This window comes from Hemiscyllium ocellatum, chromosome 3 (assembly GCF_020745735.1).
Source record: "Hemiscyllium ocellatum isolate sHemOce1 chromosome 3, sHemOce1.pat.X.cur, whole genome shotgun sequence".
Taxonomy (NCBI): Eukaryota; Metazoa; Chordata; class Chondrichthyes; order Orectolobiformes; family Hemiscylliidae; genus Hemiscyllium; species Hemiscyllium ocellatum.
In genome coordinates this window covers 41,372,539-41,500,887 of record NC_083403.1, presented here as the reverse complement: position 1 = coordinate 41,500,887, position 128,349 = coordinate 41,372,539, and the positions used below count along the sequence as shown (strand labels likewise).

Sequence of the window (128,349 nt, the reverse complement as noted above, 5' to 3'; positions counted from 1 at the left end):
ACTCTACTATCACTGCTGGCAGTGCATTTCATGCACCCACCACTCTCTGCATAAAGAACCTACCTCTGGCATCTCCCTTAAACTTTCCTCCAATTACCTTAAAATTATGCTCCCTCATGATAGACAGTCCTGCCATGGGAAGAAGTATTTGGCTATGACTCTATCTATTACTCTCAACATCTTGTACACCTCTATTAAGTCACCTCTCATCCTTCTTCACTTCAGTGAGAAAAGCCCTAGTTACCTCAAGCTTACCTCATAAGACATGCTCTCCAGTCCAGGCAGGAAGCTGGTAAATCTCCTCTGCACCTTCTCTAAAGCTTCCACATTCTTTCTATAATGAGGCGACCAGAACTGAACACAATATTTGAAGTGTGATCTAACCAGGGCTCTATAGAGCTGCACACAACCTCTCACCTCATAAATTCAATCCCCCTCCTAATGAAAGCCAACACACCATAAGCTTTCTTAACAACCGTATCAACTTGGGTGGCATCTTGGAGGGATCTATGGACACGAACCCCAAGAACCCCCTATTCCTCCACACTGTCAAGAAACCTGCTGTTAACCCAATATTCTGCATTCAAATTCGATCTTCCAAAGTGAATGACTTCATACTTTTCCAGGTTGAACTCCATCTGCCACTTATCAGCCCAGTTCTGCATCCTGGCAATGTCTGGTTGCAACCTATAACAGCCCACACACTATCCACAACTCCACCAACCTTTGTGTCATCGGCAAACTTACTAACCCACCCTTCCACTTCCTCATCCAAGTTATTTATACAAGTCATAAAGAGCAGAGGTCCCAGAACTGATCCTTGTGGAACATCACTGGTCACTGAGCTCCAGGCAGAATACTTTCCATCTACTACCATCTTCTGTCTTCTATGGGCCAGCCAATTCTGTATCCAGACAGACAGGTTTTCCTTTATCCCATGCCTCCTGACTTTCTGAATGAGCCTACCATGAGGAACCTTCTCAAATGTCTTGCTAAAATCCATGTACATCACATCCACTGCTCTACCTTCATCAACGTGTTTTGTCACAACCTCAAAGAATTCAATAAGGCTTGTGAGGCTTGACCTGCCCCTTCTTTCATAACTCGTCTGACATTGCTGTATTTTTCCAAATGATACTCATTCACACAGGTTGATGTAAGATTAAGTTATAGTTTATACAACCAAATATAACTTGTATAGAAAACAGGGCAACTGCCATATCTGCAGTTTCAGTTACCCACAGTTTACCATGGCCCGAACATATTACATGGAACATTCCAGAACCAGGGATCAGGAGGCTGCCAATGAGGTAATTTTCCTATTTAAATGAATAGGTTCTCTACAATCCACGGTTTTGGGTATCCGCGGTAGGTCTTGGAACGTATCCTCCGTGGATACAGTGGTCACCCTTTAAGTTGCAAAGTGACCAGTCTTGACTTTGGGGTTCCTGTTCTGTCGCTGGGTCCCTGACCCGTGGCTGACCCATGGCTGCTTCTATGACTACCGGTCCTAGATTCTCATCACCAAACAATGTTTTGGCTGGAGATTTTATTCTATTTCCAAGATCCCCTACCCCAATTACTTACTCATCTTCAAAGACATGTTACACATGCTTTTGTTGTCATCGCCTCCAATGTTTAATTTTTGCTTCCGTTGTTCTGTGATTTTCTCATACTTTAATTTATACAGTTTCAATATATTCCATTCTTACAGTCCAATTCTTAGCTCTTGTTGGCTCAGCACAATTCACACAAGTTGACAAATTTACCCATAATTCTTATGTTTGAGTAAGTTGTTCAAGTCCGGAAGTCCACATAATAAAATAGTATTTGCAAAACTGCACCAGGACGTGAATAAAAGCCAAACATTAGCTGTCAGTGCTACATGCTCATACTACACAAATGCTAGGCTACAACCATCTCAAAGAAAAAGAGAAAATCCAGCCCAGCCACTTCCCTTTTCCCTTCAATTGTACTCCATTGCTGATTCTTCCATGCCTTCATCATCTTGGAGGATCAGTGCTGACCAAAACCTGGACTTGGTCAGTCATATGAAATCATGACTGCAAGACAAGAGTTAAGAATTCTTGTCCTTTAAAGCCTTTATATCAGTTGCAAACTCCACCACTTGAGTGACTGCTGAAATGGCACTGAATCAGTGTGAAAATGGACCAATTTGCTTGCTTAATGTCCGACAACTGAATTCAGTATTCACTGCACTGGAGCAAGCACAAAAGCAACTTACCAAGGTTATTATAGTAATTCTCCTTATGCTTCCCAAGAGACATGAAGGTAAGAGAAAAACTGGGGCAAACAGACAATAAGGGGTAGATCTAGAACTAAATGTCAACTAGCAGAGATAATGTAGAATGGAAAAACATTCCACCTAGTGTTTGGAACTTTGCAATAAATTTTAATTGGAGCATGCCAATCAAGTGTTTAAAAGAATAACCAATCCTGTGAAATGTTGCCACTGTGAAATATTACCACAGAAAATATGCCATATGTGTATTGGATTTGTATGACAAATTTTAGCTCGACTTTATCTCATGATCTCATTTTACTCTGTGACTCTATAAGTGCAAATAAATGAAATTAGTGTACAAAGTTTGGTGTTTGTTGGTTGGCACAGACATGGTGGGCTAAAGGACCTGTTTTTATGCTGTATGACTCCAAATGTAAGACTTTTAATGTATGTCATGTTGATATCTAGAAGTTCTGTAATGGTAAGCAGCACAATAGATGTTTCAATTGGAAGCTTTCAGACAGACCTAGCTCCTGGAGTGTTCAGAAATGGTCTATGCCAATCAATTTTTTTTTAATGATAGGTTTGCTCTTCAGCAGAGGATATATTTACTTTAAGCAAAAGACTGCTTTAACACAAACACCTTCATTGTTTAAAAGTGTTGCCTAACAGTGATTAATAATAATAAATAGAACAGTACAGTTGTAGTGCTATGATGACCCTTTCACAGTACAGATAACATGATTATGTTTTTTCTCCACATATACTCATATTCATGAATAACAGTAGAGTTTATACTGATCTAGGTAAAAGATGCTTATGTTTGAAAATTAAACTTTTTTTATTTTAAGGAATCAAGCAGCAGTGTTTCAGACATCATAGCAGTCTCTCAACCCAGGGGTGGCCTCCTCTCGGCCCAGCGTGGTGGTCTCCTGGCATGGCGTGGTGATCCCCTGATCTGGCAAGGAAATCTCCTGGCCCAGCATGGCCTTCTCTTGGCCCAGTATTGTAGCCTCCCCTTGGACCAACGCGGTGGTTCCCTGACCTGGTATGGAAGTCTCTTGGCAGCCTGGTGTGGTGGTCTTTCAGTGGCTTGTGGTGGTCTTTCAGCCTGGCGTGGCCTCAGCATAGACTTCTGGTCTCCAGGTGATTCCAGACTTGTCTCCCAACCTCGAGAACTTCAAGGTGAAATCTGACGTGGTCTGGAGTCAAGGCCCAGTGTGGACTGGCGTCTAGGTGCTAGCATGGACTGGACTGGAAGGATAGTTGTTATAATTTTTGTTACAATATTTCTCTATTTTCTAATTTATTCCTACAGTGTGTAAAACTGGCCTTTTTCATTTCTTTACTTTTCTAAAATTTTTTTCCAGCAACTTGTACCAAATTCAGTACCTCATACCTAAGATTGTGCTATAATTGATGACATAAACTTTTCACTGAACTCATTTAAATTCATGTGATTATTTGGACAAAAATGGTAAATTTATGTACATATTTACAAGTAACTTAAACCATCAGTTTAGTTTTGGTTTGGGTGAAACTACTGTTGGAATCTACTGAACTCATTTCTCATGGTGTAACAATTTAACAGAGACAGGAGATTTTCATCCCATTGGATCTTACATTTCTTCTATTCATTCAGATGATGTAGGCATCACTGGCTAGGTCAGCATTTATTGCATGTTCCTAATTATTAAGAGTCAACCACATTTGTGTGGGTCACATGCAGGCCAGACCAGGTAAGGACTTCAGATTTCCTCCCCTGAAGGACATTACTTCAGCTATATTCCAGATTTTTAAGAATTCATATTTCACCATCTGTGATGGTGAGGTTCAAACCCATGTCCCTAGAACATTGACTTGGGGTTCTCCATTGCCAGTCCAATGGCATTGCTATTACGACATCACCTCCCCGAGATGGTCACTAGTGTGGTGTAGGACCTAGATACAATTAAAGGAAGAAAGAAAGAAATAACTTGTATTTATCTTGTATTTTTCACTTACATCAATGAATGCCCCAAAGGTCATACCACCAATGAATTACTTTCTCAAATACAATTACTGTTCTAAAGTCGGAAATGTAGCAATTTCAGCACAGTCATATTCACAAACAATGATGACATAACAAGCATAAAATCTGTTGTACATATATTGAATAATGGATACATTTTGACCAAGATACAGGAAAGAACTTTACTGCAGTTGCAATAGTGCAATCTAATTTTTTACATCTGTCTGAGAGGGCAAGTGCGTCAGTGATTAACACCTTAACTCAAAGAAGGCATATCAGACAGTGTAGCACTCCCTCTGTAATGTATTGAAAAACTTGGAATTGATTGTGTGCTCAACCCTTTTTGTGGCTTGAAATCATAACCTTTGAATTGAGAGATAAGTTTTACAGTGTATGCCTGTGTGTCTCATAGCTCAGTGAATAACTGCTCTATATGGCTGAATGTTTGAAATTAATCCGATTGTGGGAGGATTGTGTGGGGAGCATACATAATTTCCTTGCGTTAGCTGATGCAGAAACAACACATTTAAAATCATTTAAAAATAAAAGCATTCATTTAAAAGAGAGATGAGGAGTCAAAGAAAATCATTGAGTCCTACAGCACGGGAGACAGGCCCTTTGGCCCGAACTGGTCCAAAATGTACATCCATGCTAAACACATTTCTCTGCACTTGGCCCACAGCCTTCTCGTCCTTTCCTATCCTCTTTTTTTCTCTGAGGGTTTAGTGTTTTTGGCATTCCTTTTCTTAAAAGGTAGTGGATGGAATATGTTTAAATATTTTAAAGACAGAAATAGACAGAATCTTGATTAGCAAGGGGATGAAAAACCATTGGAGATATGCAGAAATGTACAACTGAGGTCAAGATCAGATCAACCATAATCTTATTTAATGGCAGAGCAGGCTCAAAGGTTGAGTGGCCTACTCTTGTTCGCAAATATCTATATTCAATGCAGATAATCGTTTAGATAAAGGGAACACAAATGCCATTGACAAATGATACATTTTAAAATGGCAGAATCATCAAATGATACAAAAAAAATGTTTGTACCATCCTGCTTTTTAAAAAAGTTATTCATTCATTGGATGTGGGCTTCACCAGCTTTGCCAGAATCTTTTGCCCTTCACTAATTGTCCTTGATAGGGTGGTTGTGTGCCACTTTCTTGTAGGTACATTCATAGCATTATTAGAAAGAGAGTTTGATCCAATGACAGCAAAGGGAAGGTGATAGATATACTTCGCAGTCAGGATGGTGTGTGTCTGAGAGAGGAACTTATTGGTAATTTGCTGCACATCTGCCGGTCCTTCAGGTGATTGAAGTTGTGAGTGAAGATGCATTCAAAGGAGCCTCGGTGCCTTGCTGCCATGCATCTTTTAAACTGTACACTGTCACTGAACGTTAGCGATGGAGGGAATGCCATGTGTGGGGTACCAATTGAGAAAGTTGTTTTGTAGTGGTGTTGAGCTTTTTGAATGCTGTTGGAACTTAATTGTGCATTGGAGAGTCAGGAGGTGAGTTACTTGCCATAGAATTCCAGCCTTTGAACTGCTCTTGTAGCCATTATATTAAAAAGACCAACACAGTTCAGTTTCTGGCCAATGGTAATCCAAAGGATGTTGATAATTGTGTTTCAGAGATGCTAATACCATTGAAAGCCACATGGAGCTAGTTGTATGTGTTTAGGCTAATGTAAGAATGACGTTTGGAGTGGAGTGACCCAGATGGAACCCAAATGATTGTTAGACAATAGGTTATTTCTGAGTTAATGTCCTGTTGATGACACCTTCTTTCACTTAAGCTGGCGTTTAGCTGAACTACCTAATTAATTACCTAGCCTTTTGCACAGCCCTGCAGTTTTGTTTCCTTTAAGTATTTATTCTTTCCCTTTAAGAGTTATTATAGAATCAGTCCCCACTATCCGTTCATAGAATCACAGAATCATATAGTGCAGAAGAGGTCTTTTGGCCCATCAAGTCTGTACCACTAAAAATATACTACTACCTACTAATCCCACTTTCTCATACTAGGCTCATAGCTTTGAATGTTATGATACTTCAAGGGCTCATCCAATGACTTTTTAAAAGTTATGAGGTCTCCTGCCTCAACTACCATCCCAGGCAGAGCATTCCAGACCACTACCAATCACTGGGAGAAAGTACTTTTTCTCAAATCCCCTCCAACTTCCTGCTTTTCTCCTTAAACGTATGCCCTCTAGTTACTAAATCTTCAACTGGGAACAGCTGCTTTCTATTCACTCTGTCCATATCCCTCATAATCTTATACACTTCTTTCAGGTTCACCCTCAAACTTTTGTGCTGCCAAGGAAACAACCTGAGTTTATCCAGCCTGGTCCATCCTGGGCAACATCCTGGTGAATCTCTTTTGCACCACATTATCAGTGCAATCACATTATCCATGTGGTGCACACAGGCAAATCAAAATTTTGTATGGCTCCACATGACCTCCCTGTTCTATGGCTCAATTGATAAACATCCTGTATGCCTTCTTAATTACCCTCTTACCCTGTCCTACAACCTTCAGGGATCCATGGAAAACCACCCCAAGATCCCTCTGTTCCTCTGAGCTCCTAGTGTCTTGCCAATCATTGAGCACTCCCTTGTTTGTTCCTTCTTCCAAAGTGCATCGCATTTAGCAGGGTTAAATTCCGTCTGCCATTAATCTGCCCAATCCATGTATATCCTCCTGTAATCTAACACCTTCTGCGTCGCTGTCAACAACCCAGCCAACCTTTGTGTCATAGAATTATAGAATCCCTATAGTGTGGAAGCAGGTCATTTGGCCCATCAAGTCCACACTGACCCTCCAAAGAGCATCGTACCCAGACCCACCCCATCCCCGTAACCCAAATTTCCCATGGCTAATTCACCTAAATGCATGCCATGAATACATGTAGGGTTTTCATTTGCAATCATTTATTTTCCTGATCTTTAAATGGTTCATATCACTCCCAGACCCCTGGTTCTGTACACTCTACTTATGTATGGTAATGTAAATGAAGAGACAATAGATAGGTATTTAAGAGTGAAAGTATCTCTCTTTATTTAAGGTACAAAAATGTAATTATGATACAAGAAATGGGTAACTTAGTAAATTCTAACAAGTTAATACAATGAAAACACAGGAACACACTACAGGTTGTTTTGCTATAATGCTCATTTTATTTTCATGAATTTGCTGTAACACAATTGATACATTGGGGACACTTTCTAAAGCTCGAACTTTTAAAACGTGTGTTGGCTATAATGCGATTATGTTGCCAACACTTCAAGCACTGTTTCTAAAGCGCGATTTCTCTGTAATGCGGGGTTGCACAAGAACACAACCATCATCTTATAAAATAACCACCTGTTGTAGTTAAAAATACACAATGAAAAGAAATTACCACTATTAGACACTATTTACTGACACACAAAAAACAAACGGTGTTTAAATTTACATTCTTAGTGAAAGTCTCTACCAATAGGGTCCCAATGCACTGGCACCACTGTCTTCCCCTCCTTGCTAACTAGGTCGGAACTTCAGGGTTTCTGGATTTATGCTCACCACCCAGAACGTGTTTTTGAAGTTCCAATTATCATTTGGCTTGCCATACCTGAAGCCTGAATGAAGAGTTTGTCTCCTGTTTGGGTTGAGTCTGCTGAAGCAGTCAGGTGTATTTTAGACTTATCTGGTGAGTACCCAATTTTAGAATCCCTATAGTGTGGAAACAGACCCTTCAGCCCAACAAGTCTGGACTGACCCTCTGAAGAGTAACCCACACAAATAAATTCCCTGAACCTACTATTTGACATTTATCCCTAACTAATATATCTTGATACACCCACACCTACACATCCCTGAACATTAGGGCAGCTCAGCATGGCCAGTTCACCTAACCTGCACATCTTTGGATTGTGCACCCGGAGCAAACCCATGCAGACATGGGGAGGATGTGCAAACTCCACATAGACAGTCGCCTGAGACTGGAATTGAACCTGGGTCCCTGGCGCTGTGAGGCAACAGTGTTAACCACTGAGCCACCGTGGCACCCTTCTTCATCTCTGATTTTTTTTGTTGCAAGTGGATTAATCACCTCAGGTTGTGACGAGGACTCGATGATTCAGTGGAGTCGGTGATTGATTGAATTTGTTTGTGTCTGGTTCAGGTAGTTGTGGCGAGTAGTTGAAGTTTTTGCCATCGGTGATCTTGAGTCAGAATAGAAACTTGTTCAGCCTGCTTGGTTTCAGGTTTCTTGGTTAGTGTCCCTCCTGGATATCTTTTGTTCCTATGTGACACTTAGTTCAGCTTCTCTGTTGTCAGTTTGGCCTCTGTGGTTCTTGGGGGGAGGCCTGTGGGGACTGAGAGAAATAAATAGGAGGAGGGTGGGGGTGGGAGGAAGGTAGCTTGGAAATCTTCCATAGTTACACTGGTACTATTCTATACCTTTTCCTCCGCTACATTGATGACTGTATTGGCATCACCTCATCCTCCACGATACGTTGAACAGTTCATCAACTTCACGAACACCTTCCACCCTGAACTCGAATTCACCTGGACCATCTTGGACACCTCCTTCCCTTTCCTGGACCTCTCCATCTTCATTTCTGGTGACTGACTCAACATGAAAATCTACTTCAAACTCACCGATTCCCATAGCACACTGTCCTGTAAAAATGCTATCCCTTACTCCCAAGTCCTTTGCAAGCACTGTATCTGCTCTCAGGCAGAGCAATTCCACTGCAGAAGTCTGATCTCCAGGATCTGCAGTCCTCATTTTCTCCTGTCCTGTCTGAACATTCAATATCCTAGAATTTTAGGTTGCTAGTATTGTTCCTTCCTCAACCATGCCTCTGTGATGACCACATCACAATTCCATGTGTCAATCTGGCAATAAAATATAGGACATCCAGCCTCTTCTTACTCTCTTGTGAAACCGTATGGCTAAGCTCATTCTGGCTTTGTCTATTTTCTAATTTATACAGTGTTATTATTAACTAATAGCAAGGCGGCTCAGTGGTTAGCACTGCTGCCTCACAGCGCCAAGGACCAGGGTTTGATACCACCCTCTGGTAACTGTCTGTGTGGAGTTTGCACATTGTCCCCATGTCTGTGTGGATTTCCTCTGGGTAATTCAGTTTCTTCCCACTGTCCAATGATGTGCAGGTTAGGTGGATTGGCCATGTTAATTGGCCCATACTGTTCAGGGATGTGCAGGCTAGGTGGATTAGCCATGAGAAATGCAACTTTACAGGAATAGGTGAGTCTGAATGGGATGCTCTTTGGAGGGTTGATGTGGATTTGACGGGCCAACTGGCCTGCTTCCACACTGTAGAGATTCTTTGATTCTGATGCACTGTATTTCCGGTCCTTAGTGAATTCATTCAACTTCCTCCAACAGCACTAGAAAAAGCCCTCAGGCAAGGATATTGGCTGCCCTGCTTGCAGACCTTTCCTAGAAAGGAGAATCTAAATATCCTCCCCCCAACAATCCACTAAAGCATGTAAAAATAACAACTGGGTAATTATATTATAGGATTTCAGGGAGCACATTTAGGCAGATCATATTCTATGTCTAAATAAACATTTCAGGTAGCTTCTGGTTTGTTTATCGGTTGCCTTAAATCTGTGTCTTCTTGTTTGGAATGCTGTAATCACTGGAAAATATTTCTCCTTGCTTACTTTATCAAATATTTAACTGAAGTCCTGGTACCGTTTTATAAAATTTCTTCTGTACCATTTCTAAAGACCTGAAGTCAAACACGATATTCAAAGTAATTCCAGGCCACTGTTTCATCAATATTTAGCAGAACATCCTCATAGGATTATAGAATCCAATGAGAAGCAGGCCATTCAGCCCATTGAGTAGTGAGCACTGCTGCCTCAGCACCAGGGACATGGGTTTGATTCCACATTCAGGAGACTGTCTGTGTGGAGTTTACACGTTTTCCCCTGTCTGTATGGGTTTCTGCTGAGTTCGCCGGTTTCCTTCGACAATGCAAAGATGTGCAAGTGGATTGGCCATGCTAAATTACCCATAGTGTTCAGGGTTGTATAGGTTTGGTGGTTAGCCATGGGAAATGCAGGGTTACTGGGATAGGGTAGGGGCAAGGATCCAGGTGGAATGCTCTTCAGAGACTCTTTGGGCTAAATGACCTGTTTCCACACTGTAGGATTTCTGTGGAGTCCACACCTACCCTCCAAACAGTATCCCACCCAGACCCAAACATCTGCCCCTAATCCTGAAACCCTGCATTTTCCTGAGGGTAATCCACCTAGCCTGCACATTCCTGAACACTATGGGGCAATTTAATATGGCCAATCCACCTAGCCTGCACATCCTTGGACTGTGGGAGGGTACCAGGGAAGACAAGCAGGAGGCTTGAAGAACAGAGCAAGCCAGACAACAAAAGGAGGTGGAGAAGTCAATGTTTCGGTTGTAAACCTTCTTCAGGATTGGAGGCTCATGTAAAGTGAGCTGCAGATAAAGAGGGTGGAGATGGGGGAGTGTTTTGGTGGGAAGAAATGTTCAGTGGTGAGGTAGTGACATGTGAACACAGGTAGAGGGTACGACCTGATTAGTCGATGGGAGAAATGAGTCCGGTTGGTAGCTGGAAGAAGGGTCAGTCAGAGGAATGGAAGAGATAGGGATGCTCTGAAAAGGGAGTTTGATCATAAATAAAAGATTGAAACGCAAGAGGTCGCACTGAATCTGCTCGTAGTTGGGGTTACATGCAGTTCTGCATTCTGTCCTCTGGATGGCAATTTAACAGTATTTAAACTGAAACAGCAATTCTCAGAAGCGCTGTAACAAGTTTAATTGCTGCTAGCCAGAATTTTGTGATAATGGTGACTGCATAACCGTTAACATTATCTTCATGACTCCTAAGAAATTTTCAGCATCTTCTGAGGCATGGTGGAACATGAAAATGTTATTCTCTGCCTAAGTTTGTTGTTGAAATTACAACAAACTACAAACAAGTCAAAAATGTTGATTTTGGGATGATCCCTTAATTTGACTTAAAAATAAGCAGAAACATTAATGCTTTGTTAATTATGTTTTAGCTATTCAGATTTATATTTATGATAATGATGAAAGGTCCAAGTGTAACGAATCCAAGTATGATGATCCAAATGAGGTGGGAAAGTCTGCTGTGAGAACACAAAGGAATATAGATAAACTAACAGAGTGGAAAGAAGTTGGAAATAGAGTATATTTAGAAAATTCTTTGGTTATTCACTTTGATTTAAAATATATAAATGTGAATATTTTTAAATTGGTTAGAAACAATTAAAATACTAGTTCAGAACAATTTGGATGTGCCTGAACACAGAACATTAGCATGTTTGATAAGGTATTTATTGTAGGGGTTTATAATATATGGGCAAGGAAGTCTCATGGCATTTGTACAGGAGTTTGGCAAGACTACAATTGGAATGGAGTTTTATTATCAATACACAAGGAAAAAAGGTGTCTTATAGATGTGCGTGAAGCTTCAGTGATTAATTAGAGTCACAGAGATACACAGCACGGAAACAAACCCTTTGGTCCAACTCTTCCATGCCGATCAGATATCTTAAATTAATTTAGTCCCATTTGCCAGCATTTGGTCCATATCCCACTAAACCCTTCCTATTCATATACCCATCCAGATGCCTTTTAAATGCTGCAATTCTATCAGCCTCCACAACTTCCTCTGGCAGTATACTCCATCCATGCACCACCTCTGTGTCAAAAGATTCCCTGTAACTCCTTTTTAAATCTTTCCCCTCTCACCTTAAAATTATGCCCTCTAGTTTTGGACTCTCCTGGCCTGGGGGAAAATCTTTATCTATTTACCTGATATGTGCTCCGCATTATTTTGTAAACCTCTATAAGGTCACTACTCAGCCTCCAATGCTCCAGGGAAAATAGTCCCAGTCTATTTGGCCTCTCCCTAAATCTCAAACCCTTCAACCCTGGCAACATCCTTGCAAATCTTTTCTGAACCTTTTCAAGTTTCACCACATCTTTCCGAGAGCAGGGAGACAAGAACTGAATGCAGTTTTCCAGAGGTAACCTATCTATGTCCTGCACAGCCACAACATGACATCCGAACTCCTATACTCAATGCACTGACCAATAAAGGCAAGGATACCAAACACCTTCTTCACTATCCTAGATACCTGTAACTCCACTTTCAAGAAACTATGAACCTGTATTCCAAGGTCTTTGTTCAGCAACACTCCCCAGGACCTTACCATTAAGTGTATAAATTCTACTCTGATTTACCTTTCTGAAATGCAGCACCTCATGTTTTCTAAATTGAACTCCATCTACCACTCATTGGCCCATTAGCCCATCTGATCAAGATCCCTTTGCACTCTGTAGTAACCTTCTTCCTCTTGATGTGGTCTCCTCTACACTGGGGAGACAGGATGTCAACTTTGGAACATTTCAGGGAACCTCTCCGGGACACATGCATTAAGCAACCCCATTGCCCTGTGGCTGAATATTTAACTCCCCTCCCCTATCTGCCACTCATGCAAGTCCTGGGCTTCCTCCATCGTCAAATGCTAGCCATCTGACACCTGGAGGAAGAAAGCCTCATCTTCCACCTTGGAACCCTCCAACCACATGGGATCAATGTGGATTTTACCAGTTTCCTCATTTCCCCTCTCTCCATCTTATCCCAGATCCAACATTCCAACTTGGCATCACCGTCTTGAACTATCCTACCTGTCCATCTGCCTTCCTACCTATCCACTCCACCCTTCTCTCTCACTTTCACCCCCACCTTCATCTACCTATCACATTCCCAGCTATCTTCCCCCCAACCCAGATTCCACCCCCCTTCCCATTTATCTCTTTACTCCCTTCGGCCACCCCCACCTCCACCCCCATTCCTGATGAAGAACTTATGCTTGAAGCATCGACTCTCCTGCTCATTGGATGCTGCCTGACCAGCTTTGCTTTTCCAGTACCATACTCTTCAACTCTAACCTTCTTCACTGTCCACTATACCTCCAATTTTGGTGTCATCCACAAACCTACTAACCGTACCTCCTATGTTCACATGCAAATAATTTATATAAATGACAAAAAGTATTCATGGAATGAGAGAGTTAATGCATGAAGATAGATGAAACAGAATGGCCTTATACCTTTTTTGAGTTTTGAAGATTAGGAAGTGATCTCATTTAAGACTCTGAAAAACTGTTTCCATAGTTAGAGATTCCAGAACTGAGACAAAGTTTCAGAATAAGTATAGATCATTTTGAATCACGCTGAGGAGAAACTCCATCACTAATGGAGGTTTGTGATTCAGTGGAACTCTTAACTGCAAAGAACTATAGATTTTCAATTATTATGTATATTCAAGACAAATTGTTAGATTTTTAGGTTTTCTAAGTAAATCAATGGTTGGGACCATCAGGAACATGGAATTAAGATACAAAAAATCAGCCATGATGTTATTGAATAGTAGAACAGGTTGATCTGATCCTAATGGTATCCCAATTCTTATTTTCCTAACATTTCTGGTCCTGGAAAACTAATTTTATAATTGTTTGATGACAATTTTTTTTTTCCATTGTAAAAATACTGCTTTTTTAAACTTTTAAAAAATTTTCAGTTTCTGATGGTTATATCCCCAGACTTTTATCCAACTCTGAAGAAAATGTATATAAAAAAAGGGAAGGACAGTCTGTAATCATTTTACTTCTTGGGTTTTCTGTCTGTGAGATTATTTCAATGTAATTAGATAGCTAGCTTATTTTATGATCCCACTGCTGCTGAGTTCTTTTAATTCTTCTTGACGCAAAATCAGATTCAAATTAATATCACAAACAGTGAAATCCATGTTTACAGAGACTGCTTTGTCTTTATGCTTATTTCCTTTGAGGTCAGTGGCAAACATTATCACTTCATTACTAACTGTGAAATCTGAGTTATTGGTAAGTTAATGTAGATTCAAATAGAATGTTTATCCTGAATCTAATTGCAGTATTTCCTTCCCAGATGTACAAAAACAGCTGATGCTGACAGCCACTCCTATCTCAGCCCCACAACATTATATCTCAGAAGTAGAAAGAATAATCTTCAATCCTAAAGGTCAATCAACTCAGAACTGTAATACATTTTGGATTCTCCAGCTAATAACTAATAGTTTGAGGTCAGTCATCTCAGCTCCAGAACACTTCTGCAGGAGTTCCTCAGGCCCACCCCACCTTCAGCCGCTTCATCAATGACTTTCCCTCTACTATAAGGTTAGTTGTGGGAATATTCGTTGAGGTTTATATAAGGTTCAGCACCATGCATGATCCCTCGGATACTGAAGCATTACATGTTCAAAGGCAACAAGCTCTGGACAATATCCAGGCTTGCACTGACAAGTGGCAAGTAACGTTCGCACTACACAAATGCCAAGCAATGATAATCTCCAATATAGACAATTTAACCACTGCCCCTTGCCATTCAATTGTGTTACCATTACCGAATCCCCCACTATTAACATCCTTGCAGTTACCATTGATTGGGAACTCAACTGAAGTTGCCACATTAACACAGTGGCTACAGAGGCAGGTCAGAGACTAGGAATACTGCAGCAAGTAACTCACCTCCTGACTCCTCAAAACCTGCCCATCATTTACAAGGCACAGGTCAGAAGTGTGATAGAATAATGTACACTTGCCTGAATGGGTGTAACTACGACACTCAAAAAGTTTCATGTCATTCAGGACAAAGTTGCCTGCTTGATTGACATCACATTGACAAGCATTCACTCTCTCCAACACTGATGCTCAGGAGCAGTAGTGTGTACCATCCTCAAGGTGCATTGCAGAAACTCACCAAGGATCATACAACAGCACCTTCCAAACCCATGACCACTTCCATCTGGAAGGACAAGAGTAGCAGATACATGGGAACACCACCACCTGCAAGTTCTCCAAGCCATTCACCATCCTGACTTGAAAATATATTGCCATTCCATCACAGTTGCTGGGTCAAACTCCTGGAACTCCCTCCCTATGGGCAGTGCGGATCAATCTGCAGTGATTCAAGAAGGCAGCTTAACACTACCTTCTCAAGAGCAACTAGAATCTGGTAATAAAGGCTGGCCAACCAATGTCCCACGAATGAATAAAAAAGTTTGTAAAGTATTGCCACAGATACAACTGCCAAGTGCATGTTTAACCATTGATGATAATAACTATTATTGTATGTTTACTTAAATGTCTGCCAGCCAATGCTATGGACTCTATAATTTTGAGAAATAACTGATGATTAAGAACTTCTCCCATTTCCAGTACCATGATACACTTGGATACCTGTGACACAATATTGACCATATGGCAGAAACCAAAATGGCTTCCTTATTTTATTAACTTACTCGTGCACCTAGAATGTTATGCACAAATGCGTAGGTTCTTTATGCCACACAATCTTGACTAATTTCCCGGTAGTGATCTTTAACTGCCAATTGGTCCCTCATTAAATCTAAAGCCATTTGTTTTTAAGTTCTGATTCAAGGAATGGAATGGTTACCATAATAAGCAAAAATGTTAATTTCTGTTTCAAAATGTTAATGCTGAAACCTGGTACCATTCATCATGTTTGTCACGCGGGTTGCAAAACTGTTTTTTTTTCACCGTACTGCTGACAATACTATACTCTGGCAGAGCAATTTGCTTATAACGTCGTTATGGATTTAAGGATGGTATGTTCAAGAACACTTGCCTCTGTTGGTTGATTCGCATTCTTCATTCTGCACATGTGCTGATGTCTGCATCAAAGTCCTCATGCCGATCTATATGTATGCTATAAGTGTTTTGAGCGTAAGGAGAGAATGTGATATAGCTCACTTAACAGGAATGAGGGTATCTGCATCTGCCTCTGCATTAACAATATTTTTAAAATATACTATGTTAAGTTTACTTTTGTTTCATTGATAAATATGATTTGTACCTTCATTCAGGCAGTGCTATACTTTGTGTTAGACGTTTGGGTGAGTTTTGAGCAATTGTGAAGGATAATTTTTACTGGTCTGCCCCAACCCTATTTTTTCCATAGGCCCCATTTTTTATATGAAGTGACTTTCTATTCAGCAAGGTTATAGGAGAACTACTTGTACTAAAGTTGTGCTAAGCCTTCAATGATATTCGTAGTAAAGTAATGAATGGAGCTTCATATAATATGAAAGGTACTTGCAAGTTTGGAAAAGCATGATGACCCACCAACATTGTGGCACTTTGAATTCCAACCTCAATATCTGGTTTTCTATGATCATTGTGATCTTCTTTCTCATCATTGCTTCTCTTTGTATCCCTTCACTTATTTTCCATGCACCATCATTTGAATGAAAGTAGACAGGGGTAACTTTGCACTCCATTGAATTTAGTGAAATATGCACCAACCATTAGTTACATTTAAAATGGGTTTTGGTTGACACTCTTCAACAATTTCTCTTGAATGTCTCAGTGTTTTAATAATTATTTTCCAGGGATGTGGACACTGCTGGTTAAGCCAGGATTTAATGCCCACCTGCAATTTCCATTCAGAAGGTGAAGGTGATACTAAACCTTCATTTAGTAACGCCCAACTTCCATTTGTTACTGGTCTCTGGATTGTCCAAAACAGAATCTTAGCAGGGTGGGAAAATGAATGGATGAAATATATATGTGCTCAGTGTAAGATTTAGATCATAGCCAAGATATCTGCTATCAAGTCGGAGTATTCTGAAAGTTACTCATATATACATTAGAAAGCTGGTGTCAAGACTTATGATCAAGAAACTGTTATTGATTGTGTTAAAAACCCAATTGATTTATTAATGTCCTTCAGAACACCCGAGGTCCAGTCTACATGTGACTCCAGACTCACAGCAACGTGGCTATGCCTTAACTTCTCTATGAAATAGCCTCACACAGGCAATTAGGAATGGGCAATAAACGCTGGTCCTGATAGTAATGCCACACACCATCAAAAACATTTTAAAAATCTAAAAGAAACTGGTCTTTGGTTGTCCAGTGTATTTCTTTTTGATTTTATATGAAATTCTACAGTCGGCCAATGTTCCTAAGACTACATTTCAACTTTTTATTACAGCCAACAAGATATCAGCTATTTATTATAGATTTGAGTACTTATTTGAAAATAAGTATTACCAAATTAATATGAAATTGTGGGCTATAGATCCTCAGTCTTTGACTATGTTTAAGGTAGAAATCTATAGATTCTTGATTACCAGTCTTACAGCATTATGGAGATGGGGTGAGTTAAAGGTTTGAAGTGTTTGATCAGCTGTGGTCATATCAAATGGCGGGGCAGGCTCGAAGAGCTGAATGGTCTACACCTAATCCTAAATTCCTACATGTCAAATGATGGCAAATGCCGTGGATTTTCAGAAACTGCCTTATTATAGTATTAAGAAAATTTCCTCAAATGCTTTGAAGCACCCTCTAGTGGAAATTGATTACATTGCATTTATAACACAAATAAAAATTTATTTTAGATACTGGTGAAATTATATCAGAAAAGAGGAAACTTATACTACAGATAGATCACAAGTTGTTACAGAAAATATTGTCACCTGGTAAAGTAGGAACATTGGATGCCGGTTAGAGGAAAAGTGCTTAGAAATTGTTTACTGTTGATTATAATCTGCATTGGTCTGTGGAAGAATTCAAAGGAATGCTAAATTTAAATTTGAACCATTAAGATGTTCAGACACAATTGTAAGTGAGCAGGAATAGATGTTTTGGTTTGGGATAGAATGCAGACATGTTGAAATTTGTGGAGCATGATAGGGGGTCCAAGAAAACATTGTAGTGGTCAAGTCTGGAGGTTACCGAAAAATAAATGAGAATTTCAGGAGTAACTAAGCTGAGTAAGAGATAGATATAAGCAAATTTATCAAGGTGAAAGTGAAAGATGTTTTTCACGATAATGGGACTTGAAGCTCATTCTGTTCAGAATGAATTGGTGAAGAGCCCATTTGGCAAAGGAGAAAAGAGGTGTTTCTTTCCTTTCTACCTTCCTTACTCACCTGTATTTGGTTTTCATTTTAATACAGGGAAGAATGCTGATCTGTGACTAACTAGCAGGATTTTTTTTACTTATAATAGATCATTTGCAATGATAAGATATGGCAGGGAGGCTTGGCCAAATGTAATGTCCATTCTATGGCATTTGGCAAGTAAAGGACAAAAGGAAGTGTCACCAGCTGCAGAAGCTTCAGCTCTGGGGTTTTGAATTTGAGTGGTGACTGGAATCATAGTGGTTCATCTGCAAGGCAGAGGACGATATTGAAAACTAGGTGGTTATTATAGGAGTCTGCTCAGTCGATCTTGCTTGCTTACTGGTTTTCTATTTTGGACACCAATAAGCATGATGGTTCCTCAAAGAAGTGTAAGCCAAAGGCAAATCTACAGCACAACAGGTGTATCAGCTGCCCAAAAAGGGAGAAAGAAAAAGAGAAAACCAAAAATGATAGGGGATTTGTTTGGGCATTTGATAGGGCATTTCTGTGTTCACAGACATGACTTCAGGATTGTATGTTGCTTTACTTGTGCCAGGATGAAGGAAGTCAGAGATCGACAGTAGGACATTTTTCTGAGGAAAAATGAACAGCCAGAGGTTATGATCCACACTCATACTCACAATATATGTAGGCTGGGAAATGAGGTCCTGAAAGTAGATTTTATGAAATTAGGAAAGAGATTAAACAGCAGGATTTCAAATGCAGTAATCTCTGATTACTCCTAGTGCCATTACAGATGAAGATATGAGAATTCATAGTGAAGAATAAGATATAATGTAAGAACTATGCAGTTACTTTACATCTAGGTTTGTCAAGAAAGATACAGAAGATCACCCTGAAAGGAGAGGGAACTTGTGGAAGTGATGAACTAAAAGAAATTAGTATTAACAAAGAACTTATTAAAGAAAACCTGAAGTGAAGTTGATAAATCCCCTGGACCAGATAGATTATTCCCAAGAGTATTGAAATAAATGCCTATAATGATAATGGATCCATTGGTGGCTATCTTTAAAAATATATATTTTGGAAAGGTTCCTGCTGACTGGAAAATAGTTAATATAAGCTCTATTTCAGAAGGGAGGGAAAAATAAATGGAGAACTATAAACCAATAAATTTGATACCAATAGTTATAAAATGTAAGAATATATTATAAAGTTCATGATAACTAATTATTTAAAAAATAATGAAATTATTGATGATTAGAAGTCAACATGGATTAATGAAATAAAAATCACATTTGACAACCCTGCTGGAAGTTTTTTGAGGATGCTATTTATAGCATAGATAAAGAAGAATGAATGGACATTGTGTATTTGTGTTTTAAGAAGACATTTGATAAGAGACCTTACAGGACACTAGAAAATAAAATTACTGTACATGGGGTAATACACAGATATAAATTAACAAATGAGGTTGATTGAGAATCACCTAGTTATACTTAACACACTTGTAAAAGTCATTTCTGGCTAATCAGAATCAACTTATTTAACTTTAAATTTAAACAATATTAACTCTTATTGCATTCTTCATGGCAATGTCCTTATCACTGAGAGTCCACTTGCCAATCAGTCAGAGCTCTCCTCTTATACAGAATAAATGTTGGTATTCTTGTAAATTGCTCTGACGAGTGCAAAATGAATAGTTTCAATAAAATAAAAAAAACAAAACTCAATTGCTATACTGCCAAACAACTATATGTTAGATTTGAAGCAGCAACCAAAATTTAATGGTTACTTGTATTCTCTCCAATAGCGAAATCTGTCAACCATTGAATTCTTAATGAATGGTTGTTTCCCCAATTTGTTTTTTCACTGGATGCTGTTCTGAGATGATGAGAGAAACAGGCATTGAGGCAGAGTTCCAGCTGCTGTTGTCACAGATTAATTTTTCTTTCATCTGCTCTACTGTTCAAAAGCAGCTGTGTTAATATTGTTCAGCGTATATTCCAAACTTTAGCTCCATTTTCTTTCCTAATGTGCAAAATTATCATACATGAGTGAACTAAACAGGTGATGCAAATTTCTTGATGCTGACTCAGTTACTTGGTTTTCATATCATTAGATAACATGGTAATCTCAACAGTCCGAGTTATTTCCACATGGGTCTTAAATACTTTGCCTCAATTTAACCACTGCAGCCACTTTAGGACCACGTTTCTACCATTTTAAAAGCATGTTAGTCTATGAATGGTCTCAGGCATAACAATCAGATGATAGATGAAATTGAAATTCGATATTCATTTTCATTACAGCTGTGACACATAATACAATGTGAATAGGTGTGAAGTTATCCACTTAGGTTGGAAAATCAGAAAGTTGGAATATTTCTAAAATGGTTATAAATTGGAAAGTGTTTTTGTTCAAAGGTCCTGGGTGACCTTGTTTATGACTCATAAACAAGGGCACCCAGGACCCTTTGAACAAAAACACTTCCCAATTTATTAGCATGGAAGTACAACAAGCACTTAGGAAGGCATGTTAATTCCTTTGAGAAGGGGATTTGAGTACAGTAATAAAGATGTCCAGCAGTACTTGGGTATTTTGTATAAATTTCAGACTCATTACCTAAGGGAGGATAGACATGCCATAGAGAGTACAATGAAGGTTCACCAGACTAATGTTGGGATGGCAGGATTGATTTAGGAGAGATTTAAGTAACTAAGACTGTATTCTCTAGAGCTTTAAAGAGTAACAGGTGATCTCATTGAAACATAAAACTTTTGCAGGACAGTACACTGCAGGATGTAGATAGATGGTTCCCCTGTTCAGTGAATTTAAAACCAGGGGACATAGTCTTAATATAAGGTAGGTCATTTAAGACTGAAATGAGGATGATTTTCTTCATTCAAGGGATAGTGAATAGATGGAATTGTGGAAGTTCAATAATTGAACAGGTTCTTGCTTTGAAAGTGGAGTCCTAGGTAGACAGGATAGTGAAGAAGGTGTTTGGTACGCATGTCTTTATTGGTCAGTGCATTGAGTATGCGAGTTGGATGATCATGTTGCGGCTGTACGGGACATACGTTAGGCCACTTTGGGAATACTGTGTTCAATTCTAGCCTCCCTGCTCTATGAAGGATGTTGTGAAACTTGAAAAGGTTCAGAAAAGACTTACAGGGTTGCCAGGGTTGGAGCAATAGGGAGAGGCTAAAAAGGCTGGGACTATTTTCGCTGGAGTGATGGAAGTTGAGGGGTGACCACATAGAGGTTTATAAATCATGAGGGGCATGGATAGGGTGAATAGCCATGGCTTTTTTTTCTTGGGGTGGAGGAGTCCAAAACTAGAGGGCATAACTTTAAGGCAAGAGGGGAAAGATTTAAAAGGGACCTAATGGGAATCGTTTTCACACAGAGGGTGATGTGTGCATCAATTGAGCTGGCAGAGGAAGTGGTGGAGGCTGGAACAATTATAACAATTAAAGGGCATCTGGATGGAATGGCAGGGATGACTTAGGAGCGACTGAAGAAACAAAGACTGTATTCTCCAGGTTAAAAACCACACATCACCAGGTTATAGTCCAACAGGTTTAATTGGAAGCACACTAGCTTTCGGAGCGTCGCTCCTTCATCAGGTGGCATTGGAGGGCTCAATCCTAACACACAGAATTTATAGCAAAAATTTACATTGTGATGTAACGGAGTTTTACATGAATTCATGCAGTTTTTGAGCTCAGAGTTTTACATGAATGCATGCAGTTATTGAGCAAAGTACAACGTAGCCCTGCAAATACAAATTCACCCCACAAAATATGTGTGTGCATGTGGGTCTTTGTCTGTGTGTGTCTGTCTTGGGGGTTGTGAGTGTGAGAAAGTGTATGTGTAGAGTGTTTTAAGTCTGTGAGGGGGTGCATGTGAGAGTGGGACTGTGTGCGTGTCTGTAAGGGTGTGTGTGGGTGTCTGTGTGCACGTCTGTGTATGTGTCCATGTGTATGTGTGTATAGGAGTGCCTGAGTATGTGTGCAGGAGTGCCTCTGTGCGCTTGTGTGTGTGTGTGTGTGTGTGTGTAGGTGTGTCTGTGTGTGTGTATAATGCAATGGTGGTCACCTGTAATGTGACATGAATCCAAGGTCCCAGTTGAAGCCCTCCCTATGGACTTAGCTATCAGCCTTAGCTATAGCCCCACGCGTTCACCGGATCTGCTCAAATGAGGAGGAATGTGACGGACACCTGAAGTACTCAGGGATGCCCTCACAAGAACGGGATACGATGCCCAACTCATCGACCGCCAGTTCCAACGTGCCACAGCAAGGAACTGTAATGACCTCCTCAGGAGACAGACATGTGCTGCAACCGACAGGGTATGCTTCGTTGTTCAGTACTTCTCAGTACTGAAAAACTATGCCATGTACTTTGTGACCTGCAACACAATATCAATGAGGATGAGCACCTCACCAAGACCTTCCCCACATCTCCACTACTTGCCTTTAAAAAACCACCAAACCTCAAACAGATCATTGTTCGTAGCAATGGCTCTCAGGACAACTCCATACAACCCTGTTACGGTAGGCGCTGCAAGATGTCTCAGAGTTTGGACATGGATACCCCCATTACGCGTGGGGACACCTCTCACCTTGTACATGGCAGGTACTCATGTGACTCAGCCAACATTGTCTATCTTATATGTTGCAGGCAAGGATGCCCTGAGGCATGGTAAATTGGGGAAACCAAGCAAAGGCTACGACAACGGATGAATGGGCACCACACAACAATCAACAGACAGGAGTGTTCCCTCCCAGTTGGGGAACACTTCAGTGGTTCAGGACATTCAACCTCGGACCTTCGGGTGACCATCCTCCCAGCCGACTTTGGGATAGGCAGCAGCGAAAAGTCGCTGAGCAGAAGCTGATAGCTAAGTTCGGTACTCTTAGGGAGGGCCTCAACCGGGACCTTGGGTTCATGTCACATTATAGGTGACCACCATTGCACTATACACAGACACACACATACACACTCCTATACACGGACACACATATACACAGACGTGCACACAGACACCCACACACACCCTTACAGACACACACACTCCCACACTCACACAAGCACACCCTCACAGACTTAAGACACTCTACACTCACTACACACATACACTTTCTCACACTCACAACCCTAACTCAGACAGACACACACAAACAGACATGAACACTTATATTTTGTGGGGTGAATTTGTACTTGCAGAGTTACATTGTACTTTGCTCAAAAACTGCATGCATTCATTTAAAACTCCGTTATTTCACTTTTTAGATTAGAATCAATCTAAACATCATGGCATAGATAGACAACACAGGGGCTAACACCTTCTACATATTGTCTAGCTATCACCCATTGTTAACAGCTAACCTGAGAATGCAGCTTTTAAAAAAAGGTTTTGTGATTTACACATGAAAGAAGTGAAACTATCATGGTATTCAAACAAATGAAAGACTTAGCAATCAATTTTTCAATGTATAATTTCAGTTACATCACACTGTAAAGTTTTTGCTATAAATTGTGTTAGGATTGAGCCCTCCACTACCACCTGATGAAGGAGCGACGCTCCGAGAGCTAGTGTGCTTCCAATTAAGCCTGTTGGACGAAAACCTGGTGTTGTGTGATTTTTAACTTTGTACACCCCAATCCAACACCGGCATCTCCAAATCATGTATTCTCCAGAGTTTTGAAGAGTGAGAGGTGCTCTCATTGAAACATAAATCTCTTTCAGGGCATTACATTGCAGAATGTAGATAAATGGTTCTCCATGAATAGGAAGGGTTTAGAGGGACATGGGCCAAATGCTGTCAAATGGGACTAGATTAATTTAGGGTTTCTGGTCAGCATGGTCAAATTGGATCAAAGGATCTACTTCCATGCTGTACATCGTTATGACTCTATACAATTGATAATTTCCAGAAACCAACTATATCAAAAGATATGAGAATAGCACAGGAAAGTGATGCTCATTTAGATGACCACGCATGATTTTTTGAATGACTGAATAAGCTTGATTGGCTGAATGGCTTACTCCTACTTTGGTATTCCTAAATGAGTTTATAACAGTTCAATTCAGATTGAGTCAGAAGTGAGGCAAATTTATTGTGGCTGGTAAGGATGATGGCTTTGTTCTTGTGATAATGGCTTGCTGAAATAAGTTACAGTTCATCTAAAATTGGATGTCTGATATGGACTCTAACAGCAGAGAGGTACGCAAGTTGGAAAGATAGATTGTGGAAATTTAGATCTGGGTATAACCAACCTACATATACAAATACACAACTCCATGACTTCACCATCAGTTCTGAGGAAGGATCACTGGAAACTGATTTCTCTCCACAGATGCTGCCAGACCTGCTGAGTTTTTCCTGCAATTTCTGTTTTGGTGTCCATGACTTCATTATCTAATGAAATTGGATAGGAATCTTCTGGGCTGATTTCTCTTACTGGCCCTGGTGTTCACTTTCTGTTTGTTTTGTCTCTCCCAGGGAGACAGTCACTGCTGAGAACGATCGCTTTATGGACTCGCTGGTCATTACTTCTAAATGTACCTCCATTTAGAAATCAACAGATTTGGCAAATGCTCGAGTTGACCCCCAAGCCATCAACTTCTGCTCAGGGTGCAGTTCTGAAGAAACTTGAAGCATTCGCTGAACCTCTTTGCACAAGTGCTACTTTGTCAAAAGAAAACTATAAGATTCAGACAATGGAGATTGTTTATCCAGGTTAACCCCCCCGCCCCCCGGCAAAAAAAGTTTTTTTTTCACCGAGGGATACGACATCTCTCTCATTACGTCTCGTCGTCGAAACTTTGGACCTTAATACATTGCCCCCGCCCCCGGCCCATTCCTGCCACAACCTTTGCCATGATCCTCTGAGGGTTTTTGCAGCCGCCTGAGTGTTTGTTGTGGTGCAGCAGCGCGCTCAGGGTTACCCTGGTAGCCGCCACTTTAAACAACGCTCTGGAGACGCGGTGAGGGCAAACAGGAGAGAGGCAGAAGGAACAGACGGCCCTACCATCGACACGACGGAGAGGAGAGGAGCTGAGCTCTAGCCAACCCCGCAGGGGTAAGGGTCTCCCACAGCTACGGCCTCGCCCGACGGGCCTGCCCATAACAACGGCCGAGACGGAGGGGGTCTCCCATAGCAACGGTCAAGCTCGAGGGGCTCTTGTAGTAACGGCCGAGCTCGAGCGGAGTGGGCCCGCTAACAACGGCCGAGCCCGGGGCTGGGGGTGGGATTGGGATCGGGATCTTCCATCACAACGGCCGGACAAACGAGGAGGTGACCGCGGGTCTTGGACAGGGCGACGCGCGGCCCGCACCCGAGAGTCGTGGTGCCGCAGCTCCCACCCTGGCCCGAACGGGATCTGGAGCCGCTCCCGCTGGTTTGATTCGGAGGTAACTCAGGAGTTTAGTTGCAGCGGTTGAAGCCGATGCTGATTTGTCCGATGGGGCCGGAGCCGCTTTTGTCGCCGGTTTCTCGACCCGGCGGAAGGGCCCGCGTCCCCGGTCTCGACCCCTCTTCGGTAGCACGGCCTGACCTCTGGATGGAGGATTAATTATAATTACATGGCGCCTGCCCCGAGCGAGCAACTTGGTTTCCTTGCCTTGCAGTCGGATTCGGGTGTTCACATGAGTTTACTTTCCTGTTTTTATTTTACTGAACACTTTGTCTAACTTAAATCGTCCTGGATGAGCGGTTCGATTGATTGTTATTTTCTTTTCACCGATCGCCCCGAAACCAATTGTTATTTTTCTCTTTTTTAAAAAATAGATCCTCAAATCTGCAACTGGTCAGAAGCCCATCTTTGAAGGTTTAGATTAGTCAACGTAAGTGATATGTTTATTAAACTCATCGTTATTTAACCCCTGCATTTAAACAGAGATAGCAGGTTGTATTTCTGACGAGTGGTCTTCTGTGTCTAGCACCAGGATAACTTGGAATGTGTTCATTGGAATTAATTCTCCATCCAGAGGTTACGCTGTTTGACCGAAGGAAGGTCGAGGCCGGGGACGCACGCCCTTCAGTCTGATCTTTGCCTACCCTGTGAATACAGGAGTTTACGCGCATACTAGAGGGAGTCTTTAAAGTATGACCCCAGCACAGGCCTTCTCTGTGGCAGTCAGGAATGAAATGCCCTGTAGTTATAGTGACCTCTTGTTGCTTTTGATTTTATGTTAGAAGATCATTTTTGCATCATTCATCTCTTGTGAAACTGAACCATGCTGAATTTCCAAGAGTCCATCGATGCAATAGAGTTGTAAGAATTGATTGACTTTCCATATTTCAGCAGTTTGGTTGGGATGCCATCCTTGCAGAAGTGTCTTTCTGCTTATGGTGGAGTCTATGTTGAACTCGAGTGATGAGGGTAATTCATCTAATTCAACCATGACAGGAAACTGTGAGGTAGCAGCTGTCATAGTCTGGGAGATATCTGTAATATGGATGGACAGCTCACAGAAGTGTTCAGCCTAATGGAATATCCTCAATATTTCTGCCAGTGAGTTTCTTAACATTTGCCCAGTGCATTTAAAACATGGACAACGTGCAACTATCAAGAAAAGAAACTCATCAATTTCCATCATTGCTTTATGGGTATATCCTGGAAAGCCAAAATCAAAAATACAATAATCCTCTGAAAAACATATCTCCCACATCTATGTATTCTCGTCGAGCAGAAGTGCTCTAGATTGTTTTATCATATCCTTGAAATGGAAGACAGTTACGTACTCCATAACTAATGAGGTAGCTAAAGCTAGATAGCCAGTTTGAAGGATGCTTGCTTGCACATATGAAGGCCAAGACCCAACTTATCGCATCTGGGAGTCACAAGCATTCAACAGAGAAAAATGATGACACCGTGCAGTAGTTGGCAGCAAGATAACCAATACTTTGGCAACAGATTGCAGTATCAACAACAATAACCACAGTGACACTTTCATGTGCAGCACTTATAATAGGAACTGACACTCAAAAATTGGCCTCCTGAACCATCAACAAAGACATGCTTTCAGAAAACGTCCTATCTGAAGTGAAGTTCTTTGTTGCATTCCCAAAACCTTTTCTTGATGAAGAAATGCTGGAACTGAAGCCAGCTACTATTATCTTTTTATTTTAAAAAAAAACTCTTTCAGTTTCTTTGGATGATTGAACCAAAACCTGTAGATAACTACTTCTCAGTGTACTGCCAATGGTCATGAAAATAATCACTGTTCGAAACAGATGCATTCCATCTGCAGGTGACAAGTGTACTTAAAATAATGCTGGTATTTCTATTCTTGGATTCTTCCACACAGGATGTGCTATAACAAAACTTGCAAAAAATACAAAGACTATGTTTAGATTCTAACTGAAAATAACTTGCCTGCAGCAGTTCTAGATTTCCAAGAGATATGAGAAACAAAAGAGATATGTCTCTTATTGTTGTGATTCTGTTCGCCGAGCTGGGAATTTGTGTTGCAGACATTTCATCCCCTGTCTAGGTGACATCCTCAGTGCTTGGGAGCCTCCTGTGAAGCGCTTCTGTCATGTTTCCTCCAGCATTTATAGTGGTTTGTCTCTGCCGCTTCCGGTTGTCAGTTCCAGCTGTCCGCTGCAGTGGCCGGTATATTGGGTCAAGGTTGATGTGTTTGTCGATAGAATCTGTGGATGAGTGCCATGTCTCCAGGAATTCCCTGGATTTTCCTATAATAGTAATGTTATCCCAGTCGAACTCATGTTGCTTGTCATCTGCATGTGTGGCTACTAAGGATAGCTGGTCGTGTCGTTTCGTGGCTAGTTGGTGTTCATGGATTCGGATCATTAGCTGTCTTCCTGTTTGTCCTATGTAGTGTTTTGTGCAGTCCTTACATGGGAATTTGTACACTGCGTTGGTTTTGCTCATGCTGTTATGAGTCCTAGTGGTCGTAGTAATCTGGCTGTCAGTTCAGAAATGTTCTTGATGTATGGTAACGTGGCTAGTCCTTTGGGTTGTGGCATGTTCACTACGACCACTAGGACTCATAACAGCACACAAACCAACAGCCACTCTCAGACAACAACTCACCAGGACAAAGGACCCGATACCCAGCATGAGCAAAACCAACGTAGTGTACAAAATCCCATGCAAGGACTGCACAAAACACTAGATAGGACAAACAGACAGCTAATGATCCGTATCCATTAACACCAACTAGCCACGAAACGACACAACCAGCTATCCTTAGTAGCCACACACGCGGATGACAAGCAACATGAGTTTGACTGGGACAACACTACTGTTATAGGACAGGCTAAACAGAGAACAGCCAGGGAATTCCTAGAGGCATGGCACTCATGCACAGATTCAATCAATAAGCACATCAGCCTGGACCCAATATACCGGCACTGCAGCGGACAGCTGGAACTAACAACTGGAAGCGGCAGAGACAAACCACTATAAATGCCGGAGGAAACATCACAGAAGCGTTTCACAGGAGGCTCCCAAGCACTGAGGATGTCACCTAGACAGGGGACGAAACGTCCGCATCACAAATTCCCAGCTCGGCGAACGGAACCACAACGAGCACCCAAGCTACAAATCTTCTCACAAAACTTTGAATATGTCTCTTATATTCGTTGTATTGTAATCTGACAAAAATGGATGTGGGTGACCAAGAGAAGCTTACTTTAAGAAGGGCCTTCTAAAGGGAGTGAAACAGCTTACAGACCTTGATGGATAAAGGCATCCTGTTTGTGTGAAGGAAGTAGGATTGCAAAAGAGATCAGAAGAACATTTTGTTAGAAGGAGCGAAGGTGCAGGGTAGTTCTTCAGTCATGAAACATTGAAAGTATTGATCTCCATAAGTCATGGAAAGCTAGAATGGAGGTACAGCAACCACTATGAAAGACAAGTGATGTCTTTATTGCAAGAGGATTTGAGTACACAAGGGAGTAAAGCTACCTTCTATTATATAAGAACACGAGTGAGACTGCTGCTGGATTATTGTGTTCTTATTCCCTTGCCGAAGGAATGATATTTTTGCCAAAGAGGAAGTATACCAAGAGTTTCATAAGTTTGATTCCTGGAATTGTGGGAACTGTTCTATGAGAAAAGATTGAAGACACTGAACCATATTATCCAGAGTTTAGACAAATGAGGGACTATCTCACATAAACTAAGGAAAGGAATAGAAAGAGCAGGAGTGGAAAGGCTGTTTCACTTGGCTGTGGTGTCTGGAACCAGGGAACACAGACTCAGGAGAAAATGAGGACTGCAGATGCTGGAGGTCAGAGACTAAAACTGTGCTGCTGGAAAAGTGCAGCCGGTCAGGCAGCGTCTGAAGAGCAGGAGAATTGACATTTTGAGCATAAACTCTTCATCAGGAATTTGGTGGGGAGGCAGTTAGGTGGGTCGGAGTGGAGGATGGTGCAGATAGGTGGGAAAGAAGACGGACAGGTAGGGCAGCTCAAAAGGGTGATGCCGAGTTGGAGGGCTGGATCTGGGATGAGGGGAGGGGAGATGAAACTGGCAAAATCAACATTGATTTCATGTGGTTGGAGGGTTCCGAGGCGGAACATGAGGTGTTCTTCCTCAAGTCATCAGGTGGCTGGGCTTTGGCGGTGGAGGAGGCCCAAGGGCTCTCATGTCCTTGGCGGAGTGACCAGCGACAGGGCAGTGGGGGTGGTTCAGTGCATGTGTCCTGGAGATGTTCTCTGAAACATTCCGCAAGTTGGCATCCTGTCTCCCAATATAGAGGATACCACATCGAAAGCAGTGTACACAAGGAAGATGAGGTGTTTGGAGGTGCAAGAAAATCTCTGCTGGATGTGGAAGGATCCTTTGGGGCCTTGGATGGAGGTGAGGAGGGAGGTGTGGGTGTAGGTTTTACACCTCTTGCAGCAGCAAGGAAAGATGTTGGGAGTGGAGAGTGGGTTGGTGGGGGACGTCTCAGAATTAAAGGCAAGCAGTTTAGGACTGATATGAGGAGAGGCCTCTTTATTTAGAGGGTGATGAATCACTGGAATTTTTAGTCATTTGGTATGAGGGCATCACTAGTTATGCCAATATTTATTGCCCATCCGGAATTGCCCAAAGTTCAGTTAAGAGTCAACCACATTGCAGGCCAGACGAGGTAAGGAAGGTAGTTTCCTTCCCTAAAGGACATTAGTGGACCAGATTGATTTTTATGACAATTGATTTAGAGTCGTTATTAGACTCTTATTTCCAGACTTTTTTTTAATTGCATTCAAATTCCACCATCTGCAGTGATAGAATAGTGATAATGCCACCAGGCCATCACCTTCCCTATATTCTGTACTCCAGAGAGTTGTGGAAGTTCAACTAATGAATAATTTAAAGGCAGAGATTGAAAGACTTGTAGTTACTAATAATATCAAGGGTTATGAGGATAGCACAGCAACCTGGCTTGGAATAGACAACATTATCTGAATACCAGAGCAGGCTTGAGGAGCTAAATGGCTTAATCATGATGGAGAGGGATAAGTGTGCCATGCAGGGCAAGAGTTATAGCTGGGGGCAGGGAAATTATGATGCGGTGAGGCATGACTTAGGATGTGTGGATTGGAAAAATAGGCTTCAAGGGAAGAACACAAATGATATGTGGAGATTGTTCAAGGAACAGCTATTGGGTGTCCTTGTTAAGTATGTACCAGTCAGGCAGGGAGTAAAGGGTCTTGCGAGGGAGCCGTGGTTTAATAAGTAATTGGAATCCCTTGTGAAAGGGAAGAGGGCGGCCTATGTAAAGATGAGGCGTGAAGGTTCAGTTGGGACGATTGAGAGTTATAAGGTAGCCAGGAAGGATCTAAAGAGAGAGCTAAGAGCAGCGAGAAGGGGACATGAAAAGTCCTTAGTTGGTAGGATTAGGGAAAACCCAAAGGCTTTCTATAGGTATGTCAGAAATAAAAGGATGACTAGGGTAGGTATCGGTCCAGTCAAGGATAGTAGTGGGAAGTTGTGCGTGGAGGCGGAGGAGATTGGAAAGACACTAAATCAATACTTTTCGTCAGTATTCACTCAGGAACAGGACACTGTTGCTGATGTGAATATTGAGTCACAAGTGATTAGAATGGATGACCTTGAGGTATGTAGGGAAGAGGTCTGGGGAATACTGCAAAGGATGAAAATAGATAAGTCCCCTGGGCCTGATGACATTTATCCTAGGATCCTCTGGGAAGCTAGGGAGGAGATAGCGGAGCCATTGGCCTTGATTTTTATGTCGTCGTTGTCTACGGGAATAGTGCCAGAAGACTGGAGGATAGCGAATGTGGTCCCCTTGTTCAAGAAGGGGAGTAGGGATAGCCCGAGTAACTATAGGCCAGTGAGTCTCACTTCTGTTGTGGGCAAAGTCTTAGAGAGAATTGTAAGGGATAAGATTTATGAACATCTGGATAGGAATAATGTGATCAAGGATAGTCAGCATGGTTTTGTGAAGGACCGGTCGTGCCTCACAGACCTTATTGAGTTCTTTGAGAAGTTGACCAAGGAAGTGGATGAGGGTAAAGCAGTAGATGTGGTGTATATGGATTTTAGCAAGGCGTTCCATAAGGTACCGCATGGTAGGCTAATGCAAAAACTACGGAGGTATGGCATTGAGGGTGCATTAGAGGTTTGGATTAGGAATTGGCTGGCTGGAAGGAGACAGAGGGTAGTAGTTGATGGTATAGGTTCATCTTGGAGTGCAGTTACTAGCGGTGTTCCACAAGGATCTGTTTTGAGACCATTGCTGTTTGTCATTTTTATAAATGACCTAGAGGAGGGGCTTGAAAGCTGGGTGAGCAAGTTTGCGGATGACACGAAAATCGGTGGAGTTGTGGACAGCGAAGAAGGATATGGCAGGTTACAGCGGGATATAGATAAGTTGCAGAGCTGGGCAGGAAGGTGGTAAATGGAGTTCAATGTAGCTAAGTGTGAAGTCATTCACTTTGGTAGGAGTAACAAGATGATGGATTACTGGGCTAATGGTAGACTACTTGGTAGTGTGGATGAGCAGAGGGATCTTGGTGTCCATGTACACAGATCTCTGAAAGTTGCCACCCAGATAAATAGTGCTGTGAAGAAGGCATATGGCGTACTGGGCTTTATTGGTAGAGGAATTGAGTTCCGGAGTCCTGAGGTCATGTTATAGTTGTATAAGACTCTGGTGCGGCCTCATCTGGAGTATTGTGTGCAGTTTTGGTCGCCATACTATAGGAAGGACGTGGAGGCATTGGAACGAGTGCAGAGGAGGTTTACCAGGATGTTGTCTGGCATGGTAGGAAGATCGTATGAGGAAAGGCTGAGGCACTTGGGGCTGTTCTCATTGGAGAAAAGAAGGTTTCGGGGAGATTTGATAGAGGTGTACAAGATGATTAGGGGTTTAGATAGGGTTGACAGTGAGAACCTTTTTCCGCTAATGGAGTCAGCTGTTACTAGGGGACACAGCTTTAAATTAAGGGGTGGTAGGTATAGGACAGATGTTAGGGGTAGATTCTTTACTCAGTGGGTTGTGAGTTCATGGAATGCCCTGCCAGTAGCAGTGGTGGACTCTCCCTCTTTATGGTCATTTAAGCGGGCATTGGATAAGCATATGGAGGTTATTGGGCTAGTGTAGGTTAGGTAGGCTTTGGTCGGCGCAACATCGAGGGCCGAAGGGTCTGTACTCCGCTGTATTGTTCTATGTTCTTATGTTCTTGGGTTTGGACAGACAAATGGCAGTGGATTTTAATATTGAGGAAGGATAAGGCCATGAACAGACACCTGGAATGAGGATAAACAGTTTAAATCAGAGACGTTAGGAGATTGATCACCAGTATAGGTCAGCAAGAACAGAAATGATGGGTGCGTAGAACTAGATGCCTGTTAGGATGACCATCCAGGAATTAGCTGAAGTGGAAGTGATTGCTGAGCCCCTTGCTGAGATATTTGTATTATTGATAGTCACAGGTTAGGTGCCAGAAGACTGGATGTTGGCTGACATGGTGCCACTATGTAAGGTCGTAAGGAAAAGCCAGGGAACTGTACACTGGTGAGCCTGACATCAGTGGTGGTCAAGTTGTTGAAGGGAATCCTGAGGGATAGGATTTACATTTATTTGGAAAGGCAAGGACTGATTAGGGATAGTTAATATGGCTTTGTGCATGGGAAATAATGTCTCATGAACTTTACTGAATTTTTTGAAGAAGTATTATTTATTCTTGCACAAAAAGCAAGACGGTAACCAGAGAAAGGATTGGTCCACTAAAGGATAAGGAAGGAAGGTTGTGTGTTGAACCTGAGAAAATGGATGAGATTCTCAATGATTACTTCGCATCAGTGTTCACTTGAGGTATGGGAGGTGAAGAATGCTGAGATTAGAGATAGAAGTTTTTTACTCTGGGTCACATTGACATAAGGAGGGAAGATGTGTTGGGCAGGCTAAAGGATATTAAGGTGGACAAATCCCCAGGACCAGATGGGATCTATCCCAGGTTGTTGAGGGAGGCGAGAGAGGAAATAGCTGGAGCCCTGACACACAGGTGAGATGCCAGAGGACTGGAGGGTTGCTCATGTTATCCCCTGTGCAAGAAGGGTTGTAGGGATATTCCTAGACCAGTGAGCCTGACGTCAGTCTTGGAAAAGTTGCTGGAGAAGGTACTGAGGGATAAAATCTATTTATATTTGGAAAAGAATGCGCTTATCAATGATAGGCAACATGGTTTTGTGCAGGGTAGATCATGCCTTACCAACTGAATAGAATTCTTTGAGGAAGTGAGCAAGTCGATAATGAAGGAAGGGCTGTAGACGTCCTATACATAGACTTTAATAAGGCGTTTGATAAGATTCTCCATGGTGGACTATGGAGAAAGTGAAGTCACATAGTATGCAGCATGTTCTAGCTAGGTAGATAAAGAACTGGTTGTGCAACAGGAAACAGAGAGTAGTAGTTGAACGGAGTTTCTCGAAATGGAGAAAGGTGACCAGTGGTGTTCCACAGGGGTCAGCATTGTTGCTTGTAATATACATAAATGATCTGGAAGAGGGCACTGTTGGTATGATCAGTAAATTTGCAGATGACTTAAAGATTGGTGGAGTAGCAGAAAGCATAGGGGACTGTCAAAGAATACAGGAGAATATAGATAGACTGGAAAGTTGAGCGGAGAAGTGGCAGATGTAGTTCAAACCAGGCAAATGTGAGGTGATGCATTTTGGGGAAGTCTAATTCTAGAGTAAACTATACTATAAACAGAAGCGCCTTAGGAAAAGTTGATGAGCAGAGAGATCTGGGAATTCAGGTCCATTGTACCCTGAAGGTGGCTGCTCAGGTGGATAGAGTGGTCAAGAAGGCATATGATATGCTTGCCATCATCGGACAGGGTATTGAGTATAAGAGCTGGTAGGTCATGTTAAAATTGTACAAGACTTTGGTTTGGCTGCATTTAGAGTACTGTGTACAGTTCTGGTTGCTACGTTGCCAAAAGGATGTGGATACTTTGGAAAGGGTGCAGACAAGGTTTACGAGGATGTTGCCTGGTATGGAAAGTGCTAGCTATGAAGAGAGGTTGAGTAGGTTGGGGTTGTTTTCATTAGGAAAAAGGATATTCAAGGGGAACCTGATTGAGAACTACAAAATCATGAAGGATATAGACAGGGTAGATAGAGATAAGCTTTTCCCCAGGGTGAAGGATTCAATAACAAGAGGTCACGCATTCAAGGTGAGAGGTTGAAAGTTTAAGGAGGATATATGCGGCATGTACTTTACACAGAGGGTGGTAGGTGCCTGGAACACGTTGCCAGCAGAGGTAGTAGTGGCAGGCATGGTAGATTCATCTAAGGTGTGTCTGGACAGATGCATGAGTAGGTGGGGAGCAGAGAAATACAGATGCTTAGGAATTGGGTGATAGTTTTAGATAGGGGATTTGGATCGGCTCAGGCTTGGAAGGCCGAAGGGCCCATTCCTGGGTTGTAAGTTTTTTTTGTTCTTTGTTTGAAGTAACAAAGATGTTTGATGATGGCAGAACAGTAGTCGTGATATATTTGGACTTCAGTAAGGTGTTTGACAAGGTTCCTCATGGGAGACTGGTTAGCAAGATTAGATCTCATGGAATACAGGGAGAACTGGCTATTTGGATACAGAACTGGTTCAAAGGTAGAAGACAGAGGATGGTAGTGGTGGGTTGCTTTTCAGGCTGGAGGCCTGTAATCATTGCTGAAAGATGTGTTGCTGGAAAAGCACAGCAGGTCAGGCAGCATCCAAGGAGCAGGAGAATCGACGTTTCGGGTATAAGCCCTTCTTCCTGCGCTTTCCAGTAACACATCTTTCAGCTCTGATCTCCAGCATCTGCAGTCCTCACTTTCTCCTAGTTGCCTGTAACCATTGGTTTGCCACAAGGATCAGTGCTGGGTCCAGTGTTTTTTGTCATTTATATAAATTATTTGGATGTGAACATAGGAGGTATAGTTAGTAGTTTGCAGATGACACCAAAATTGGTGGTGTACTGGACAGCGAAGAGGATTACCTCAGAGTACATTGGGATCTTGATCAGATGGGCCAATGGGCTGAGAAGTGGCAGATGGAGTTTAATTTAGATCAATGGTAGGTGCTGCAATTTGGGAAAGCAAATCAGAGCAGGACTTGTATACTTAATGGTAAACTCCTGGGGAGTGTTTCTGAACAAAAAGACCTTGGACTGCAGATTCATAATTCCTTGAAAGTAGAGTTACAGGTAAGTATGCTGATAAAGAAGGTATTTGGTATGCTTTCCTTTATTGGTCAGAGCATTGAGTATAGGATTTTGGAAATCATGTTGCGGCTGTACAGGACATTGGTTAGGCCGCTTTTGGAATGTTGTGTGCAATTCTGGTCTCCTTCCTATTGGAAGGATGTTGTGAAACTTGAAAGAGTTCAGAAAAGATTTGCAAGAATGATGCTGGGGTTGAAGGATTTGAGCTGTCGGGGGAGACTGAATACGCTGGGGCTGTTTTCCCTAGGAGTTTACAAAATCATGAGGGGCATGGTTAGGATAAATAGACAAGTTCTTTTCCCTGGGGTGGGGGAGTCCAGAACTAGAGGGTATAAGTTTAGGGTGAGAGGGGAAAGAGCAACTTTTTCACAGAGTTTGGTGCGTGCATGGAATGAGCTGCCAGAGGAAGTGGTGGAGGCTGCTTCAAATACAGCAATTAAAATACATCTGGATGGATATAGAGAAGGGTTTAGAGGAATATGGGCCAAGTGCTGGCAAATGGGACGTGATTAAGTTCGGATATCTGGTTGGCATGGACAAGTTGGACCGAAGGGTCTGTTTCCATGCTGTACGTGTCTATGACTCTATGATGTTTACTGAGTTGTATTACCTAAGTTTTAGAAAAGAATAGATGAGAGCTTTGGCAAAGCTGGGAAATGTCATATGTTAGGATGTCTGGATTTTATGATGGAAAAAATATAGGATTAGACATTTGGTTTGACTGAATAGGATGACAAGGTTGTAAATAATTCTGTTCAACTTGAGGATAGAAGTGCTGATTGGATAAAATTGTAGGTTAAAGGATTTTTTTATGGTTCTTTCTAACAGCAATTGCTGTGGTCCTGCCAGAGTTTAACAAAAGAAAACTTACCTTATTTAAAACTGGATGTTGAACCTGATATAGAGAACAGTAATGACTTTTTAAAGGGAATCAGGCAAACATTTAATGAGAAATAACAATAGTTCATTCTACTCTGTAAACTTTGGTACTGTCTAGATAAACCAGACCAGGAATATAGGTATATTGAGTTGGTAAAAACCTATGTGCAATATTTGTCAACTGACACAATAATTAATTATCTGAGTCCTCTTCAGAAACTGGTGGACTATGAGTGGAATCCAGTTGACACATTTTGTGTACTTTCATCTGTAAATTTGAAAATGAAGCCCCGGTTGTTTTCCTTGAAACCACAGAATGGCACATACTGTTTCACTGCAGGAAACATTAGTCTCTGTTTTTGAAATGAGTTGCATTAATACCTCATCTTCCTTCTGCTCATAGTTATTATTATCATCATCATTATCCAGAGATGGAAACGCTGAGAAATCATGAAATGTAGGATTTGGCTTATTGTATCAGAACCAGTTAGATCATTTCTATTTACTTGATTGCTGTTAGTGGATCAACAAATTATTTGAAGCAATGCTAATAAAAAAAATCTTGGTCACCAATGTTAAACCAAACTACAGAATATCCGTCAAACTCCCAACATTGAATTTTGTGTACCTGTAATGGCATTGCCATCATCCCTTGGTCCATAGGCAAAGAGTCTGTGATTTCCTTTGGAACACTTAAGGCCACCTCTTGCTATGTTTAATCTTAAACCTTCACTTTCTTCAGTAGCTTGTTCCAGCATCAATCCCCTGGAGAGCATTCATTTCAATGTGTCCCTATCAGAGCAATTAAAATTTTCACTCATTGCTATCGAGTATCCAAAGCGAAAGGATTATGGACATGCAATCGGCTACAATTTCATCATGTATCATTTGTTGTGATACTATAGCTTTAAGAGACATATTTTGTCCTTTTTTTATGAAGAAAGGTTTAGACAGAGGTGCTAAGCAGTCTGCTTCAAATCCCATAAACAGCTTGTGAAGCCTTGGGGCTTTTTCCTAAAGTTGGAACAGTAGAAGTAGCCAGAATGGGTGGGGTAATGCTCCCATAAAGCCAGTGTTTATAGTTTTAGTTTTTCAGCAACAGTTGATGGGATCGTGCAGTTGGGTTTGGAAGCTGCAATACATTTCTCCATGCTACTCGCTCTCTGAGTTTTCTACTGATGTATTTCCTCCTGGACTGAAGAATTGCATGTGAGACTATCTATTTTACTGAATTTGCAATTGCCAAGTGTGCATTTATGGGAGGTTATTCTATTGGAACAGCTACTGTTTCATAGTTAAATAATTTATTATTCTGTTAGGTTTTTCAGTAGAGTTGTTATTCCAAATTTCTTCTTTCGTTTGTTATATGTTAACTATAGTGTGTGAATAAAGTATGTTTGATTTCAAGACTGGTAGTTTGACCAGTCAATTTGACCAATCAAATTGTATCTGGAATGCAAAACCTGCCACTTGCCTTTAGAATAAGAAAAAGTTAGAGTCAAGGCTATCCTGGAGTCATAGAGTTATACCTCTTAATAAATTCTGGTCCATACCACTGTCATCTTATTCAAGTTGTCTGTAACTTTTGTGCAAAGTGGACTGATCGCACAGGTAAATTAGTGAATATTGAGTGTAGTTCTTTTTGTGTGTGGAGATGGGAGGGAGGGCAGTTGTTAGTCTGTGGTGTCCTTGGTTCATAGGGCTGTTTGTTATATTAAGATACAAAGAAAGAGTTCCAGTCCCTAGCACGGGGTTGCCTTACTTTGTTAAGCAATAACAGGATTGCATTCAACTGCTGAAATATGGTTTATTTTTATTTTTAAGCCCAAAAGTTGTGGATGAGAGCTGTCTTAGACCAACATGGAATCTCAAAATGGATACTTTGAAGACATAACAGTAGATTCAGAATCTGAAAGAAGTCCACATTCTGGCAGAGCAAGTACACAAAGAAAGTTTGTAACAAATGGTAATAACTCATGTAGTGATAAAGCAAAGAAAATCAATTCGCCTCAAAGCAGTGACAGCACAATGAGAGATCAAGGGAAGACTAAAAAGAACATGGACTATGATAAAAATAGTGACTCCTATTATTCAGATGATTATGATGATTCATCATATACATCTGATCAGTATTGCTCAGAATACTCTGCATCCAGAACACCTAGTCCAAGGAGAAAGGGACAAGCAAAACAGAAGAAGACCAGCAACCCTAGCCAGCATCAAGGTAAGCTTGTTCATTTTATTTGTAGAAAAAGTTAAATCATTTTTGGGTTGGACATTAAGATAAATAACTTGACATAATGTAATTTTGAAAAAAGTCAATTTGGAATTTAGGAGAAGGTGATTCAGCCTGAACAAGTTTTTAAATCAGATTAATGATTCCATCAAGTATGAATGATATTCCTTACATTTACTGTGCTTTGCACTTGCAAAATCTAAAAGGTGCAATGTGCGAGACACAAGATAAAAGAATCCAGATTAGTATATGGTTTGAACAAGACCTTGGTTTTAACAATGGAAAACTAAGAGTGAAGTTTTATGAGCCTGTTCCATTCAATTCCAGCCAATAAGGACCCACCCACTTTTCTTCGTCAGGCAATGCCTTCATCGCTGGAACTGGATTAGGTTAGGTTCCCTACAGTGTGGAAACAGGCCCTTCAGCCCAACAAGTCCACACTGACCCTCCGAAGAGTAACCCACCCAGACCCATTCCCCTACCCTGTATTTACCCCTGACAAATGCACCTAACATTATGGGCAAATTTAGCATGACCAATTCACCTTACCAGCACATCTTTGGACTGTGGGAGGAAACCAGAGCACACGCGCACAGACACGGGGAGAATGTGCAAATTCCACACATACAGGCGCCCAAGGCTGGAATCGAACCTGGGTCCCTGGTGCTGTGAGGTAGCGGTGCTAACCACTGAACCACCATGCCATCCTATTCCAGTGAACCTTTGTGCATTATCTCAAGTTCAAGTATGTCTTTCCTGACATAAGGAGATCAAAACAGGATTGTTTTGCAAATAATTTTGCATCTTTACCAAAGGGGAATATGTTCTACTCAACTCCTCATTTAAATCATTAGTCGAGTTTGCACTTAGGGATGGACCAATTTCTGATCCTTGTGGTAAACTACAAATTTCATCTTGCTAACCATGCCCCCTTTTCTGCTGCCTATCCATTACCCAATCCTCAGTATGTTAATATTTTGTCACAATCAAATGAATCGTTATTTTGGTTAATATATTTTAAATGGCTCTTTGAATGGCCAAATTTATGGCCAAATCATTGGTTCTTCTTTAACAGTCTTACTAGTTACAAATGTATTGGCTTTTTAAGATGTAAAACATGATTCCCCTTTAATAAATCCATAATGACAATGAAAAGTTATTGCAAAGCACTTTTGATTGTTTGTTTCATTAAACGTGGTACATAAACATAAATTGTTGTCATCGCTGTGAATTTCACATATCTTTTCATTTTAAAAAAGAAATGACTTCTTCTGGGAGGAATTAATATACAAAAAGGAGGGTGAAATGGAAGTTGCCAATGGCTGAAGCTGAAGCTGAAGGGAGGCGGGTAATGGGTGAAATATTGTGATCCTTGGGAGGTCATTATAGAATTGGCAGGTACAGGAATCATAGTTGGCAATAACGCAGAAAGTAGGACTGATTTGATGCCAAAGGAAAAATATAGGAGTGGCAGAGCATAGAGGACACTAGAAATTGCATATAAGAGCAGGGCAAAGGTAGTGAAATAGTAGTAGATGACCAGACAATGAATAAATAACTTAAAGTATGAATTAAAAATATAAGAGCAGAATTTGTATTGCAAGTCTCTCTGACAGTTTTTGAATTGACAAATAGTTCCATGAGTTGTACTTAGCCTTGGATTGAGATGTACTCCAGTCTCCCCACATTCATTTTATTCTCTATTTTTGTGTCAGTTTCAAATAATGTGGACATCTAATTAGAACGTTGTGTGTTCCGCTACCAGTAGAGAGACTTGACAACATAACCTAGAGTGACATAGGTGTAGTATTGAGGCTTTGATGCATAATTACAGGAGATATTTTATGGATGGACCATTAAACTGAAAAATTTGGTGGTATTATTCAATAACAGAGTTATTATCTTGCTGTTTTAGCCAGCATTTATCCCTTGGTAAGTACCACAGAATCGAGATTTTCTGGTGATTTTTCTCTGTTTGGAGGATTTTGCTGTGCGTGCATTTAACATGGTTGCCCACAGTACTTAGATTACTACACTTCAAAAAGTATTTAATTGACTGTTAAATACTTGGGATAACCCAAATCTTTAAGTGCTTTAGAGACATAAAGATCTACAGCACAGAAAAAAAAGCCCCAACTATTCTCATCCCAATATTGTTATGCAACTACAAGTCTTGTTATTTTCCTTTTGTCAACACCAAAGTGTTTTGTGATTGGTAGCAGCTTGGTACTCAGTGTTTCTTAAAGATTAATTTAAGTTTATTATTTTTATATGTTGACTTTTAACTTGACTATTGTTCAGTACTGCATTATACTGATTTACACCAATGTTTGTTAGACCTGTTGAAGGGAAACTTTGTTTTCTTTTAAGCGTGAAACTTCCATTTAAATATTTCCTGAAAGACAGAATTGATTCTCTTACTCAATAGTGGATGCTAACTTTGACTGGAAAACATGATAGTTTAGAGCAGGGAGGTGTAATCCTTTCCTCTGGTCGGTTTGTTTATATGAACAATTAATGTAATTCTCTGAAGTCAATGTGGGCTTGGAAGTGTAATCAGATAACAACCCTTTCTGTGTTGTTGCCTATACTGTTACAAAATATAAAATTAAGATTCATAAAACAGGAATAAGATGAAGAAAATAATATTGAAATTACATCTAGAATAGTGCCAGTTTAATAGGGTGATTATTAACAGTTGTGATTGATCTCTTTCTCTTAAGTGCCTGTTTTAGCCCTTGCACTTGCTCTTCCCTCAACTTGCCCTTCGCAACTACTCTTCCTCCCTTAATTTGTCACCCTCTCTCTGGGCTGTTTACATGCTGTAACCATCTATTGCATACATTGTATATTAAAGACAGGAATATTGTACCCACTCTCATATACCTTTCCAATGCCCTACTCTCCCTACTCACCCCCTTCCTCCTCCTCACATATCGCTTATTCTCTTTCTCCCATCTTCGACTCCAAATTTTTTTCTTTCTTTCCCTTACTTCTCCTCACTCTGTACATTTTCATTGTTTATACCAGTTTTTAGAATGAATAGCAGAAGAAAATCCATATTTGTATCTCTTAACACTATTCTAATATTTCTTTTATTACAGTGAAGAAAACTCTCTGAAAATCTATTTGAAATAGTAATGAAATAGTTATTGAAGTTTTTTGATGGTTCACTGAGCCTGCTTCATCATTCCTTTGTCCTGGTTTCATGTTTTTGGACAATGCTGACATCACTACATCAATACTAGCCTCTGAACAGATTTCTTGTTTGGGATCTGATGTGTTTGCATGTGCAAGTTGACTAATGCATGCAATGCAGATGAGAGATGTGGGTTATTATACTAAGACACTGTGCAGAATGGATGATGCATTTCCTACCTTTTTTTTTCTTATGAAATCACATTCTTTTAACTATTCTGACTGAGCAACATCTTGCTCATAAGCATGTGTGTGATAAGCCAAACATGAGGATTTTTCTCTGTAGGACTAAAGGTAGGCCATTCAGCCCACCTGCCATTCTGTGCAATCATGGCTGAACTGAGAATTCTCAACACCACTTTCCTGAGTTTTCCCTAAACCCCTTGATTTTCTTACTAATTAAAAATCTGTCAATGTCAACCTTGAATATTCTTAACAATCTGTCATTGACAGCGATCTGTGGTGAAGAACTCCACAGATTTACCAGCCTCTGAGAGAAGCAGTTCATTCTCATCTCTATCTTAATTAAATTACCCTTCATTCTAATATTATGCTGTCTGGTCCTATACTTCCTGACAATGAGAAACAGTCATTCAATATCTAACCTGTCAAGCCTCCTCACAATTTTATATGTTTCAAGAAAGTCAACACTCATTCTTCTAATCTTCAGTGAGTACAGGCCCAGCCTACCCAGCCCCACCTCTTACATATATCCCTCTATGATGGGATCTACTAAGTGAACATTCTTTGATATGCCTCCAATGCCATTACCTTGTTCATTAGATAAGAGAACCAAAACTTCACAGTTTGCAATATTCACAATATTCCATGTGTAATGTGATTAAAGCCTTGTATAGTTTTAGCAATATTGTACTCTCTTTGAAATAAAGGCCAACATTCCATTTGCTTTCCAAATTACCCACTGAATTTGGATGCTAGTTTTTTGTGATTCATGCAGAGGATCTTTAATTTCCTGCGTAATCCAACTTTTTACAGTCTTTCTCTTTTTAAATCATATTTAACTCCTCTGTTCTTCCAGCCAAAATGCTGAACCTCACATTTCAACATATTATATTCCAAGTTTTACCCTCCCTCTTAACCATGACACCTTGTGTCAACCTCATCACTTGTCTTCCCACCTGTTTTTATGTTATCTGCAAATTTGGTGATAGAACATTTACATCCAAGTCATTAGTATAATTGTGGCCCCTGCATTAATCCTTGTAGCACTCTGCAGTTACAGGTTGTCAACCTGAAAATATTCCCTTTATCTTAATTCTCTGTCTTTTGTTAGCGCCCAATCCTCAATCCATGCAAAAATATTAGCCCCTTACACCTTGGGCTCTTGCTAAGTAGCCTTATGTGCAAATTTATCAAACCCTTTTGGAATTCCAAATATATTACATAACTGGTTCCCCTTTTTGCCTATCCTGATGTCACCTCCTCATAGGATTCTAATAAATATGCAAATTTTCCTCATAAAGCCATGTTGACTCTGGTCAAATGCTCTGCTGTTAAGTCCTTTATAACAGCCTGTTTAACATTCTCCCTGACAGTTATTAGGCTAGCTGTCCCCTAATGTTACCTGTCTCTATCACATTGGCAATTTTCAAATCTTCTGGGACTTTGCTATCCACTATCTCCGCTTCACTTCAGTACCCTACGATGCAATCTTTCAGGACCAGGGAAATTATTGGCCTTTAGCAACATTAGTTCTTTTACTCTGTTGATGGTTATTATCTTTATTTTCTCCTCGCCTTTTGCCCTTTTCAGATTGATATTTATACCTCTTACCATGATGAATGAGTGGAAGGTGCTGGCAGCATTGGATATAGGTAGTAAAAAATTATGAAGTCTGGAAATAATAAAGCACAGTTGGCACTTTCCACAGCAGAAGAACTAAGACAGGGGCAGAAGTAAATGGCATTTCAGAGGTAGCAGTGGCTAGTCTTTGGGGAAGATATAGGGTATAAGCTATTTGGCTTGCTCAAATATGAGGTCTTTTGTAAGAGCAAAAAGTAGAAATACAGTATAATAATTTTAAAAATGCGGCTCCTGTGATGTTCTATTATCATGAAGATGCTCTTTGCCTGGTAGTCATCCATTCCCTCTCAGCCTGCAGAGTCTTAGCCTGTGGAGTGACCACCTCTCTGTACAAGCTAGAGACACTTGCACACATTCTGGACCTAGGCTTTGAAATTATGCCCAATTTCCCACATAGAGCAGGAAGGGCACACCACAACTTTAAGCTGTTCTTCCATCTGAACTCCTAAATTTAAATCCTTAGATTGCCCTTAAAATCAATTAATATTCATTAGTCAAGGGCACCTTTTCTCTGGATATCTGCAATATTGCCTGACAAACTTATAAACCAAAGTAAAGACCTCACAAACTTAAGAGATAAAAATAGTATAAGTACTCTCTAGACGTTATTCACCAATCAGCTGTTCTTGACTCACATCACTTTTTGACACTCCTCCCAGACTGCTTCACTGTGATGCTGATTGCAGGCCACTTTTTTCAGACAGCTTCACTCTGGTGTAGATTGTGGGAGTAGAAGTAGACCATTCGATTCATTGGGCCTGCTCCACAATTCAGCATGATCATGTCTGAATTTCTTTCTCAATAAATTAATCTCACTGTCTCCCCATACTTCTTGAAATCTTGAGCTTCTAGAAATCTACTTATTTCTCTCTTTAAATATACTCAGTGACTTGGCATGAAGGCCTTCTGTGGTTCAGAATTTTAAAAGATTTACCACCTCTGTATGAAGAAATTTCTCATTTCAGTCCAAAATTGCTTACTGTAAATCCTGAGACCATGACCCCTTGTTTAGGAAGCCTACTCGGGGAAAATGTTATTCTTGCATTCAGTCTGTCCAGCACTGTCAGAATTTTATACATTACAATAAGATCCCCTCTTTAAACAAAATGAGTTTAAAAGCAAGGAGGATATATTACAGCTGTTCAGAATGCTGGTGAGTCCACACCTGGTGTACCGCATGCAGTTTTGGTTTCTTCGCTTGAGAAAGGATGTACTGGCACTAGGGGGGTGCAGAAGAGGTTCACTAGGTTGATTCCGGAGTTGAAGGGCTTGGCTTAGGAGGACAGGCTGAGTAGACTGGTATTATATTCATTGGAATTTAGAAGAATGAGGAGGATCTTATAGAAACATATAAAATTATGAAGGGAATAGACAAGGTAGAAGAAGAGAGGATGTTTCCACTGGTGGGTGAAACTAAGACAAGAGGGCATAGCCTCAAAATTAGGGAGAGCAGATTTAGGACTGAATTGAGAAGGAACTTCTTCAATTAGAGGGTTGTGATCTGTGGAATTCCCTGCCCAGTGAAGTAGTTGAGGCTTCCTCAGTAAATTCTTTTAAAGCTAAAATAGATAATCTTTTGAGTAGTAAAGTGATTAGGAGTTATACTGAGTGGATAAGTAAAGCTGAACCCACAAAAAGATCAGTCATGATTTTATTGAATGGTGGAACAGGCTCGAAGGGCCAGATGGCCTACTCCTGCTCCTAGTTCTTATGTTCTTAAACAAATGCAGTTGACCCAATCTTTTCTCCTACGACAAACCTGCCATAGTTCAGTGCAACAGATCTGTAGTTCTGCTTTTTAAATCTGACAGAAGACCAACCTTTACAAATTCAGGGATAATTCCTACCAGTAAAGATTTTACTTATGACATGCTTTTTCTGTGTAGATATTGATATCAGATATTTTTCCATTAGGTGGAGAGAGTTAATATTGAGTGAGGGATTATAATGCAGTCACTGATTCCATCAATTAAGTGCCAAAATAGCTTACTGGAGATTTGACACAAGCCATCCAAGTGATATTGACACTTAATATTTATTGCAATGTACTTTATTTCTCATTAACGTGGCATCTGATAAACTGTTGAAAATAAAAATGAATTTTCAGATGACATATATTGGACAGATTCACTTGTGTGTTTAAAATGATACTTATAGTAATCAGAATTCTCTTTATACCAGAAGTGCCATATATAGATCAAACTCTCTGGTTTATGTTCATTCCCTCTGTCTACAAATAAGAGTATCCCCTTCTACCATGTTTTTAAATGAATTGTCATTCACCCTTTTCCATAAAACTTGTATCTATTATCCTGAATATCTAAAGTAGAAGTTGCAAATTAAAATTAATTCAATCAAACTGTCAACTGCTGATCATTTAAAATCTTTTTCTCTTTAAATTTTTCTTTCTTTCTCATAAAAACCCTCATGTGGGTATAGTAAGCCAAATGTCTAACCCTGTAAAGCTTGCAAAGATGATTTCCTTTCACCTATGAAATGCCACTTACAACTGCTGAAGTCTTCATTCATTTGCTGTGAAAATCCTCAGCTATGCATTATTGCCTCCAAATTTTGATGTTTCAGATTTCCTGACTGGACCCCTTTAACTTCAGCAGGTGTAACATACTGCTCCCATACCCTATTCTGCATCAAATTCCAATGTTATTTATGTCCCCTTGTGGCCGAGCCCCTAAACGTCTCTCTAACTCTCCCCTACCTAAAGTGCTGTTGCTAATATTTTCTAATCAACTTATTCAGATATGTTATAACAGACCTCTGGAGGAGATGGAGCTTGAACTTGGACCTCGTGCTCCAGGAGTAGGGACACTACCACTGTAGCATATAACTCTTTCCTTGGATACCAGGGACCACCCAGTGCCTTCCTCAAGTGACCATTACTTCTGTGAACCTTAAATTTGAGCTCTGGCAAACTGAGTGTAAGGGGTATTGCAGCTTTCTTCAGTTGAAATATGCAAACAGATTGCCATGATCCCAGCTGATGTTTAGTACTGGACAAATCTAATCCCATTTAGAAATCTGCTTTGATAGATTTTTTTTATTTTTAATTAGGTGATTTCTCACTTAAACCTATTGCAGATTTGGCTTTTAACAATGAAGATGTAAGAAATTAAGATAAAATAGAATAAACCAAACTATTTACATAAACACAAGTTTAAAATTTTGATGCACATACTTAAAATGATTCCAAAAACTCTCCTGAAACTCCCCTTTGACAATATTCATACCAGAGACAATTTTCTTCTGTATTAGATATATAGATTTAATTTAACTGTTACTTCAGTTCCCAGCCTGGAGAATGAGCTTTTTCCTGGATCCTTCATGCACCTGAGCTTAAAATTTTAGTCCCTTCAAGATTTTACCCACACACTTATAGTCTACAACTATTAGTAAACTCTTTATTCTGAGGAATCTATTTTTAATAATTTGAAATTATCCTCTCCCTTTCTCAGGCGCAACTGCTTTTTGCCATCCATGTTTAACTAAGACTTCTGCAGAACATTACTAAACTGAAATTAAACAGAAAGTTTTCTCTGAGTTAAGAGTATTTCCCCTAACTTTAAAAAAAAATAAGTCTACAATCTTCCAAGGGAAAGCCGAATGTACTGGGCTTTGTATGTTGTTTGCTTGTACTCTCTTCCAAGCTAAATAAAACCCCATTAGCTCTTAGGGACTTTCTTAATCTATTTTAAAGAAATCACAATGGCTATAGAAATATTTAGGCATACACAATTAAATCCATTAAATATGTAGAAAACCCCAAATACCACCAGTTCAAAATCCTAAAATCTAATCTTAAAAAAAGTTAAAATATATGTAAATTATATATCTTACATCACAAAATGAAGTTGAATTGGGACTTAGTAATAACTAGTTGAAGACATAGCTAACTTTTCCTTCCTTAACTGATGGAGTATTGAGGAGAATTTTAAAGTCTAAAATATCATATATTGGTAAACGAACCTGTGACCTATTTAGTCTGTGATTCAGCTCCTCTAAGAAAATTGAACATATTATGCAAAGGAGAGAAAAATTCTTTGTGGCAGGTAGGTGATTCAGATGACCGGTGCAGAGAAGCCAAGTAACACATGAAGCTTAGGATATTGTATGCAGCAGCCGCAAGATAATGATAGACCTGAATCTTGAAGGAAAGTAGATATCATCAGCACAATTATGGATTATAAGAAGTAGAGAGGAGTGAGCTATTTAAGCCCTTAATATCTGCTCCATATTTATGAAGAAAATAGCTGATCTGACTGAGGCTTTGATTCCTTTTTTTTGCTGCATCATCCCTCTCCTCTACACCATAACCCTTGATATCCTTTTAAATCAATCATTTAACTTGCCCTTAAATATAATAACTCAGCCACCAGTACTCCTTGTGAGAGTTTCAAAGACTCATAACTCTCCGAGAGGATAAAAAAGACCTTCCTTATCTCCTGCCTTAAATGGGACACTCCTTCATTTGTAAATTATGCCTACTGGTTCTAGATTCACAACTGTGGGGTAAAATCCCAGCATCTACGCTATCAAGTCCCTTTATATACTTAAATACTTGTGTTAATAGGACCACCTCATATTCTTTTAGCTATTTTCTAATTAACCTGATCTGAGATATTTTTTAACATTTATAGAGCAGGTTGATCTTGAACCTAGGCTTCCTGGTCCAGAGGTAAGGACCCTATGACTGTACAAGAGCCCTAATAAGTAGATAAGGTATAATAGTAGCATTTTATGTAATTTGATTTACTGACTTGATGCTGGGTGTTCCATTTTTCACCACACCACTCCAGTTTCTTTTTATATTTTCTAATTGACTTGTTCACTGATGTTATCAAACATCTCTGATTTTATTTTGCTCATGATGCATTTTTCTTCATGCATGGAAACTTATAAAATTCTAACTGGGCTAGACAGGGTAAATACAAGAAGGAGGTATAGTGTCCAGTGATGATCGGTGAGTCCAGATCCAGAAGTCACACTTTAAGGATGCATGGTAGAAATTTCTTCACCCAGAGAGAGAACCTATGAGTTCTCTGCTACATAAAGCACTCAAGGTCTAGCAAATGTTTTCCAGAAGGGTTTAGATTGTTTTTGAGGGATAAAGGGATTAAAGGATATGTAGACAAAGCAGGCATACAGTAATGAATTGAATTATCAGCCATGATCATATTGCACAGTGAAGCAGGCTCAATGGAATAAATGGCCTGCACTTGCTCCTTTTTTTCAATGTTCTATGATATGGTTATTTTCAAATTATTTCATAACACAGATGACACTGTTACAAAATTCAGTAATTTACTACTAAGAATGCTACTGTGTGAAATAGAATTAATTAGCAATGGGTTTTTAGAAGATTTGTAGCCCAGGTTGAGGTTCGGGATGTAGGTTTGCTCGCTGAGCTGGAAGGTTCATTTTCGTCACCACACGAGGTAATATCTTCAGTGAGCCTCCAGACGAGGCACTGCTGGTGGTTCCTGCTTTCTATTTATATGTTTGGATTTCCTTGGGTTGATGATGTCATTTCCTGTGGTGACGTCCTTTCCTATAGTGATGCCATTTCCTGTTCTTTTTCTTGGGGGGGCAGTAAATGGGATCCAGTTGTTTGTTGATAGAGTTCCAGTTGGGATGCCATGCTTCTAGGAATTTTCATGTGTGTCTCTGTTTGGATTGTCCGAGGAAGGAAGTGCTGTCCCAGTCAAAGTCCTGTCCTCTCTTATCTGTATGTAAGGATACTAGTGAGAGAGGGTCATGTCGTTTTGTGGCTAGTTGATGTTCACGAATCCTGGTGGCTAGTTTTCTGTCTGTTTGTCCAATGTAGTGTTTGTTACAGTTCTTGCATGGCATTTTGTAAATGACATTAGTTTTGCTTGTGGTCTGTATAGGGTCTTTCAAGTTCATTAGCTGTGTCGGTGGGTTTGTGGCCTACCATGATGCTAAGGGGTCTGAGTAGTCTGGCAGTCATTTCCGAGATGTCTTTGATGTAGGGAGAGTGGCTAGGGTTTCTGGATGCGTTTTGTCTGCTTGTTTGGGTTTGTTGCTGAGAAATCGGTGGACTGTGTTCATTGGGTACCCATTCTAATGGTAGCCCACAATGGTAGCATCATGGTTGCCCATAAACACACTAATACACTAAAACAACAGCTAATTAACTTGAAAGATCCTATACAGACTACAAGCAAAACAAATGTAATTTACAAAACACCTTGCAAGAACTGTAACAAACACTACATTGGACAAACAGGCAGAAAACTAGCCACCGGGATGCACAAACATCAACTAGCCACAAAATGACATGACCCTCTCTCGCTAGTATCCTTCCATACAGGTAAGGAAGGGCACCACTTTGACTGGGACAACACATCCATCCTTGGGCAAGCCAAACGGAGACTTGCACAAAAATTCCTAGAAGCATGGCATTCCAACTGGAACTCTATCAATAAACACATTGACTTGGATCTCACTTACCACCTCCTGAGAAAAAGAGTAGGAAATGACATCACCACAGGAAATGGCACCACCAACCCAAAGAAATCCAAACATATAAATAGGAAGCAGGACACACCAGCAGTGCTTCATCTGGAGGGTCACTAAAGATGTTACCTAGTATAGTAATGAAATTTCTTAAAATGAACAGCTCAGCGAGCACACTTACATCTAGAATTAATTATGTTCAACAGTAGGGTTATTATTGGAGTTGCAAGTTTCAAAAGTCTATATTGATAGTGGCATTATTAACATTCATAAGTGAAATCTAAGCATTTTACAGGGCCACATAAAGATGGAAGCCAATAGTGCAGAAAAGGAAACAATTGATAAATAGGTGCTGAAAGCCCAGACGAAGGGTGTTTTAGAGACCTTTGAAAGCAGGACAGAAAAATTCAATCTAAGAATGGAGACAAGTAGTTGAAAGCACTGTAACTGATGATGGATGGAATGAAACAGACCGAGGAATAACCATTACTGGAGAATCAAACCTGCCATACAAATCACAAAGACATGGAATTTGAAAATATGAAATCTTCTGGCATTTGCAAACTTAGTGGGAAAAGAGGAAATGGAGGAATGACACTCATTTCTTTGGTGTGTAGTAGGTAAAATGGCTGCCTCACAGCGCCAGGGACCCGGGTTTGATTCCAGCCTTGGGTGACTGTCTGTGTGGCGTTTGTACACTGTCCTCGTGTCTGCGAGGATTTCTCTGGGTGCTCCGGTTTTCTCCCACAATCCAAAGGTGTGCATGTGAGCTGAATTGGCCTTGCTAAATTGCCCATAGTGTTCAGGGATGTGTAGGTTAGATGTATTAGTCAGGGGTAAATACAGAGGAACCTCGATTATTTGAAGGACATGGGTGGGGAGTATTTCATTTGGTTAATCGAGTGCTGGATAATCGAGGCTGGATAACATAGTTAGCCTTGCATCAGGACCTTGTGATCTTGTTCGGATAATCCAAAATTTGGTTAATCGAATGCCAGATAATTGAGGTTCCTATGTATAGGATAATGCGGTAGGAGAATGGGTCTGGGTGGGTTACTCTTCAGAGGGTCAGTGTGGACTTCTTGTGCAGAAGGGCCTTATTTCACACTGTAGGGATTCTATGCTAAAGGTCTGGAGAAATTGAGCCCCCAGTTGGTGTATTAGGGTTTTGGTATTGGAATGGAAGAAACTGACTGGACCAAAGGTGAGCAACTTTTAAGTCGAAAGAAAATGGATTTGATTAAAGATCTACTGCGGTGAAAGGAATTTGGTTTTAGTCAGTGTAGCATATCAAGGTGCCGTATATCTTGATTAAGATTGAGACTATTGATGCATTGTTAATGTCAGCAGCCAGTGCGAATTACTTCTGTTTTGTTAATTTTGTCTTGAAGAGAATTTTGATTGTGCTCAGATCGTGAAGACAGACCAACATGAAAATGGAAAAGGGTTGGTTGTATTGTAAATTTATGATCAGGTGTCCCTAAAATAATCGAATTGAAATTATTCTGGTACAAGCGAGGTTCTATTTTATAGTTATGTTTCCTTCTAATAAATCAGTGACTACATTTTAATGTACTTCATTGGTGTTTTGGGACATGCTGAGTTTGTGGAAGATGCTGTATAAAATGCAATTTTTTTTTCCGTTTGTTTGTTTTGACTTAATCCTTCATGGCAAACTCATACCTCAATATAGCTTGTCCTATCATTCGGTTTATGTGTACCCAAAAGAAAACATACGCCAGAATTAATCCATTAATCCTGGAATTCCTCATAATGGTATTAGATTAGATTAAATTCCTTACAGTGTGGAAACAGGCCCTTCGGCCCAACCAGTCCACACCAACCTCCAAAGAGTAACCCATCCAGACCCATTTCCCTCTGACTAATTGACCTAACACTATGGGGCAATTTAGCATGGCCAATTCACCTGATCTGCACATCATTTGGACTGTGGGAGGAAACCGGAGCACCCGGAGGAAACCCACGCAGACACAAGGAGAATGTGCAAACTCCACACAGTCACCCGAGGCTGGAATCGAATCTGGTGCCCTGGTGCTTGTGGGCCAACTCACAGCAGGTGGACTGCAACGATTCAAGGAGGCAGCTCACCAGCATCTTCTCAAGGGCAGCTAATAATGGGCAATAAATTCTGGCCAGTCAGTGATACCCACATCCCACAAATGAATAAAAAGTAATTATAAATCTAATGAACTAGAAGAGGACAGCATGGTGAAAGATAGAGAGAGAGTATAACTAACAAAAAGAGATGTGAAATCACCTGATGAAGGAGCAGTGTTCTGAAAGCTTGCGATTTTCAAATAAACCTGTTGGCCTGTAAACTGGTGTTGTGTGACTTCTGACTCTAATAAAAAGAGAGATTTTTTACAGTATCGGTAATAAGTAATTTAAGTACAGGTATTTAATTAACTAAAGAAATTGCAATCTTGTGTAAAATGGAAGATTTTGGCAACATATTAATTTGACATTTTACTAAGAAATGATTGGCTAGTTAAATGTATGTGTTCTTGAAACTCAACTGAACTTTTTTTCTCTGCTACCTTGAAGGCTGCAGAGATCAATGTGCCAACTCAGTTTGTTGGTAGCTGCTTGTTTCTCTAAATCGAAGTACATCAAATTTTATAGTAAATTTTAATTTTTCTTCATATGTCTATTTTATTTCCTTCTAAGGGCCATAACTTAGCCCCATGGTAGGTAGTAACCCTTTGGTAGACAATCTGAGTGGCTGTTTTAAAAAAATCTATTCATATAATATATATAATATGCATCAATATTTTATGATTGTGAGTAGTATTGATAAACTTAGATTTTAATAAGGTCTGCTAGGAAGCAACAAAATGGAATTTATCTTTTGTTTATTTTTTTGTACCACTTTTCTATTTCTTAATGACACTTCCACACTGCAGTTAAACTGGGATTATTTTGGCACCTTTGTTTCACCCATTTGAAATGGCTGAGCTAATTGGTCTTCAGGCACAGCTAATCCTCTGCTAGATTTGTTTACTCTCTTCCAGCATAGTTGATGGAGGAGTAGTTTCAGTAACCTCACCTACATTTTGCATTTGATGCCATTTGTATTCTCCTTGTTGGTATGACATGTCGGATGTACTGAATCTCAGCAGTGTTGTCATAGAGATATAGTTGGAGTCCTTTTAGTGAAAATACTGCATGACCAGGGAAGCAGTGTTTTATGCAGATTTGATTTAGCTGACGTAAGTACATTTGCTTTTACTGAGGCTACATACGCTTTATTTATGTTTCTCTGTTTTCGTTATCCAAAGGCGCACTTGGTTTACCACACCCATGTTCTTGAATAATTAAAATACTGCCATTTCACAAGTCTTTACATAGTTGTGGATGTCAAAGTAAAGCATCGGCAGCGAATTGCAGCACCTTCACTGCTGTACTCAAAACAGTGTTTGGTAAAATGAAGAGTCTGATTTTATTTTGCTTACGATGGAGCTTTTACACGCAGTGAGAATAAGACTAAAATAACATTGAAGCTTCCCTTTCCAGACACTAAATTATCAGTTCTCTGTCTTTTGACTTTTATTTTTTCCACTTAGGAACTTGACACTTGGGTTTTGAATTATATACTTCTAGTATAGATACATTGAATAAATGTATTGTTCTCCTTTCATACCTTGAACTGTGTTTATAGTTGAAAATATATCTGAAATTCTGGCAGTGTGTCTGTTTTGCTTGTATCTGTTGAAATTTCAATTGGTGGAAATAAGTTTGATAATTGAAATAAGGTTGTTTGCTCAGTCCAATTAATTTTAGAGTTGTACAGTATTTCAGTTTATATAAATGATAGTTTCTAGATGAGCAATTGAGTTCATTTGAATGTTTAAATAATTTTTTTTGTTCCTGTTTTAATGATGTTTTTGACTTAATCTAATCAAGCTTCAGTTTATGGCACCTTCGTAATTCTTTACAGTTAATCGGAAATCTGGTTCCAAGCATCCAGTAAACCATGGTAGTTGCCGTTGGGGATCACGCACCCAGAGCTTAAACAAAGAATCTGTTCACAAAGACATAGACTTAGTGACCAAACGCATGTTATCTGCCAGGCTGCTGAAAATTAATGAACTACGAAATGAAGTTACTGAGTTGCAGGCTAAGTTGGAGGATTTGCAGAAAGAAAACAAAATTCTAAAGCGACTCCAGCACAGACAAGAGAGAGCCCTTCATAAGTTTGAGGACACAGAAAATGAGATTGCATTGCTCATATCTCATCATAATGATGAGGTTAGGGTACTTCGAGAACGACTTCGAAAATCACAGGAGAACGAAAGAGCAGTTGAAAAACGTTTAAAAGATACCGAGGAGGAACTTTATCGCACGAAAAGCTCTCTTCAGAAATTAAAGAAACTTTCAGAAGACAAACATCTGGTGGAACGAGATGAACTAGCACAGAAGCTTGCCAAAGCTGAAGTCAAAATGGAAGAAAGTGAAAGAAAATTGAAGGTACTGTTTTACGTTTACCTTGTATACTTCACATCACATATTTTGATGTGTGGTAAGCGAATATTTTTTTCCCATTATGTATCAGAGTGCACAAGACATGGGACTGCGTTTTCCCATATGCTGCTTAATCAGTGTAAGTTTTGTCACTGGGTCATTGAAAGAAACTAAATTAATTTATAGCAGCTTGGGTGATGAGGCCTGACCAGAAACAGTTCCATAGCTAAAGCTTCAAATAAATTAAACTTTGTAAACCTTGTGATACAAGTTCAACATGTTTATAATACTCATTCATTCATGCTGTACACTTGTCTTCTATCAACATTTGTTCATAGCTTTTAAACAATGCTTTGAACAGTCATAAGGTTAACTTCATTTTTTTTATGTTGAGAACCCTTAATAGGACTTGTCTTATGTTGATGATATAATTAAGGCATGACTCAAAAAGGATGCTAATTTTACATATGTGTCCAAAACTGAAATGGAGCTTGAGTATTTTATTATGGACAATTTGGTTGTAGGAAAGCTAATTTGTTTGATCAGTAAACCTTAGTAGCCCAAACAAATAAAAATACCCATTTTCATTAGTGTTAATCATTCAGAATTGAAACACTTATTACGTCTTTGACAAATTTAACATTATGAAATGAGGTGAAAATCCATGTCTCTACTGGTTGCATTTTGGTCAAATTTACATAGTGCAAATGTGTATTGTGTTCAAGTCTGCCAGGACAGCTGCATACAGAAGAATAAATCAGTAGCAATGTGTTTCAAGGATGTGTGCAACGAAATGGTAAAAGCTTTGAAATAAAAATAGAAAATGCAGGAAGTACCTGACAGGTCAGGCTACTTCTATGGAGGGAGTAGGGCTTTTTGACTGGAAGGTGTTAGAGAAGTAAAAAGTTTGAAACAAATAGAGAGACAAGTAAGGTAGGGATATTGGGGAGGAAAGAACTAAAGGGTAGGCTTACAGTGGGGAGTGCAGCAGTGCTTATTGACACCTTTGTAGTGAGCTGCCTATATATTCAGTTAATCATTTGACGCCTTTCATCATGATGTCATTACCAAACTTGTTTTTTCTCTCATTTGCTTTCACCAATTCAAAGGGTCCAATATCTTCATGGTAGCTTGGGTAGCTCTGCAATCACCTTAACATCCATAGCACCTTTCTGTCCAGGCAGTATCCTGTGCATGCCCTTTCATTAACTTGGTCATTCTGTTCAATCAACACGAATGATCCTCTCTTGTATTCCAGCCTATTAGGCCATACTTTGCTTCGCTGCCTCTTTTTCCTAAACTCAGAAAATACTTAAAAATTTTTATGTCTCTAACATCTTCCAGGTGAAATGAAAAGACATCAGAGTTTTCTCTTTTCACTTATACTACCCGATCTTCTCCTCTCCAAGACATTTTCATACCCCATCCCTTCCCTGTATCTCCTGACTCTCTGTTATCTCAATTGAGCCCTTTTTCACCCACTTTCCCTCAGTCCTCTCCTCTTTCCTCATTCATTTTTTTGTGTTTGTCCTTGTTAGAAAAATCTGGTAGCAGGATGATTTGTAACATTAGTTTTAGAACAACATGACCCTAATTCTGTATGTCATAGTGACAGCTGCAGGGTAGTTGTGAAGGAATGATTGTGGTATAAGCAATGAGATTTTACTTATTTTATTAAACATACATACTGCATTAGCATGAAATCTGAAGCAATGTTCGTGTTTAATTAAGAATTTTTGTTGAATTAAACCAACTTCAAAGATACTCTTAATATCCTGAATTAGGATGGTCTTCAAAATATCCTCAGTTAGACATCATTAGATTATAAGGCTAGGGACAAAACCATTTGTGCTGAGACAATTTAGCTGGAGTTGTGTTTTTAATTTTTTTCATCCGATATTTTATTTGTTTTCTGATTTATAATAGAAATGATAGATCTATTATATTAAAGGTAATAATTTTTATATGAAATCCAGATGATTTGAATTTTAGGATTCTGAAAATTAACTGTCTATAAAACTGCAATCTTCTCCTACCTTTTAAGCCTGAGATTCACTATTTTCTTAGATTCCCAAAGGAAATTATTCTTGTTGCATCATGGACATACTTAGCACTCAAATTCTGAGTTGATCTTTATGTTCAAGGCCAGTTTCTTCAAACTGTGGGTGAAACCTGATTTTTCTAATGGATTATAGGAAGCCCTTGGTCTTCCCAGCTGGATGCCCAGAGCAAATCCTACAAACTCTTTGTGTGTTCATTGCATCTCCTGTGATCAATTTTGTAGACCATCTGCTTGTAATTAAAATTATGTCCTGCCCCAAATGAAACCCAAACCTTCAGTGCCACAAAGAAATGGATATTTAAAAACAATTCATTTTTAAGGACGTGGTAAAGTTGAAGACAATGTGAGGCATAAATGTAATTTTCTTAACTTGTCTCTCACATTAAGGAACTGGAAAGAAACTTGGAGCTAACCAACCACAGCTTCCTCAGGCAAGTGGCCTCCGAGAGGAAGAAAGCGCATGTGGCTCAGGAAAATGTTCAAAATCTCCAGGATACCATCCAGCATCTTGGTCAGAAACTAAAGGTATTTCACTTTATAGTGGCTGTATCAAAAAGACAAAAGTTCTTCTAGTCCATTAACAATAATATGTTACAGGCATCTTCATAGATTAAATGAAAATTATAATGGGAAATTGTTGCATGGTTTAAAAAAAGTCCTGGTTTCATCATTGTTGTTAGCTACACAGTCAGAATAAATTTAATATTTATTGTTAAAATCAAATTTCATAGATATAGTCGAAGCTGCAGGTGTGTGTTGATTTTGAGAGGTTTGCCGGTTATATATCCAAACGTATGCAACTGTCACTTGTTAAAGACTGTATAGAATGTGACATTTAATGTTTTGTAATTTTGTGTACTTCCTTATGAATAGTTTTTTGATTATTAAAAGATAGAAGCCAGTTAATATTTAATTATATTAATAGGGTGCTAAATACTTAAATACAAGGCAAACAGTTGGTGTGAACTAATTACAGCAAACTTATTATTAACTGCCCCTGTGGGGCCAGGAGTGTGCAGGTTGATAAAATATTCCAGTTGATCAAGAGGTCAACATAATCAGTGTAAAAGCACACACTTAGTAATAGAAATGTAATGCAGAGGCTATAGTCCCCACTGTTATACTTTATTTACAGTATGAATCCCTTCAATAATAATGCAACTTTATTTTAGATAAAATTTACTGGCATAGAGTCTTCTCACTCACATCCTCTACTGACTGAGACATTGTAGAGATCGCAATACAGGTTGTTCTGCTATAATGTGCTTTTCGTTAAAATAAATTTGCCATAATGCGATTAATGAATTGGGGACACAGTTTCTAAAGCGCAAACTTTTAAAACATATGTTGGCTGTAATGCAATTACATCACTGATACTTTAAGCACTGTTTCTAAAGCGCACTTTTTCTAATGCGGGGTAGCACTAGAACACAACCGTTGCATTATAGAAGAACCAGTTGTCATATAGGAAAGTTTTGGTGTTTCAGGTATATAATTTTTTTGCCGGTTTATCAAGAGTGTCGGTTCATAAAGTGCTGATTAAAACAAAGTCTGCTGTAGTTGGTTTTCTTAAAATGTATGTAAAGAAGAGTCAGGGCTTTTGTGGTGCAGTGGTAGTGTCATTATTTCTGAGCCAGGGGGCATGGGTTCAAGTCCAGAGGTGAATAATAACATCTCTAAACAGGCTGTTTAAAATTCTATAATGCAGAGGAGAATTTACGGTGTGTAATTGATCAAAATAAAACTCCAGCTAGAAAGTGGACTTTGAAAGCATTAAACTTCTGGTGTGCAACTAGTTAATTGTTTTTCTAATGGAATGAATCCAAAATGAAAACTTTGTTAAGAGCTTCTATTTCTTTTATAAAGCTTCCTTCCTAATTTCGTAAGTGTTTTAATAGTCTTCATTTAAGACATTATTACAGGTGGACACCCTAACAATATTGCAGCAATAGTACTCAACACCAGCTGCACCTCTAGCCAAGTTTTTCCAGTATAGCTACAACACTGGCATTTACCTGACAATGTGGAAAATTGTCCAGGCATGTCCTGTGTACAAAAAAGCAGGACAAATCCAACCTGGCCAAATACCACCTAATCTTTGTAACCGGCAAAATGATGTGAGGGATGGTTGACGGTGCTGTCAAACAGCATTTGTTAAAGAAAAATAACCTGCTCCCTGAAGCTCAGGTTGGGTTCTGCCAGTGTTATTCAGATCCTGATTCATTCCAGCCTTGATTCACAAAAGGACAAATGAGCTGAATTGAAGTGAAAGTGAATTAAAGTGAAAGTGACTAATCTTGACATCAAAGTGGCATTTGACTGGGTACAACATGAAGGAACTCTGACAAAACTAAGATGTGTGTAACTCTGGGAAAACCTGGTTGGAGTAATCTCCAGCACAAAAGTGGACGATTGTGGTTGTTGAGGCCAGTCATCACTGCTGTAGTTCCTCAGAGAAGTGATCTTTGGTTCAACAATCTTAAGTTGTTTTATGAATTGTGTTCCCTATTTTCAACCTTCCAATGAAAGGATTTTATGATAATTACACAATGTTCAGCAGCATTAGTAACATCTCAGATATTGATGCAGTCCATGCCCATACCCAGCAACACCTGGACAGCATTCAGACTTGTGCTGAGTTGTGGCAAGTAACAGCCATGCTACTAAAGTAACAGGCAGTGACCATCTTCAACAACAGATTCAAACAATCACCCCTTCATTCAATGATAGTTCCATTGCTGAATTCCCCACTATCAACATCCTGAGGTTTACCATTGACCTAAAATTGAACTGGTCCATCCATTTAAATACTGTGGCTGCTACAGCAGGTCAGAAGGATGAATTCAATGGATCACCACGGGAACACTAACACAATTAACCTTCCAAACCCCACCCCATCCTGATTTGGAATTATATCATCATTCCTTTACTGTTCTAAAACTGACTTCCTAACAGCTTTGAGTGTACTATAACTCAAGGACCGCAGCAATTCAAGAAGCAGCTCACCACCACCTCATCCAGGATAATATGGAATGTAAAATAAATGCTGGTCCAGTCAGTCCATGTCACATAAACAAAAATAGCACTTAGAAGAAAAGCTGCGAAAGAAACTGTATGGCAGAGATAATGAGCAGAGATATTATAGCCTGTATTGATCTCATAACTTTTAGTTAGTTTTCTTTTAATGTTAAAAGCATACATTGTAATAACTCTTTTCGTACCTTCTCTGCTTCAGTTGAAACTTTGTTACAGATATCAAGAAAATATAGATCTAATCATCAAACTTTTAAATTAGCTGCTTAGCCAAGGTGTCTGTAAGAATGTGACAGTCAGACTAGTGAGAAACACGTATAGGTTCTATCTTGTAAAATGTGTAAATATTTACTTGTTTTCATGTTTATTAAAAGGAGAAGGAAAAGGAACTGGATGTGAAGAATATTTATGCTAATCGCATACTTAAGACATCACCAAAGAAAGACATTGAAAGTGTGGCTAAGAAGAAAGGTATTTCTTTTTCTGTTGATTTTGCTCCTGTTAAGGTCAATATTGAGTTGAATGTGTAAATTGTGCATTTCATATAGTATAATTATCATGAAGTGCAGTTTGGGCTGAAAAATGTATTGCTGGAAAAGCGCAGCAGGTCAGGCAGCATTCGAGGAGCAGAAGAATCGATGTTTCGGGCATAAGCCAATGGCTTCCTGAAGAAGAGCTTATGCCCGAAATATCAATTCTCCTGCTCCTTGGATGCTGCCTGACCTGCTGCGCTTTTCCAGCAACACATTTTTCAGCTCTGATCTCCAGCACCTGCAGTCCTCACTTTCTCCATGAAGTACAGTTTACCCATTTAGATGGCAAACAGCATTATTTTGAAAAATTAGAAAAATTTATATGACCCGACAGGAAGGACACTAGATTTTTAAAAATCTTATTGTGTTTGCAAAAAAGGAAGTCTGTTAAAACTATTTGGCAACTGTCTTGCAATTTTATTCATTAGAATCAGGACTATATATTACCAACCACAGGTTAACTTCAATAAATCTCAAATTAACTAATCTTAAAAACTAAGGAAACCTAATAAACAGCTTTAACTTGACTGTAAAAGCTAATTGCCTATTGACAATCTTTGTTAAGGGAAGATTGAAGTTGAATACTTTAACTTAATTTTTTTGAGCAGGTAGCCATAAGCATCAATGAAAGTAGCATCCTTAGTGTAGTCCACATAGTCTTCAGCAAGACATTTTTAAGTTCTGGGGTTAACACAGGCCACAAAGTGATATAGGCAGGTTAACAAAATGGCACATGGAGCATAATATGGAGAAGTGGAATTTATTAATTTTGTTCATACAATTGAAAAGCAGAAATGTTTTGGAAGGTGTGAGAATCAAATGTTAGTGTTGAAAGAGATTTGGATGTGCTTGTACAAGGAACTCTGAAAATTACCATGCAAGTACAACAAGGAACTAGGAAGGCAAATGGCATATTGCATTTTATTGTGAGGTTATTGGGTAAAAGGAATACAGTTTAAAAATTTGCAGATGATGTCGGAAGTGTTGAGCAGGACAGCAGGAGGATGTCTGTTAAATGCAAAATAATCGTACGTATATCGTAATGTTGGGTAGAGGTAATGTATAAGGGGTCTTGCAGTGAACGGTAAGGTAGAGAGGATAGAGAGACTGGCAGCCAGTGTCTGGGTTAGACTAGGACAGCAACTAGCAACGATTGGGAACCGGGAGGTCAGTAGCTTGTTAGTTCACGGCAATAATGACAGATAGAGATGCAGTGAATTGGGTTGAAATCATATTCTCAGCAGGCTGGTATTGAAATTGTGGTTTATTAGGGTGAAACAAAAGCTAGGAGAAAGTGAGGACTGCAGATGCCTGATAAAGGGCTTATGGTCAAAATGTCGACTCTCCTCCTCCTCAGGTGCTGCCTGACCTGAAACGAAAGCTAATCTGTGACGAAGAGTTTTGAGGGCTGTAAACCTTTTTTGGGGTGGTTGAGGATTGAAAACTTGGAAATAGAAGGAGAGGGTTTGAAGATGCAAAGCTTGTTGCGAGTGTAGGAGTTGAATTATTTGTTAAAATGGAGAGGATTTCTCAGTCAAGGGAGCTGAAAGCATACCCATCTAACACAGTGGATGTTTAAAGGTAGATTATTTGCTTTGTGTACAATATTATTTGTAAGGAAGAGACAATGATGTAAATCAAGAGTTATCAGTCATTTTTTCTGAACACATATTCCATGCTGTGTGATTAGCGCATGTCTACATACAGAGCAGGTATAATAGCTTAATGGTGTAATTGTTTACACTTGCTTTCATTGGTCAGAACATTGAGTATAGGAGTTGGGATGTCATGCTGTGGCTGTGCAAGACACCTTTGGTATACTGCTTATAATTTTGTTCACCCTACTGCGGGAAGGATGTTGTTAAATTAGAAAGGGGGCAGAAAAAATTTACAAGAATGTTGTTGAAACTGGAGGATTTGAGTTAACAGAAGAGGCTGGGACTTTTCTCCCTAGCGCATCAGAGGCTGAGGGGTGATCTTATTGAGGTTTATAAAATCAGGAGGGGAAGAGATACGGTGAATAACCAAGATTTCTTCCCAAGGGTAGTGGAGTCCAAAGGTTGAAGGAAAAGGTTTAAGGTCAGAGGGGGAAAATGTAGAAGGGATCTGAGCGGTAACTTTTTCACACAGGGTGGTACATTTATGGAATGAACTGCCAGGGTGGTAGAGGTGATATCAGTTGCAACATTTAAAAGACAGTTAGACAGGTACATGTTTAGGAAAAGTTTAGACGGATATGGATCAAACACAGACAAATGGGACTAATTAAGTTTGGGATACCTGGTTGGCATGGATGAGTGGACCGAAGGATCTGTTTCTGTGCTGTATGACCAAATTAATCTGGAACCAAACTCTGAAGACTTACTGATAAATGTACTGAAACAGATGTAAAAGAAAATTTTAATGCACAAAAAACTGCTGCAGGTGTGGAACATTGACACCAACACAGAACTGAATGACATGTTTGCTTGTTGACACCAGAATAAACCGTAAATGTCTCCCTCTTGTATGTATTGTCTCCAAAAATAGAATTACATGCTAACGTGACAATATACAATTTTGTCAGACAAATCAAACTTGTCTTATTCACTGGTCAGAAACTAAACAATTCAATGCAAATTTCAAGTTAATTAATTAACTAATTATTTAAATGTTACTTAATGTACTGATGATGTTTTTAAAAACATTGTAAAATGTGACTATGTATAGAAAATGATTAAACAGTGCCTGTATTGTGCAAGGCCATTATGGCGGGAAAGCAATCAACTTAAAGGCCTACCTTCTGAAATAAACTGGATTTTAAATAACTGACATTTGTTGCTCTCATCTGCTTTGCCAAAAGAATTTGACTTGTGTGCATGAGTAATAAAAACAAATAATGACATACTAGATAAATTGTTTTTATGTCTATTTTAGCAACAATACCAAAAACTGCAATTGGAGTGCAGACTGAAGAGTACTACTTACCTTTAGAGTTCCCAACTCCACCCCTCGTTGTGTGTGGTGAAGAAGAACTGATGATAAAAGGAGAATATTCACAAATGGTATGTTTTACCTAACATATATGCTTTCTACAAAATGGTTAAGAATTATTACACATCACTCCACAAAATCAATATTTGTTTTAAAAAGTCTAATAATGATGAAAAAGCTAAACATTGAGGTTACAATGCAGATAGTTATGTGGCAGATAGAATACGGAAACACCAGTTTTTGTAAGCTTTTATTTATGGAGTCACGCGTTGCACATTGTACATTTTCAAGACCCACCTGCAATGAAGATGTGTATATATTAACAGTGGTAAGTTCACAATTATTGCCCACCACTTTAGTTAATTTGAAATTTGCAGAGGCGATTGCATAATGGTATTATCGCTAGACTATTAGTTAGAGACCCAAATAAAGTTCTGGGGACCAGGGTTCAAGTCCTGCCATGGCAGATGATAGAATTAGAAATCAGTGAGGCAGCATGGTGGTTCAGTGGTTAGCACTGCTGCCTCACAGCACCAGGGACCCGGGTTCGATTCCAGCCTTGGGCAACTGTCTGAGTGGAGTTTGCACATTTTCCTCGTGGGTTTCCTCTGGGTGCTCCGGTTTCCTCCCACAGTCCAAAAATGTGCAGGTTAGGTGAATTGGCCAAGCTAAGTTGCCCATCGTGTTGAGGAGTATGTCAGGGGAAAATGTAAGGTTGGGTCGAAGGGTCTGTTCCCACACTATAGGGATTCAAAGGAGAAAAAAGATTCTAATGTAATTAAACATGCAATTGAAAACAATGAACATTATGATGATTGGGGAAAGAATGTTCAATTGTGTATAAGAAAAAAAAAAGGCACTTATGGCACAGTGATCGTGTTCTTACTCTCACCTAAAAGGCTTGGGTTCAAGTCCTAACTGCTCCAGCAGTATATCACAACACTCTGAACAGTTTGATTAGAAATACCAACAAGGATAAACAACTAACGGTCAGTGATTCTCATATTATAAATGTTTATCTTGGCCAAAAGGTAGGAAAGCAATACATGCACCAACTGCATGTAGAGATCACCTTGATGATTTTATATTAATGCAGTTGTCACAGTCTTGACTGTATTTAAAAGGTAAAGAAGAGATAACTAATGTCTTTATTAAATTGAATTCCAATTATTCTACCCATTTGAAGAGACATTTGCATTCATTACAGATTATAAAAAGTGGTATGGTTCCTTCTTATCAAATTGATCAGACCTTTTGTCTTCAGCCATTCTAATCCCTTGGTAAAACAAGATCTTTCCTTAGGAATCTCTTTCTCCCCAGAAAGTGGCAAAATCAAAACTACGCATGGGGTGGAATATAATCTCTGAACGCAAACTGGTTTTTCTTTCCAAAATCAGAATGAAATTTTGGTTTGATTTTATTATAAAATGCATTTTTTCTTTGCAGTAAGCAGGTACCATTGTTACTTAATAATTTATTCCTCAACCCTCAACTCTCGTTGCAACTGATAAATTTATTTAATATAAAGTACTGAAGAAACCTGACAAGTTTGACAGTATCTGATGTTGATAGTCCAGGGTTTGAAAGAAGATCACACAAAACATTAACTTTGTTTCTCTGTCCATCACTGCTACCAGACCTGATGAATTTCTCCGAATACTTTCCGTTCTGGCATATTCATTCGTTTGCTTTTATTTTAGTGGATGTATTTCTTCTCTTCATTTTAATTACCTCTAGTTTCTTTTATTTTGTTTCCCTCAAATTTTCTGTCCTGTTCTTTTCATGTTCCTTTGAGGACATTGACATTTTGCTGAGCAAGTGTTTTATGATGCCTTCTGTACTCAGCCCCATAAACTTTAACATGAGGCTGTTCATATATCAGTGTTGAGCCTAATGTTTACCTCATTTAATGTTTAATCATGAGCACATTGTATTGAGGCCACTGTTAGTGAGTAGGAGTTATGAATAATCCCTAATTCAGTGTTGAGACCAACCCTCTTGCCTTCTGATAAGATCTGGTTAAGGTCTAGAGAAGAAATTCAATCTAGAGGCTTTCTAGTCTGCAAAACCCATCTACATAGAAAAGAAACTCAGCCATTAGGAAAGCTTTATCTGTGTTTTTTTCAATTCATCCTTTACTGTACTCCATTCTTCAAGAATAAAATTGACAATCCTTTTCAATACTTTTGTTGAGTCAGCTGCTAATAAACTCCAGTGTGATTCAACATGACTATCTGTTGGACCACATGTATTGTGTGGGAAACTTGAGTGTGTACTTGCATAATGTCACCATATGACATCATATATAAAAGCATTGACATTTTGTAATGTATTACTGGCTTTGAAGGTAGATATTCAGATGTAGAAAATTTTCTTTGTGAAATTAATTTGTAACTTAATCATCAGATTCCCAGCATAAAAGTATTACTTGACTTTAGTAAACTTTTTATGTTGGTAGAGTGTTCATGGTGAGTTAGCAGTTTTATAACCAAAGTGATTAAAAGAAGGGTTAGAGAGTTAGACAGGTAAATATTTGGAAGAAGAAAAGCAAAGGATCCAGAGAAGAGAGTGACATATGAAACAGAAAGAGAGAAATTATCCAAAGGAAATTGTCACCCAGATTAAAAAAATTATAACTGTGGAAACCAGAAATAGTAGAGAACTAAAAGGTAAAGTAATGTCAGTAGATAGAGATTGGGGATTAAAGACAAATTGTGTAGAGTGAAACATTTTAAAGCGGATTTTTGGGCACATGCTGCAAATCTGAAATATAAGCAAAGTGCTGGAAATACTCAAAAAATCAAGCATCAGTTGTGGAGAAAGAAAGAGTTCATGTCTAATGACAGTTATTGACCTGAAATATTAACTTTTTTTTCCTTCACAAATGCTGCTTCCTGCAGTGAGCTGACCAGAATTGCACACAGTACTCCAGTTGTGGCCTGACCTCTCTTTAATGACAGAGATTTCTAGATTTATGCTATCCTTGGTGTGAAAAAAGTGCTTTCTAATTTCACTGCTGAATGAGCTAGTTCAAATTTTAAGGTCATGTTCTTTTGTTCTTGATTTCCCCATTAGAAGAAATAATCTTTCGCCTCCTGACCGTTACATACCTTTCAACATCTGAGAAGAGTTGATCTGATCATCCCTCAGTCGAGGCGTACAAACCAAGTTCACACAACCTGTCCTCTGAATTTAACTCTCCAAGCCATTTCTTTTGGTTAATTTGCATTTAACCCCCTCCAAGATATCCTAAGGGAAATTTCGCAAACTGAATATAGTACTCTTACAAGGTTTGAACAAAGCTCTATGCAACTGATTTATAATTTAAGTATTCCAACTCTATTGGGATTAAGGCCAACATTCCAATTGTTCTTTAGTTTCCTTTTAGATTAGATTAAATTACTTACAGTGTGGAAACAGGCCCTTTGGCCCAACAAGTCCACACCGATCCACCGAAGCGCACCCACCCAGACCTATTCCCCGACATTTACCCCTGCACCTAACACTACGGGCAATTTAGCGTGGCCAATTCACCTAACCTGCACATTTTCTTTTGGACTGTGGGAGGAAACCGGAGCACCCGGAGGAAACCCACACAGACACGGGGAGAATGTGCAAACTCTACACAGTCAGTCGCTTAAGGCGTGAACTGAACCCGGGTTAAGTGCTAACCACTGTGCCACCGTGCCGCCCAAAATCAGCTTACAATTTTGTATTGATTTCTATCTTTTAATTCCCAAATCTCTTAGATCTGTAACTGTTCTAATTGCAAATCCATTTTTTTGGGTGCCAGTAAACTTCTCTCCAACTTCTTGTCTTCATTACTTATCCTTTTTGCCATTATGATTACTCAGTTTCTTTGTCTGTACTCCTGTTTCTCCTTCAGCAATAGCTGCTCTACTTCAAAAGCTGCCGCATTCCTTCAACTAAGTATGCCATCAGTAAAGTAAAAGACTTTTTACCTTTACCAAAAGATTATCTTTAACTTGGAGGAATTGTTTAATGTTGAAAATTGATGACCTTTCATCAGAACTGGGAAAAATTTTAAATATAGTATCTGGATGGCATGGTGGTTCGGTGGTTAGCACTGCTGTGTCACAGTACCAGGGACCCAGGTTCGATTCTGACCTCAGGCGACTCTCTTTGTAGAGTTTGCACATTCTTCCTGCGCCTGTGTGGGTTTCCTCCGGGTGCTCTGGTTTTCTCCCACAATCCAAAGATGTGCATGTTAGGTGAATTGGCCATGCTAAATTGCCCATAGTGTTAGATGCATTAGTCAGGGGTAAATATAGGATAGGGGAATGGGTCTGGGTGGGTTACTCTTTGGAGGATTGGTGTGGCCTTGTTGTGCGGAAGGGCCTGTGTCCATACTGGAGGGAATCTTATCTAAATAATAGCTTTAAACATGTCAGTGTTATGGGGGTGGAGAGAAGATCTGTGATGAAGTGGAATGCGGAGAGGTTAAATGGCAAATTGACAGTGCGGAGTTAAAGGGAGTGGTTGCTTTTACTCAAGCCTACATTGAGGTTCATTGTAGGAGGCTGAAGGAAGTGGTCAGCATGAGGTTGAAGTGGGAAATTAAGATGATTGCTCATGCTCATAATTTTTTTTTTAATTGTTAATGGGATCAGTTTTAGGCTAGTATTTTTTGTCCATTGGGCATTTAAGAGGGTAGATTTCCTTCCCCATAGAACATTAGTGAACCATGTGGGTTTTTATGATGTGATTACTGTTAGGTCAGTGATCTTCTATTGAATTCAAATTTCACCATCTTCCATCTTGGAATTTGAACTCATGTCTCCAGAATGTAAGCCTGGTATTTTGGATTATTAGACATTACTAATAAGTCAGTGCCTCTCCCTTCTGGTTAAAGGACCACTTTAAAATCAATAAGAGTAAATGTAACAGAGAAAGTGGGTGGCCAGGAGCAATGTTAGCCCACTAAGGACTGAAAGAGGGCCTAAAAGCGGCACGGTGGCTCAGTGATTGGCACTGTTGTCTCACAGCACCAGATTTGATTCCAGTCTTGGGTGACTGTCCGTGTGTAGTTTGCAAGTTCTCCTGTGTCTGCATAGGTTTCCTTTGGGTGCTCAACTTGCCTCCCACACTCCAAAGGTGTGCAGGTTAGGTGGATTTGCTGTGGTCAGTTGTCTGTTGAGTCCAGGGATGTGCAGACTAGGTGGGTTAGCCAGGTAACTGTGGGCGAAAATGGGTACTGCAGATGCTGGAGATTAGAGTCAAGATTAGAGTAGTGCTGGAAAAGCACAGCAGGCCACACAGCATCCGGGGAGCAGGAAAATCGACGTTTTGGGCAAAAACCCTCCATCGGATGCTGCCTGACCTGCTGTGCTTTTCCAGCACTACTATAATCTTGACAGGTAAATGTAAGGTTATAGGGATACAATGAGGATCTGGGTTTGGGTCTGGATGGCATGCTCTTTGAACGGTCTGAGTGGACTTGCTGGGCTGAATGGCAATTGAGCTTTATGCACTGTAAGGATTCCATGATTTTGTCAGTTACTATGGGAAAATGGCAGACATGTTGAATGATTATTTTGCAATATTTAGGGTAGAAAAGGAAGATAGCTTGCCAGAAGTCTGGAGGAACCTGGTCAGGAACTGAGTAAAATTAAATAAAACATCAGTAATGAGAAACTTAGTGGAACGACAGAATGATCATTTCCCATGACCTGACTATTTCCATCCAACAACTTCAATGGAAGTAGGGGAGACATTGTAGACACCCTAACAATAATCTTAGATACATGAGTCCTCCCATTGGATTGGAAAATTGCACATGTCACTCTACTTTTTAAGAAGGGGAAGGAAGAAATGGTGAGGCGATGGCCTAGTGGTATTATTCCTAGACTATTATTGAAAGGCTTTTGTCCGAAACATCTATTTTCCTTCTCCTCGGATGCTGCCTGACCTGATGTGCTTTTCCAGCACCAGTCTAATCCGTTAATCAAGAAACTCAGTTAAAGTTCTGTGGAGCTGAAAATATGTTGCTGGTTAAAGCGCAGCAGGTCAGGCAGCATCCAAGGAACAGGAAATTCGACACTTCGGGCATAAGCCTTTCATCAGGAATGAATGAAGGGCTTATGCCCGAAGCGTCAAATTTCCTGTTCCTTGGATGCTACCTGACTTGCTGCGCTTTAACCAGCAACACATTTTCAGCTCTGATCTCCAGCATCTGCAGACCTCACTTTTTACTTAAAGTTCTGTGGACCCAAGTTTGAATCCTGCCAGGGCAGATAGTGGAATTCGAATTCCATTTTAAAATAATCTGGAGTTAAGAATGCACTGATTCACCAACCTTCTTCATGGAAGGCAATCTGACATCCTTACCTCATCTGATTTACATGTGACTCCAAATGCACAGCAGTGTGGTTGATTGTCAGTTGCCTTCTGAAGTGGCCAAGCAAGCCACTCAGTTGTACCAATCACTGCAAAGACTCAAAGAAATGAAATCAGACTGATCACCTAGCATCGACCTAGGCATCAGAAAAGTCAATAGAGACAGCCCTGTTGACCCTGCAAAGTTGTCCTTCCTAACATCTGGGGACTAGTGGCACAGATTAGTCAAACAACAACCTGACATAGTCATGCTCTAGGATTCATACCTTATAGAAAATGTCCCAGACACCACTATTACCATCCTGGATATGCCCTGTCACACAGGCAGGACAGACCCAGCAGAAGTGGTGGCACAGCGATATACAAATCGGAAGAGAGTTGCTCTGGGAGTCCTCAGTATTAACTTCAGACCTCATGAAATGTCATGGCTTCAGGTTAAATATGGGCAAGGAGACCTGTTGATTACCACGTACCGTCCTCCCTTGGCTAATGAATTGGAACTCCTCCATGTTAAACATTATTTGGAGCAAGCACAGAGGATGGCAAGGGCACAAAATGTACCCTGTGTAGGGGTTTCAATATCCGGCACCAAGAGTGGCATAGCAGCAGCACCACTCGTTCAGTTGGTCAGGTGCTAAAGGATGTAGCATGCTAGACTGGATCTGCAGCAGGTGGCGAGGAAACCAACAAGGGAAAATCATACTTGACCTCATCCTTACCAGTCTCCAGCTGCAGATGCATTTGTCCATGATAATATGTAAGTATTAAATCTCATATTTTCAGTGAGAGTCCGAGGCGTGGTGCACATTACGATGACCTTTGTTTGCAATCTACAGCTCAATTACAGCATACAGCAGCAAAGCATCAAAGCACGAAAGCACCTTAATTTATATAATTTAAATTTAGAGTGCACATGCTCCTCTTTGAGTACTGTTGGTCAGCGGAGCCATGTTGTTTCTTTTGTAATTGGCTCTCGGCTTACTAATCACTGAGATGAACAGGTTTGTTGTCTACCCCCAGTCACAAACATTCACAGACTTTCTTGTCTTTCTTTTCACAATGCTTCACTGTGTTAATTACCAGTTAATTAGATCAGAAATCTTTACATTTCTCATTACAGGGATTACAAAAGAATATTCATTCCTCAGTGCAATGATAGGGGGAGGCATTTTTATTGAATGAAACTGTTTTGAATCTTTTAATAATGCTTGTAGTATATTACAGGTCAATTAAATAATTCAAGAGAAACAACTAATTTTGCAACCTTGGCTTGTTAGATGCAATGTACAGTGCTGCTATTGTTATCAAATGTTACGTGTTGTCATCTATGTCCTTGCAAGAATGATTACACAGTTAGCAACCTTGAGAGGTGTTACTGTCAGCATTAATTGTGGGCAGCCCGAACAGCCATTTGTGACCGAGTTATGAGCATTTATTTGTCGATGATAACGATGAGTTCAGTACAGCCTCGACAGTAAGAGTGACTACCCATACCAATCTAATATCTTAAATTAATCTAGTCCCATTTAACCCCTACCCCTTTAATTCCTTCCTATTCAAGTACTCATCCAGACGCTTTTTAAATGTTGTAATTGTATCTGCCTCCACTATTTCCTCTGACAGCTCATTCAAATCATGCACAGCACCCAGAGGTTACTGGCCTCCAGTGTGAAAAACAACCTTCTTCCACCACCCTCTGTCTCCTATCTTCAAGCCAATTTTGTATCCAAATGAACCAAAAACAAATAATGTTGGAAATCACAGCAGGTCAGACAGCATCCGTGGAGAGAGAGCAAGCTAATGTTTTGAGTCGAGATGACTCTTCATCACAGCTTCAGAGATCTCTATCCAAATGGCTAGCTGTCTCTCTGGATTCTATATGATCTTACCATGCGGAAAAATGTTGAATGCCTTGCTGAAGTTGATGTAGCCAACACTCAACACTTCGCCTTCATCAATCTTCTTTGCCACTTGTTCAAAAGACTCAATCAAGTTAGTAAGGCATGATTTGCCAGGCACAAAGCCATGTTAATTATCCCTAATCAGTCCTTGACTTTCCAAATATGAGTAAATCCAGTACCTCAGAATCTCCTCCCGACAACTTACTCACCACTGGCATCAGGCTCACCAGTCTACAGTTCCCTGGCTTTTCCTTGCTCCTTTTCTTAGATAATGGTACTACATTAGCCAACCTCCAGTCTTCCAGCTGTCACCCATGGCTATCAAAGATACAAATATCTCAGCTAGGGTTCCAGTAATCACTTCCCTAGTTTCCCACAAAGATTTGGGAAGGTCCCAGGGATTTATCCACCTTTATGCATCTCATTCTCTGTAATATGGACACTTTTCAAGATATCACTATTTATTTCTCCAAGTTCTCTAGCTTCCATATCCTTCTCCAAAATAAATGCTGAAATGAAACACTTGCTTAGTATCTCACTCATATTCTGCGGGTTCACGCTTGCACAGCCTTGTTGATTTTTATGGGGTGAAAATATGTTGCTGAAAAAGCGCAGCAGGTCAGGCAGCATCCAAGGAGAAGGAGAATCGACGTTTCGGGCATGAGCCCTTCTTCAGGAATGAGGAGAGTGTGCCTAGCAGGCTAAGATAAAAGGTAGGGAGGAGGGACTTGGGGGAGGGGTGTTAGAAATGTGATAAGTGGAAGGAGGTTAAGGTGAGGGTGATAGGCCGGAGTGGGGTGGGGGCGGAGAGGTCAGGAAGAAGCTTGCAGGTTAGGAGGGTGGTATTGAGTTCGAGGGTTGGGACTGAGACAAGGTGGGGGAGGGGAAATGAGGAAACTGGAGAAATCTGAGTACATCCCTTGTGGTTGGAGGGTTCCAAGGCGGAAGATGAGGCGCTCTTCCTCCAGCCGTCGTGTTGCTATGGTCTGGCGATGGAAGAGTCCAAGGACCTGCATGTCCTTGGTGGAGTGGGTGGGGGAGTTGAAGTGTTGAGCCACGGGGTGGTTGGGTTGGTTGGTCCAGGTGTCCCAGAGGTATTCTCTGAAACGTTCCGCAAGTAGGCGGCCTGTCTCCCCAATATAGAGGAGGCCACATCGGGTGGAGCAGATGCAGTAAATGTTGTGTGTGGAGGTGCAGGTGAATTTGTGGCGGATATGGAAGGAATTTTTATGAGGCCCCTATTCTGTCCCTGGTTACTCTTTGGATTCTTCTTAACCCTATTCGCCAAAGCTATCCCATGTCTCATTTTTGCCCTCCTGATTTCCTTCCTAAGTATACTCCTTCGGAGCACATCTGGGAAAATTAACAAACAGTGAAATTCACAACTATTCTTGGGGGAATCTTTTAGGGAGAGGTCACAGCACAGAAACAGATAAGTAAATATTTTAAGCATGGCCTTACGGTAAGTCTGCAGTAGTGAGTGAGTGATTATAAGTTTTACTGAGATATGTCTCTTGATTAAACTTAAAAGATAAGCTATAAGATTAATTTAACCTGGAGCAATGTTTTGTAGAGGAATAAGACAGTGCTAGTTTCTGGGTCTGTAGATCGAAAGAAGCAAAAATAGCCTTTAGTAGAGTGATATGCTCTTCTTGTCGGATGTGGGAGTGTTGGGACACTTTACGGGTTACTGAGGATTGTATCTGCAATAAATGCTGTTGTTTGCGAAACCTATCATATTGAATGGATCGGTTAGTGAGGCAGTTAGAGGCAATGAGGAATTTACAAGAGCAAGGGCATGTGATGGGTGCCAGTTATAGAAAGGGTGGAAAAGTCGCAGATATAGTCACATAGATGGGTTAACTCCAGGAAAGGTAAGAGAGGTAGGTAGTTAGTGCAGGAACCTTCTGTGTCTACACCATTTCAAATAAGTATATTGTTTTGGAAAATGTAGGAGGTGATAGATTCTGAAGGGAACGTAGCACGAGCAGTCAAGGTTCTGTTCTTGAGACTGGCTGTAATACAATGAGGCGAACGTCGAGTTCCAAGAGATCAATTATGTTTGGGGACTCTCTAGTCCGAGGTCCAGACAGACGTTTCTGTGGCCAGCAGCGAAAAATCAGAATGTTATGTTGCTTCCCTGGTGCCAGGATCAAGGATTATCAGTGAGAGTGCAGAATGTTCTCAAGGCGAAGAGGGGTCAGTAGGACGTCATCGTACTCATCGGAACCAACAAGGTAGGAAGGGAAAAGATTGAGATTCTGAAGGGAGATTATACAGAGAGGTAGGCAGGAATTTAAAAAGGAGGTCCTCGAGAGAAGTAATATCTGGATTACTGCTGGTGTTATGAGCTAGTGAAGGCAGGAATAGGAGGATAGAGCAGATGAATACATGGTTGAGCAGCTAGTGTATGGGAGAAGGATTCACATTTTTGGTTCATTAGAAGCTCTTTTAGGGTAGAAGTGACCTGTACAAGAAGGACGGATTGCACTTAAATTAGAAGGAGGCTAATATACTGGCAGGGAGATTTGCTAGAGCTGCTCTGGAGGATTTAAATGAGTAAGATGGGGGTTGGGGAGTGTTGTCAGGGAGACCCAGGGAGATAGTGAGGAAAGAGATCTGGTACAGTTGAGAACAAAAGCGAGTCAAACAATCAGGGCAGGCAGAGGCAAAGCAGCGAACTAGACAGGACTGATAAATTAAACTGCATTTATTTCAATGCAAGATACCTAACAGAGAAAGCAGATGAACTCAGGGCATGATTAGGAACATGGGACTATGATATGATAGCAACCACAGAAACATGGCTCAGGGATGGGCAGGACTGGTAGCTTGGTGTTCCAGGATACAAGTGCTACAGGAAGGACAGAAAGGGAGGCAAGAGAGGAGGGGGAGTGGCATTTTTATTCAGGGATAGTATTACGCTGGACTGAGGGAGGATATTCCCAAAAAAACATTCAGGGAAGTTATTTGGGTGGAACTGAGAAATAAGAAAGGAATTATTATCGTATTGGGATTGTATGATAGACCCCCTATTAGTCAATGGGAAATCGAGAAACAAACTTTTATAAGGAGATCTCAGCTATCTGTAAGAATAATAGGGTGGTTATGGTAGGGGATTTTAACTTTCTAGACATACTGGGGCTGCCATAGTGTTAAGGGTTTAGATGGAAAGGAATTTGTTAAGTGTGTACAAGACAATTTTCTGATTCAGTATGTGGTTGTACCTACTAGAGAAGGTACAAAACTTGATTTACACTTGGGAAATAAGGCAGGGCAGGTGACTTAGGTGTCAGTAGGGGAGCACTTTGAGGCCAGTGACCATAATTTTATTAATTCTAAAATAGTGATGCAAAAAATAGAACAGATCTGAAGGTTGAAGTTCTAAATTGGAGAAATACCAATTTTGATGGTATTAGGCAAATACTTTCAAAAGCTGATTGGGGGCAGATGTTAGCAGGTAAAGGGACAGCCTGAAAATGAGAAGCCTTCAGAAATGAGGTAATGAGATCTAGAGACAGTATATTCCTGTTAGGGCGAAAGCAAAGGCTGGTAGGTATATGGAATGCTGGATGGGTAAAGAAATTGAGGGTTTGGTTAAGAAAAAGAAGGAAGCTTTTCTGAAGGTATTGACAGGATAGATCGAGTGAATCCTCAGAAGATTATAAAGACAGCAGTAGAAGTGTACTTAAGAGGGAAATGAGGAGGGCAAAAAAGGGACATGAGATAGCTTTGGCAAATAGAGTTAAGGAGAATCCAGAGGGATTTTACAAATACATTAAGGATAAAAGGGTAATTAGGGAGAGAATAGGGGCCCTCAAAGATCAACAAGGCTGCCTTTGTGTAGAGTCGCAGGAGATCGGGGAGATACTAAATGAATATTTTGCATCAGTATTTACTATGGAAAAGAAAATGGAAGATATAGAATGTAGGAAAATAGATGTTGACATCTTGAAAAATGTCCGTATTAGAGAGGAGGAAGTGCTGGATGTCTTGAAATGCATAAAAGTGGATAAATCCCCAAGACCTGATCAGGTGTACCCGAGAATTCTGTGGCAAGCTAGGGAAGTGATTGCTGGGCCTCTTGCTGAGATATTTGTATCATCGATAGTCACAGGTGAGGTGCCGTAATACTGGAGTTTGGCTAACGTGGTATCACTGTTTAAGAAAGGAGGTAAGCCAGGGAACTATAGACCAGTGAGCCTGACGTCGGTGGTGGCAAGTTGTTGGAGAGAATCCTGAGGGACAGGATGTTCATATATTTGGAAAGTCAAGGATTGTTTAGGGATAGTCAAACATGGCATTGTGCGAGGGGAAATCATGTCTCACAAATTTGAATGAGTTTTTTGAAGAAGTACCAAAGAGGATTGAGAAGGACAGAGCGGTAGACTGATCTATATGGATTTCAGTAAGATGTTCAACAATGTTCCCCATGGCACACTGGTTAGATCTGATGGAATACAGGGAGTACTAGCTATTTGATACAGAACTGGCTCAAAGGTAGAAGACAGAGGGTGATGCTGGAGAGTTGTTTTTTAGACTGGAGGCCTGTGACCAGTGGAGTGCCACAAGGTTCGGTGCTGGGGTCCACTACTTTTCATAATTTAAATGAATGATTTGGATGTGAGCATAAGAGACATAGTTACTAAGTTTGCAGATGACACCAAAATTTGAGGTGTAGTGGACAACAAAGAAGGGTACTTCAGATTACAACAGGATCTTGATCAGATTGGTCAATGTGTTGAGAAGTGGCAGTTGGGGTTGGATAAATGCGAGGTGCTGGATTTTGGGAAAGCAAATCTTAGCAGAACTTATACACTTAATGGTAAGGCCCAAGGGAGTGTTGCTGAACAAAGAGACCTTAGCGTGCAGGTTCATAGCTCCTTGAAAGTGGAGTAGCAGGTAGATAGGATAGTGAAGAAGGCGTTTGGTATGCTTTCCTTTATTGGTCAGAGTAATGAGTACAGGAGTTGGGAAGTCATGTTGCGGCTGTGCAGGACGTTGGTTAGGCCACTGTTGGAATATTGCGTGCAGTTCTGGTCTCCTTCCTATCGGAAAGACGTTGTGAAACTTGAAGGGGTTCAGGAAAGATTTACAAGGATGTTGCCAGCATTGGACGATTTGAGCATCAGGGAGAGGTTGAATAGGCTAGGGCTGTTTTCCGAAGAGCATTGGGGGCTGAGGGGTGACCTTATAGAGGTTTACAAAATCAAGAGGGGCATGGTTAGGATAAATAGATGAAGTATTTTCCCTGAGGTGAGGGAGTCCAAAACTAGAGGGCATAGGTTTAGGGTGAGACGGGAAAGATATAAAAGAGACCTAAGGTGTAACTTTTTCACTCAGAGGGGTGGTACGTGTATGGAATGAGCTGCCAGAGGAAGTGGTGGAGGCTAGTACAATTGCAACATTTAAAAGGCATCTGGATGGGTATATGAATGGGTTTGGAGGGATATGGGCTGGTGCTAGCAGGTGGGACTAGAATTGGGTTGGCATATCTGGGGCAAGTTGGACCAAAGGGTCTGTTTCTGTGCTGTACATCTCTATGACTCTACTGCCCTTATACACTTCTAGGGATTCACTTGATACCAGCTGTCTGTACCTGACATATGCCTCCTTTTTCATGACCAGAGCTCAGTTTTTCTCGTCACCCAGCATTTTCTATAGCTGCCAGCCTTGCCCTTCACAGTAACAGGAATATACTGTTTCAGGATTGTTGTTATCTTATTTTTGAAGACCTCCCCACTTTCCATCCGCCCCTTTACCTGCAAATAGTCTCTCTCAATCAACTTTTGAAAGTTCTTGCCTAACACCTCAAAATTGGCCTTACTCCAATTTAGAACTTTAACTTTCAGGTCAGATCTCATGCTTTTCCATAACTATTTTAAACTAATAAAATTATGATAATTTGCCACAAAGTGCTCTCCCACTGATACTTCAGTCACTTGCCTTGCCTTATTTCCCCACAGAGGGTAAAGTTTCACGTACTGAATGAGAAAGTTTTCTTGTACACACTTAACAAATTCCTCTCTATCCAAGCCCTTAACACTATGGCAGTCCCAGTCTATGTTTGGAAAATTAAAATCCACTACCAATACAACCCTATTATTCTTAGAGATTATTGAAATCTTACAAATTTACTTGTCAATTTGCTACCGAGTATTTGGTTAGGGGGTGAGGTGGGCTGACTATTATACAATACCTATAAGATTATCATCTTATTTCTCAGTTCCACCCATTTAATTTCACTGAACATGCTCCCAGGAGTGTCTTCCCCCCCAAGTACAGTTGTAACTCTATCCTTAAGTAAAAACCCCACCTCACCTCCTTTCTGGCCTCCCTTTCTAGTCTTCCTGAAGCATTTATACCGCAGAACATTAAGCTGCTTGTCCGGCCTTTCCCTGAGCCACATTTCTGTTATAGCTATAATATCTCAGTCTCATGTTCGCATGAGTTCATCTGCCTTATCTGTTAGGCCTCTTGCATTGAAATAAAAGCAGTTTAATTCATCCATCTTACCTTGTTCTCGCTCTTTTCTGCCTTGACTATTTGACTTGTTCCTCTTCTTAACTGTACCAGCCTCAGACTTATCTCTTTTTAGCCTTGTGGAAAAGAAGTCCTGCCTACACATTGAGAATAACCCACATCATGTTGTGTGGCACCATCATTGTGCTAAATGGGACAGATTTCGAACAGATAACTAGCAACTCAAGAGTGGGCATTCATGAGGTGCTGTGGGTGATCAACAGCAATAAAATCATACTCCAGCACAATCTGTAACCTCATGACCGAACATATTCCTTACTCAACCATTACCATCAAGCCAGGGGATCAACCGTGGTTCACTGGAGAATACAGGAGGGCATGCCAGGAACAGTGTCAGGCATATTTGAAAATGACGTGGCTAGCTGGTGAAGCCACCAAACAGGGCTTCTTGCATGCCAAGCAGAAGCAGCAATTGATGGACCGAGCTAAGCATTCCAGAACCAACAGATCAGATCAAAGCTCTGCAGTCCTGCTACTTCCAGTCGTGAATCGTGGTGGACAATTAAACAACTCATTGTAGCAGTAGACTCCACAAATATCTCCATCGTCAATGATGGAAGAGCCTAGAACGTCATTGCAAAAGAAAAGGCTAAAGTATTCACAGCAATCTTCAGCCAGAAGTGCAGAGTGAATGTTTCATCTTGCTCTCTTCCACTGGTTCCCAGCATTACAAAATACCAGTTATCAGTCAATTTGATTCACTTCGCATGATATCATGAAACATTTGGACACACTGGATACTGCAAAGGCTTGAGCTCTGACAGCATTCAGGCAATAGTATTCGAAGACTTGCCACTCCCTCAGCCAAGCTCTTACAATACAGTTACAATACTGGCATCTACCCAACAATGTGGAAAATTACCCAGCTACGACCTGTACATTAAAAATCAGGACAAATCTAACCCAGCCAATTACTGCCCCTCAGTCTACTCTTCATTATCAGTAAAGTGAAGGAAGGTGTCATCAACAGTGCTATCAAGCAGCACCTGATCTGCATTAACCTGCTCAGTGATACCCAGTTTGGGTTCCACCAGGGCCACTCAGTCCCTGACCTCCTTACAGCCTTGGTTCAAACAAGGACAAAAGAACTGAATTTCAGAGGTGACGGAGAATGACAGCCCTTGTCACCACGGCTGCACTCACCTGAGCATGGCATCAAGGAGCCCTAGCAAAACTGAAATGAATGGGCATCAGGGGCAAACTCTCCACTGGAATTTTACTTGGAGCAAAGGAAGATGGTCATGGTTGTTGGAGGTCAGTAATCTCAGCTCCAGGACAGCTCTGCAAGGTAGTGTCTTCGGCTCAACCATCTTCAGTTGCTTCATCAATTATCATAAGGTCAGGAGTAGGGATGTGTGCAACCACTTGTGAACATGTTCACCATTTATGACTCGTCAGATACTGAAGCAGTCCATGTTCAAACGCATCAAGACCTGGATAATATTCAGGCTTGGGCTGACCGCTTTGGGCGGCACGGTGGCACAGTGGTTAGCACTGCTGCCTCACAGCGCCTGTAGACCCGGGTTCAATTCCCGACTCAGGCGACTGACTGTGTGGAGTTTGCACGTTCTCCCCGTGTCTGCGTGGGTTTCCTCCGGGTGCTCCGGTTTCCTCCCACAGTCACAAAGATGTGCGGGTCAGGTGAATTGGCCAAGCTAAATTGCCCGTAGTGTTAGGTAAGGGGTAAATGTAGGGGTATGGGTGGGTTGCGCTTCGGCGGGTCGGTGTGGACTTGTTGGGCCGAAGGGCCTGTTTCCACACTGTAAGTCTAGTCTAGTCTAGTCTAATCTAATAGGCAAGTTAATTCCTACCACACAAATGCCAGGCTATGACCATCATCAATATGGGACAATCCCTCCACTGCCTTTTGACATTCAGTAGTGTTACCATCGCTGAATCCCCTACGATCAGTATCCTGGGGGTTACCATTGACTAGAAACTAGAAACTTAACTGGGTTCACCACATAAACACTGACTACAAGAGTGGGTCAGAGATCAGAGTAAGTAACTTGCTTCCTGATTCCCTAAAGCTTGTCCAATCTGTACACAGCCCAAGTCAGGAGTGTGATGGAATACTCCCCATGTGCTTGGATGGGTGCAGTGCTAACAACACCCAAGAATCTTGACCTCTTTCAGGACAAAGCAGCCCACTTGATTGGCAGCACATCCATAAGCATTCACTCCCTCCACTATTGATGCTCAGTAGCAGCAGTGTGTACTATCTTCAAGATACTGCAGAAATTTACCAAAGACCTTAGACAGCACTTTCCAAACCCATGACCACGTCCATCTAGAAGGAGAAGGACAGCAGATACATGGGAACATCCACCATTAAAAGTTCCCCTGTAAACCACTCACCATCCTGACTTGAAAATATATCACCATTCCTTCACTGTGGCTGGATCAAAATCTGGAATTGTCTCCTTAATGGCATAGTGGATCAAACCACAGCGGGTGGACTGCAGCAGTTCAAGAGAACAGCTCACCACCACCTTCTCAAGGGCAGCTAGAAATGGGCAATAACTGCTGGCCAGCCAGCAACACCCACAGTCCACAAATGACATTTTTTAAGGAAAAGGAAACCCAGGAATTACAGACCATTTACCCTAACATCTCTGGTGGGGAAATTGGTTTGAGTCTATAATCGAGAATGGGGTAATTGAACACCTTGAAAATTGTCAGTTAAGCAGGGACAGCCAGCGTAGATACATAACAAATAGGTTATAACTGACAAGCTTAATTGAATATTTTTGAAGAGATGACTAAAGTTAGTGGATAAGGAATGTATCTGGATGCGGCTCATATGGACTCCCAAAAGGCATTTGAAAATGTACCAAATGTTAACTATGGTAGAAGCTCATGGAATTGAGGGCATATCACTGACTGGGAAATTGGTGGAGTGGCAGAGATCACATAAAGTGGGGATAATTGGTATTCAAATTGGCAAGGTGTGACCGGTGGTGTCTCTCAAGGATCTGTGTCAGGACCTTAATTATTTATTGCCAACTTGGATAATGGCATAGAAAGTCACATATCCAAATTTGTAGATTACACAAAATTAGATGGCATTGTAACTGTAAAGATGATAGCATAACATTACAAAGGGATAGACTAGGTGAATGAGCAAAACTGGCAGATGGAGTTCAGTATAAGCAAGTGTGAGGTTATCCATTTTGGACCAAAAAAATGAGAGATCAGGGCACTTGCTAGTTGGTATGAAGTTAAATACAGAGGACCTAGCGGGTTCAGGTGCTTAGGTTTTGTTTTCTGCGCTTTTATGAATTTTTAAATCAAGAAAGCTAATCAAATGTTGGCTTTTATACCAAGAAGATTGGAGTACAAGGATGTAGCAATTATGCTGTATTTATATAAAGCCCTGTTTAGACTACACTTGGAGCACTGTTAGCACATCTGGGTACCACACCTGAGATAGGATATATTGGCCTTGGCTGGAATACATTAGTTTATAAGAATGAGGTTTTAAGCTATGAGGAGAAAGTAGACAAATTAGGCTTGTTTTCTTCAGAATTTTGACATTAGGGGTTATCTGATTGAAGCCTTCAAGAAATTGACAGGAAAAGGCAGGGTAGATAAAGATAAACTATTGTGGAAATAAGGGGCAGAGACTGAAAACTGGAGCCAGATCGTTCAGGAGAAATGTCACAAAGGGAGTAGATGTTTGAAACTTGAGTCACTGCCAATCTTGCACTTGATCAGGTTACCATAACTTTTTTCTTTATTCATTGATGGCATGTGGACATTGCTGTCCAGCATTTATTACCTATCCTAAATTGCTGAAGGTTGTATAGAGCTTTTTTTAATTTGAACAGCTGCATAACTCAGAGTGAGGTATACCACATGCTGTTAGACAGGGATTTCTAGGATATGAAGTCAATGACCGTGAGGGAATAGCAATATAACTCCAGGGCAGGATATATGGGGTGTGGAATGGAAACTGAAGGTAGTTATTATCCTATGGATCTGCTGCCATTGTTCTTCTGGATGGATGAGTTTGCAGGTTTGGAAAGAGCTGTCTAAAGAGACTTGGAGTTACTGTAGTGCATCTTGCAGATGGAATGCCATTGCTACTGCACATTGATTGTGTAGGAAATGAATGTTAACTGTGGTAATCAGAATGCCAGTCAAACAGAGTTCTTTGTCCTGGATGTGTTGAGCTTCTTGAATGTTTCTGGAATTGCAGCTATCCTTGTAGACGGCATTTTGATTTGTGCCTATAGATGATGAACGGGCATAGGAATGACAGGAGTTGAACTACTCACCACAGAAGTGGTAATGCATGCCAGCTGTAAAATTGAGCCAAAATCCCATTTGTCAGCATAGCTATAATTGCAGTTCATGCAAATTGGTCAGTTCTACCTCATTGTTGATAGTTGCCTTATAGTAGCTTTCTCTGGTGAGCCAACATCAAATTGCATACAGTGCCATTCTAATTTCCTCCTCATTGTTACTTCCTCACTTTGATCCCTGCTGCAATTCTACAACAAAACTACGTAGCTCAAACCATCTCATACCTTGGTCGAGCCACCCACAAACACTGAATCATATTTCACTATTGTGTCCTCACTGTTATGAAGAGCAAGAGAGATCTTTTCCACAGAAGAAATGTTGAATCTATCAGTGGAAATTGAGATTATCTGACTGTGCCACGTGTCACTAAGACAGATCTTGTTAAAATGTCTCTTTTTATCCTATTATCATAACCCATTTCGATCTGAGGCTTAGGTTAAATTTTGGATTGTGATTAGAAAGCAAATAATGGTTAAAAAACAAATCTAACAGTGTTTAGAACCAGATTTATATTTATTTGTATTATTTGGCATCTTTTTGTATTTCTTCTTACCAACTCGATATCAGTATTTTGTAGTTTTCACAGTTTTGTTTTGGGGAGTTTTCTTTTTCTTACAGTTCATTTTCTTGATTCTCTTCTGTTTGCAGTTCACAGCAGTATGGCCCACCACAAATCTTTACAAGTCCCTGTTTGAAAAGCTACCACTCATTCCTATTATAAATATGTAATTATATGAGGAAAGGCTAGACAGGCAAGGCTGTATCATCTGGAGTGTAGAAGAGTTGGAGGTGACTTAATTGAAAAAAGTAAGATCCTGCAGGAACATGACAGGGTGAACGTGGAAAGGATGTTTCCTGTTGTGGGAGAATTTAGAATAAGCGATCCTAGTTTAAAAACAGGAGGATGCCCATTTAAGACAGAGAAGGAAATTTTCATTCTCTGAGGGCTGAGAGTCTTTGGAATTTCCTTTCCTCAAAAGGCAGTGAATGTAAGATCTTTATTTAAGACAGCGGTAGATAAATTCTTGATTATAAAGGGGATGATAGATTATTGGGGATATGCAGGGATGAAGAATTGAGATTAAAATCAGATTGGTCATGATCTTCTTAAATAGCAGAGGAGGCTCAAAGGGCCAAGTTTTGTTCATTGTTTCTCTTGCTAAGGAAATTTTGTTCTACCTCCTTTCTTTCTCTAAAATATTCTCCAGACTAGAACTAGATTACAATTGTGTCTAACCAGTATCTTGCTATTTTTGTTCATGACTGGCTTAAATAAAGGAGAGGATTTTGGCACTGGCAGAACGGTAGTTTTTATTACTAGTGCATCCAACAATTGTAATCACTTGGATAAAGAAAAAAAGCTTATTTAAATATTTATGTATCTAGGATTTGGAGAATTGCTGTCCAGCTTCAGCATGGCAAGAGCTCCAACAGCAATACTGTTGTCAGCAGCTAGATATGATTCAGTGTCCAGTTATTGATATCTGTGGAATTGTGTATCAAAATATATTAGAGCTGGTAGGTACCATTTAAAACTACAAACTTAAGGGATGATAGGCTGCCATATTTCATAATTGTAGGTGTCTTTAGAGTTTTAAATTAAATTGTATGCCACTTGGTAGATTTGGATGTTTATTGCCCTTCAGCTGTTTCATCTAAAGTTCCTTCAATAGAGGGTGCTACTGAAATTGTCTTGACTGAAAGCAAAGTGCTCAATCTTAATTTTATGGCTAAGACTGAGATTTGTTAAGTGTTTTGAAGGGATTTCTGCCATGTGGCTTTGCGAGTTCTCTCACTGTATCATATCATACTTTTGCTAGTCCAGCAATATTGTGGGATTTATATTAAATTATGCAGGAAAATATGTTTATCGTAATGCTTGTTTAAGTGGTCATGTTTTTGTTGTTTTCCATCTGCTCATCAGATGAGAAAATGTTTTGTTAGGATCCAACTATTTTGGTTTCTCATCATGCATTGTTGTCTCTGGAGTCACTGAGGGATTTATATTGTTTTGGAATGCAGCTCCATGTCTTTTAATCCTCTTTTAATCAATCTGCCTACTGTTCTCTATTTGATCTTCTGCTGAAATTTCTTACCCCACATCCTCCCCTTCATTGGCCTTCCTTTGTAAGGACTATAAATCTTTGCTTTTACCTCAGCCCCTCTTCTCCTGAAATCTTCTTCCAAGTCTTTGCTTTCTCCAGACCTGACTTTTACTTCTTCCTGATGTTAAATTTATCCACCAGCTTCTGAGTTTCAGCTTATCCAAAACTCCACTATTCATATTTTATCTTGCATCAAATCTCAGTCATTTATCATCAAGTAAAATTCATGCCATTTTTGTTCATCTCCAACAAGCCGGAATCTAACTATATCACCCTTTGACATTCAATGACATTACCATTACCGAATCCCCTGCTATCAACATACTGAAAATTACAATAAATACTGTGTGTACAAGAGCTGGTCAGAGGTTGTGAATCCTGCAATAAATAATTCACCTCCTAACCACCGAAACAGTGTCCACCATTCACAAAGGACTAGTCAGGAACACAATGAAAAGCTCTCCAATTACCTGAATGAGAGCGGTTTGAACAAGAGTCAAAGCAACCTGCTGATTGGTACCACATCCACATCCACATCCATTCAGACTCTTAGCACTGATGCTTAGTCATAGCAGTGTGTATTATCTATGAGATGCACTGCAGAAATTTACCATAGTTTCACAGCAGTTTCAAATCCCTGGGAACCACCAACTGGAAGAACAAGGATGGCAGATAAATGGGAACACCATCATCAGTATCTAAGGAGTGGGCAATGGTGCTAAACATCAGCATATGTCACCACTTCTGACTTTATGAATGAAATAAAGCTATTGAAGATGTTTGGGCTTAGGACACTACCCTGAGCAACTCCTGCACTGATGTACAGGGACTGAGTTGATTGACTTCCCAAAATAATCTTTTTTTGTGTTGGGAATTACTCTTAAGCAACAGAGAGTTCCCACATGATTCCCTTTGACTCCAGTTTTGCTCAGGCTCCTTTAAGCCTTGTTAGATCAAATGATGCCTTGATCTCAAAGACAGTTTGTTTCACCACCTTCTTCCTATTGGACCAAGATGGTAATGTAGTCAGAGGTTGAGTCCTGGTGGAACACAAGCTTAACATTCATGTGCGATAAGAAAGTGGGAGAGCTGCCTGATACTTTATTTTGCTGTTTCATTATTTTACTTTTGGCTCTTCTTGTGTATCAGAAACCAGACGTGCAGTTCCCATCCCACCCTATCATCAAAGGTGAAATTCAAGTTTTATACAGTCACTCATTGGAGCAGAAAATTAGTACACATTGTTTGGTTCTTCATATATATATTTTTAAAAGATTGTGGTATTAACAAATTTCTTACAGATTCAAGAACACGGTGACAGTGAGACCCTGAAATTGACAGAACCTCTGAGACCAGGAAAAGAACTACAAGACCGAGAGTGTGAAGAAAAGCGTAAGCGAGAACAAGAACAGCACAGGTTGGAGTTAAAAGCTCAAAAACTGAGAGAAAGTAAGAGTATAAATGTTATTTTAATGATGTTTTTACATCAAACTGAATGGAGATGGAAATATTTATCATGAGACCAACATTCAGTAAATCATGTTGGATTTCTATTTCTGCTTCTTTATTTATAGTCTTAAAATTTAATTTCGTATTTACAATATAGCTATATCTTAATGTTGCAATAGATGTCATCACTCAAATAAGTAAATAATCCAGTCTTTCTGACTTTCCAATAGCTATTTAATTTTTTTTCCTTCTGAAAGTTGTCTAGTAACTTCTGTGAATCCTCCTTTCCAATCATCCTCTGTGTTGATGGTGCAGGTGCTAACTCCCAAAGAGAGAGCCTATGATTTTGGCTAACTATTCTTTAACTCTCAGTGTGATGGTCAACGTAAAGAACATCTTGCATTCCTAGTTTTTAACGCACCATTGTGGACAATGATCACTTCTGTTCCTACTAATATTCAACCATCATGCAAGTTTTTTAAAAATAAAATCATCTCAGCCTGATGCCATTTCTTTAATCTATTCATTCACAGTGACTTCCCTTTCTAGAAATTCCATAATGACTACCAATTCCTCCAAAAGATAATCCAATTTATCTTGATATCCTTTTTATTCCTTAAAATATTTTTGAAAACTAACAATGATCTTTTAATCTATACTTGTTAAAGCTTGTGCAAGGTGCAAATGGACCTCAAAGTGCTGATCTAATCCATATTTGGCAATAGACAAAAAAAAACAAAGAACTGCAGATGCTTGAAATCTGAAACAAAAACAGAAATTGCTAGAACAGCAGGGCTGGCAACATTTGTGGAGATAAATCTAAGTTCATGTTTTAGGTCCAGTGACCCTTCTTCTGAGATTTTCCAGCAATTTCAGTTTTTGTTCCATAATTGGCAGTGTGGTTTTTAGCATTACTATTTTGCATATGATAACATGACAAACAAAATGCCTTGATTTTGGTCTTAAACAGCTTCATAAATTACCTTTCATTTCCTTGGAATCTCTGGAGCATTGATTAGTATCTGGATCAGTGCATTTTAAATAGATTTCCTTACAGTCTTTTGGCAATGCCATTTTCAAGGCTTTCTATACCTTTTGCATTGCTTTATATGTGGTGTCGCTAATGTCTTATCATTTGATTTTATCTATTAAGTAGGATTTTCCAAATGGTTATCATGGTTATCAGTGATCGATTATCATTTTTTTGTCATTTCCTGTTTACTCTGTTGATAATTCCACTCTGCTCCATTCAGATCACTGGTCCCTGGTGCATATAATCATCTCGTTAACTGTGTTAACTGTGTAACTTCTCAAATAATAGAATCCAAGGCAGAGGAAGCCATGTTCAAACTACAGAGTCTGAACAGACCATATCATGTGTCCTGAATACAAATGTGAGACACTAAGGCAGTGGGAAAGAAAGCTTTGTACGAGCAGCAGGAAAGAACCAAAGAATCTTGAATTTTTCAATTTGGGAGGATGAATCTGAGAGACTCATTTGGTGATATTTATGATAGCAAGCAGTATGAAAAGACAAATGAGTAAATTGAAGTTTTTAGTGGGTGGCACAGTGGTACAGTGGTTAGCACTGCTGCCTCACAGCACCAGAGTCGGGTTCAATTCCCGACTCAGGCAACTGACTGTGTGGAATTTGCACATTCTCCCTGTGTCTGCGTGGGTTTCCTCCGGGCTCTCTGGTTTCCTCCCACAGTCCAAAAATGTGCAGGTCAGGTGAATTAGCCAAGCTAAATTGCCCATAGTGTTAGGTAAAGGGGTAAATGTAGGGGAATGGGTGGGTTGCGCTTTGGTGGGTCACTGTGGGCTTGTTGGGCTGAAGGGCCTGTTTCCACACTGTAAGTAATCTAATCTAGAAGTAAGGTCAAAACTGTGAAGGACAAATTTTTACTGAATAATAATTTCTTCATATAAAGATTGATCAATCCATTAAATGATAAAGCAACAAAAATGAAAAATTGAAATTGTTTAAGAAATATTTAATTAGTGCACTTGGGCATATTTTCTGATGGATAAAGTCATGACAATTAACTTTCTTATCTGTGGCTAAAAATTTGCAAAATAGTTGGTGGATGTCTAAATCATCTTCATTTAACTCTTTGAGACAGTAAGTGTAGTTCCTTTCAATCCATGCCACTTGTAACCAACACAGAGACACCTCTTCCTTGAAATTACTCCACCTATGGTTCTCATTTTGAATGAAGAACCTGTGCTCTACTGCTCTCGTGAAATCCCAAAACATTTTACAGCCAATGATTTACTTTTAAAAGCAGATTCATTGTTATCACAGGAACAAATCTGGCAGCCAATTTGTGCTCAGAAGGGTTTCACAACCATTAAATAAATGACAGTTAAGCTACTTTAACGAGTGTTGGTTAAAGGAATGGGTTCTCAACCTGTGTTAATGAAATTATTTTCAGGGATTCTGTAAAGCTGATCAAGAATACATGGCACTGTCTGCACATTGCTACTTTCAATATCAGCACACTAGTTCTACCTCTGTGATATCCATGTGATGGTGTATAAGAACTAGACCAGCCTTTGAAATAGAAGGTAATGCAATTGAGATGGGTCCCATTAGGGCTTAAGTGAAGTGGTTTGGAACAAAGCTTAAGTTTGGGACCAGGATCTGGGCATTTGATCCACAGACAATTGGACTGCACTCTGAGGAAATGAGTAGTTGGAAATATTTTGGAACTATGGATGGACATCAGGATTCTCATCAGGGTTGGAGGCTAATTATAAGTCTCTAAGAAATTCAGGCATGTTTAATTTTTATTTAACTTACTGCTAATGCTTGAGATTCACAATTCATTCATTCAATCATTTTTATAATTTTATTTCCTTCTACATATAAGTATTGGTTTTTGAATTTCCATCTGTGAAGTTCCTTTGTGTAAACTTTCACAGGAAAGAGGAGGGAACTTTCTCAGATACACAAACAGATACGGTACTGCATGAAAAAGAATTCTCATTTTTAAATGGGGTCAGTGAATGGGGAGCCTTGGAGTCAAAGAAATTTAGAACACTTGGTTACGGAAAGGTTATTGGCTAGGAAAACAACTTGCATTAATATAGTGTCTTCATAGAATAAAGCATTCCAAGCTGCTTCCTAGGGACACAAGTAGATCTCCCTACTTTTGATAAACTAGTGCTATTGGTCTTCTAACAGGTTCTCTGACAAACTTTTGTCTAGGCCCTTCATGTTAGTTTTATTCAAAATTGTTTTAAAACTCGATAAGAAAAATGCAATGATCTGAATGCAGTCTGTGGATTTTGCATTTCTGGTTGTTTTATTCTTTTTACTTGCTTTATTTGGTGTGCAATTGGCATAATATTCGCATGCGCATAGTCTTGCTCTTCAATTACAAGGATAACGAGTACTATACTGTTTGTAATCTTTTGCTTAAGTCATTATTGTCACTTGACCAAAATATTCCAGTCTAAAAATAATTTATATGGTTGATGGTTGAAAGTTACTTTCACCTTCCTTGAACTTTGTACTGCCAAATTAAAGAGGAATTTGCTTGTACTTCCATCTGTCTTGTCAGTAGTGGCAGCCCTTTTACTTAAAACAAAAAGAAAAATGTCATTTAGAAGCCAACATGTTTGGTTTATGATGCATAGATGTACTGATATTTCAGTGTGTTTCTTTTCAGAAGTATATGCAATATAAATACTATAAAAATGCATCCAAAAATTTTTCTTTTGAGTAAAAATATCATTGTAAAAAAACTGATGAGAGGAAGAAGCGTGTCACCATCTAAGACATTGCTATCGTGTTTCTTCAAAAAAACGTTTCCTCCATAGTAAAAATTACATGTATTCATCTCTTACAGGAGGCCGTTACTCTACACCAGCCATTTATCTGAGCTGTCACTTATGCTGCTTTTCTAAATATACAAATAATGATTAAAATAAAATCTGCTTGCACAACCATGTTGCACAATTCACAGCATGCATGTGCAGGTGTTGGTGTTCTGCTTTATAATTTTGCATTTAAAACACTGGGAGTGGCTGACAACCCAGGAAAGTGGCTGGATAGCTGCTGCGATAGAGATCAAGCCGGATACTGGAGGGGGGGATATGCCAGGGTAGGTGCAGCCATTTTCTTTTAGGTGGGGTTGGCGACGCCCGGACAAACAATACCTAGATATAAAAATTCTCATTTCTGTCTTCAAATCTTGCCATGGCCTCACCTCTCCTTATCTCTCTAATTTCCCGTGCCTCCACCCAGGATTTTTGCCCTTCAGCAGTTATGACCTGTCAAACATGCCCAATTTTAATCAATCCCTCATTGGTAGCCGTGCCTTTAGCTGTCCAGGCACAAGGGTTAATTTCACTGCGTATATCTTCCCTCTCTGTCTACCTCCAAAATGCTCCTTAAAATATGTTTCTTTGTTTCAGCCATTGGTCATCTGGCCTAATATCTCCTTATATGGCTGAGTGGCAAATGTCTGTGCCATAATACTCCACTAAAACACCTTGGAGCATTTTATCACATTAAAGAGATATTGTAAATGCATGTTGTTATTGTTGAGAGAGGGGAGGCCTGCATTATAGTTCCAAATTGTCCCAGATCTGAGGCTACGTCTTCTGGTAAGTCTCCTAGCTCTGTGGACAAATCGGAAATTGATAGCTGAATTTATAGTAATAAAACAACAGATTTTTGTGTTGTGTATCGTTTTGTTTCTCCGAGTTGAAAACTAACAGATCAATTATTCTGTTTAGTTTCATCTCTTGAATGCTAAGGGAATTTTGTTTAATGCCTATCTTCCTGATTGCAGTTGTTTTGTTGTCTGACCACATTTTTACTAATGTGCTATGATTTAGCTGTAGTTTTTCCCCTTTGTACCATTCTGTCTGTTGAAAGGACGGATTCCTTTTCCCATTTGTCAAAGGCCATTGCTACTTTTGAATGGATGTATCTATAGTATGTGAGAAGCAAATGGATCATCCTGACTAAGTTAAATCTGCTTAATTAGGACATTTTGGGAGTACTGGCTGGAAATTACCTGAACCTAAGCTCAATGCTAAGTTTTTGACTGAAAACATAGTTTTACAGGCTGCTATATAAGCTGCTTCATTTAAGGGCAGTGAGAATCATGACTGTTCATTCTTGGAGATAGAGCCCATCGTGGATTTTCATTTTGTCTGAGAATGAGTACAGTATGCCATTGACATACAAAGTACGGCATATTCATCATCCCCTGTTAGGCTTTGATTCTGGCTTCCATGGTGATTATTGCTTGATATTCACTTCTAAGGGCTAATCTTAGATCATTTACTTCACCCAGCCAAAATGCTACTAAGAAAACTGTGAATATATCTTTGAAATAATACTAAAAGAATACCATGCCAAGCAGAAAGCATGCAGTTGTCTTGGTCTTTAACCTGTTTGATATACTTTGGTCTGTGTTTAGCTCTTTACATAAAACAGAATTCCAAGATGGTGGCAGAGTAGGATACTTCAGCCGAAGCTCGACCATTTCCTTTTCTCTGTTTTGTGGTTCTTTTTCTTCTCTCTTCTTCTCATTCTTGGACTCTCTGCCTCAATGTGGCCTTGGATTCCCAGCCTCACCGCAGATTCGGTGAGGCAGTCTCCTGACCTGGCGAGGCTGCCTCCCAGCCTGGTGTGGTAGTCTCTTGGTCTGGCCTAGCGTCCTTTCGATCTGGTGTGGTGGTCTTTCAGCAGCTCATGGTGGCCTTTTGGGCCAGCGTGGCCTCAGTGTGGACTTCTGGTCTTGAGGTGATTCCAGAGTGGTGTCCTGGCTTGAGCCTCATGGAGAAGTCCAGCATGGTTTGGAGTGGAAGCCTGGCATGGACTGGAGGCTACATACCAGTGTGGACTGGGTTGGAAGGAATGTTGTCTGAACCTCTTATTTCTCTTATTTTCTAATGTATTCCTACAATCTGCAATGCTGGAATTTTTATTTTTTTATTTTTCTAATTTTTATTTTCTGAAGAATCTGTACCTAAGTGGTAACATGTAAACTTTTCACTGTACTCTTTTGAGTACGTCATAATAAGGCTAATTCAATAAATCTAATTCAGTTCAAATCAGTCCTAAACACTTGTGTATTTCAAACTACATGTTGTTCTCCTATAGTGGGCTTTTCATTAATGCGAATTCGCTGTAATGCTATTATCGAATTGGGGCCACTGTTTCTACAGTGCAAACTTTAAATTGTTTGTTGGTTATAGCATGATTCCGGTCTCATTAATTTAAATGATGCTGCTATTGTGCGATTTTCTTATACCGCGGGATTGCGGTATAAGAACAGAACTCCGCACTATAACAGAACTGACTGTACTTCCATTGATATGACTTTGCTTCTTGAACTTGCAAATGTTCTTTTATCTAACAAATATCTAGATAAGTTTTAGGAGATCATTAGACAAGTAGAAAACTAATGTCTTCGCTTGCTCGTTACTTCATTTGATCATTGCCTGCTTCAGTGGACAGTCGAATAAATACTGTCTGTATCTGTGGTTTCAAAAAGGGCAGGAGATTTACTGTAACTCCAGACTTAAATTCCACTGTAAATTACATTTGAAGTGTTTTCAAATCTTAACATATATTTCTCTACAAGCAGCAAACCCCTCCCATCCATTGTGTTCTAGGCTCAATAAACAGTTTGACAGTCCTTCACTTCTTGCTGTGAATCCAGACTGGTAAGAATAGAACTGAAAGCTTTCAGTTGAGTAAGTAGCCAGGAATATCAAAACAGATTGTAAAAGCTTCCACAAGTGTACTTTAAAAAGGAAAGAGTAGCTAAAGTAAACATTTGTCCCTTAAAGGCAGAGAGAGGAGAGGATGTTATGGAAAATGAGGAAATGGTGGAGGCTTTGAATAAATAACTTTGTGAAGACAAAGACACAAATTATACATCAGAAATAAAGGGTAACCAAGGGGCCACAGAATAAGAAACGTAAGGTTATTAATATGAGCAGAGAGTAAATTGGAGAAATTGAAGACTAAAACTCTCCAGATTCCTCCATGTATGCATCCTTTCATCCTTTATCATTCCAGATTGTCATAGCACTTCCCCCAGTCAAAACTGTATGAATGAATTGTGGAAGCCAAGGAATATTCATTTCTCCACAACAGCCAAAGCTACACGCACAGAGAAAAAGGTTACAGCCTATGCATAAGTAACCGTTTCACATGCTGTCCAGCTTCTGAAAATGCAGTTCAGCAGCCTGGAGGGTTGGAAAACTTCCTATAAAATATCCCTGTAATAATTTTGCTGTGCTGATGATTTGCTGTGCTCTCCACAACATGGCTCTCCAAAGAAGTGTAAACTTTAAAGAAGTGAGGCACTAGAAGGACACAGTTTATCAAAGGAAGAGGACATGGGAGTGGAGGAGGAAAAGGGGCAATGGGAGAGGCAGAACACCAAAATGATCTGGCTGTGCAGTGAGGTGCCTGGCATGGCACTGTGTTTGAGAGTCTTGTCAAGATGTCATCAACCTTTCCGAAATGAAAGAGCCAAACAAAGTTGGAACATAATTTTGATGGCAATATTTAATTATTTTTCTATGATTTACTTTTTTTGCACAATTCCCTAAAGCATTTCAGCTAAAAGCCCAAAGCCTTAGTTATTATTGAAGAGTGAACTACTACTATTACGCAGTGGTGGTAAACTATGGATCATCAATTTTCAATTTCCATCATCTGATTTTAAGATTGGGACCATGTGGACTGAAAATCCTTTTAAAAACGAAAGACAGACTTAAAATCGTGTTTAACACCTGACAACAAGTTGAGCCAAGCTTCAGGAAACCAATATGGAATAAAAAAAATTATCATAACTGAAATTAGTCCTTTATCAAAAGAAACTAAAACAATCAGGCGTGAAACTGACATCTATTTTTAGTTTACTTCTGTTTGATAAATTTCACGTGTTGGCATTAAAAGCTTTGACTGTAGTTATATCGTTTGAAAATAAGACACAAGCAAGCTTTTGGTGCTCTCTCTCCCCCTCTTACACACTTCTGTCACACACACCTGCTAAATGCTCCCTGTCACTCGTGTATTCTCTCTCTCTATCTGGTGTGCGCTGTCTGGCACACTGTCTTCCCCCACCCTCCTCTTCTGTATCTCTTTAGCATTCACTTTATCTCTAGTACACTTTCTGATCCTTGGTGTCTCTATTTCTGATTCACTCTCTTTCTGAACACCTCAAGGACACTCTGGGAGGACTTAAAAATGCATCTTTTTATCTTTTGTGCTAGGCATATTCCTTTTTAACTTTTGTACTATGTGTAATGGATAATTGATGTCAAGTCTTTATTGTTTTTCTCCGGATTCGTCCTCAATAAAATTCTTGTTCCTTTCACTTAAGGAAGCCACATAATTGGCTCATTAATGTTTTGTGTGAACTAGGTAACTACATTTTAATTGGGGTGAAGTATAGCTGCATTTTAACAAAGAGCAGTTAATCTTTGTTGCAGCTAACTATGGAGGTTGAAAATAGGAGGGTTAATTTCCTTGTCTACTTGTCTGTAATAATAGCCATATAAAGTTAAATCATAAACTAAACATGCTTAAATGACAATGCAGAGAAGGCTACAGGTATAGTCAAAAGACATTCTTAAATTCTGATTATTCCTTGGTAACTATTTTTTGGGAACATAGATTTCTCTTTGCTTTGGTATTTCTTCCGACTTGTCTTGAGGAATGCAAGACAAAAAATCTTTGACAAAATACATATTTTCTTGGCAATAGTAGATTCTGTATTACTAAACAAGTAAATGTATTTTCATATGTTTTGTTATTGCAAATTCAGTTTTGAGAAGGTAATTTATATGGTTAAAAACACTGTTCAGAATTTGGGTATTTACACCTCATTTATCTTTCTCTTCACCTTAACCACAAATTCCCAGTTTTATGATGTCACAAAACCATGGTTATAGATTGAGATTTATTGCAGTTTCTTGGGACCACCTAGAATGGGTTACAATTTGTCTTGTCATTTATTTACCTAACTTGCTGATTGGGATAAAACCTGCAGGTGCACTCAATTTGCTACATTTTATAGTGTCTCTTAAAGGGATTATCCATCTTGAAGTTAATCATTAATGTTGCAAATCTAAAATCAAAATACAAGTGTACTTTTTATCAAAATTACTGCAAGTATGGATTTTCCTTCTTGACTGCAAATCCCTGTCACTTCTACCCTATGCAAGCATGGAGTGTTGCAGCAGAAAATTTCAACCCTATTCTGATTTTTTTTGTTGCACATTGATATGGGAATATAGTTAAATTAAGTTCTTCTGGTACCTCACAACAAATAATCAGTGTCTGATATGTCAAATGCGACCAAACCTCTTATTTGTTTTTGACAAGAAGACGCTACTAGATTGAAGCTAAGATTTGATCTGAATTCTATAATTTGTTTTGTGGACTATTGGAAATTCTGTAAAAATTGAAAACCTAGCTGCTTTATGAAGGGTTTTTTAAAAAATCAAATATGAGTGCCTGTTACAGGGACACATTCTATAAAGTGTACTATGGTAGATTTCATGTTGCAATTAGGAGTAAAACAAGACTATTCCTTTAAAATTTCACCATTGTGCATTTCTAATATTTGCGTGAGAAGAAAACAGTACTTTTATGAAAATATAGTAACTGCTCAAATTATAACTTGGAAAAGCTTGGACACATCAGGTTACAAAATATATTGAAGATGGAAATCCAAGATTAATTCAGCAATAATACTGAAATAACTCCAAGATGGCCAGAATCCTGTCACCAAGTCACCCTTTATTTGCACAGGCATCGTACATAACATTGACCCAACTGGCTCCTAGTGTGAACAGAACTCCTGACACCCTTGTTTATATCTGTCAGCTAGCACTACCTGATTGGACTAAGTTAACCGCCCCTGTCAGGGAACTCCGATTCCTGTGATGTCTACCTGGCTGACCTCATTCCAATCAGTGTATCCCTCCCCATTTAAGTCCTGGGACATAGACCTATTCTTTTTCCTGTAGCTTCTCTTGGGGCGTTTTCGCACCTGGTCCGGTTCCTGTGACTCTGCCTCGGATACTTGCAGCATATACCAGAAGGTAGTCCATCTCTTGCACCCAAAATTCATCTTCTACGGGTAATGACATCGAGGCTGTGATGTCTGCCATGTCCATATTGTCTTAGATGTTTCTTTGACACTAGGTGGAGGGGAAGATCCCACGGGTGCTGACAGCCTTGCCAGATGTTCTGAGGGGCTGGATATGCTTTGCTCCTGTCCCACTTGCGAGGTTGCAGTTTTCATGTGGTTCACTGCCTTTTCAGGACCACCTCTCATACCTGAAATTTGTATATTACAGGACCTGATTTCATGTCAACCATGCCTCTTACGTATTGTTACAATATGGCAGTGAACCTCTCTTATAATTAAACCAAACACCCAGAAAAGCTCTCCTCATCTCATAATCTGTTAAATATGAGTGACAGAGAACTAGCAAATTCCACTATTTGAAGAAAGTAACATCAGTTTATTTTTTAAACTCGAAAAGTGAGCATGAAGCAGCAACTATTTACAACTCTAAGCCTACCTTTCTCCTAGTTCCTTATTATCTGCCTCCAAATTGATAACATTATGCTGTTCCAATAAGACGCTTATTAAAATTACTTAATTTCAAAACCACGTTGTGGCTGTTGTGTTTGGTATCTTTCTTCTTCTGGCTGAAAATTTCCCCGAGTTGTCTTCTTTCTTTCTTACTGTGAATATGTTTTATGTGATAAGATACCTTTGACAGAGAGTATTTCATAATTTGTTGGATGTATCTTGATGACAGTTGCTATGTCTCCAATTTTCAACATGTCCCCATTTATATATCCTCAACATTAGATCGTCTCATTGATTCAATGTTGGCAAAACAATAAATTCAAAGTCAATTGGGTTTTAGCATCCTGGGGCATAACTTAAACTGGTTAAATTCGAATTGTTGTCAAAACAGCATCCAAAATTCAGGTATCCATTTCACAGCCTTCAATTTTCCTGTACACTCTGAGACTGCCATCTAGTCATATACATAGGTGCTTGTAATCTCTTAGTTGCAAACAGCATTGACTCTCTGTTAAAGGTACAGTCCACGCCTTTAACTGCATAACACCAGTCAGAGCCATTCCCATGGTTTCAACACGAAACTTCGTTCCCTGAAGTAAACTGCCTTTTTTGCTGACAGGAATTTTGTATTCTGTTCCTGAAGCCGTTCCATCCCCCTGCCCCCATCCTCCCAGGACCAGGAAGATCAGGTTTAACTTAGTGCAGAGCCTTCTCCCCATGACCAACTCTCCTGGAGATGTCCCTGTACCTGCATGAGGGGTGGTCCTATAATCAAACAAAGATTGTGACAGTTTGGTATCGGGTGAAGCTGTAGCTGTTTCTTTAAGCCTGCCTTCAAGGTTTGGACTGCTCTTTCTGCCAGATAATTGTGACAATGGATGTTATAGAGCTGTCTTTGCGTGCTGAATGCCATCTGACTTCAGGAAATTCAGATTCCCTGCCAAAAACTGATGGCCCTTTTTTTTGTGACCAACACTTCAAGGAGTCTGTATTACAAGATACTCTCAACTTTTCAATCATTGTCCCTGTGTTTGATGAATGAACTCTTAGTATGTTATCCACTTTGAATGGGTGGCTATAATGACTAACAGAGCCCATGAAAGGATTGTTGATGTGTAACTGAGTCCAGGGTTTACTTGGCCATTCCCATGAATGTGGGGGAGCTCCTGGCAATAATTTTGTCCTTGTCATTCTGGGCACTGCTATGCCACCATAGTTTTGTTTGCATCTACTCCTGGTCACTAGACATAATTTCTCGCCAACATATTCACTTTGGAAATCCCTGGATATCCCTGCAGGAATTCAGCCAGTATCTGGTGACGTTTGCTCAGAACAGTCATTCTTGCTCCCCATGATAGTATGCCATCCTCTATGGTGATCTGGTCTCGTTGGGGTCCAGAAAGGCTTCAGTTCTGTTTGGAATGGCCCTTTTTGTTTCCCCCTCACCAGCTGTTTTTGTTTTGCCAGGGCAAGACCTTTTTGTTTCCACAGTCTGATACTATCAGCAGTGACTCAAAGGGTGTCCAGAAAGTTTAAAACCAGAACAGACTCTTCTAGTGGCACACCTCTGGTGGTGCATCTGCCAGTGGGAGACGGCTCATGGCATTCACATGCACCGCTTGGTCTCCCAGACGGTGTTCCAACTTGTAATTGTATGCACTCAGAATGAGAGCCCACCACTAAATTTGACCTAAAGCTATGGGCGGCACAGCCCTGTCCTCTTTAAGTAGCTATATCAGGGGGTTTTGATCCATCCTATTACAATTCCATAAAGGTATTGGTGGACCTTTCTCACACCAAAGGTGACTGTCAAACCTTCCTTTTCTTTCTGGGGATATCTTGGTTCAGCATCAGCCAAGTCTGGGAAGCATATGTTATTGGGCGTTCCTCACTGTTGGGCTCCTGGTGAACCTACTATGGGGAGGCATTGCATGTCAGCATCTCATCTTGCTTGGGATCATAATATACCAACGCCTTAGACAACAATACCTGCTTCTTCTCTTCCCTAAAGGCCATGTCTTGGCTCTGAAAGCATTTCCAAAGCTAACCCTTTTTCAATATCAGATGTAACCATGCCAGGTCGGAGGCCAGGTTATATATGAATTTTCTGTAATAATTCATCAAGGAAAGACCTAAGCTCCGGTACAGAAGTTGGAGCTGGGCACTTTTGACACCTCTTCCCCCCGCCCCCCACTTCTAAGAATCCTCATCTAATTGCAAATGTAGTTATGCAAGGCTCATGTCGAAGTTTGTGAAGGACTTCACACCCCGAGCCAGTTTTGCATTTAAGTCCTCTGGGCAAAGGATTGTGTATCCAACTGCGAAACGTGGTTTACCATGTGTTTGAAATCCCTACAAAGGCAAATCGACCTGTCAGGCTTCACAATTGGTGTGGTTGGTGGTTTGATGATTCCTTCCCTTTGAAATCAGAAGATTGGATAGTTTCATATTAGACGCATTCGTTCCGCCACTCATCAAGATCATGGCTGATCTATTCATCATCTCAGCTCCTCCTACCTGCATTATCCCCATAACTCTTAATTGCCCTATCATACAAAAAGGAGAAAGTGAGGACTGCAGATGCTGGAGATCAAAGCTGAAAATGTGTTGCTGAAAAAGCGCAGCAGGTCAGGCAGCATCCAAAGAGCAGGAGAGTCGACATTTCGGGCATGAGCCCTTCTTCAGGAATGAGGAAAGTGTGTCCAGCAGGCTAAGATAAAAGGTAGGGAGGGGGGACTTGGGGGAGGGGCGTTGGAAATGCAATAGGTGGAAGGAGGTCAAGGTGAGGGTGATAGGCCGAAGTGGGGATGGGGGTGGAGAGGTCAGGAAGAAGATTGCAGGTTAGGAAGGTGGTGCTGAGTTTGAGTTCGAGGGATTTGACTGAGACAAGTTGGGAGGGGAAATGAGGAAACTGGAGAAATCTGAGTTCATCTCTTGTGGTTGGAGGGTTCCTAGGTGGAAGATGAGGTGCTCTTCCTCCAGCCGTCGTGTTGCTATGGTCTGGCAATAGAGGAATCCAAGGGCCTACATGTTCTTGGCGGAGTGGGAGGAGGCGTTGAAGTGTTGAGCCACAAGGTGGTTGGGTTGGTTGGTCCAGGTGTCCCAGATGTGTTCACTGAAACGTTCCGCAAGTAGGCAGCCTGTCTCCCTAACATAGAGGAGGCCACATCGAGTGCAGCGGATGCAGTAAATGATGTGTGTGGAGGTGCAGTTGAATTTGTGGCGAATATGGAAGGATCCCTTGGGGCCTTGGAGGGAAGTAAGGGGGGAGGTGTGGGCGCAAGTTTTGCATTTCTTGCGGTTGCAAAAACCCATCCAACTGTGTTTTGAATATATTCAATGAAGCTGCCTCTGCTGCTTCCTTGGGCAGAGAATTCCATAGATTCACTACTCTGGGAAAAGCAGTTTCTCCTCAAATCTACTTCCCCTAATCTTGAGGCCATGCCCCCTAGTCCTAGTCTCACCCACCAGCAGAAGCCACTCGCCTGCTTCTATCTTATCGATCCTTTTCATAATTTTATATGTTTCTATAAGATCTCCTCTCATTCTTCTAAATTCTAGCGAGTACAATCCCAAGCTGCTCAACCTCTCCTCATAGGGTAACCCCCCTCATCTCTGGAATCCAGCTCGTGAACCTACTATGCACTGCCTCCAAAGCCAGAGTATCCTTCCTCAAGTAAGAAGGCCAGAACACACAATACTCCAGGTGCAGCCTCACCAACACCGTATTACAATTGCAGCAGAACCTCACTGCGCTTAAATTCAGTCCATTTAACAATGAAAATCAATATTCTGTTTGTCTTCCTGATTACCTTTTGCACCTGCAAGTCAACTTTTAGCAATTCATGTACAAGCACTCTGCGCAACAGCATGCTTCAATTTCTCATTATTTAAATAATACTCTGACCAAGTATTTTTACTTCAAAAGTGGATAACCTCACATTTACCAACATTGTACTGCAGTTGCCAGACCCTTGCCCTCTCACTTAACCCATGTAAATCTCTCTGCATACCCTTCACATCTTCTGCACGTTTGCCTTTCCACTCAATTTAGTGTCATCAGCAAACTTCGATACCTTACACTTGGTCTCCTCTTCCAAACCACTTATATGTATCATGAATAGTTGTGGCCCAACACCGACCCCTGTGACACCCTGCTCACTACAGATCTCCAACTGGAGCAACACCCATTTATCTCAACTCTCTGCTTTCAATTGGTTAACCAGTCCTCTATCCAGGCAGAAGTGAGGACTGCAGATGCTGGAAACCAGAGTTTAGATCAGAGTGGTGCTGGAAAAGCACAACAGGTCAGGCAGCATCTGAGGAGCAGGAAAATTGACGTTTCAGACAAAAGCCCTTCATCAGGAAAAGAGGAAGGGAGCCTCAAGGGTGGAGAGATAAATGGAGGGGGGAGGAGGGGGCGCTGGGGAGAAAGTAGCAAAGAGTACAATAGGTGAATGGGGGTAGGGATGGAGGTGATAGGTCAAAGGGGAGGGTGGGGGAAGGTAGCAAAGAGTACAAAAGGTGAATGGGAGTGGGGATGAAGGTGATAGGTCAGAGGGGAGGGTGGAGTGGATAGGTGGGAAGGGAGATTGGCAGGTAGGACAGGTTGGAACTGGGGTAAATTAGGGGGAGGGGAAATGAAAAAACTGGTGAAGTCCACATTGATGCCCTGGGGTTGAAGTGTTCCGAGGTGGAAGATGAGGCGTTCTTTCTCCAGGCGTTGGGTGTTGAGGGAGCAGCAGTGGAGGAGGCCCAGGACCTGCATGTCCTCAGCAGAGTGGGAGGGGGAGTTGAAATGTTCGGCCACGGGCCAGTGGGGTTGATTGGTGCAGGTGTCCCGGAGATGTTCCCTGAAGTGATCTGCGAGGAGTTGTCCAGTCTCCCTAACATAGAGGAGACCACATCGGGAGCAATGGAATTTCATTCCTCTATCCATGCTAGTGCATTCACCACAACTCAGTGCATTCTTATCTTAAAGATGAGTCTTTTATGCAGCACCTTATTGAATGCCTTCTGGAAGTCCAAGTATACAATTTCCACCTGTTCCCCTCCATCCACTGCACTTGTTACATCCTCAAAGAACTCTAGTAAGTTTGTCAAACAAAACCTTCCCTTCCTGAATCCATGCTGCCTCTACTTTAGCACATAAGGCAAATGACATTGGGTGGGCCTTGCAGAATTGTAGAATTGCTTCTTAGTCACCATTTAAGTTGGCCTTGGCCCCTTTGCTAGTTCCTAGACAGTCATGAAAAATGTCTGGGTATTTAATTAGGACTTCACTCAAACAGCCATATTTTAATTGAAAAATGATGAGCCAATCAAGGTGAACCTTTCTCAACCAATTTCGACCCATTAAGTTTGGGCGTGAGTCTTTTACTGCTATCAATGGAACTGGACCAGCTGCTTCTCCTAAGAGACCAGAACTGAAGTTGTACCTTACTGGTTCCAGGTAGAGGCTGTCAGCCTGGCCAAAGTCTAACACAGACTTAAGGATTGAAGTCCAGAGCAAATTTTGGTAAAGACTGATTCTGCAGTCACTCATATATACTAGTGCTAGTATTGACTTCCTTTAGAACTGACCGATTGTTTAACCAGATGTGTATTTTGATTGGTTCTGACTTGGGTGTTGCTAAGCAATTTAACTGTTCCAAACCAGTTGTAGGTGAACTTTGCAGGATGTGTACTCTCCTGTATACCAGCCTATGAGTTCTCTTACTCAACTCAGGCATAATGGAATTCTTTTGCTGTCTCAAGTACCGGCAGCAACTACAATGGCCTATCAGTCCAAATCCTTGAGAAAATTTTAACCGTTTGGCCAAAGCTTGGCTTTGTTTTGGGGTTTTTGCTGTGGGCTGACTGAGAGTCCCTCTGTTCAGGATATGTCCTTAGTGATGCTATGCAATTGTCTTCACTCAAATGGTGTTCCCAAGCTCAGTCAGCCTGGTGAGGATGTCCACTTCCATCAGCATACCCTGTAATTGATATGCTCTATTTGTTACATTTTCTAATGACAAAGCCAATTGTGGTGCCTGTTTGAAGTCCAGTTGGGCTTCAGCGCTTAGGCATTTTTTACATGATCATATCATTAATCCATCTTAAACAGTCTCTCAGTATCTCACTTAGGGTTAAACTAAAATCACATGCCTCTGCCAGTCGTCTTAGCCACATCAGAAATCCTGATATGGATTCGTGTAGCTTACGAACGGTTGAGTAAAGTCAGTAGCATCTCTGAGTTAGAGGAGGCTTTGGGTTGTAATAATACTTAGCTAATTCCATCACTTCTTGAAAGGTTTAAATATCTGTGCCTTAGAACATTAGGCTTCTAATAACTGAAAAAGCTGTGGGACTGCAAGCTGTCATGAGAATTACTCATTGCTTTTCATCTGTCCTAATGTCATTTGTCCAGAAAAAAAATGCATTCTTTCCACATACTGTGCCCAATCTCTGAAGGCAGGATCGAACGAGTCAAGACTCCCAAATAGCACAAGATACCAGAAATACTTACCAGAACTCAAAGATGATATTTGCAAGCAAATCTTTTCAAGAGCATGTTTTTCTCCCATCGCACTGGAATAACTCCATGAAGGCTGGTGACCTGTCACCACATCAGCATTTATTTACACGTGCTTAGTAAATAACACTGACCCAGCTAGCTCAGAGCTTGCTCCTAGAGTGAGCAGAGCCCCTGACCTTCTTGTTTATTTTTAAAAATTTTTTTCTAGAGAAATGTTTTCTCCAATTCCAGATACTTATATTGTTAAAAGGAGAACTTTTTTTTTGTGTGTGTGTGTGCAGGTGTGAGACACAGTGAAAGACACAAAGCGTACAAATCTTTATTCAATTTCCACCACCAGGAAAATAGGAAAACACCCGAGTGGCCAGTGACAAGCAGTGCCCTTCACATCAAAAAGGGCAATGCTGTGTGATCAAACAGTAAGGGGGAGGGCAGGGACTAAATTAAAATAGAGTTGGAGGGGGAAATGACGCACTCCACTCCCTGCGGCGCCCACCTCTCCCTGAACAACTCCAGGGTGTTGGTGGACACCGTGTGCTCCTTCTCCAAGGACACCCGGGCCCTAACGTAACCGCAGAACCCTTCTTTTTTTTTATTTTATTAAACAAATTACAAAACCAGGTTACAACAAAGTTACATTTACAGCTGCGTATAAGAGACAGCAATTTCACAAGAGAGGAGCAGCAAAGCCAGGCCCCAAACCCTATATGTTCAAACAGTTTGCAGAGACAGGAGGACAAACCTCAAATCCCAGTTTCACACCCTTCTTGTTTTTTTTTCTTTTACCCCCACACTACCGCCTAACTGCGGTAGTGCTTATTATTTTTATCCCCAGCTCCCATGGTGTGTGTGTGCAGGTGTGAGACGCAGTGAGAGACACAAGGTGTACAAATCTTTATTCAATTTCCACCACCAGGAAAAGTAGGAAAACAACCGAGTGGCCTGTGACAAGCAGTGCCCTTCACATCAAAGGGCAATGCTGTGTGATCAAAACAGTGAAGGGGAGGGCAAGGACTAAATTAAAATAGCGTTGGAGGGGGAAATGATGCACTCCACTCCCTGCGGCGCCCACCTCTCCCTGAACAACTCCAGGGTGTTGGTGGACACCGCGTGCTCCTTCTCCAAGGACACCCGGGCCCTAACGTAACCGCGGAACCCTTTTTTTATTTTATTAAACAAATTACAAAACCAGGTTACAACAAAGTTACATTTACAGCTGCGTATAAGAGACAGCAATTTCACAAGAGAGGAGCAGCAAAGCCAGGCCCCAAACCCTATATGTTCAAACAGTTTGCAGAGACAGGAGGACAAACCTCAAATCCCAGTTTCACACCCTTCTTGTTTATATCTGTCAGCCAGGGCTCCTTGATTGGACCAGGTTAACAGCATTAATCAGGAAACTTGCATTCTGTATTATACCTAGCTGACCTCGTTCCAATCACTCCAAATACACAGTTGCAATGAAATTATCCAGAAATTTTGTGAAGTCTACATAATACTCTTGCAGATTTACACTATATGAAAGCACAGATCAAACATGGAAAATTTCTTGTTTTGTGGCCTTTCAATTATCAAAGGATCGGGCTGGTAGTGGGTGGTGTCACTTCACATAGCAAACGTAATGGATCGCTGAACCGGATTATACAGTCCAAGCTCAGGTGAAGCCACATTTTTATTTGAACCATTGACCCAGATTTTGGCCATGGTAGGCAGTGTCTCCATCTTGTCAAAAATGATGTAAGAGGTCAGGAATCCCTAAATTCTACCCCTGAATGCCATGTCTCATTTCTGAGGGGGTCAGGTTTGGGGGTAGTTTGTATGGTTCCCAGAGGTAGCTAACCATTTAAATGATCAGCTGCCTCTGATGAATTTTGGAGATTTTCAGATTTTGGACCCTCTACTATGTGGAACCCAAAGTGTGGAGATTAGACCAGTAAAAACATGTCTGTGGTCATTTCATTTATTTTGAGTAACTCAAGTACCTTTTTGGAGAAGTAAGATAAACCTTTGGAATGATTCCCATTAAACATTTCAGGGGCTTAAGATGTTCTTCAGGATTATGAAAAGTGGCTATGCTTGTACATATAAAAGGGAATAAACTTTTTTTTTTGTTTTTCTTTGTTCATGAGACAAACATGTCATTGAGTTAGGCAAGCATTTATTGCCCACCCCTAGTTGCATTGAAGAAGATGGCTTGAACGTAGGAGACAGAAGCTGGTGGTAGAGGGTTATTTTTCGCATTGGAGGCTTGTGACCAGCAGTGTGCCATAAAGATCTCTGTTGGGTCCATTACTTTTTGTTATTTATATAAGTGAGTTGAGTATGTGTTTAGGAGGGACAGGTAATTCTCCTATAATGCACATTTATTAAACATGATTTGTCTATAATGCAATTTGTGAAGTGGCAACCTATTTTTTTATACAGCAAGCTCCTATTTGGTTTATGTGACTCTCATCCCCAGCATTAGGTGTTGCAATGTGTGGAGGACTGGACTCCACTTCGACATCACATGATTAATCAGCTCGTGTGCTTTCTCGTGAAATACCTTTGTGAAAGATATTGTGAAATGTTTGTGCTAGTGGACTTGGAAAAATACTGTGAAAGTGTCTCTACAGCCTGGGGACAAGAAGCTGGGAGAAATCTGTTAATTTAAAATGAAAAGAGTTGAGAAAAGAATGACATTTCACTGGAATTGACGAACAGTAAAAGGACAGTGTTGAGGAGCAGTTTGAAACCTGACATTGTTCTTTGTATTAAGAGCTTTGTTGTCTCTTTTGTTTAAAAGTATGTTTAAATGTTAAGGAATATCTGCAGAATCATGTGAATCACTAATCACTATGGTATAACCATTTGCAAAAAAAAACAATACAAGGGGCTTGGACATGGTCAGTCAGCTGCTCAGGGTAATCAGAATCAGGAAACTCTGCTCATACTGGGTGATGATGTGGAGGTTTGGGTGTTGGACTAGGGTGGACAAAGTTAAAATCACACAACACCAGGTTATCGTGGGTGAGAGAGAGAAAAATGGGCGGCACATGTTACTTTTGGAGCATGTGTGGAGATGTCCTGAGGGGGTGAGTAGGCTGTACAGTAGAGATTCAGGGTTAGTGAGGATGAGAGTGAGAGAGGAAGATGTTGCAGTAAATGCTGGGCACAGTAGCAGAGATAGAGAGAGTGAGTGTAAGGTGTCAATGAGAAGATGGTGACATTTTCACTGGCAGAGTGGAGAATGTAATTGACTATCTTGTTTCATTCTGTGCATTCCATCAGATTGTTAAGACCATATTGGCCTGGATGGTAATCCTGGTCCAGGTTGGCATGGTTCCAGTAGAATAGTGTCCTCAGGTCTGGAGAGAAGTCCTGCCTCTGACTCACCCCATCCTAATCAGCATCTCCATGTCCCTGCCTACAAAGGGAGAGGCACCAGTTTCCATTGTCTGCTGCGTCTAGGGCCAAGGTCAGGGACAATGCAAAACAGCTCTGTACTGACAGCCCCTGTCTGAGAGCACAATAACTTTTTAAAGATAGTACTGCACCACGATTATTGGTCAATTCTTAGATATCCAGGAAGTGGTAAGTTGTTTTCAAAATAGCTCATGATATGATGGTGCTAGAATATGTGAGAGGGGCGCCAAAGGATGCGATAGATAACAAATCAGGCAGATTTAGGGGTGGCACAGTGGCTCAGTGGTTAGCACTGCAGCCTCACAGCACCAAGGACCCAGATTCAATTCTAGCCTCGGTTGACTTTCTGTACAGAGTTTGCACATTCTCCATGTGTCTGCGTGGGCTTCCTCCGGTTTCCTCCCACAGTCCAAAGATGTGCAGGTCAGGTGGATTGGCCATGCTAAATTGCCCATAGTGTTAGGTGCATTAGTCAGAGGGAAGTGAGTGGGGTGGATTGCTCTTTGGAGGGTCGGTGTGGACTTTTTGGGCTGAAGGGCCTGTCCCCACACTGTAGGAAGTCTAACCTAAAAGGTTTACACCCCCAAGCATCACGAGATAAAACTCCGAAAAATGTGACAAAACGGACACTTAGTGAAAGAAATTAAGATTCAGTCCTTGATCTATCAAGGCAGATTTCATTCTGGGATCTGACTTGTGCAGTGTTACTATTGGATGGGATCAGAAGACTGGCTAGAATGTTTTGCAGCCAGCTGATATAGATGCCAGTCAAGAGTGCTCAGTTGAAGATTCCGATGAATTACTACACAGTACCGTACAACAAGTCAAAATTTAAGTAAACTGTGCTATCGTTTATGTTATGCTAAGTAGTATTTTTGTTTTGATTTTTTTCTGGTATTTTTCATGGTTTGCCCCAACCCTGTTTTTCTCGTAGGCGCCATTATTGCTATTGCACAATTTTCTATAACATGGCATCATATGGGAACGCAACTGTAGCATTACAGGAGATCTACTTGTATGATTAGTAAATTTGCAGATGACTCCAAAATAGATTATGTAGTGGACATTGTAGAAGATTATTTCAGAGTACAACAGGATGTTGATCAGATTGACCAATGGGCTGAGGAGTGGCAGATGTAGTTTAGATAAATGTGAGATGTTGCATCTGTTAAGGCAAACCAGAGTAGGACTTCTACAGTTAATGGTATGGCCCTGATGAGTGTTGCCAAACAAAAAGACCTAGGGGTGCAGGCACATAGTACCTTGAAATTGGTTTTGCTGGTAGACCGTGTGGCGAAGAAGCTGTTTGGCAAGCTTGCCTTTATTGGTCAATGCATTGAGTGTAGGAGTTGGGATGTAAGTAAGTTTGTGGCTTACAGTAAATTGGATGAGAGGGGATAGATTTTAAAAGGACCTGAGGGGTAACTTTTTCACACAGGTGGGTATGAGCTGTCAAAGGAAATAGTGAAGATGGATATAATTTACAACATTTAAAGGCATCTGACTAGGAACGGTTTAGAGGGATATGGCCAAATCCTAGCAAATGTGATTGGGTCAGGTTGGGAGCCAACCTGGTTGGCACAGAAAAGAAGGAGCAAAGGGTCTGTTTCTGTGACTCCGAGTGCCTGAAAAACCAAGTGAAGCAAGCTTTTGCTTCCAGCAACGGTGAGCTGTCTTCCTGAGTTATTGCATTCCTTAATTGTAGCTATACCCATGGTTCAACTGGGGAGACTAGAGGTGAGCTATCTGCCACAGAATTCCTTGCCTCTGACCTGCTCTTGTAGCTACAATATTTTTATGGCTGTTTAATTCAGTTTCTGGTCAGTGGTAACAATTGTAATGCCATTGTATGTTAGATGGATGTTAGGTAAACATTCTACCTTGTTGGAGTTGGTCATGGCCCAGCCCTTTTTCGGTGCAACATTCATTACCATGTGTCAGTCCAAGCCTGGATGTTGTACACATCATGCTACATACAGACATGGACCACTTCAGGATCTGAGGAGTCACCAATTGTGCTGAACATTGTGCAATCATTAGTGAACAATTCCACTCTGACCTGATGATGAAGGGACCTCAAGAAGCAACGGAAGATGGTTGGGACCAGGACAATATCCTGAGGAACTCCAGTGATGTTCTGGAATTAAAGTGATTGATCTCCAAAACCACAACCAACTTCCTTGGTTCCAGCTACGATTCCATTGATGACCACTGATTTGATTTGATATATTGTTGTATTGCTTAGCATGATAACCGGACAAATCATACCTTAGGGTAATAGAATAGAATGCAGAATATAGTGTTATGCTAAGAGGTGGTGGAGAGAATGATCAAGTCTAATATAGAAGAGTTCCATTCATAAGTCTGATAACAGCAGGAAAGAAGTTGTTCTTAAACTCCTTGATGGAAATCTGTTAAATGCTGTCATGATATCAAGGGCAGTCACTCTCGCCTCGCGTCTGGAGTTCATCTCTTCTGCCTATGTTCAAATCAAGGTTATAATGAGATCAAGAGCTGAGTGTCCCTGATACAATCCAAGCTGAGCATTAATGAATATGTTCTTGCTCAGCAAATGCTGATCAACAGTACTGATAGCCCCTTCCATCACTTTGATAATTGAAATCATGATTGTGACTGGCCAAAGGGAACTTTCCACAAATTATGTGGAGTTTAAAAGAAAATGCTGGGGTCTCTTTAACCATAAACCATTGTGTTGTGCATCTGATTTCTCAAACTACTATTTTCACAATGAGAACCTATCAAACAAGCACTTATAAGAAACGCTGTGACTTCTTATAAAATAGAATGTTGTCTTACATAAAAGATTGAGCACTTAAGTGAAATGTTTGTTTTCATAAGAAATCAGTTGAAGGAATTTCATTATACTATATTGAATGATTTTTCACTTCCATTTTTTTCAACCATTACCTCATTAATAAACAGAGAACTTTATTTTCTGTCAGTGTGCTTCCTGAATTATACCCTGATGAATAGGCATGGTGAAGGAAGGGCAAGGATGGGGTATGTAATTCATATTGTTAGGTGTTATAATGGTCACTAGGTATGATTGGGGGCATAGAGATAAAAGGGCTCAATGGATAGATGGACATTGGGCAGAATGGGAGTTATAAGGGGAATGTGCAGATGACCTAGGGACCTGAGGGGACATGGGGAAATAGGCGAATGGGCTTTTTTTAGAATGGGTATAAGAGCATAGGATAGTATAATGAATGGTATAGGTCATTAGTTGGCATGAATAGAATTTGGAGAGTGGGCTGATGAGAGAAGGAAGGATGTCATATATTAATTTTCTTTTAAACTTTGAAGTCTCCAAACAGTTTTACCACTAAATCTACCCTACAGTTCAGACATGTACATCAACACCACCACAAACCCCCTGCCCCATCCTTCCCATCACCACTTCTACCACCAGTTGCAAAGGGGAATTACAGGCCATAATTTTTAAAAAATTACCTTTTATGAGCTGGGATTTCTTCTGCCCATGTCCTGACCTGGGAATGAAAATGAAGGTAGTTGTCTCCAAAGATTTATTTTACTATAACTCAAAAACATTCACAATGAGATGTTTCCATCTAAAATGTCTAAGTGCAAGTGTTGTGATGAAAAGAAGTAAGCACACTTAAATATATGCCAAAAGTATCTACACATAGTTCACTAACCCCATGCAAACCTGAAAGAGGTTCTAACAAAGTGGAAAAGAATAACTTAAGGCTCTTTCCTCTTTTTGCAGTGATAAAGCTTAGCAGTCATCTGATGTTATGTGCTAGAGTAAAGGTGTTTCTGTTTGTTTGCGAGGCCAACATTACAAGCCATAAGAATAAGATAATCACCAATAAATCTATTATGAAAGCTCTTTACCCAAAGACTTTGCAACATGTGGATGAGGGTAGGGCAGTTGACATGGTGTACATGGACTTCAGTAAAGCCTTTGATAAGGCTCCACATGGTAGGCTGCTGGAGAAAATATGGGGCATGGGATTGAAGCATGGATAGCAGTTTGGATTAGAAACTAGCTTTCTGTAAGAAGGCAATGAATGGTGGCTGAATGAAAATATTCAGCCTGGAGTCCGGTCACTAGTGGTATAGCACAGGGATCTGTTTTGGGACCATTGCTGTTTGTCATTTTTATAAACGACTTGGACGCAAGCATAGGTGAATGGGTTAGTAAGTTTGCAGATGATACTAAAGTCAGTGGAGTGGTGGACAGTGTGGAAGAATGTTGCAGGTTGAGGGCGACTTGGATGAACTGTAAAATTGGGCTGCAAGGTGGCAATTGGACTTCAATGCAGATAAATGTGAGGTGATTCACTTTGGGAAGAATACTGGGTCAATGGAAAGATTCTTGGTTGTGTGGATGTGCAGAGGGAACTTGGTGCCCATGTATATAGGTCCCTGAAAGTTGCCACCCAGATTGATAGTGGTGTTAAGAAGGCATACGGTGTGTTAGGTTTTATTGGTAGACGGATTGAGTTCCGGAGCCGTGATGTCATGCTACAACTGTACAAAACGCTAGTGCAGCCTCACTTGGAATATTGTGTGCTGTCCCATTACAGGAAGGATATGGAAGCATTGGAAAAGGTGCAGAGAAGATTTACCAGGATGTTGCCTGGTCTGGAGCTAAGATCATTTGAGGAAAGGCTGAGGGCTGAGAGAAGAAGGCGAAGAGGGGATTTAGTAGAGACATGCAAGATGATCAAAGGATTAGATAGGGTGGACAATGAGACTCTTTTTCCTAGGATGATGACGTCTCCTTGTACAAGGGGCCATAGCTGCAAATTGAGGGGTGATAGATTTAGGATAGATGTCAGAGGCAGGCTCTTTACACAGAGAGTGGTAAGAGCATAGAATACGCTGCCTGCCAATATAGTTAACTCAGCCACATTAGGAGAATTTAAACAATCCTTGGATAAGTATATGGTTGATGATGGGATAGTGTAGGGTGATGGGCTTAGATTAGTTCACAGGTCGGTGCAACATCGAGGGCTAAAGGGTCTGTTCTGCACTGTATTTTTCTATGTTCTATGTTCTAACATGGAACTTGTCACCTGAAGGAGTAGTTAAGATGGATAGTATAGCCACATTTAAGGGAAGCCAGATAAAGATGGAGAGAAAAAAAGATGCACTGATTAAGTTAGATGAAGATGGGTAAGATAACGGTGGCACAGTGGTTTGCACTGCTGCCTCACAACGCCTGAGACCTGGGTTCAATTCCCGACTCAGGCGACTGACTGTGTGGAGTTTGCACGTTCTCCCCATGTCTGCGTGGGTTTCCTCCGGGTGCTCCGGTTTCCTCCCACAGTCCAAAGATGTGCGGGTCAGGTGAATTGGCCATGCTAAATTGCCCGTAGTGTTAGGTAAGGGGTAAATGTAGGGGTATGGGTGGGTTGCGCTTCGGCAGGTCAGTGTGGACTTGTTGGGCCGAAGGGCCTGTTTCCACACTGTAAGTAATTTAATCTAATCTAATCTAATAAGGTTTCAGCATAGACCAACTGAGTTGATGCCTGTTTCTGTGTTATATTCTGTGCAAAACCCACAATGCAATGGATTTTCAGAATTAGTTGCCTTGTTCTGTGACTCCCCATTTTTCTCACAGAAATCACCTTTATTTTCTGCCTTCTACTTTTTTTTAATAATCTTTTATTGTTCTACAGATAAAAGTTATTCTGTTACAATGCCAAAATTGTCACTGCTTTTATTAAGATTTTTGAGTTAGTGTCTTTGTTCCTAACTGTGATAAAAGAAGAATGTGAATTACTGTCAACGCATCAAAGTATACTTTGTAGATTTCAACATTTATCAGGATAATGATTATTAGCAACAAAAAAAGAACTAAGCTTAAAAAGATTGAAGGTGGCATTGCATTGTCATGTAATAAGGATTATTGGTGCTTATATATATTCAGGTCTTGTTACATGAGCTGTGAAACAGCAGTGGAGCTATAATTTTATCTCACTATTTCTGGAAAAAGAAAGATTTTCTTTAACATATTTTTCCTCATCAACCTGTTCAGATGTTATTATACACTTGAACCTGAGCCTCCCGGCCCAGGGGTAGGGTAGTTAATGGCTTAAAGATATCCCAATCAATTTACAACTCATGGTTAACTTCTGAATTCTAACTAATGTCCTTATATAGGAAGGCAGAGTCAATTTGTATACAGCAAGATTCTATAAACAGTGAAAGACCAGATAAAAATGTTATTGGGTCTTTAAGTAAAGATAGTTCATCAGATCACTGAAAACCTCTTTGCTCTCAATTTGTGTCCAGGAATTATTATATTCACTTAGACATGCAGAAGACATCTTGCTTTAATATTTCACGCAAGAAATGACATCTCTGACAATGCAACACTCAACTGAAATTTTAGCTCATTTTGCCTGCTTAAATCTTAAGTTGGATTCAACCTTTTGTTTCAGTGATAGAAATGTTATCGACCAAGCCATGCTGGCACACCAACAGGGATAAGCACACAATCTTATTTCTTGTAATTTATGCTCCTTGATAAAATTAATTTGTTCTATGATTCTGAATCTCCTGTATACAGTCATTCATTGCACATGTTCAGAGATGTTGAATCAAAAAAAGACAAAATAATCCTAAACCTTAGGGTTAGTGACCAAGAAATAATTTAGTTCAAAAGTTAAAGTGCTACGTCTGCTGAAGATCGGAAATAAAAACAGATTTTGCTAAAATGTCATTAACCTGAAACATTAACTTTATCATTTCTCCAGTAATGCTACATCACTGCTTCATCATCTATTTCAAGTTAGCATCCTCCTCTCTGATGACTCTCCTCCTGTTATAGCACTGGTAGAGCTTTTTGTTGCTTTTAGGTCTTTTCCTTATTGCTTACATTTGTTTTAATTTCTTAGAATTTATTTTCTTGTCTTTTTTCACCTTTCTCCCTGTATAGGCTTTCTCTTTATTTCATCTTAATATGTTATTTGTGTGTTTGGATCATAGAATGTAGAAAAGTACAGCACAGAACAGGCCCTTTGGCCTATGAAGTTGTGCCAAGGATTAATCCTAATGTAAAATAAAATAACCTTACCCACGCACTCTTCAATTCACTGCCGTCCATGTGCATATTCAGCAGGCGCTTAAATGTCTCTAATGATTCTGCTTCCACCATTACCACTGGCGATGCATTCCATGCATTCACAACTCTCTGCGTAAAGAACGTACCTCTGACGTCTCCTCTAGACCTTCTGCCTAATATCTTAAAACTATGACCACTCATCCCAGTCAATCCTGTACTGGGGAAAACTCTCTGGCTATTGACTCTATCCATGCCTCTCATTACCTTGTATACCTCGATCAGGTCACCTCTCTTCCTCCTCCTTTCCAGAGAGAAAAGTCCGAGCTTAGTCAACCTCTCTTCATAAGACAAGCCCTCCAGTCCAGGCAGCATCCTCTTAAACCTTCTTTGCACCCTCTCCAAAGCCTCTGTATCTTTCCTATAGTAGGGTGACCAGAACTGCACACAATATTTCAAGTGTGGTCTCACCAGGTACTTGTAGAGCTGTAGCAAAACAGCTCTTAAACTCGATCCTCCTGTTTATAAAAGCTAAAACACCACATGCTTTCTTAACAACTCTATCCACTTGGGTGGCAACTTTGAAGAATCTATGTACTTAAACACTAAGATCCCTCTGTTCTTCCACACTGCCAAGAATCCTGTCTTTAGTCCTATATTCAGCATTCAAGTTCGATCTTCCAAAACACATCACTTCACATTTATCCGGGTTGAACTCCATCTGCCATTTCTCAGCCCAGCTCTGCATCCTGTCTATGTCACACTGAAGCATGCAATAGCCCTAAATATTATCAATGGCACCTCCAACCTTTGTATTGTCTGCAAATTTACTAACCCAGCCTTCAATCTCATCATCCATGTCATTTATAAAACTATAAAAAGCAGAGGCCCAAGAACAGAGCCCTGTGGGACACCACTCAACTCTGACCTCCAGGCCGAATACTTTCCATCTACAACCACTCTCTGTTTTCTGTCAGCCAACCAATTCTGGATCCAGATAGCCAATTCTCCCTGTGTTCCATACCTCCTGACTTTGTGAATGAGCCAACCATGGGGAACTTTATCAAATGCCTTGCTGAAGTCCATATACACCACATCTACTGCTCGACCTTTGCCGACCTGTCTTGTCACCTCATCGAAGAACTGAATAAAATTGGTTAGACACGACCTGCCCATCTCAAAGCCATGCTGACTGCCTTTAATTACGCTATGATTTTCCAAATAGTCATAAATCCTATCTTTCGGAATTCTTTCCAAAACCTCACTGACCACAAACATAAGACCGACTGGGTCTGTAATTGCCAGGGATTTCCATACTACTTTTCTTGAAAAGAGGAACAACATTCGCCTTCTTCCAATCCGGGAAGAGTGAGGAGGTAAAGATCTTCACCAGCGGCTTAGCAACCTCCTTTCTCGCTTCCCGGAGCAACCTAGGATAAATCTGGTCTGACCCTGGGGACTTATCAATCTTAATGTTCGCCAAAATTTCCAATGCATCAACTTAATCAATTTTGATCTGTTCAAGCCCATATCCCAGCTCTCCGAAGTTCTCATTCACAACAAGGTCCCTTTCCTTAGTGAAAACTGAGGCAAAGAACTCATTCAGGACTTCCCCAATCTGTTCAGACTCCATGCACAAGTTCCCTAAGCTATTCCTGATCGGCCCTACCTTCTCCCTGATCATTCTGTTATTCTTCACATGAGTAAAATGCCTTTGGGTTCTCCCTAATCCTTCCTGCCAAGCCTTTCTCATGCCCTGTCCTGGCTCTCCTCAGTCCATTTCTGAGCTCCTTTCTAGCAAGTCTGTAATCCTCTAGAGCTGTGCTGGATCCTTGCTTCCTCCACCTTACATAAGCTGCCTTCTTCCTTTTGACAAGAAGCTCCTCTGTTCTCGTCATCCAAGGTTCCTTAATCGTACCCCTTCTTACCTGTCTCAGAGGAACAAATTCGTGCATCACTCGCAACAACTGCTCCTTAAACAGTCTCCACATGTCTGCTGTGCCCTTTCTGTGAAACAATTGCTCCCAGTCTGTACTTCCCAACTCCTGTCTGATAGCGTCATATTTTCCTTTTCCCCAATTAAATATCTTCCCTTGGTGACTGCTCTTTTCCCTCTCCAAGGCAATGGTAAATGTGAGGCAGTTGTGGTCACTGTCACCAAGGTGTTCTCCTACCACGTGATCTGATACCCGTCCTGGCTCATTGCCGAGCACCAAATCCAAACTGGCCTCTCCCCTCGTCGGCCTGCCTACATACTGAGTAAGGAAACTCTCCTGAACACACCTAACAAAAATTGCTCCATCCAAACCATCTGCACTAAGGATGGTCCAGTCGGTGTTGGGAAAAGTTGAAGTCATCCATAACAACAACCCTACTACATCTGCATTTTTCCAAAATCTGCCAACTTATCAGTTCTTCAATCTCTCTACTGCTATTAGGAGCTCTGTAGAAAACCCCCAGTGAGGTGGCTACTCCCTTGCAGTTCCTACCTTCCACTCATTCTGACTCAATAGGTAAACCTTCCTCAACAACCTTTGTTTCTGTAGCTATGATGCACTCTCTGATTAGCAATGCTACACCCCCTCCTCTTTTTCCACCCTCCCTTTTCTTTTTAAATGTTCTAAACCCTGGAACATTTAGCAACCATTCCTGCCCTTTTGAAACCCACGTATCATGCTTATTTAACCTAAGAGTGTATGGTTTATATTCATTTGTACCTTTCACAGTAAAGGTTATCACATAAAATATAATCTTAAGTTATTTCATTTTTTTCTTCATAGTAATGACTCTCAGTCAATTCTTTTAAGACCTTCTTGCATGCTTATAACCACCAAAGCTACTTTCATTACCAGCATAATTTATTGTTTATAAACCATGTTATTTCTAATGGTATCCCAAGTATAGTGCATTAGAAAAACTGTGTAAAATATATTTTGTAGCTAATGTTCTTGATGATTTGATTAGTCTCTGTTTATATTGCTCCTGACTCATCTGATATGATACGGAATCCCTTGTCCATGCCTTTGTTACTACAAGACTTGTATATTTCAATGTTCTCAAGGCCAGCCACATGCATTTTACCATTTGTAGAAAGTTCATCCAAACTCTGTAGTTGGAATCCTAACTTTGTACAAAGTCTCATTCACCCATTGTTCTGGTGCTTGTTGACTTTGATTGACCCCTGATTAGATAATAGGAGAAAGTGAGGACTGCAGATGCTGGAGATCAGAGCTGAAAATGTGTTGCTGGAAAAATGCAGCAGGTCAGGCAGCATCCAAGGAGCAGGAGAATCAACGTTTCGAGCATGAGCCCTTCTTCAGGATTGCTAAAGAAGGACTCATGCCTGAAACGTCGATTCTTCTGCTCCTTGGATGCTGCCTGACCTGCTGCGCTTTTCCAGCAATACATTTTCAGCCCTGATTAGATAATGCCTGATTTCAATATGCTTATCCTTGTTTTCAAATTCTTTCTGCCCTACATTTCTCCCGAGACACCCCCAATTCCATTCTCTTAAACCTCAAACACCGATTTCAATCACTGTTTCATGGGCAATTATCCCAGGTCCCAGTTCATGTCTAGAATTCCCTTCCAAAACCTCTTCACCCCTGTAACTCTCTATCCTTTTTTGAGATGTTTCATAAAGCCTTTTTCATTTGTTCTATTATCTCTTTATCAATTTCTTTCTGACAATGTTCCTGAGGATCGTTTTGGAATACTTTGCTATTTTAAAGACAAATGCAAGTTGGTAACAATCAATTTTCTTCATTTTTAATATCCCTTAGTACAATAGGATAACCCTTTTTTTGTTTTTTACTGATCTGAATAATAAAATATACACTTGCTGAATTGAATACATTCTGAAGTTCAATTGATACCGCAATGCTTTTGGCTGAAGCCTTAATCTATCCCTGCAGAATGAAATGAAAGTGTCTTAAATTTGCCCTCTAATATACAGCATTTGTGTATTACTAAAAGAAGAAATACAATATCGAAGCTCTTTATCTGCACTCATCAGGACCAAAGCAAGAATAACAAATTTCAAGGAAGCAATAAATTATATTGCATGAGGAGAGGGTGCTGATTAGTTGACAAATCAACTTTCCTTGCTCAAGGGCTTTTGTCAGGGAGAATGCACCAGGGAACTTTTGCTGTCCACACGGTTTTGTTTAGTTGAAAAATACACTGATATATGTAGCATCTAGCTGATATTTTTAAATTGGTTGTTAATGTAATTCTTCTAATACTCAGGATTGTTATCACCTCTCCAGTTGAAAATCACATCAACATTAGACATTGAAATTTTGCAAGTACAGGCTGGTGGAGTAGTTTTTAAGTGCTTTACCTATTGTGCATTCTGGACAGCTACTGTCTATAAAAGTAAGATTTATCTCTTGAGTTATCTTTCAAGATCTAATGCATTGGAAGTATGAAGGCTTTTAATTTTTTTTACAAAACAAAATGAGTCGTATTGAAGTATATCTTGGAAGTTTGCCAACCTGTGCATTGTCATCTGCCAAGATGCAGGATGGTCCACTTTTCTTCAGTTTAGCTCAACATGCCATTTAAAATAAAGAAAATTAATTCTACACAGATTTCCTTCAATGTTTACAATAGACCTTCTGCCTCAAAAATATTTTTAAAATTGAGTAGGCCTGCCAGCTGTCCATTAGGAAATGTTTGTTTCTGAGTATCATAAAGCCCGTTAAGGTTCTCTCTCTGGTTAATCCTCCCACATGACGAATTAAGTATATTTGGCTACGAGACTTCAAATTTAACCTTTCCAAAAATAAAAATTCTGAAGCTTTCATTCCCACCCACAATAAGGTGATGTAACCAAATTCTAGAGTGAAAGCACACCTCCCAGGCCATCAACTTCCTTTCTCCACCTCCTCTTTCTCCTCTCCACCCCCAACAACCACCACCAAATCCACAGAAAAAGGTGATCAACAAAGGTTGACATGCTCCTGCTTGTTGTTGATAGAAAACCTGCCAGAAACAAGTTAAAGTTCTATAGTTAAGAATGGACTGATTCTAATTTGAGACTTTATTATGAAAGTTCAAATCAAATGGATTTATTGAGACAGTAAATGGGTGTTCCAGAGTATAATAGAGTAACAGATTTCTATAACAAATTGTCTGTTGTGTCCATTGTCAGTATCATGTTCTTGAACTTCAGAATACAAACATTAATTCCATGTTTGTAATAAATGACATTCAATTGTAGATAAATATGTTTCTAGTTAAAGTACTGTACAACTGACTTTATTTGAACAATTGCTTTCCAATTGCTAAATTCCTCTGTTGACCTAGAAAAGGTTAAAAACTTTTACTCTCGGAAAATAAACTTCTGTCCTATCTGTATCATTTATAAAGTTCATTTTCTAGTATACAGACATATAAAACTCCTGGATACATAACGATTACTGCATAATACTTCTGATGCTAACTTTATGCATTGCATCTTTTCCACTGTAAAATCCGCACAATCCTGTGGAAAATTTTGAAAGTTGATTTCTGTGCTGTTGAAATTGAAACATTGTTTAAACAATCAGCGCAGATATTTATAAACTGGTACAACATAATTGCAATTACATATATATGGTGGTGAGTAATCAAGATTGGGAACTGACCAGTTAAGGGCATTCAGTCTTTAGAAATGTAAAGGCAAAACTGGAAAGGAGGTAGGGTGAGTTAGTGTTGTTTGTGAATGTTGAAATCAGTGTACTAGTGAGAAAGGATATTGGCGCAGGAGAACTAGATGTGGAATCAGTCTTGATAAAGGTAAGAAGCAACAAGTGGTGGAAAACATTAGTGAGAGAATTCCATAGGTCTTCAAATTGTGATGGTAAGGTAGGGGACTGCATTAAACAAGAAATTAGAGGTGCGTGCAACAAGGTGCTACAACAGTCCTGGGTGGTTTGAATGGAGATATAATGAACAAACCGCATTAACAATAATAATACTGAGGCAGCTGTATTCTGGAGTGTGTACAGGATTTTTATTAAACCAGTACATTGAGAAATCAACATGGAATCAGTCTTGATGAAGGTAAGAAGCAACAAGTGTTGGAAAATATTAGTGTAGGTTTTCTACAATGAAATGAGTTATTTAAATTTGTTGTTGGAGGTTCTTTTGGAATAAGTGACATCACATTATGTAATAATTTATTGGGATAAAATAGTGAAGTAAAACTACAGTCATAGTTCTTAACAGAGGAAACTATGAACGTATAAGGACTGAGATGTCTGTGAAACACTGCGTGACTTTATTAAAGGACATGAAGTGAATGGGCAGTGGCTTAAGGAACTAAAGCATGCACAGCAGCTGTTATTATATAAACTTTTCAGGCAAAACCACACAATGGGAAAAGAGACTCAAAACATGGTTAACAAAAGAAATTAAGGATTGTGTTAGATCTGAAGAACAGGCATATTACATTTGTAGAAAAATCAACAAGCCTAAGAACTGAGAGCAGTTAGAATTCAGCGAAGGAGCACCTAGAGTTTAATTAAGAATGGAAAAATGAAAAGTAATTAAACTTGCAAAGGACATAAACGCAGACTGTAAGAGTTCTGTAAGTATGTAAATAGAAAAAAAAACGTGGGTGAAGACAAATAGTGTAGGCAAGTATCAGTCTGAAACAGGAGAACGATAATGGAAGAAAAGGAGATGGTGGACCAATTAAACAACTATTTTTGTTCTGTTTTAGAATCATACAGCACAGAAGAGACATTTGGCCCATCAAATCTGTAGCACCAGAGAAGAGTCAAAGATAACTTTCCAGAAATGCTTGTGAAGCAAGGGTCAGCTTGAATCAGCATTAAGGAATTTAATATGAGTGAAACAAAAAGTGCTGGAGAAACTAATAGGATTGAAAGCTGATAAATCTTCTAGGCTTGATAATCTGAATATCTGGGTAATAAAGAAGGTGGCCAAGGATATGGTTGTCATCTTCCAATATTTGTAGATTCAGGGACATTTGTGGCAGAATGGAGGGTGGCAAATGTAACTGCATTGTTTAAATTAATTGGTAAAGTTTTAAAGGTGCACAGAAATGGAGTTAGATGAAGATACACAGTAGCAGATAATGTTTAACCTTGAAAAGTGTGAGGTATGCACTTGCAGCATCTGCAATAATTTGCTCCTCCTGATTAAGAAGGCGTATAAGACACATCAGTCAAGGCACAGATTACAAGAGCCAGGAAGTGATATTGAAGCCATATAACATGTTAGTCAGGCCACAGCTGGATTATTGTCTGGAGTTTTGATCAGTGTACTGTAGGGGAAAGATATGATTTTATTAGAGAGGATGCAGAAGAGATTCACCAGGATGTTGCCTGGGTTAGAGCATTTTAGCTATGAAGAGAAGCATGGGTTGTTTTCTTTAAAGCAGCCGAGGCTGAGGGTGACCTTTTGAGCTCTATAAGATAATGAGGGCATAGATAAAGAGGACAGAAACCGCTGTTCTTCTTAGTTGAAGAGTCAAGAATAAGACACTTAATTATAAAGGTGAACTCTTGAGCTCCCTTGTTTTGACATTTCTCCTTGAAATAATAACTAAAATCTGATAATCGAGCCATTCATTTCATTGCTATTTGTGAGAGCTTGATTTGTATCAATTAGCTTCTCCATTTCCTACACTACATCGACTGTAAAACACTTCGTACTGTCTTAAGTTTGTGAAAAGCACTATATCAATGCAAACTTTCAAATTTAGTGATTAAGTTTAATTTGGAAAATAAAGTGAAATGGTTGCACAATTCAGAAATGGACATCAAGAAATTGATATTACAACTTTTCTTTTACATTTGCAGAATGGGAACAAGAAGAGCAGGAAAGAAAACGAGAGGAGAAAGAAAGTACTGCAAAAGAATCCAGTTCAAGAGAGACTGAGCACCAAAATATGGAAAAAATGAATGAGAGACGCAAGAAAGAAATTCTTTTGGCAAAGATGCGAGAGATTGACGAAGAGACTAATGGAAGTTCCGTAATCTCACCGCACAATACATCACACCTATTTTCCACAGAAATGTCAAAAAGCCGTGATTCCCCAGAAAGATTGCAAAATACTAGTAACTTTTTGAAATCTGTGGACAGTACACCAGCAGAAGGTTATGGTCGTAGAGGTACCAGGACCACAAACTTCAGTGCTGAGCTGAGCTTCGGTATGTATGCACCATCTTTTGGGAAAGGAACTGGGAGGTCTAGTCTAATAGATCAGAAGAGCAGTAACAAAGAGGAGCAAATGAATGGCTATCATGACCTTTCATTTAAAGACAGAAAGTCTAACTTGATGGAACAGTTGTTTGGATCTGGAGCTGCCACTGGCTTCTCCACTAAGGAAGAGAATTTTCTAATGTCTCCTGCTGTAGAGCAGCCTAAGGGGAGTAACAATTCATTCCCTTGGGAACAAACAAATAAACGCACAAGTAAAAATAATAGTGGTGATTCTATCTCTAGTGATGGCATGATCAGCCCTAATCATCACTATTCCAAATACACCTCAATTAAGCCAGCAGTAAATATAATTGATTCACTAGAAGATGAAGTAGAAGAGGTAGTATTATAAAAAAAAACTTTATTTCCAATCCAGACCATTTTCATGAAAGGTATTATTAAAGTATTCAAATTAATGTAACTTTACACAAAATGTTCCAAATGATAAATAATCTTACCAGCTATATCACAAGTCATCCTTCTATCAATACAATGTATTTGTCCCTTGTTATTTCCAAAGTTCCAAAATTAATTATTTATAAATGCCTGTTGTTTGAAGGTCCATTTCTCTATTTTGAAGATCACTGTCTTAACTCCCTTCCATGCAGTTGAATTGCTCACTCTATTAATTTCAAAGTTGATGCCCTACATTATTTACTTCTTCCAGGCTTGGGAAGATGATGCATGTGTACTACTCTCCTTTTATTACTAGTTGTAAAATATTGCCTTCCGAGAAGTATTGAATTTGACCAACGTCCAATTAAATGCTCTATCTATCAACTGTATTTAGTGATGGCCTTATCAACATTTTGGTACTCCCACTTTATTATATTGCTACTAAGAACAAGCCAGAGATTTGCTTGATTCGATGTAGTAATTTTGGATGCCATGATAACTTTGGTGGAAGAGGTATATTTAACTGGTCTGTTTTGCTTTTAGTTAAGGTGCAGCTCCTAGCATAAGAGGTAAGCCTAGCACCCGGTTCCTTTGGGTGCACTTATATTTCTTGTCTAGTGGACAAATCAACATGTTTAGAAGCCAGCAATCTTTTTTCTTGCTTTATCTGTATTATTATGCCAGGTGTAGATCTAGTTGTGTAATTTTGGACTAAGATCCCAGTCAATGTAGTGGGGGTGGAGATCAGAGGCTCAATTTCCCCCTTACAATATTGAAGTTGCAGCCCTCCTGTTTCAGCCTACTAATGTGTTTGCTGAATGTTTACAGGCCATTCCTGCAATTTGTTATTTTCCCTTGGTTGGGAAATATGGAGGATTACAACCTGATATGCACTTAAAATAATATTGAGATCACAATTTAAATTCCTGTCAAAAATTCAAGTTTCCCTCCCTATTGTATTTTCCTCAAAGTGGATGGGGTCTTGAAGCCTGTGGGAATCCTGCCAATTTGTGAATGTTAAAGCAAGCTTACTGTGGAGGTAAGAACCTTTTCTGATACATTGAAAAGGTCTCGCCAATAATGACTCATATCCACTCCAGATTCCTTCAAATCTCTCCACACATCCTTCATAGTTACTCTTCCATTATCCACCATGTGGAGAGATATGATCCATATAAAACACTGGAATGCCTTTGAAATGGTCCCGAAATGGACAAAATAAATAAACAGGCTTTGAAAATCTCCTTGTCTAAATAAATAGTGATCCGCTTACAACCTCAAACAATGCAAACCACTTACTCAAAACTTGTTTGGATTTTTTTGAGTTACAGAATTATTTTGAAGATATAGTCTTAATATATGGTTTGTTGGTTTTGTACGTAGGGGATAATGGAAAGGTGAATATGAAGAGTACATAGGGATAATAGGAGGGCATGGCGGAAATGAAGGAGTGTGGAGGGGATATGAGAATATGAAGTGATATGGGGATACAATGGTGTGTGGAAGAGGTTGGTGGGGTGTGAGGGCTGGGAGGCCTAACAATCATGTCATGATGACATAGCCTTCTAATCTGCCTGTGTAGTCACCAACTATATAACAGCCTCAGGTCTGCTTCTGCAGGGTGGCATTTCCAATTCCAACTACCAGAGACCAAAATCTTAAGTAAGTTCCTTGACATTTAGAAGTTAGGTGCACAAAATGTTCAGCAAACATTATTGTAATTAATATTTTCAATTACTGTCTAGGAATAATCAACAAATCAGATAGGCTGCTCCAATAAATTGTTGAATCAGTGCTATGTAATTAAAAAGATGTTGTGCTGAAACTTCCAATTTTGCTCTACTGCAGTCAAACAGCATCCTGGGTACAGCAGCACTCCTAATAAGAAGTGGCGCAGAAAAATCCTTAACAATAGGTGATTGAATTATTGACGTCACTTGGATTGTTAGGCTCTGAAAGATGCTGATTCAAAGGTAACAGTAAGAGAGTTTTATAAGATATGGAATGGAAAAGACAAATCTGGAGCAATCTTCTGATGGGTTAAAAGAACTGTTCATTTTCGGAAATAGTTTCTGTCAATATTCAATATCACAGAAGTAAAGCTAGGAGACGTCAGTTTCAGTTAAATGAAAGACAAAATTTAGGTAATTATCAGGAAACTTCCTGCAAAATCTGATTAGCCCGTGAATGGATTTCAGTTGAAACAGTCTAGGCAAAACCTTGAAATTGTTTAAGAGACAGTTGGGGGCTGGATGGTGTTGCAGGGGGAAGGTAGACTACAGGTTTTCAGCTGAATGTGGATGGAGAATTGGTTGTTTGGCTTTGGCTCATCATAATATGATCTTGCACATTTCTGTTGTAGCACACATGGAATGTTTTGACAGTGCATCTTCAAAATGGAACTAACTTCCAATCAGTCTACTGTTTTTCATACGGAGTGCTGTTGCATATCTGAAGTTCACTGATAATTTCACAGATCTGAATTAATTGTCATGTATATATCATGTATAATAGGGAGAGACTTTTCTGGACCTTCATACAAATGAATAGGATCTCACTATTAGTTTATTTAAAAGAAAAGCAACAGGCTTGCGCTCAACTGGCCAATCTTTTGATATCTGGTGTGCTCAGGTGTTCTAGAAATATCTATCATAATATGCCTTATGAAGTGAATAAACATTAGGAACAATGTTTAACATTGATAGTGTATTCAAAAGAGAAAGCCATTGTTAATTGAACAACGGACAAAACAAACAGTAAATGCCAAGAACAGAGCAAATTGCAATGAAAATGCATTGACCTCCTTAAAGTATTTGACTTGCCTTTTGGATGGATTAATGCGTTTAACAAAGTAACTTTCTCAGAGCAATTCGTATGCATTTGTCATGTAATATGCCATCATTTGAGTAAAATTTTATGTACAAATGTGAGAAAAATTTTAACATATGTATTAACTTTCAATCATGCTGTGTAGTACTTGCCATCAAGGTGGCCAACAGCATAGCAAGCCATAATTGTTTTAAGGGAGCTTGCTAGTTTTGATCAGTTTAACAAGTATTATTTTCTTAGAATAATTATTTGCAAATATGATGCTATGATAAATAAAATATTCATTTTATTCTTTACTCTAGCAGTTGAAAATGGTTGGTTTGATAGCAACATTATCTTATAGGCACTGTTGATTACTCCTTATCAATAGGCACTGTTTCAAAAACCGCTTATTTGTTAATTACTGTACATATTGATTGCACAATTTCCAAAAAATATGTCAAGTAGTTTTAAATGCTTATTTATTGCCACATTGTATTTTTATACTATTTAAATCATTTATTAATTTCTGCTTACCCCAGCATAATGATTTGAATTATATATTACCTTGAAAATAAATTTTAATTGTTAATATCCAGTGATATTTGTTTTGCTTAACTGATTGCTGTAGTTGTATTTATTATATACCAGTAATATATGAACCTGTTTTGACACCATCATCTTGATAAATTGTTGTGATCTCTCTACCTTAGTTTGTACAGTTGTGGATTACTTATTACTTAGGTTAGACTCTCGGCATGTGACTCTTATACCTGTCATGTTTTTCCAGTCATTTGGTTTGTCTCCAGCACCACCTTATTTTTAATTTTTTGTAATTATCTCTCTGCCTCATTTAATTGGATTATAAGTCATCCCTTTGCTTGTTATTCCGCTGTTGATACTTTACTCACGCCATCTGACACTTTTTTGATCACCTGCAGAGACTTATTATTCGACACTCCACTCACACCAATTGTGTGAACTTTTGATTTCTCTGCCTACAAATTCTGTGCCAGTGTGCTTCTCTCTCACTTCACCTGATGAAGGGGCTACGCTCCAAAAGCTTGTGATTTCAAATAAATCTGTTGGATGATAACCAGGTGTCATGTGTCTTCTGACTTTGTCCACCCAGTCTAACACCAGTACCTCCACGTCAGTGTTCTATGAAGTTGAGAAATGGAGGTCCTTGCAAGCATTTGAAGAGGAAGGCCTAGGGTCATGAGATGTGGTGAAATGATCTACCCTTGGGTAGATCCTCAGTATGTGGCCTTTGTCAATCCTTAACACATTTTAATTTTCACTTTATTTACCTTTTCTTGGGTAATTATTATGCTTGAGTGACTTTGAAACTTCTGAAACCTCCGTCTCTAGGGCTTTCAAGGAAATTCCTGTAGAGTTAGCTGATCGGAATTTCTCGACACACAACTCCAAATCTACCTTGCAGAAACAAGCATATGGCTATTGGAATTTCTGGGTCAACATACAACTCTAGCCCACTCACAATTCTGGGTTTATCATTGCAGTTCAATTCAAATTATGGAAGCCATTTTTCATGAAAAATTGCACAGGAATTTACAATAAAAATGTAAGTTATATGATCATAAATCTGTACCCTAACTCCTTTATTCCCATTTCTTTTGCTCAGTTGTGCAGCCTATTTTTTAATGTAAGTGTGAGGTTAAGAGAAGGTTAAAGGACCTCTGTATTCAATATTCGATGAGATACCCATTGGTGCTTCATATTACTTACGAGGAGACTGTGTAGTCGTTTGATTCCTTGGAGCAAGCCGAAAACTTCTTGGACACTTTAAAATAATGTAGATGTATTTATGGACATTGACAATAGTGTCTTTTTTTTTGTCTTGCTTTTATTTCTTGTACTTTTACTCTTTTCCCAAAGACACTGTTGGTCGGTTTTTTTTTCCTGTCTGAGCTGGAGTAGTATTGATATATTGTGGGGGGTGGGTGCACTGTTTTTGTTATACCTTTGTGTTTCTTTTATTGCTTGCGTTTGGGGTGCGACTAGAGCTGGAAGGGAAGATGGAGGTATGTGTGGGAAATGTAAGTGCCCTCTGCGGGCAGGGGTAGAGTCTCCCTGCCCTTTGTGTTTTGTAGGTTTTGTTTTGGTTTTTTTGTAAATAGACTCTATGAGTCTCCTTTTGAGTATGCTCAGCAAGTTGTAAGATGATTTTTTCCTCTCAGCAGGTCAAAGGTGATTGTAAAGGATCATGGTTAGCATCTGAAATGGTGCACCTGGAATATCAGAGGGATTCACTCACAAATTAAAAGAAAAAAGACATTGTTGAGCCTTAAAAAAGAGAGGGTGGATATTGCCCTGTTGCAGGAGACTAATCAGGTAGACATTTGGAGACATTTACACCTACGGGCAGAGAATTTACATTTTTTTCCAATCCTCATAAATGCCACATAAGGATTGATTATTTCCTAACTCTCAGCTTTTTTAGATTTGGTAGTATCCTGTTCGATTGGGAGTATTGCCATCTCCGATCAAGAAGCGCTTTATTTAATGGTTAAGATTAAGGGTGATGCAATGGGCTCACGGTACTGGCTAATGGATCCCTTCATCCTCGAGGACAGCAAGTTTGCAGGGTATTTCTCTCGTGAACTTGAAGCTTTTTTGGCCACCAACTCAGGTACCGTTAGTAATCCATCCATTCTTTGGTAGACTGCTGAGGCCTATAGTAGAGGGATAATTATCTCATACTCTGCCAGCCAGAAATAACAGAAAGGAAAGCATCAGCATCAGCTTGAGGCATGAGTGAAGGCAGCTGAGATGCCATATTACAGTAGGCCGTCAGTGACTAAGCTGCAGCGGATCACCTTAAACTCCATGCAAACATACAGCAAGGAAGGAACTTTCCTTTGCAAAGCAGAGGCTGTTTGAACATTGTGATAGGCCGAATAAATACTTGACATATTTGGTCAGGAAGAAGAATGCCTCCCGGTCAATTGCTTCTATTAGGGAAGGGAATGGGACTCTTATTTGCCAGTAAGGTCAATGAGGCACTTCAGAGGTTTTACTCTGAACTTTATCAGTCTGA

General features: G+C 40.0%; 1 protein-coding gene across 2 annotated transcripts; it reads left to right on the top strand.

The window, feature by feature from the left end:
• The first annotated feature begins 25,137 nt into the window (after positions 1–25,137).
• Positions 25,138–122,470, top strand: lca5 (lebercilin LCA5). 2 transcript variants are annotated; one of them, XM_060856770.1, is made up of 9 exons: positions 25,138–25,310; positions 26,019–26,074; positions 38,628–39,027; positions 54,512–55,041; positions 57,485–57,622; positions 60,505–60,601; positions 63,580–63,707; positions 86,152–86,299; positions 121,682–122,470. In XM_060856770.1, exons 3-9 carry the CDS (start codon positions 38,664–38,666, stop codon positions 122,434–122,436), a joined length of 2,160 nt encoding a protein of 719 aa, XP_060712753.1. In that variant the 5' UTR covers positions 25,138–25,310; positions 26,019–26,074; positions 38,628–38,663; the 3' UTR covers positions 122,437–122,470. The 2 variants fall into 2 exon arrangements, with proteins under 2 accessions (XP_060712753.1, XP_060712764.1); XM_060856781.1 differs by having other exon boundaries at positions 25,138–25,642.
• The last annotated feature ends 5,879 nt before the right edge of the window (positions 122,471–128,349 follow it).

Excerpts from the sequence above, each read along its gene's own strand:
- lca5 (XM_060856770.1), top strand. The coding sequence starts at position 38,664 with ATGGAATCTCAAAATGGATACTTTGAAGACATAACAGTAGATTCAGAA. Across the intron at positions 55,042-57,484 it reads AAAGTGAAAGAAAATTGAAG|GAACTGGAAAGAAACTTGGA; the intron begins GTACTGTTTTAC and ends TCTCACATTAAG. Across the intron at positions 86,300-121,681 it reads AGCTCAAAAACTGAGAGAAA|AATGGGAACAAGAAGAGCAG; the intron begins GTAAGAGTATAA and ends TTACATTTGCAG.